Here is a 108,188-nt window from a genome sequence, read left to right as displayed (position 1 = left end):
TTTTTGTTGTTTAAAAAAATTATTGACTTTTTTATTGTTTGTATTTACATACAAATGTATGTACACATGCGTATCTTTTGTTTAAAATTTTTCAAAAGTCAATCAAAAAATAATTTATTTATTGTAGCTGATGGCTTGATTTCGATGAAAATGTCACAATGCCCGCAAAAGTCAGATACCTAATAGGCGGCATACACGGTGCTTCTGACTCGCGAGTCGGTTGTGGATGTGTTAGTAAAAATAAATATGTGTTAGTCCCACCGCCATGACTCTGGTATGACTCTGAATGACTCAACTGTGTGCAGTCGAAAGGCGAGTCAACACGTACACAATTGACTCGCGAGTTAGACGCACCGTCTATGTGGCCTATAACATGGTGACCAAAATCGTTGAGTGAAACTACCTTGTTTTTTGTATCATGCGCTGGTGGAGAATTTGTTTTCTAAATAAAGTTGAGGAGTAGTATAATCTAGACATCGTAGATTAGTCATCAGAGTTTCAGGAGTTTTGCGTGTTCGAATCTGCGGATGAGTTATAGACCCATCGCCGCAGTCCTGAAACAGCAGTTTTCTTTTCGAGAAGGAGCCTAGAAAAAATCCACTAGTCCTCACCGCAACTCCACCTTATGGAGGGACTTTACAACACATTCAGGATAAACATTATTGAAGGCTCCTCGATACCGTGGAAAGCTTCCAGTATTTATATGGTCTTACATGGCCAATCCTTTTTCAATCACGATTACATGGACTACGGTATCCAGAGATCGAAGAGAGATTGTCAATTTTTATATACCGCTGAATAATCATATTAAATGGAGTGAGACTTTTGGGGTCTGAGGCCTTTCGATCTCTCATGAGCGCCCCTGCCCCCTTTTGATAGAAACCACCCCTTGACTTTGTCTACTCGTGTGGAATGTGAGTTAGGTTTAGGCAGGCTGCAAAGATCTAAGCAAGCAGAAACAAGTATGCATTTAACTACTTGTAGTCGACCGGGAAATATTTCGTTAAGTCCCGCAGTATTGTTGGTTGGAATTACGTTTTAACCCGTTCCGCAATACCAGAACTTATGATGGGGCTAATGGTGTTGCCTAGCCTGGTGTTGTGACATAACCACAGAAAGCAGTGCAGCATGAATTGCTTATTAAAGCAGCAGGAAGACAATATGCCGAAAGGTCAATCACGCTTAAGTTATAACTTTTACAAAGTTCATAATATTGCAATAAACACCAACAACAATGATAAATTAGGCGTGATTAACTTGCAGAATAATCCGAAAGGTCAAACACCCACTCAGAATCATTTGGGAAATATTTGTATTCAAGCTTCTCGGTGACTAAGCAAAGCACTCACAACTTCTCGGTCAGCCAAAAGCTACTTATTGATCTCCACCCTCATTCCAAGCTACCTGCCGCCATTTAAAAACCACTGAGTCATTAAAAATGCCGCGATTTATGACTCAAAGTCAGCGGAAAATTTTTGCAATAGTGTAATTTGCATTGATTGCAAAAGTTAGAGAGCGGGAAGCGAAACGAAAATTGTGCAATAAATTGGTAATGGCGGCAGCAGCCGCAATGGGAATTGACTGCATAAAAATTTACAACTCAATTTCATTTGTTTCAATAGGAAAATTGCACTGTTTTTAAATTTGAGTTTTGCCTCTATTTGTATATGGAGTGCGGACTCGAAGTGCAGGCGGGAACTCAATACTGTTTCAGATCAGAGTACTACTAGAAGATATATTAGTAAATCTATCATCGGAATCAAGCGTACCTTTCCACGTTTCTGTTTTATTGTTTTACATATCGAACTCCATTAATCACCATAAGGAATTTCACAGCAAAATTTCCTCCTGGTCAAGTTTAAGACAAGCCTTCTTTGTAAAGAGTTTAATAAGCCAGATGTAGTTCAAAGCTCAGTGGAAAATATGTTATCTAGGTTAGATTAGATTCAGGTGAGTGCTGGTTAGCTTACCAGGACAGATAGGGCTGAGATCTGAAAAAACCCCTAATCCTTCTTGAACCAGTTTGTGGAGTCAGTGAATCTGGGCAGCTGCCGTATGCTCAACTTTGCCGTTGCGCAAAATCCTGTACCCAAAATTTTTTTTGTCTTCTATTTAGTGCAGAGATTCCCACGGCAACATCAAGGCAGCTTCTGCAGAGGTCGTTGTGCAACATTTCTTATCGCTCTCTTTGTTTCCCTAAGAGTATGTGACCGGTAAGTATTCCTATGGCTGACGATAGAAGCCCTGCGATTTTCTCATGTCCCTCTCTGCAAACATGAGTTTGGTGATATGTAGCTTGTGCGAGCTTCTTTTAGAAAAATTCCTAGTGCGGACGTATACTTTCTTGGAAGCTCGTCTTCTTTTTAGTTTTCTGGTATGTTACAATGTCCAGAGTACCCATATTAGACGCAAATCAGTTCGCTACCGTATCCGTCGAGACGGAATCAAGTTGCCTTGACTGTCGGAGTAGAAGTTAATTATATTTTCTGTAACAACTATACAACATAGACTATGAACATCTTCCTCTATAGTCGCTAATTCGGCTTGAAAAATACACAATGATCTGGGAGTTGGAAAACCAACAGCAGTACTAGTTGTTCAGTGTATACTTCTCCGTCTAGCATCTTATCAAGTTTGAATCCATCAGTGTAGAGCCGAATCGAAATTTTATGCCACGGGACTCCTTCTAGTCATGATTCTCTACTTTGTAATGATACCTTTTATTGAAGGTGAGTGGTGCTACACGGTACTCCTTTTTGTTCGATAAGTTTTGGTAATTAAGAATGTAGCATGACCACCTCTCTGTGTTTTCCAACTTTTTAGTTACCGTTTTCGTCACCGCATTTCATGCCCATTTATTCTATTGGTAAGACGTTGAGGATGGCAATCATGTCCTCTCTGGATATTGTCCGCACATTATACAGATTTTTCTCTACGCTTGGTCGCCCAACGTTAAGCCATAGATAAGTATAGGTCTGACTACTACAGTATATAGCCAGTGTACCAGGTTTTTAACGTTTTTCACCCATTTCAGCTTTTTATCGAGTATTATACCAAGATACCTTGCAGATTCGCAGCAGAAGTAATTCCTCAACGATTCGCTGTCTTGCCAGTTAATTGGCCATGCAGTTTCCAGTGATTTCGCCGTGACCTGGAATCCAAATAACGAAGAAATCCGATGCGGTCAATAAGGAAGTCAGACACTCTCTCAGCGTTCTCGAACGCACCCTGAAGGAGCCAATAGCTTATCAAAGCTGCTGGGTTGCCGAAATAAACATTCACTACTTTAAAAGGTATTACACCAGAGAGAAACTGACCCGAAGCCTTTTTTATTGCCGTCACCTCTGCTTGGAAGATACTACAGTGAAAAGGTAACCTAACTTTCAGGCTGATGGACAGTTTTTCGTAGGAGAAATCTTCACCTACCTTCCAATTCAGCTTCGGTCCAACTGTAAATAAGTTTACAGTACCACGAATCCAGATACTGCACCCCTCCCAGTTCTCTCTCGCTGGGATGTGGATGGGGGACGGTCCGAGTCGATAGGAACCCCAAGCCTTTTATAATACTGGAGTGTCCATAGCTTGGCGGCTTTTTGTACCCTTTCCAGCTGCTTCACAATGAAAGCCTTGTCCAGTGCGTTCCACCAGACGAGTACTCCATACAATAAAATTGGATTATTTATTAATTCATAAAGCCAGTGAGCTACCTTCGGCGGAAGACCCAAGCCCATACCAATGGCCCCTCTTCAACAATACAAGGCTACCGTAGACTTCTTAACTCTTTTCTCTACGTTAGTCTTCCAGGAAAGCTTACTGTCAAGGATCAAGCCCAAGTACTTCGCCCCGTCAGAAATCCTCAGAGAAAGACCGCCCATTGAGAGAAGACGGCAATTCGGTAAAAAGAGTAACCTCCGTTTTACTTGGGTTTATTCCCAGTCGCCAACTAAAAGCCCAGTTCCCAACGAAGTTAAGGCAACCCTGCATAAGTTCAAACAGTGTTTCCGGAAACTTTCCTTTTGTTATCAAGGTCTAGGCCTTAAGAAACTAGAAAGAGATAATGACTCAAAGAAAGCGATCCTCGGTCGGGCCTTCCGAAACCTTCATTTCGTGGCACGTAGCCTATAAGGGAATCCTTCCTGGATCCGAATTGTATGGAAAGTGAGCATCGAAGAGACTCTTTGCTGCTCATCGCCCAGTTATAGCTCTCGTATCCCAGGGCAGCGGAATTCTCAGAGAGAACTCGCCTAAATCACAAACACTTCTGACTGTCCTCCACGCTTTCACAGAAGAGTCTTCACGAAGTTTCGCTTCGTTTTCCTAATCTCGGACAGAACTCAGTCTTAGGCTGATTTACTTCTCCTGGCCTTGTTTAATAGGCCTCTGCTCAAGACCCTAAGGTAGAAAAGCTCCTCCGATCACCAAAGCGGTTTGCTTTTTCCTCAGGGACAAGAAATTTAAATTTTTTGGAAGTGGTGAACATACCAATTAATTCGTCCATTCAACTTTCTATCAAGATCCTCTCGCGGATAAACCGGGAAGAATGGTGGTTCTCCTCAGACTCCTGTAAAGATATTGCTTGGGACTTGCTTCATTCCAAAGTTAATTGAATTCTCGACCTCATGTTATCTAAGAGAAATAATTTACAAGGTTTGAAGGGTCTATTGGTGCCCTCACCTTTATTTGGATCGCAATGCTTTTTGAAATCCTTTTACTTTGGATTCAGAAACTAAACTTACTGCCGTTCGGTGGCGGCGTAACACTGTAAGCCCTCCACTTGTGTAACAACCTATAGGCGCCCACCACAAATTGGAGGAAAAGCTCATCCAGGCACTCAGCAAAAACCCTTGTTTTCCATGCTTTTTTGTCGCAAATTACAGAGCAAAAAACTGCTTCCAGGCCGGCAGCCATTTTTATCCCTGCAAAGCAGGAATCAAATCTATTGATGAGCTTATTTTAAACAATATTACCAACGTTTCAATTTGATTGCAGTAATCTTTAAGAGACTCCTTACTACAGAGCATAGAGTGGGACTAACCCCATCATCCAAAGCTTGCAACTTAATGCCCTCTAAGGTATTTTACATATACATATGTATATGTATGTACTAAAGATCTTAAGCCCATGTACTATAACTTGTTTACATACATCTGTCATCAAATCCCTTTTGTATTTTAGATAATCGCGTAAATTGAAAATTGGATATAGAATGAATTATAAACTGGATATAGGCGAAAAGAAAGAAAAAATAATAAAAAACTGACATCTGTACAATAATTTGCAAAGCTCTTTAGCTGCAAAATGGAAAAAGGTAGGCGCCAAATGAAAAAAAACAATAATTTCCGTGATTATTCCTTCAGTGGAAGTGAAGGCGAAGACAACTTAGATGGATAAATCTCGATACAGGTAACTGTCCTAAGTAGATTTGCTGCGCGTGAGCCACAAAATTGACGCAACAAATTGACAAAAGTCCCGAACCAACGGAATCTAATTCGATGATTTAAAATGCGAAGCACATCGGCAGCAATAACTCGCTGAAAACCGGCTGCGTGCAGTAAGCGTACTGATTAGGTAGGGAGCAAAGGACACCTTGGCAGCGCGTGCAAAACGAGTGTGTATGTGCTACCTGAATCAGCTTATAAACTCAACAAGGGACGAAGCCAGCAAAAACAGCCAAATGCCGCGGCCCCGCTCTGAGGCGGTGGAATAGGGCAAACAAAATGCGCAAAAAGGCAGACGTAAAATGAAAAGTTTGGTAAATCGGAAGTAAAAAAAGAAGAACGAAAAAAGGTAACGGTATTTGTTTACATACATATGTATATATCTCGGCATTTCACCTACTCACCTTCATCTTCGCCCATTTCACCCAATTCGCCCATATCGTTGAACTCGACTATTTCCGCCTTATCGCATTGCTGTTGCTGCTGCTGCTTCTTCACAGTTGCTAACGCTTTCTCGAGTATACCACCGTCACCCTCATCTCTCGAGGAGCGCTTGTTAGCATCACCGTTACTTATAATTGAATTTGATTTCGAGTGATTTGTGGGATTGCTTGACGTCGCCGTAGCCGCAGACGCAGCCGAGGCAGCCGAAACTGCGGATGAGGCTGAGACGGCAGATACGCCAGAAGCTGCGGATGCTGTCAATCTAGTTTGTGTGTTATCGCCACCACTAACACCACCACCTCCACGCCCACCACTGCCACTGCCACTGCCGGCCTTTTGCTGCTCCAACAAATTGCCATTCTGCTCGCTGCCAGCATTTACGGCAACATCACCATTGGTGGTTGCGGTGTTGACGACGAGCTCACCCTCGCCACCGTTAGCGTCGCCAGCGTGGCCATCTTTTGTCTTCAGCTCCTGACTGGTATTGCAGCCCATTTTCGTGTGCCTTTAGGGATTTCTTTTAATGTTGCCTTTCTATTGTTGTTGTTTTTGTTGGATGCTGTTGGAAAGTTATGGCTGTGGTCGTTGGTATAAATGCGTTGCTGCCTGTAGCTGTATTTGTGCCCAGTTCTGGTTGTTGCTATCGTTTATGTTGTTGTAGTTTTCGTAGCTGCTTTTTGTTTTGCTGCGCTGCGCTGCGGTAATAACTGCGGTTTTTGTTGGCTGCACTGCGAATATGTGATTTTAATTTTGAACTTCCACTACCACAATTTTAATATTTTTGAATACAAAAAACTTTTTGGTGTTTTATTTCTAGCGCGAACTTTATTAATTTAGATGATTGAGGTGGGTGTATGTTTTAGTAAACTTTTTCTTTTTTAATTTTTTCTGTTTCCTGAAATACTATATCCTGCCGTTTAAAGTTATTTGTGAACTAAGTTTTAAATCTGAAAATTTTTGAGTTATTTTAGAAATTTGCATTTGTTCTTTATTTCATTTAAAAATGCGTAGTCAGAAGTCTGAAGAAATTTTATTCATGAATACGTATGTTTTCTCGTTTGGACTCGAAATCTGGTACACTGGCACCAAAATATAATTGTAAATGATTCATTTGCTTCAATCGATCTTCGCCGTGGGTTTCTTATGTTACTCGAAATGGGGTTAAAACTTCTAGCTGAGATCTCTAAAGTATCCTGTTATGATGACTTTTTTACCTAACCTAAGTGTCCCCCAGTTCCTACCCAAGCTCAACTAATTTTTGTTGTATTGTCGGCATAGTACGATTCCCTGCTGATTCAGCGCCGGCTCTGTCAGCCTTCAGAACCTTTACTGCGATATGGAAGTTAACCTTATTTTATGTACTTCCCTCTCCCATTGTTAAGTCTTGGATCGGAAGCATATTTCTTGTTAATAAAGTCAAAGCAGCTAAGCTCGTTTTTTAAATCGTTATGAAATTAAACTTGTTGTTATTCTAACAGCAAAAAAAAATCCTCAAACAGTTTTGGGAAATGTTGCTAAGTGACAGCCCTTGACCATATATACATCTGGGTCGTTTCGGTCACTTAGACCCTGCTGAATGTATGAAATTCTAATAAATCCCTGTGGTGAAACCCTGAATAACGGCAGCAGCGGCTTTGTAAATTTATAGCTTCGGGAAAGAAGTGATATCTAACCAATAATTCTACCCCAATCTCCAATAACATCTTTATTATCCTATTGGCGAAATCGACGTGGAGATATGTCTCCCTCCGCCTCACTTTTTACTTCGGGAAAATCTACATAGTCAGGTCTAAGAGTAAGCAGACACTGCATCTAATCTTAAATGACGTTTTAGTCAAATCGCGGTTTTGAACTCCATTATGGTGACTTTTAAGACTTTGTGCCGAAGATTTTTTCTAGACGTGATCAAACTCTATTAATAATTCGAGTCAAATCATCAACTTATCTCATGGAAAAATTTTGACAATCTGATGATCTGATGATGATCTCGGCAGAGCGTGAATCTTTCGCAGATCTCAATTGATAAAAGTAACGTGTAGGTTCTGCAAATATGAACAATGGCCTCAGCCTTACTAACTTAATCAAATCGTCAATGTCTCAATAATTCAGTCACGCCTTTGGCTCTGGTTCTTTTGGAAAAGTCATTGTGAGGAACACCAAAATATTTCTGTATGTCTCTTGATAGCGCTGTAATTTAATAACAGGCCTCAAGCAGTAAATAAATAATGTGAATTTTCTTTCTAACAGACATCAAGTTGTCTCCAACTTCCACTCGGTTCTTTCATTGATATTTCCCTTGTAATAAGCTTACAGGTATCGATAGGTACTCCTAATCCCAGTTCGAATCACCTCGAATGTTACTATGCCTGGTACATCCTTTTGCCACAGGATAGTACGCCACCATTACCTTTGTTAAAGAGATTCTATAATGTTGAATTCCCTGAGGTTGAATATTGGTTTCATACCAGCACTGAGCCCGGACTCACACATTGTCGAATATTCGCTGATGGCTCCAAAACTGACTCTGGGTCACGATCTGGTATCTTTATCGAAGTTAAAGGATAAGCCCCACTTTTATCTTGAGGCCTATGCTTCGGTTTCCTAGCTGAGGTATTTCAATTGCAACAAGCCTCAGAATCCCAACTGAATCTATCCGAAATTAAGACTTTTGAGTTATCGATTACAGAGAAACAAGCTTTAAATACCACAAATTAACATACTACTTATATCGTACACCTTACAAAAGTGACAAAAACATATGTCTAACTAAGGTATTAAATTCACTCCTACATAATTCCTCAAACTCAAAATGGTTGTCGACCATGGCAGTTTCCATTTTGATACGTGGTTAGTCTCACAGTCTGTGGACATTTATAGAACTGCCACTAGATTTTCTATTGTATTAGGTACAGGCCACTCTTGTGTCGATTTGCAGATATTTCAGCGGCCATCGGGCACTTTTCAATACTGTGAACAACTTTTAAATTTTTGGCAACAAAACACAACGAAATTACTGTGAGTTTTACGAGAGTAACGAAATCATCGAAGAGCTATCGTGAGAAGAACCCTCAACACTCTTCTTATGTCCAAAATAGTTTAATGATCTCAATTGGTATTTTATTTGTATTTATATGTAGAGATACTCAACCCCCAGTATGTATATGTTTTAGAAATGCTGTAGATTAATGCTTATGCATCGGATTTCTATGAACTTTGTATTTTCCTTCTCAAATTCGTCAATACAAATGAGGTGGTCTCTCTCTCTGTTAGAATAAGCAATATGAGTACATATTTCCACTGTTTCTCTAACATATGGACAGACATATTACTTTCTATACAATTAAAAAAAAATTTTTTATTTTCTATTTATTTATTTTTTGTTTGTTTCTCATTTTATTTTAATTTATATTTTTTAAGTTTTTTGTATTCATAAATTTTATTTTATTTTGTTTTAATTTGTTACTTTTTCATTTTATAAAGTTTAATTTTTTTCATTCTGGTTTTTAAATCTATTGGTTCTTATTTCATTCATATCACTCTTTTCACTTTATTTTCGTACTCTTTTCATTTTATTTTAAATTACCATAATTTTTTGTTTTTTTTTTAATTTTTTTCATAATTTTTTAGTCCATGCTAAGTTTTTAATTAAGGTTTATTTCTTATTAATGTATTTCACTTAATTCCATTATTTAATTTTGTGTTTTGTTTTATTTTTGTTATTTTATTTTATTCTATTTTTTTAACTTTATCTAATTAATTAATTTTTTATTTAATTTTATTTAGTTTTACTTCATTTCAGTTCTATAACAATTGTATGTACGTAATACATTTTTTGCGTTATTGTTTTTAATGTATGTTACTTTTTTAATCTTATTTCAATTAAATTTAATATAATTTTTAAATTTTTTGTTTAAAGTTTATTTATTTTCATTTAATTTGTATTTTTACACATTTTCCGATATTTTGTTTTGTTGTCTCGTCTTATTTTAAATTATTAACATAAATGATTTCATTTTATTTTACTTTTATATTTTTCAAATTTTTTTAATTCATGTTAAACTTTTACTTTTGTTTTATTTTCTATTAATTTTTTTCAGTATTAATTTTCTGTTGTATGCTATTTTTATTATATTTTTAATTAATTTTAATTTAATTGTATGTAATTTATTTTATTTCATTTTAGTTTTGCAACATCTTTAAAAATTAAAAAAAAATTTTGTTTTAGTTAGTTGTTTAGTCCATTATTTTAATTTTTTTTTTAATTTTTTTATTTATTTACTTCTTTTAATAATATTGTTTAATTCGTTTAAGTCTTTCAGCTTGTTTTAGTTTACTCTATTTTAGTTTATTCCTATTTATTTTAATATTTTGTTATTTTATTGTATTTCATTTTTTCCAATTAATTTTATTTTATGCTGTTATTTTTTTCTCCTAATTTTATAGTAACACAAGTTTTGCATGAGTATCTACATATGAGTAGTCCACTTGCAAACAGCGTTAATAGAACGCCATAAATTTGAAAAAACCACTACGACAACAAGTACCATTTAAATTGAATCTTTTTGATTATTACCTGAAAATTTGGATAAATAAGAGCTTTATAAAATTGTAACAAAACATAACATGACATAAGATAATATTAACAGTCTATACGACTTAAAGCAGTTTTCTAAGTTTATCAGAAGATGTATACTTTTGAAAGATTATAAATAAGTATGATAGCGACTTTTGGAAGAAGAGTTAATATTTGATGCTATTTTTTTCAAAATGTAAAAAGATTTTGCACTGTGTTGTTAGTGGACATGCAACTACTTTAAATACTGGTACGTAATCCACCAAAAACTAAAAATCGAAAAAATTTTACATAGCGCACTTTGCAAGTAAGACTACTCATATGTATTCTATTGTTTTCGTTTGCTCAACTATGTACATTTAAACTACTAACAGCACCCAACACCATTTTTTTACAATATATTACGACTTTTTTCGCCAAAGTTTTCGGCTTAACGACTTTGTTTACTTTCGCTTAAATACCCCGCGCAACTGTTTCACTGTAATTTATGGTTTATTTTGATTGCGAAAGTGTAACAGCTAACTGGGAATGTAGTCGTATGCAAATTTTTGCATTAAAGCACCAAGGCAACCTGTGTGCTAGATTTTTTGTTTAATCAATTTTGCAATCCACGTGCAACACCGGGGACAGGAACAGGAATTGCAACAGGGCAGTGCAATTTTATTTATTTTATATCTAAATTTTCCATGTTCATTTTCATAGATGAAAAAAGCTTTTGCACACCTTTTAAGCACAATTTAAAATGACTTCTGAAATCACCTCAGCTGCCGCACAACCGTTAATTTGCGTGAAACCGTTTTGTTGCAATTCAACTTTTACGTTTAAATTTTCGAATTTCGAAAACTCACACGCAACTTTCACAAAATACGCCTACAAAGTGACCAACGGCAAAAACACCACAGCAAAAATATATTTTCCGTTCGCCGGAACAACCGTGTCTAACTACGTCTGCTCAGCGCACGCACCGCTAGGAAAATAAACGCAGTGACTAGCCAACGAGACAACGCAGTACCAAACATATGTAGGTTCATACATATGTACATATGTATGTACATATGTATGTACATATGTATGTATCTATCAATCTGTGAATGCAGGGACGAACAAAGCGTACGGGTGAGCGAACCTTTTTTTATCGACGCAACCTCCAGTCCCGTAGGACAAGAGATGAAAGTTTGCACACACACATCTGCACGCACATATATAAGTATATTTTGGGTTAAGTACATGCATATGTTTGTATGTAAGTATGTACGCTTGTTCGAAGGACAAAGTGACTGAGAACACAGAGAGAGTGCGAAACGTAAAAAAGCACAGTCGTAAAAGTTTCTCCCAAGTAAACAAACCAACCAACCCTACAAAACATAAATGTATAAAAACATATATGTACCGTTAACGCTATTCGTGAGAGCAGATAAGCGAAATTTCTCTCGTACCAAGTCGCCTTGGCACGAACTAAATCTGACTCATCATGCATTCCGGTACAAAGTAAGCATAACGAAGCACCGGCCATTGAGTAAAGGACTTTCAAACCAGCTGAGTGTAACGGCATATACGACCGCATCAACAAAAGCGAACACACATACTCTCTCATACATAAGTACGTTTGCCCAGCTAAGCGAATTTTTCAAAATATAACTATTAAAGCCGACAAGTGCTACTACATGTAGCGCATACAAAATCTTTACGCCTTGGGCTCACCAGCATTTTGGCTGGCACCTTGCTTCTTTCTCCCTCTGCCAAATGTATGAGCGACAGCGCGAGTTGATGCTTTTATTTTTGTTGCTAAAAAGAAATCGAATAAAAACGTGTATGATGCTGTGTATGGAGAATGTGTTTGAGCATTTTATGCCCAGCGCATTGGGGAAATGCTCTTAGAAGGTAAAGATTGTTTACAGCCCTTCCGCTGAAGAGCGTGTATTACCTTAAGCATCGGTTACTTTTCCTTTTAATAGTACAATTGTTTTAGTTCGATTAATACCAGGACCGGCTTGGCCGAATGGCTTCAGTTGTATGTTACCACTTGATGGGTTCAAGGTTCGTGGGAGAGCCCACGCAACATCCAAATGATGTACAAAATTTTTCGAATGCCAGAAAAGCGAGTTACATCTCCTTCCAGATGTAACAACTTCCTAGTTGGCGGCATCTAGGAGCCTAAACTACATTCTAGGTGGAGCGTCCAAAGCCCGAATTAGTTCAACATATTCCAAAAAAAACCGTCTACGTGGCTCTGTTGGCTTCATTGCCTTCATTCTTCAAAACTCCGTGCGATATTAGCTGATTACTTCCCCTCTTGATGATACCTCCAACTCGTTCATCGAATACTAAAGCCTAGCAATCAAGTCTAGGGCTAGTGAACTCGATATTATCAACGTGTACATTCAGCTTGCCGTACCCTCTTCCCCACGAGGAGGATGAGAGTGACTGCCACAGCTTGCCAGATATCACCGTAGCTAGCAGAGATCTAATAATTGGCATTGGCGGGCAACCAATTCTCGCTTCAGATCTACCAATATAATATGTATATAGTACGTCAACATCAGCCAAGTTTATGACTTCATTATAATCAAAAACCGTACGTTTCTAAACGCACTGATACGAAGATCACGAAACGCAAATTTTAACTTCGCTCCATGCTCCTGGCTGAAGAGATAGGACTCGAGGATTTTCATAATCAACCCCGGTAGATTAATCCTATAGTTCCCCGAGTTGGGGATCTCCATAAGGAAATTTAAGCTATAATCAATAACACATAAGCAGACAAAGCACTATGAGCAACGTCAAACATGCCATATTCAGAAGAACCAGGACTATAGACCATCTAATCCGACACTGACTCACTCCGGTACTGACTCACTGACCAGACTTGTAAATATTGGACTATTATCTCATCAATACTTCGAACTAAATATCTTAAAAAAACTATGTCTCCTATATTCTGTGTCATATCAAAATATATTCGGCGTATTTCCTACTACTTACTAATCAATTACCGGTATAAGATGTAGATAAATCGTGCTTCAACTATGGTTCGTTAACTGGCTGAACCCCAATTTCAACTGTAAGGGTTAAAAGAATGTGTATAGAAATTTCCATATTCGTACTTGCGGAGCATTGTGAGTGTCTTTTTTGAGTGAGTACCAGGAGGAGCGAGTACCACTCAACCGATTTTCCTTACAATGATAAAGTAGAGAATAATCTAAACATTAACCCCCCTGAACCACTATGTATACCAAATTAAATGGAGAAAGTTCCAGACTTGGATCTCTGTTATATTTGGGAGACTTATGAAGACAAGTGACCCTAGGTGTTTGAGACATAGAAGGTGGCCAACTGAGAGGGACCTCGAGTCAGTTCATTCGTCAACGTTGTCGTTTGGCTCAGCTAAGGTGAGGCACAGGAAGTGCGCAACTTCTACAGGATCTGTGGTTCCACATCCAAAGCGAAGTTGGGCCATTGTTGTGCGGGTCTCCCGATGCAGCCAAAGTTCTGTCCGGTCCACGTCGGACGGTTGTGTTCCCATTCACATATCGATAGTCTATGTAACATGAGACCAACTCTCTGTGAATGCCGTTTAAGATCTGTCGGTTGTTTTATGGACCTCTTGACATCGCCCGTCAGTTCGTAAAGATGCCTTCTGACGTGCCTTGGCGATGGCTCTTCTGCAAGCAGTTGCCTGTTCGGGTTTCCGCGTCTGTGGCGCCGTACTACACCTGCTTTCAGAGCATTGTATGGGCCTCCTATTGCAGGTGATGTTGAGGCGACATCAGAAGGCATCCGTTCGTGGACCGGAGCGCCGTGTTCTGGCAAGCCTGTAACCTGGTCCACTGCGTCCTGCTAGTCCCCAGCGACCAGAAAGGCGCTGCATTATTTATAACCGGCCTGCCAATTGCCTTGTATTTATGTTGCAATCACTGTTTCTTTGTTTTTGCCCCAGGTGCTGCCGGCCAGCGACTTAAGGACCTCGTTGCGGCTCTGTACTCCGTTGGCAATAGCAGTTGTATGCGCCGAGAAGGAGAGTAGACTATCGAAGGTAACTCCGAGGGTTTTAGGGTTATTCACCATCGGAATTGGTTCGCCATCGTCGTGAATACCCAGTTGAAGTCGGACCTCTTTTGTCCAGAAGCGAGAAAGCTCAGAATGGAAACCGTTTACTTTCGAGCACAAGTCATCAATTCGATTACCAGATGCCACTATCAAGCAGTCGTCAGCATAAGAAAGAATAGAGGCTCCCTGTGGTGGTTGAGGTAGCTTTGATATGTAGTAATTAAACAGCAGCGGGGAAAGGACACCCCCCCTGTTTAATTTTTCTCGAAAGTTGACCACTCAGATAATTCGATAATTCAACATCAAACGTTGACCTCGTTGGTATTCGCCATCGGTGAAGTATCGGTGCAATAGCACAGATTTAATGTTGGATACGTAAGTACTCTTACTGCCGATCTGTTGGTTTTGAGATCATATTACATAATTTTTGATATATCATGTGTATCGACTATGATTTCTCAATTTTTCAATGTTTCTGCTATAATCGCTACACAACGGTTGTATAAAGTTGTCTGCTTCGTTTATTGGCATGTCAGAGCCATCTCATTAACTGCTTGGTTTTCTTCAATATTTCTAAGACCTCGACTTACATTTTCTCTATTATTTTCATGTGGTTTACTTTGTCCAGTGTCTGTTCCACGAGACTAAGGACGCGCACATGGATCCCACAATCTGACCTGATATACGGCGAGAGCCCCCATTATTTTCTAGAAAGCCTATTACAAGTAAAGTAAGGTACTATGTAGAGCCTTCTCTTCACTCCATATTCCTTTTCCTCTGGAGAGGTTAACTCCAAAAACGTTCTGGTTGGCTGACTAAAGGATGTGGTTTAGGTCGCCTTCCACTAGCTTACTTATCTATGGTAGAACTTTGCTTGAATACTTATGGTACCTATATTTACCTGTCAGGTATGAGGTATGGTAATTTAGATTCCAGGATATTTAGAAGAAAGTAGAAAATTATACAATATACTTAAACTACTTACTGCCACAAACCACAATACGCGCCTATAGTATGAAGAAATCTTGGGATACATCTAGTGGAATCTTTGCAACACCCCTGGAATGAGGTATTATCTACGGCCTCTTATTGTGTATACTTATTATTATTATTGTGTATGACCGAAAGATATACGTAATTGTTTAGCGGAGGCAATATTACGTGAAACTTCTTTTCTTAGCATACCTTTTCATCTGTGCATTGGGTAATTGACCATAACAAAGAAAGTAAAATATCAATAATTACATACATACATGCATATGTACGTATATATGTGCATATGTGACAAAAAAAGGACTTCGAAATTGAAAATTGCTGAGAATGGCAAAGAAAACAGGACCAAAACATAGCAATTGCCAAAAATAAATAAGTATGAGTGGCAAAGAATTAAGGAAAAAAATAAAATATAAGTAAAAAAGCCAAATAGCAGGGATTGCAAAAGACGAAAAGTCTGCTGTGTGAATTAAGGAGCGGAATCTAGCAAACTGTCTGCAAATACTCGCGCCTGACTGACTGGAAGTGGAGTACACAAACTAGTGACTGGTGACTGCATGACTTGCGGGCTGGATAGCAAGATGATTGGCGGCCAAACAGAAATTACGGCGTATAGTAGATAGCGCAGAGTTCCAGGCAGATGATAGCAACGCTAGAGGGGGAAGACGAAGGAATTTATTTAATTTAAGGTTGGAATTTGATGATTACAAATTTTCTATATCCATAGGCTTTCTTACAAAGTTTAATTTTTGTTTCAAAGCAGATATGCTTGAAAGAAACTTATGTCTGCGATAATAGTACGCATTCTTACGAATCATACAGGACGCAATTTTCCAGGCAGTAGATTTGTGTAAATCCGTCCAACATCTTTCTAGGGAGTGAAACATATTCCTGCTTAAGTCTAAGCAGGAAAATTTTATTAGCTCAGCCCGCAGTTTCTTAGTCCAATCGTACGTTGTCAATGAAAGTCATTGGGTATAAGTAGCTTTGGCTATCAAGTCTGGGCACCTTTGAAAAGTATGTTCTTCTTCGCATCTGCAGCTGTCACAGTATTCCGGCGCGTTCAATCCTGATCTGAAAGTGTGTACGCCGATCTCAGACAGTTTCTTGTAAGAATACGTTTTAATCCTAAAAGCGCATACGTATGTTTGGCCGTCAGAGAGCCACGTAAGCTTAGCGTTTTCACAGAAGGGGAGGTTTTCATCGTGCTCGTTTGCCGCTTGTATGGTGCTTTTCCTAATGTGTAGTTCATGGGTGGCGATTGGTTTACCTACCATGTCCTTTCCCGGAAGAAAAGGGGCAGTCGTACCATTTCTGGCCAATTCGTCAGTTTTGCAGTTACGCTCAATATTTCGGCATCCAGGCTCCCATTTGAGCTGTATTCTATATGTAATGCTGGGCAATTCCATCCACGCTTGAGCCTAGAACTTTCAGGGCTGCTTAGCTCTCAGAGAAGATAAAGACCTGTGTTTTCTCTTTGGGTCTTTTCACTAGGTGCCGTATGGCCTTCTGGATAGGCAGCACGACAGTATTTTATTCAATACAGTAGTCACGAAGCGGAAAAGATGTTTCTATTTCCAACTTTGCGAAGAAGACTCCTCCTCCGAACTTTCCGTCGAGTTTTGAGCCATCAGCCTACATGCTTATAGCGTTGCGTATGTGGTATGGTCCTATGCTCCAGGCCTTTCGAGTCTGTATGCTAATTTTACACTGTTTCGTGAAGGTATCTGATGATCGACTGGCGTGCTTTGTTGAATTCGACCAAAATCGCTTAGGCGGTTACAGCGATATTACCAAGTATCTGGCGTGCTTCGTTGCGACTTCAAAGTATTTTTGTGTTGTTACTACCTCTAGGTTAAGCTAAGTTGAAGCGTTCACCTAGAAGTAAAATCAATTGAATAGGTTGCAAATGCCTGCTTCACTTAGGTCGGCCAGATAGACAAAGGGGTGGTGAAGCAATGAGCGCCTTCTAGCCTATGAAAGGGCAGGGCACAGGTACTGTTCCACACTCTCGATTTTGTCCACTTTGCGATAACTAGCATGCCTTCCCATTAATCAGTGGCCCGTTCTAACCGATTGAGTGCGTCGGATCTTTTCTTATCGAGGCTGAGCCAGATTTCCACACGTGGGTTCATCCAACCATCTTTTATTTGCCTTCTCGACGAAGTCTTGTGGGTAGATAGCGGTATGACCGCCGCATGAGAAGAGTCGACCTCAGACAGGGTGGTTCCGTTCCTCGCAAGCTCGTCTGCTGCACGATTACCTGGAATGTCTCTGTGGCCTGGCACCCACACAATATGGATAGTAGACTTTGAAGCTAATTCGTTAACGACTTTTCTACAATCTATCGCAGTGCTTGATGAGGTCTCATGGAAATCTAGTAACTTGATAGCTACTTGGTTGTCGGAGTATATAGCTAGTGAAGGCAGGTTAAGAAACACCATAGTACATCCAAAGCTCTTATAGCTCTATTCAATAAAAATAAAATATATTTAAAAAGCTTTATAAAGTGAGATTTTCATACAAATTTTGGATATTTAATTTTATATGAATTTCGGCGCTAGTTAAAATTGTTTCAAGCAGTTTAGAAAGTAAACAAAATATCTACTTTCACCTAGAAATTATATTTATAGTCTTAAAACTCAAGCCTACATATTGCGCACTTTCTTCAAAGGTGTATTACTTAATTCAAAATGGTTTGTCATTTGAAAAAATATGCCTACTTTATACCCTGTAAATATTCGGAGAATATTTAAGGTCAGAAAATTCTCAGATTTCTGAGTTGTAGCCCTCATTATGAGATCACAAAAGTGCCAGGAATAGTAGACGGTTTTCTGAGTATTAAAAATAAATATACTCTATAATTCCGATTATTAATAAGCTTTCACTTCTACGTGAACTTTGCTACTTTTGTTCAACTCAGAATTTATGACACCAAAAGTGTCCGAAATGAGTTTGTATGATTGACTGGTATCCGAATCATATTTATGAGGAAAAAATGCTCATTTAAGACTCGTAAATTTTGAGCGCTCAGGCATTTGTTTAAAGTGTAAATACTTTCAAAGCAATAGTAGCTTAAATTTTTGGATGCAGTGGCAGGAGGTAACAACACAAAATTACGTTAAAAGCGCTACGAAGCACGCCGGATATTCGTTAGTACCAGTGCCTTTCAGTTTAAGTTTCGTTTCAACTCAAACCTTTCTATTTATACATACATATGTACATTCGTATGTAGCTATCGTATTCCTTAATATTCCTAAATATTCTTCTCTACAATCGTGACTTCTTATAGACTGTAACTTCGCTGTGACATAATTTCGTTTTATGCGGAGTACACTTACCTCTTCAAAGACCACCAATGGCCACCTGCACATACATAACTAATTTACGACTTAATCAGGGTTATAAAATTTTAGTTTGTCATACGTTACGTGCGGTATTAACATAAACTCACTTGTATATGCATACGTATGTGCATTAGACCGTTCCTTATTTCAACTTTTTTTTTTATATACAGTTTGCCGGCCAAAAAAGATATCTTTTGAATATAATAACTCTAAGAAGTTGCGTGTTCCATTTGAAAATGAAGAAAGCCATATGCATTCAGGGAAAAATTGTTTAACAAAATAGTTGAAAATCGTGAATTTTATAGCCACTTGCTATGTAATATAGCTCATAGAGTCTGAATATGAGGGCAAAAATAAAAAACGTAGAATAGATTTTAAGAATTTGCGAAACTATCGTTTTTTCTCAAATTGACAAAACAGCATTTTCAATTTTTTTCATAAATATTCGGTTCTGATTATCACACCGCAAAAAGCTCTCCTTCAGATTAAGGGTCTTCGAAATCCCTATGAACTTTATATACAATGTCTTACAATCAAATTATCTCAGTTTAAGAGTTATCTGCAAACTTATGGGTGAAATCGGACACAATTTTAAGTCGCATCGATATTCTTCTGTAGCAAATCGATTTTAAAATAGAAAAATTATAGCAAATTTAGTAAGTGATACTGGCAACAAGCAACGTATCGCTACTGTACAGTACATTTGATCGCAAAATCAATTAAAATATAATTTCCATTGGCGTGATAATGGACATGGCAATTATAAAAATAGCTGACAAATGTTTTCTTTTACTAAGCAATAGTTTGTAATATTTTGCAACAATTGTTACGAATTATCATGCCTTGGCTGGCAATAAAGTTGATAAATTGAGATAGCAAAATAACATTTGATACTTAAATAAAGTTGGAAGTTTCCGCGGGATAAATTTATACTTGTAAATATTTTCCACCCAAATAAAACCTATTTTACTAAAGTTACATAAAACTTTAAGCTTTTTTCATGGTTGGCGTTTTTGTCCTTTTTCTAACCTCTCATATGAGAGAAATTCTCAGAATTTTTAATTATTTGTAAATTACTGTATAACTATTTTAATAGATAAATATTAAGCTAATTTTACGACGGGTTTTGTTTGACTATTTTTAGTGTATCTGACAAACAAGAAGAAGACAAATTTTGTGGGATACCATTTCACAAATGTGGGAAGGAAGATTTGTACCCAGTAGCTACTCTAATTATTTTTCACTAAGCCAAATTCAGTAAATTCTGGCCAAATTTGATAAAAATGATAAAAATTTGCACCGCTTATTTTTAGACCAAAAGACATCTTTTTCCGCCCGGTAAAACAATTTTTTTTTTAACGAACGGTCTAATGTACATACATATAAATACATACACATACCTATGTAACTTTGCTACTTTAGCGAACATTTGTGTGCGAGCAGCTCGTAACGTTTCGACAAGTAATTTTCCCTCGATTTCTATTTCCGTTAACGTTTATTATACAGGCAATGAGTAAGTATTTTGAGCTCACATTTGTGTGTATGTATATGCTCTTGTATGTTTTTATGTGCGTATGTGCAACAAAGCGAGGAGCACCTGCTATCTGAATCGGTTACTTGAAATCAACATGTGATTCCAGTCAATTACATTGCATGAATGCCAGCCTGTAGGTGCTACCCAAACTGCGAATGCCGAGCTCACATCCATTTATTTATACATATGTATGTAGTATATTCACACCTATGAAAATATTTCTATATACACTTGTGCCCTAATGTGGCGCTCTAAGGAAAACGTAGGTAAGGCAAACATGAAAATACTATCAAATACAATTACGCGTAGAATACATCTTATAAATAATAAATTATCAACACGCATACGACATGGTGTACTCTCGGCTAACACATACGCTTCTAAGTTGAATAGCTTATGAATGAGTTGTTGGCAGTCTCTGTCAACCAATAGTATGCACAAAGCACTTTGAATTCGATGAGTACATACTAAGTAGAAACGCACCCTTATGGAAAATTGTGGTATAGCCGAAAATAATCGAAAGCTAGCCTTGCCTATTGACGCACCTTTGTTGGAAATTGTGAAAAACGCGTATACACAAACACACTAACACTCACACACACAAATACATATGTGTGTATGTGCAAATATTTATGACAGTGTGCTGGCCATTTAGGAAAGTTTCCTTGGGCCACTCCCAGCTCATTCTTCGTACTCAATCATCGTTTCTTCGTCTTTATTGCTACCATTTATCTGCTATTTCTCCCTACCTGTCGACATGTAAAGGTGAAGAAGACCTTAACGTGCCAAAATCTAATAAAGTCAAATTTCTTCTACGAGCGAGTAAGCAAAACCCAACTTCGCAAAGGTCAGCGAAATGGCAAAAACTATTAAAGAAAAGGGGGAAAAGGGCGCTAATGAATCTAACGTTTAGCCAATGCGTCCACTCTAAACCATTAGCAATTCACATTCGCACACACAGTGGCACACACATACGCACGCACTTGCCTTCAGAGAAATGATGAACGCATTCGAAGCGCACCACATGCAACAATTTTAACACTTACGACCACCCTTAAGCGCCACGCAAGCATACAGACTTCCAGCACACCACAAAACATGGGCTTATTAGTTGCTTGTGGCACGGCGCCTTAAAGTGGCTAACAGTGAAATGCATATCGACTGTTGAAAAAAAAATGTCATCGACTGAAGGAAAACTGCGCTCAAGCACTATTCGCTGACACGTTTTTCCTTTTCAGCCATTTTTTTTTTTCTTTTCTTCCTCTGACCTTTGCTTTGACTACTTCGTCTAACTCTCACTAGCCACACAAAAGCAATGCGGTCATAAATTGCTGTTTCCGGAGTGCGCTTTTTTCCGCAAAATATAGTAGTTGAAGTCATTAAAGCAAAGCACCCACAGTGTGAAAAGTGTGCTTGAAATGGAAATTTTCAGGAAAAGTTTTTTATTGGGTTAATTTAATTTTTGGGTTGAGCTGTAGTTAAGTTTGAAAAGGGTGAATGAGCAGACTGAGGCGCGTTGATTGAAGTTTAATTTAACTTTGTCAGCTGCGAATCAAAATTGATGACATATTTTCAGGATGGATTTAAATAAATCTATAATTTTATATTGCTGCTCGAGAAAGCTGTCGGAGTATTTTTGTTTAAATTCTAGGTCCCTTTTAAAGCGTAGCGGACGTTTTTTCAAGTCAATTTAAAATTTTGTCTGCCTTTATGTGTTTGAAGGGAAGATATATTTTAAAAGCTACTAATTCTACGTTCGAATTGACGAGGGCTTCTAATAGCCCTTCGCAACTTTAGCCCATCGAGGATATTTTTGGTCGTACAGTTCTAAAAATGTTGGCTCCACAATGAAACCTACTCTAACAGATTAAGGCTTATCAACTTGGCTGCTGCCCGAAACATGGTAGTCTGTAGCACCAAATTTTGGCATAAAAAAAGCCAACGGGGTACGTAGTTGTCACCGGATCGAAAAATGAAACCCCAAATCGACCATTCGGGGATCAACGAAAGGGTCGTTTTCAATGTGTGATCACTATTTTGTTTGAGATAAGATGCGCACACATCTAGGTGTAGCAAGCAACGTGGTCGCAATGCTCAACGAAAGCTCGAAGTTGAAAAGTTACAAACGTAGCTGAATGTCCGCTCGCACTCCGGCTCTCAGAGAAAATAATTCAATACAATGGCATCTGTGAGCAATATAATTCCATTTCTTGTTTTATGCGTACTGCAACTAAGGAAGTAATGGAGTTGCAGCGAGACCACAGAAACAATCAGCACGAAAGGACTATAGCCCGTCTCAAAGAAGAATGACGCTGCCACACAGCGATGGGGCGAAACGAAAGCTTACCGAGAGGGTTATCGAGAGTTGAAAAGGGAAGGGAGACGTACCATAAATGCGAAGATCTTGAGAAGCTGGCCGATAGGAACGATGACCAAAATAGTTAGAAAAGCTTCGGCGAAATACGAAAGATTTTATGGTATATGCTAAAAAGCAGGAATTGCGAAAGTTGTGAAGTTGTTTTGAGAAAGCCATCTATAAAGCAAAGGTCTTTTGTATCTCCAAAAATTGCCTCTAATCCATTATGCACAATATATCCTCGATTTCCCTAATGAATCCTACAAGGGCCCTGCAAGTCGAGTTCCTCATTACTAAAGACCATCGAAGCTTAGAAACAAATCAATCTTTGTCTAGCCAAGGCTGGACACTCACAAAAATGTGTTTGGTAATTTTTGTCACCCTGAAGACAGAGGCGGCTTTCTGACTACCCTATAATACCTATTCGGTGCATATGAAATCGTAGTTGGTTGCGACCCGTTAGGTACCCGGAAGTAGTCTGATGTCATTTGTTGAACTATATCCGATCTATTAAAAGCGCAGCCAAAGAGCTTGGCCTGTCTATGCCCTCCATAGTTCAGTGTGTAATTATGGTTCTTTAAAAGGGCCACCTAAAACTACAGAATGGTTCCGGTCGTTGCCCTCAATCCCGCAGTGGCCCGGTACTCAGCAAATAGTTACTACATATTTTCCTACCAGAGTCTTCTGGCTATCTGAACTAATTAAAAAAGTTAACCAGAAAAGCGCCCATCTAACCCTTATTAGGGTTTAAATTGGTGCAGGTATTAACAGCTAAAACTTCAGCCTGAGACACCGTGAACTATCTGCCCATGGGAACGGATAATTTGGTTCCGGGTCCATAGACACCTGAACCGGCTCTGTCATCCATCCTCGAACCGCACTTGTACCAATGTACATATGAAATCAAGGCTAGGAAGGCGTTTTTTCAATCGTCGCGATCTGAAATTTTTACTTGGAACTTTTTGCCAAAGCAGATCTGTTTAGTTATGGAGTCAAAAGCTCCGCAAATTCCGCAATGAAATCTTGTTTTTTTTATGCAAAACTGAAGATAGTGCACTATCTAAGGTAAACGTGCCACCATTTTCGACCAAAAAACGTTTGTGTCGAAAAATGTAACCACTCGTGAAATTTGCTCATATATGGGCGGTGATATTGCAAAACGATCTATGTCAATTTTTACATTTTTATTCCGGTGCAGGTAACAGACCATATAATTTCCAAGGATACTCATTAACGTAGACCGGTTTGCAGTTTGTATTTTAAAAACATACGAGTACAAAGTTGATATCAAACGGGATATATTTTTGATTTCGTTTGCTTAACGCAAGAAAGCACGTTTTTTCGATCGTTGATCTAGAGACAACCGCGTAGCTCGATGGATGTAAAGACAAGTCGATCGACCTCGGTCCGTTAGCGGACGTTTTGTAGTGGAGGCCCAATTTTCCGACGGTGGGACTAAAGATTTCTTCCTTGCCCACTCTGGCATTGAAATCACCAAGCACGCTTTTGATATCGAGACAGGGGCATCGCTCCTAAGTGCGCTCATAGAATAAATACATTTTTCGCCGTTTCGTCCTTCTGTCACTTTAACGCGGATTGTAGCGCGAAACTCATTCACCGGGGTCAACGATATTTTTAACTACACATCAGACACCAGATTTCCGCTCCTTTACCTCACAGCTGTAGTATAGATCGCAAGGCCGAAAACATTCCTTTCCGCCTTTCCTAGTCCAGCAGATTTCTTGCATAGCGGTGATGTCAACCCTAGTCCTCCCGAGGACGTCAACCAATCTGTTAGAGGCACCTTACCAATTAAGAGTCCGAACATTCCAGATGCATGCCCTCAAATCGTATCAGTCCTCATCAGAAGAAAGGGGTCGCAATCGAAGCAAGTTTACTATACACAACGCGAATTAGCCAGTTTTATTACAAATATTATAATTTTCCACTCCCAAATGAACACCTCGATGTCAATATCAAATCCTAGCATTACCTTTCGATAGGGCAAAGCTTCTTCGCATCAATAAACCATTAAAATTTACATTCAAATGCACAAAACTATTTTTGCAAATTTTTATGTGACAGCTTTGCATTCAACACAAAATGCGTTAAAACGCTTAGAGCATTTCTTGCATTTTAATTTGGCATGTACAGAAATTGTTGTGGGTATACTAGTATAACAACAACAGCATCAGCAACTGAAATAACGAAAACAGTAACAGAAACAACTAAAATTTCAATTTAATTGTAAACCAATGCAGCAAAGTGGGCGGTTAGTTGTGGTGATGACAACGCGCCCGGTCTGAGGCAATCGCAATTATCAGACATCCAGACTGTCTCTGTATGGATTGCAGTCAACGATGGAAAAATCATCCAAAAAATAAAAAATAAATAAAAAAATTGAATTGCATCGTTTTGCAAACTAACATTTTTTGCAGACCTCTTTTGCTCGTTAAGCGCGCCTTTAATGTCTGCCTCGAAAAACCCACCCACCCGCTCTAATGTGTAGCCTGGCCGTCTGCACATCTATTTGCGTATTTGTATATTCGTCCGAGCTTCTCTCAGATGTCTGCGCAGTTGTCTAACCAGCCAGTCATTCGAAAACTGTTCAGCTGTCTGCCGCTGGCACGTTTACGTAGTTATGCGCACAGCTGTATATATACATACATACATATATCCATATAAACATACATCAACACCCACCGCAAGGTATGTACAAGTATTTGTGCATTAGACCGTAGCACCTTACAAGCAAACCAAAAAATGTTGGCCGTACACCCCCACCGTACGCCGCCCATATTCGGCAATATTTTTTTTTAATAGTTTTACTGCAATAACACTGTGAGACAAATGGTAGGGATCAGTGATCGGGAAGGGTTCAAACTACCGGGGAAAGTTATATCGGTAAAAAAGAAGTTATACGTGTCCCGGCGTTTCGCTAGGTCACGTCTAGGAATCAAGATATATATATATAACTATCATATAGGGGAAATTGTCACCTTTGGTGGTCTTTTTTTGACATAACTCGAGAACCACTAGTCCGATTTTGCTCAAACAAATTTAAAAAAATTAAAAATTACAATTCCTTTAATCTGTTCACATAACGTTTTTCTATATAATTTCCCCTATATGATAGTTATATATATCTCTCGATTCCTAGACGTGACCCAGCGAAAGGCCGGGACACGTATAACTTGTTTTTGACCGATATAACATTTCCCGTTGGTTTCATCCCATCCCGATTTTGACTGTCGCATAGTGTAATCAAACTACTTCTTTGGCAAAACTTAAATGATTTCTGGTGAGCTTTAGTTTACTAACATTAGGGTGGTACGTTAGGATGGCAGGAACTGAGATCTGCTAAATAAGTACTAGAAAGGGGTACTCGAGGTCAATTTACTTTGGAATAGAAGACATTTTCTCCTCGATACAAAAACACTGATATGTCATTCTATGAGATCCGGCAGTGAATTTTTTCATTTACAAATTACTTCGTTTATTTATTTATTTGGTAAATCTAGAAATACGTGCTTTCTTACAGCCAGCTCGAAAACGCCCTATCTCAAAACGGTTTTCAAAAACGCCCTATTTGATAATTTTATTGAAAAACACAATATCTCAGAATTTGGTTGAAGAACGCCCTATTTCAGAACTCGGTACAAAAACATGCCATCTCAATTGAAAATGCTGAGGTAGGCAGCACATTCAAAAGATTTATGAAAATTGGATATGGAAAAGCTGGATAGTTTTTGAAAATATCTGATGAAAAACCATCAACATTTTCCATCGAAGAGCTTTTTATATGCATAATTCCATTCAAAACATCATCAATGGTTAATGACAAGGGTCCAAAAATTAAACGGAGAGTTGGCTTTCCATGTATCATTTCTAATTGAATCCGAGACCGGATCAAAATTATAACTAAATACCGGAGATATATAATGTAAAAATGTAAAAAGGCGACCACTACGTTTGTCCAACAAAAAATTCTAAAAATGTCTTTCAATAATAATTTAGAGTCAGGGCTGTACCGCGGACTTTTTTTCCGGTACGGTCTAATGTACAGATATACATACATATATATACTTGCATGGATGCGGGTATATACATACATATGTAAAGGTAAATGTTTAGCATACTCTGGCGTTGGTAAGGTTACATGGAAGCCATGCACCAGACATTGCCACAGACAACGCAGCCATGTACCGCATTCCGCATTTTCGTCCATCTGCCCATTTGTCCTGCAACCTGTTTCTGTGAATATTTTTGGTGTCGGTACGTTTGTCTGCTCGTCTGTCGCGAATTCGTGCATTTACCCAGCTAACACAGTTATAAACGTTTGAGAAATATTTAATTCTCAATGTGATATCAAATGTTTTTCTCAAATGATTCTCAAGTTGAATTTTTGATTTAAGTGCGCATTTTTATATCGTTTGATACTTGGCATGTTTCTTCAAATCAATATCAAATGAATTTCAAATGTAAAATGTAAACCTCATTTTACATTTGAAATTCATTTGATATTGATTTGAAGAAACATGCCAAGTATCAAACGATATCAAAATGCGCACTTAAATCAAAAATTGTAAGTATAAAATTAAATTAAATTGAAAAAAAAAACAATGAATAGAAAACAACATTCAAAGAGAAATCCCACAAATAGTGGATTTAATGTTTGCGCGGATTGAAGAATTTATTAGAAATTACTTTATCTTAATTGTTTCTTTTGTTATGTGTGCCCATAGTGAAGAAAAAATAAATATGAAATATACATTACCTATGATAAATTTTATTTCCACATTTGAAGTTCAATAGATAAATAACCTTTGAAATGGATTTGAGAGTTAACCATATTGTGAAAGCTGTAATTTTCAAATCAATATCAAATAATTTTCACACGTTTGACATTTGAGAAAGGGCTTTGTTTTCAAATCATTCTCAAATGTATAACAAACCTAATTGTTTGCGGGATATTTTCGCAAGTTTGTTTTTGTGTGCCTACATATGAAAGCGGAAAACCTAAATGTCTGCTTCCTAGTGTAAACATATTTATATAAGTATGTATGTATGTATGTATGAACATATTTTACCCTCACTGCACTTACAATCTTGTGGGAAATTCTCATTTGCATGAATTTAACAATACATAGCATACATTTGGGCGCACGAACTTGCAAGCGGCGAGCAACAATTGCATGCTCAGCCACGTTCGTGCAATCAAAATAGTGGAAGGTAGTGAATTTAAAGCAAACATTTAAATGTACGAGCGCTTCCAAACAGATTGGTAAATACTTAGAAATACATACATACATATTTACCGCATAAGTTCTTCGAAAGTTTATTAACTCAAAATTTGCCAATTTAAAGCAAACATTAAAAACGACTTCCGCACTCATATTGCTTCTTTAGAGAAGCAATATTTTACTATGGTTTCTTGCGAAAAATTACAAAAAAAATAATACTGCTCCCGCTTTTGCTGGAAAGTATATATGAAATCAGTGAAATTTCAGCGCATAAGTAATATCAAAAACCATGAATTTCGACATAACGTACTTTTGCAGAGGGTGTGCAATTATTTCGTTGTATTGGATATGTATGTTTGCGCATTTAATGCCATCGTTTGCTTTTCGCTTGTCATATTTGTTATAAATGTAATGACTTTTTCCATTAGTCCACCTACTTCCGCAAAGTATTTTCCCTGTAATTTTGGGGTGTCAATTTAAAGTAGATATTGCATTTCAGGAATTGTCGTTGTTATCTGAGACTTCTGATAAATTGCAATTACTAATACTACAGTACGCTGAGAGAGCAAGTATTTTTAGAACACGTGTAAATACGAAAACATACAAACATACATAAGTACACCCAGGCTGCCATTTCCAGTTACTTTTACAGTATTATTTAGCAATATATTTGTAAACTTTGCGATTTACGAATTTAGGTGAAAATTAAGAAGAATTTTGACGAAATGAGAATGAGAGCACACCTCATACATTTCCTACTAGGGATATTAGTTTTTCGGCCTTTTCCGATCCCGGGATTTTCGGTATGTCATTATCGCATTCATTCTTCTTCTTCTTCTATATTGTTACCTTAAAATAAATAATAAATAAATGGGTTTTAAACGTACTTTGTTATTTAAAGTGGCGTTGTCATTTTTTCTCTCTGGCGTCAGGATTTATTTTAAAAAACTTTGTAATTTCAAAGATATGGTTAATTCTAAAAATTATTTTAAAAATGCAATGCAATGTAGAATAAAAATATGGGTACCAAATGCAACAGGAAATTAATTTAGAATTAAAAAAATGTAATTTTTTGGATTCACAAGGACGAATAGGTAATTTTTTAAGCTGGTAAAGTTAGAAAGACGAAATTCGGGGATGTTATCGAGTTTGTATAAGACCTTAAGTTAAAATTTTTTCAAAAACAAATATTGCGAAATTTCAAGGAATTACTGACATCAGAGTAAAAAACGCCATTTTACTATATTTGAAAAATTCGCTATCGCACGGCGTTATACGTACAATGAGCTAGATATTTATAAAAAATATTAATTATGAAATATGGCCAAGAAAAGGAGTTTCCATTATTGCCATTAGCGCAAATTACGAATCCCGGGATTATTTGCCAAGAATGCCGGGAGTCTCCTGAAGATAAAAAGAGTTTTCCGATCAATCATGTTGATTTTCAAAAATTCTATCCCGTTATTTTCGAGATACACATTTGTGGTCATAAGTGGGCAGCGCCACGCCCATTATCCAAAAATTTATAATATTCTAATTTTCTATTTTTTTGTTATTTTATGGCCTTATAACAATTATATTCAACAATTTTTATTGAGCTTGAGAATTCACAAGGCGATCTTAGCACAGTGCATAGGCAACTGGCTGAGTCAGTGGAATCGTCGGTTCGAATCGTACTGAAAGAAGTCTGATGTGGAAATGTGGGGATTTCCGAAATAGCTATCACTTCTACCATTTTTTCAAATTATTGTTGCTTTTCCACAATAAGTTTTTCATTAAAAACGGCCTCAAGCTCAATAAAAATTGTTGAATATAATTCTAATTTTCTGCTAAGTAGTTATTGCAATTATCGATCTTAAGTGAGTTAGCTCCAGTAGTTACTGATTTATCGCAGTTTTCGTGTTGCTGTTAATTACTTTCGTTATTCACAATTTTCTAACACTTCGCTACATCAGCGCAAGCAAAATTCCGTTAAACAGAAAATTCGATACTCAACGAAAATTTCGACACACTTGCATAGCTCATAATACGAATTTCACTTTCGATCTTCGATTTTCGATAGCCAGCGAGGATCGAAAATCGAATGCAACTCATAATAAGGGCCTATAACTTACAAGTTCGGCGCAGTTCGGATATGAAAAAGCATACAGCGTAAAACCTCATAGAATATAAAATAACATATGTCATGCAAATTTTTTGGCTTTTCTTCACAAAAAATATACGCCAACTAGTCTTTTTAGGGACAGTTCGGCCATTTTGGTATAAAAAAGGTCCTATTAACCTATATATATAAATTTTTTTTAAATCGCCAGGAAATTTCCTGCAAAATTGCGCAATATATGTCATAAAAATTTTTTGGTTTTTCTCCGGACTCATTAGGGATAGTTCGGAACTAGTCCCTTTTGAAACTAGTTGCGACCATATTGAAGCTTATGTTATTCTTTAAAACCATGCCGAATTTCAAGTTGATATCTCTAAAACTTTGGCTGAAATTGAATTTTGACGTCCTAGATTGGCAAAATCTCACACAGTGTGTGTGAATTTCATGATCCGTACGATAATTTAATGATTTTATCAGTTTCACATATATACAGTTCATATTTATTTAAGATTATCAAGTATCTGGCGTGCTTCACTGCACCTTAAAAATTTATAAAAAAAAATACAAGAGCTTTATAAAGTGAGGTTTTTAAACAAATATTCGATATAAGAAACATACTTTATTTTTTATGAATAAGGGTGTTGGTAGCAAAGCTGGGCTCTTTATGAGTACGATTACATTTTTTCGTGCAACCTTGCGTTGAGTTGAACGCAAATGTTGAACAATGTTGAAATGTTGAACAATGCAAACACTACTTTACACCTTAACCTCATCTTAGTTTTAGGGTGACCACACTGCTTAAAATCATGTCATGTCAAACACCTTCCTCTTAATACCGATTGTTAAGGTAAAGATGTGACAACCTTGTTCAAAAGGATATATACGGATGAATGTTTTTTCAGACACATTTTGCTAGTCACCTATATTTTATGTTTTACTTAACTTGCATACATATTAAACTAATGTTATTATTCTGGATATATGGCAACCTTTTGCATGTGTATGTTTGGATTAAAGTTATTGTCAAAAGCCTTTTCTTAAGCAAATTTTTATTTAACCAAATTACATAATTTACAAAACCATCTCAGTTTGGTTTATAGATGGGTGGCAAGGCTACTTAAAACCATGTTAGCACTAAAGTTTATTCAAACAGCACCTATTTGATGCTCACACTGTTTCGCGTAAATTTTTAATGGATGTTTTGTAACGTTGTAGAAAGGTGGCAGCCCCGTACCAATTTTTTTTAAAGCTCTATAAAAGTTTTTCCGTTTAATGTAGAAGTTTAAATATACCGTTTGACCTTTTCATAGTTTTAAATTTACAGTTAGCTGCCAAAGATATTTAATATTTTTTATTTTGCCAGATGCCTTTTATAGAAAATGCCAAGTAAATTTAAGAAAAAATGTGGGCTAATCCATTAAGCCAATTGTGCCTGATGTGGTTACGAACGAAATTCTTCTTATTATACGCCTAAGCGATTTCAGCCGAATTCAACTAGTGAAGCCAAGGTCTTTCCTCCGCAGATTTAGGTCAATTGAATTTTTGACCAAAAAGTGGCAACTGTAGCCCACTGTAAAAAAGAAAATAAAAGAGCCAAATTATTTAAGGGCTTGACTACCACGTAATCATAATATAGTTGGGGGATAGTTTGGCTGAGGCCTTAAACAAAAACTCTAACATTGTTCCAGTGCACTGTATAAGAACTTCCAATTGACTATTCGGTAGACACATATGTATGTATGTAGTATGTGCTTTAGGGTGCCTCGCAAAAAATATTTCAGTTTTTCCTCCGGAATTATGAAATATATTATATGTATTTCAAGAATCCCTCCAAAAATCTTGGGAATATACCTCTCTTTTATGATCAGATGTGACTTTTTTTGTAATCTTTTTATACCCGAGCGCACTTATGCACGATAACTCGAGCAAAAATTGAGATATCTTAACGAAATTTGGTATGTAGGTTTCCATTTATCCAAGGTAGGTTGGAGTTGAAAATGAGCAAAATCGGACTGTAACCACGCCCACTTCCCATATAACGGTAATTTTCAGAAATACGAAAACTGCGATATTTTAATAACTACTGAAGATTATTAACTCAAAATTGATATTTCCAATAAATTTTAGACGAAAAATAAGAATATTAAAAATGTTTGGAAAATGGGCGTAGCCACGCCCACTTATGGTTACGTATGTATATCTTGGTAACCGCTGCATCAATTTCTTCCAAACTTAGCAGAGTTGTTGGCCTTGGTACACCATATCAAATGGCAGAATATTTTTAAAATCGGGCAATAACCACGCCCACATCCCATATGACGGTAATTAAGAGAAATACAAAATCTTCGATAAATCAGTAAATATTAAAGCTAATTTATTCAAAATTGATGCTTGCAACAACTTTTTACCAAGAAATACGTTTATGATAAAATATTGGAAAATGGACGTGGCACCGCCCACTTATTATCACATATATGTATCTCGGTAACCGTTCTACCAATTTGTACTAAACTCGGTATGGTTATTGTGCTTGCCACATAAAAGCAAAACGTTGAAATTTATTGAAATCGGAAATGCTTTAAACTTTTATATTTCGAAATTTGTGGACGCTAATTTACTCAAAATTGATACACCCCGGCTTACCCTGTATCGGTAGCTTTCGGAAAGGTGAAAAACATATATTTAACACTTGCGCCAGGTATCTAATGTTCGGCTCATCCCGAACTTAGACTTTCTTACTTGTTAAATACTAATTTTATTTACAAAAAACTCGATCAGTACCATTTTTTCTTTGGTATGGAGAGTGATACACCCTAATGTATGCATGTATTTATGGAAGTTATGTGTTTATTCATAGCAAATGTGTATGTACGTACAAACACACATATGCATACCTTGAATTAAATGCAATTAACTGAACTACCTTTAGTTAGTTTAAGAACAACGCACTCGTGGCAGCACCCGTTATTTGAAAGCATATACACAACTATTTCATTCCGAGCAATTTAGATGTAACAGATGCACTAGTTTTTCCTACGCAAATAAAAAAGTTGCACAAATCTAGTATATGTATGTATGTGTTTATAATTGTAAGTATGTATGTATCTGATTTATATTATTATTATTGTTACTAGATGTCAATAACGTATTCAAATTAGAGTTAGTTATACCGTTCCATAATTTTTTCACAGATGTTTATGTTTGTAATTGTATTTATATTTTATTTATAATCAATAATCTGTTTCTTTGTATGTATGTATGTACAAATACATTTGTATTTTGTTGACAACAATTGTTGTCTAGATTTTTTGCCATGTGAACTTTAACAATATTAATAACAATTAATTTTCTTAATTACACTTCTTACCATATTAGTGTGTATGTATGTTTGTTAGCTTAACATGCTGACATGACATGATGTCACAACGCCACAACAACACACATACTGAGTGTCGAATTCTCAACTGATTGTTAGTTCAATGCCCTCGTTTCGTACGTACATACGCTTATGTTTGTATGTCCACATATAGTGAGTGTCATTAAAACTCGTTCAATGCATTTGACATCGCGAGAGAATTACAACTGGATTATGAGACGTATGGTCTGGACGGTCCGGACGGTGAGCAAATTCATAGTTTTATGCCGAACAGCTTACCAGCCAACTGTCAACTTGTATCGCTACAACCTTAGAAACAGCAAGCAAAAAAAAAGACATATGTATGTACATAGATAATATCTATGATGAATATGAAATCACTGATATGTGAAGATCCCAGAACTCTGGCGGAGTCATCAGGATCGCACGAAATTCTCTATGTTCTCCAAAATTTCAATTCCTCTCCTTATGGTCATCTTTTTATAGAATGGAAAGTGCGTTACCTTGCCAGCTTCATACGGGTACATCTTCTTCTTTTTGATAGGCGCTATAACCGCCAAGCGATTCTGGTCGAGTCCAATAAAGCAAGCCAGTCGTTTCCCTTCTGTACCAACTGACACCAATTGGAAATGCCAAGTGAAGCTAAGTCCTTCTCCACCTGGTCTTTCCATCGCAAAGGAGGCCATCCTCTTCATCTGCTACCAGCTAGCTAGGGCCTGCAAGCATACCTGCATGCTGCCTCCCTTGTCCAAGTAAGCAGCTATATTACAACCGGCATTATATAATTTCGTACCTCATAATCGGTATTATGAAAACGTATTTTTTGGCGTTGGTTGATTTTTCTGACAGAGTGAGAAAATGATTTTTATTGGAGCGATTTTCCGCCATCTCATGGAGAATTTATTTATTAGTGTAACTTTTCGTTAGCCATTGTAGTACACTAATATTTGAGGAAATTACTCCACGGTTGAGATCCCGTTAATATCGACGTTCAACATCGACGATTTTTCAGAGCCGAGACGTTATTCATATTTAAAAAGTATGGGTTATTATGAATCAGGAGCCTAGGTGGAAGGTTCTGTGACCTTTTGTTTCCTTACTAGAGCTTCTAAAATATTGCAAAAAACGGTATTTTAGAGGCGATTAATGGAAAGTTGGCTAGCCCCCAACTTCATTGGAAGTGATTAATTGAAAGACCGTTCACACCATGCGATTGTTGCTTTCAACTAAAAGTTGCCTGTAAAATCGCCTCATGTGAACACCGTATTACTTTCAACAAATTTATTTCTGTTGATTTTTTCACTTGAATACGATTTTGGCCTGCACTTCACAGATGCTTTAAGAAAAAAAAAACTTATTTTCGTCTAACTGAATTCGAACCCGGACCCTCCTGTAAGCTAACAAATACATATGCAGTAGCAAGCAACTCTGCTCACTCAGCTACAGCCACGACATGTTAGTGTGTCTTTAAATGTTCACTTTGAATCAAGATCAAAAGTTTGTTTAAGGAATACTTTTTCTGTTGAAAAATGTCTAATTGCTAACATGGAAATACCAAAAATGACACTGTTTGAAAAAATCATATACTTTTTTCTTAGTGTGGTACGTATATTTCAGTCAACAAAATAACCCTAGAAATTGACGAACTTAATTGGGTTTCTCTATGGCGACCATTAATATAAATACGTACACTTTGTTATTCAAATTACAGTTTATATTTAGTTTACCTAAATCAATCATTTATAATTTGTCTTATATTAATATTGCTAGCACAATAAAATCTCTGTTTTTCTTACAGTGATCATTTTCTTCTTCTTGTCTTCTCCTCCTATATTTACTCGTGCTGTGGGTTTAAGTAATGCGCCAATATGTAGTATTGAACAATAAATAGTACATACTGAAAATATAAATATTTATAGTTTTAAATTATAAATAGTTTAGACTTTAGATTTAATTAAGCAATAAATAGATTAGGCCAAACGTTACTTCAACCCTCAAGATATTTTTCAGGCGACAAAAGTTACACCAGTGGCGTAGCCAGGATTTCGGGAAGGTGGGTATGATGAACAATTTTCAACGATATTATTTAAATTTGAGACCCGCAAGAGCTAGAGATAACGCCTGTGTGTACGCTTTCATATATGGGCTGTTTTTATTTATTTGAAGGTTAAATTAGTGGTCACATACCATAACGCCATAGCCATAACTATTGCCATAACCGTAACCACATTAAATAAATATCATCGATTATAGGTATCATAACCATAAACAGCTGATTTTTCGTAGTCAACAAACCCGGTTTTGCCAGACGCGGTAAATGTGTAATATCGTACTAACTTGTATTTTCTTAATAATATAAATTTCTTTTGCATTAATTATGAAATTTTGTTAAAAAATGTTATTTTATGAAAAATTACGAAATTTTGCTAAAAAAATTTATTTAATGAAAAAATACGAAATTTTATTCGTCTTTAGTATTTTTGAATTCAAAATATAATAAAGCATATAAATTATTGTACATCAAATGAAAGATAAATGAATTGTCTTTATTTTGAGTTCATTAGTTTTTTAATCGGTTATGTAGTTCATAAGATATTAATATTTAATATTTAAAATTTTAATTTGACCTTATATGTCTTCTTTATATTTTTGTGCCAAATAATAAAATAATTTTGGTGCAGTTGGAATCAGCATGAGAAGTTCTATCGCGACACATTTTGGGTTTTTGCATAGCTAAATGCTTCATATGCTACACTTATGCCAAACCGTTGGCTGTGAACAATATTTTTTTTAACGTCTGGCAACACGTTCTTACTCGCATTTTAGATATCAGCTGATTATGGTTATAGCGGAAAACAAAAAAATCAATTGGTCTCTATGGTTATCGGTCTGGATATGGCGTTATGGTGTGGCACCAGTGATCGGACTTCTACCACATTTAAGCATCTACCACACAAGGTCTGAAATCTACCACATATTCGGGTTTTCCAGTAGTTTTATTTTTGCTCGACATAATTTTCTTAATTTTAAGAGCAAAAATTGTCCAACACTAAACACTAACAACAGGCAGAATGGGAGGATAAAATAAACCGTAAAATAGTAAATTTTCTCAATATTCAATTTTTCGACAGGAAACGTGGTTTTATTATGTTAAATTGCATAATAAATGATTTATAAAAAAGAATTAATAACGAAAATGTTACAAAACAGGCGATTTTTGTGAAAGTATTAGAAAATTTCAGTGCATCTAAAGTTTCTAAAGCGTTGTTGACTTTTACTTGAGAATTGTCAAAATCGACAAATCCCAAATAGCGGTTTCTGGAACGTGCCACATTTGTTCGCTACATCGTGATGTGATAAAAAGAAAAGCTGGCAGCACTCCGCAAGGTTGCAGAAATCTTTCAAAATATGTTCGAAAAATATCTTGATATGGAAGGAACTGCTTTACACTGTCAAGGAAAAAAATTGCCAAAGCTCAATGCAATTTTTAGCAACTTCAATCTTGCACTTTATTGTACTAAAATTAATTTTTTTTAAATTCTAATTAAAATGTTTGAAATTTAGATGAAACCTTACAGAATTTTTCTATTTTTTGTACAAAACTTTATCCAAAACCTGAGATCTTCCACATTTTTTTGAAATCTACCACATTTTATTTTCAGACTCTACCACACACATTTTTTTTCAAGTCCGATCACTGTGTGGCACTACTAATCGAATACAGTGTTATATTTCTGCGATTTGTCAGTTATACTCGCGATAGTTTATAAGTGTCTAAAGAAATTTTACAAGGCAATTTCGACTAATTTTACGACGGTAAGAGCTACATTCGGCAATACAAAAAAATTTTAAATATTTTTACTCAAGGCATATTAAACAGGTGCATTAAAGCGAAAACAAGATTTACGTGTATTTTGTTGTTGATTCTGCTCTCCAAAGTGTCAAAAAAGTATTCTGTGTTTTTTAATCATAGTATGTCATGTGAAATAAAAAATAAAAAATTCAATTACAATATATAAACATTTTTTCCACTTTCTTTTTCCGTCCAGGAGCATCAATCCATCCTATGCAATGCGAACGCTCCACAAAAATGATTTTCAATCGCTTCGTTTTATGAAAAAAAACTTTCACATAAAAATTTATTTTGGCAATTTAGAATAATAACAAATATTTGACACCTTAGGAACCAAATAATTTAAATCAAATCAGCTGGTCTAATGATACTACCCGTTCAATATTAATTACTAATTATTATTTATAATTCGTGGAGAGCTTTAGTTAACTTTAATTCACTGGTTGTTCGTTCGGGTGATAAGAACTGAGATCTTATGAGAACTGAGAACTTTGGAATGAAAAAGTTGTATCCTCGAGACAAAAAACATCGATTTATAATATTTTAAGTTCCGAATGCAGCTACCGAAATTATGATGAAAAAGTTATTTACCTTGCAAAGTACTTTTGACTCGGGTATCTACAGCGAACTTTTTTTCTGGTAGTGTCTAATGTACATACATATCGACGGCTGCCGTCTTCCTTTTTGAAATTAGCTTTAATTAATACGACGCTTCACGTCCCCAATACCACAAGTGGTATTGCAATAAAGCCATAGGAAATAACGCCATATAGTTTTATTTCACTTCACATAGAGATGGCCTTATTTCCATGGGGAAAGTGAAATAAGCGGTTTAATTAGGAGAGAAAGTTCCAGACTACAATTGAAGAAAATATATAGCGTAAGGGCGTGAGACCCTGCCGTTTAACCTTATACAGAGTGGTCCAAAATGACCGAAAGCGCTGGAGTTTACAGTCAAGAATTGAAAATTAGACAGCCATTTAAAATGCCTAATCACTGCAGCATTTTTTCCGCCCATTTCCTTTTTGTATCGATTTTTTTGGTTCCCATTTCCTTTTTATATCGATTTGAAGTTGTGAATTTAAGGTTCAAAAATAAACAAGTACAATGTTTTTTTTGTTTGGTTTCGCTCACAAATTTCATACCTACATTCATATATGTACACTATTTAATATTAATATATGTACATATATTAAAGTATTGCAAAATTCAACATTTTCTGTAAAAATCTAATTTTCTAAAATTTCATGCATTGCTATGTCATGTCAAACAAAACAAGGTGTTATGCCATGTCATTCAATCTCAAACATACTGTTTTAGCAAACGTCTACAACTGGCAAAATTTTTGTTTTCTGCTTTCCACTCTCAGAAATACAAAGGCTGTACTTAAAAATTGCATACATATACACTTATGTAGGTGTAAATATTCTCTCATTTTTTGGTGATTTTTCCATTGCTCGAAAAATTATATTCGCAGAATTACGCATAAAGCGGCGGAAAATTGTAAGATTAAGAAGTTCAAAAATTACATATCCTCACCCAAGGGTGAAAAGGTGGCAACTCCATTTTTTTGAATTTATTCAAGAGAGACGAAAAATCGATGAAGTTTCGTTTTACCTGCCATTCTGCAGCAAAAACTAAATTTTGAAAAAAAATGGACTTGGCACCTTTTCACCTTTAGGCAGCGATATGTATATTTGCAAATCGTTCGAAAAGAACACATTCGCAAATTACATAAAATACTTAATAAAATGCGTGTAAGGACCTGACGAACCGGTACTCCTAAGAATTTACATATCCAAGTCATTTTGTGATAAAAAAAAAAAAATTAAAAAAAAAATGCTAAATACCTCCACTGGGAAAATCGATAACACTTGAGGAATTGATTATAACTTGCCCCAATGAGTTCACAGCCAAACACAGTTAAATTGCTTAGCCGATATCGCTCCGATCTATTGTTTCTTTAGAAACTCACTGTTCCATGAGAGAGGGGATGGGTAAATGATGTGAAATTTTGGATTTACGACTTTTCCTTTAACCACTCTAAGCTAAGCTAAGTTTTTTCTATCAACTATTACCATGACATTTTCCACCTAACTCCGTATAGTCGAAAAACCGTGTGGCATAATTCGTGCCCAGACTTAAAAGTATTAATATAAAAAAGCAACGAGTTTACCAAATAACCTAAAGCGATTTCCTACTCCAATTCTGATGCTTAATACTCGTTCATACATACGTAGTATGTGTATAGTTACTTCCCAATGGGAAATAGGTAAGCACCTTACGAGGTAATCCATGTTTTATTTCAGCTATAAGTACCAAAATTGTCATCATGACCACTAACACCTCCGATGATACCTTACGTTGTAAGTAGCAAAATAACGTACCGTCGACGTTATTTTCGAGCGCCGAACTACTCCGCGCGACTACTCTGCTTTCTATGTACCTTATTTGGTAAAGCGGCTAAGAGGTATGTCTAATACCAAATATACATACATTCTAAATTCCTACTTACCTCCTTTAAGGAATGTAGCTTCGGCTGGGAAGTGTTAAGGGCCGCCGGGTGAAGTGTAAATTGCTAGTAAGGCATTATTACGCGCAACTATTTCCTAAGGGGTTATATGTAAAGTTTATTTTCTTTACGTATAAATGTAGCTATTGAGTAATTTTCACTGAAAGCAAAATTATTTAAAGTACTATATTCATTATTAACTACTACAATAATTATTTCGCAAGGTTGATTGCTTGCAACAAATGCTAAAATTTTAATTTCACAAAATGTATTTGTATACAACGTAATGTCAACAATACATTCTTGTATATGTATATGTACACAAGGGTGGCCCCTGGTTATATGGAGAAAACTAAAAGTGTTAAGATTCTCGGTCTCACCCCCTAGAAATGTGTGCATAGCCTAAATACTAAAGTATGCAAAGTTTTAGATCAATAAAAAAAATTTAGAGGTGGCTCAAAGCGCTCAAAGTAATGTATTTTATATGGGGGAAAAACTAGTTTTCGCAGAAATGGTATAGAATCCTTGAATATCAATATTTTTCAAACGGAAAACTCAGTTTCTTTTATTACCCATTTGGTTATTTAAAATTTGTTTAATATTAACGATTTTTTATGGGTTCCCCCATTGTATTTTTTCGGGTTTTGGGGGACCCATAGGAAATAGTTAATATTAATAAATTATTAAATAAACGATTGACGGTTTTTCCTAAAAGTCTCCTTAAGAGAAAGAGAGTTTGTCGATTGAAAAACATAGGAAACTTTGAGCGCTTAGAGTCACATCAAAATATTTTTTTTATTTACATAAAACCTTGCATAGTTTCGTCCTTAGGCTGTTCACATATTTCTAGGGGGTGAGACCGAAAACCTGAGCTCTTTTCGAAATAAGGGCCACCCTAACGTACACATGCATGCATTTATACATAGTAAGTCTCACTTCATTTACGGCGTTATTTATTTTTTGTTGAGCCCACAATGTACACTTTTTCCACCTTAATATTTCATTGACAATTCATGGCGTGCAAACTCCGTTTTTATTGAATAATGAATTTAAATAATATAACAGCAATTGCATTGGTGCTAAAATTTTTACTAGTAGCGCAGAAATCGTGTGAAGTGGTTGAATATTTATTTAAGGCTCCGAGAAAAAGAAGCCAAATAAAAAAAAAATGTCACAAATTTTACGAAATATTTTTCATGAATACGGTAAAATTGGAACCAGCAAGCGTTTAAATTGAATCCAAAAACTGACAGCTTCTTTCTCTTTACTCTGCAGATCCTATAGCCTCGCAATTGCCCTTTTTGGGTTCACCAGTGCCCATCCTCACACTTACACTATGCTACCTCGCCTTTGTGCTGATTATCGGTCCTGTGTTTATGCGAAATCGGAAACCGTTTAATATAAAATCTGTGATATTAGTCTACAATTTCCTGCAAGTAATAGTCAACTGCTGGTTAAGTTACGTGGTGAGTTTAGTAACTAGTACTTAGTAACTATTTTGGGAAGTAGATACATAGGTATGTACATAGTAATATGTATTTCAAATAATTTTTTTCCCACCCGCCTAGTTTGTAGCCACATTTTACACACATCGCGCTGAAGTGCCCGACTTCGGTTGCCTCACGAAATTTCAACACTCACCCAAGCTGGAAAAACTCAACGTATATGGCGTCTACGCATTCTACATGCTGAAGGTGATCGATTACATCGAAACGGTTTTCTTTGTGCTGCGCAAGAGCTTTAAGCAGGTCTCGTTTCTGCACGTCTATCACCACATAATGATGAGCCTGTTTTTGTATTATCTGGGTACTTACTATGGCAGCGCCGGTCAATACGCCAGCGTCGTCGCCTTAAACTGCGCGGTGCATGCTTTCATGTACACCTATTACTTTGTGTCAGCTCTTCAGCCAAATATGAAGCTGGGACTGTGGTGGAAGAAATACATTACGATATTGCAATTGTCGCACTTCGTATTAGTGCTATTCCATCATTCCTATCCGCTGCTCTTCCGGCCGAAGTGTGACTTCCCCAAGGGTCTGCTGTGGTTTGCTGTGTGTCAAGCGTTGATAATGCTCTGGCTCTTTGGCAATTTCTATCGGCGAACATATATGCGAGTTGGTCAAACTGGAGGAGTGGTGAAAAATGGTGGAAAAAGTGTTAAGAATAATTAAGTACCTAATTGTTGACATAATTTTCATTAATAAACGAGATAATAACTTAAAGGGCATACTAAAAACTGCAAAAATTTCCTTGCGTATAACGCGCACTGGCATGTGAACACCTTGAGAAAAATTCAAGAAAATCCGTGTATTTAGTTGTAACCGTGCGAAATCAAAACGCGCATTAAACAGGGTCATAGTAATATATATCGCTACCTAAAGAAAAGGTGTCAAGTATTTTTTATTTTCACAAAATTTAAAGCAAAATCGAAAGGGAAAAATTGAACGAAAGTTGCCCATGCAAGTAATAAATAAGAGTGTTAGTGAATAAGTGTGAGTGTATTGAAAATTGAAAGGGGAAAATTGAATGTGTAACGTCCCGGTTAGGTGTACTGCCTGCTTACTCCCTTAGCTACAACAGCGCATATTAAACAAGATAGTAGCTGTTGCCCTCTTTATGACCGACTAAAATGTCAATGTGCGGCCGCTGTAGTGTAGTGGTTAGCAGTGTGCGCTTCCACTCCGCAGGTCCTGGATTCAAGCCCTGGGCAAAAACATTACACAAAAAATATAGGGAAAAGGTTTTTTTCTTAACAGCGGTCGCCCCTCGGCAAGTAATGGCTTCCCATGCAAATACAATCGCCGTTCGGAGTCGGCGTACAGCTGTAGGTCTCTTTGTGCGATAACATCAAGGCGCGCGCCACAAATCGGAGGAGAAACTCGGTCAAACACTAACATATGTGTAAGCGTCGATCTATTATTATTATTATGAGAAAACTGATTAATTTACATATTTGTGTATGTATGATACTGCAAAACGTTCTATGTCACTTATTACCTCTGGTGTTTAATTGATCTTTCATCTGTATCTGAACGCTCATCTTCATCAGCCAAAAGTAGACAGTTTTGTCTTTCGTTTGTTAGGGTGTAACGATTTGCAAATGCATTCCGGTGCAAGTAAGAGACCATATAAGTGTCAAGGGTACTAATAGACATAGGCCGTTTTTCAGTATCACCGACGATATATATCGAAATCAAAATTTGTTCTTCAATTTTTTGCTTTCCGAATATAAATATCAAATCAAATAAATAGCAGTTTTCCTTAGTTTAGTTAACAAGATTAGCCTGCATTGTGGTAACTACATAGTATGTATGTATATATATGTATATATACATATTTATGTATGTACATACGTACAATACTACATATAGCATAATGTGAAGGAATGATATAATAGTACTATTATCTGCAACCTCCAGGTTACTAGACCATCTAATATTTCCTGATCATATGTACTCTCCCTTTGAGATCATATTATCACTCTACAATACCGTAGAAAATATTTGGGCAATTCACAAGGTGTTGTGAAGTTATATTTTCCTAACAAAAGTTGTGTTAAAACACGACGGTTGTGAACACCTGTTACGATTATTTATTATATCTCAGCACTTAACCTCACATAACACCGAATAAACGTAGGTTGCAGAGTTATATCGTCATGTGTTATTTTTCTTCACAAAACAATAACAACATTTTTAGAACTGTCATGAAATATCATGACTTCACGACAAACACGACAAATACGACACCTTGTGAATTGCCCAATTGATATTAGGTCCATTCCTTATATTTTCTGACTAAAATCTGAAAAGTGGCAAAATGCGCTCACTAAAAGAGAATAACTGGAAAAAGTAAAGTAACGCAAAAAAAAACAAATTTTTAGTCCAAAGAATGGCAACAAAAAAACTAACGTCAAATAAGAATAGAAATGTATGCACGAAACACATTCACACAAACAAAAGCGCAATAAACACTTACTATATCATAAATTTTTTGCCTCATTCCAGTTTCCATTCGGTTTTTTTAGTTTTTAGATTTTTCTCACTTTTCGTGTATTCTTTAATTTCCGTTAATTTAAATTCAGTTGAGTTTGACACTTTTCAAGATTTTGCCAGCAAAAGTTCTTCTGACTACTACTGACTATTTCTGGCAGATAAGGAACGCAACTATTATTACTCGTTCAGGTTCTGTGGAAATTATATACAGGCATGATTGTGTACATATATATGTATGTACCTCCAAACCGCAAACCCATTATGCAAACTGACAAATAAACATTAACTTAGTTTTTCTATGATACCAATACATGCTGTGGATATAAACATACGAGTTAAACTAATACAAATATATGGAACAGAAAAAGTTGTTAAATTAATTTTACCCCAAAGGATAAATTTAAGGTTCAGCAAGGGATGCAATGCAATATATACAGATATGGTGAAACAAACTCAAACATATACAATTTACATACAAATCAAAAATCTAAATACATGGACATACATATGTATGTGTGTGCATACAAATATCTGCTTAAGTATTTACTAAAGCACTCAATTTAGTGAGAATTGTTAAATGTTTGTTCGCAACCTTTGAAAACGCTTACAATAATAAGCACAAACTTGCGTACATACATATATATACATACATATATGTACGTAAATACTATATCCATATTCATCTACATATATATATGTACTTGGATATGTACTTTCATATGTATATACATATAAGCAAATCTTCTCACGCGAACGATGTTGAGTGGATAAGTGGATATAAGAGAAATACTCATACGCCACCGACATCCGACACAAGAACATCATCAACTTTAATGAAGGTAATAGTCATTGTATTAAAGTCGATGGCCGATGGACCAAACAACACTGCATACTGATACGAAACACTCATGAATTTCCACACTCATATACAAAAGATGCACACATTTCAGTTATAAAGGGTGATTTATATGCAGGTAAAGTTCAAATAAAAAAGAGGGACTACGACTAAATTAAATTAAATTAATTTAAATTAAGCTTAAGAATAAAAGAGAATGAGGTGGGAGAAAATAAAATATAATAAAATAAAACAAAGAAAATTAAGAAAATTATAGATGAACTAAAAGCTGAAGCGGCTATTTATTTAAGCAAGCTTTGATTAGAACCAAATATGTTTTTGGATCACCCTGTTTATGCATGTTCATTGGTATATAATGAAAGTATCTTATTGTGGACTCCCAAACATCCTCAAATGCCGATATATGTGGGTATTGTAATTCCCTAAAATTAGGCACAAGAAAACAGATGTAAAACTAAGATGGTAGCTTCTTAACCGACTTCACAAAAAGAAGACGTTTATCAATTCGTCGGAATATATATTTTTTCATGTACATATGTTACCGCATAACTTTGGACCACGTTAACCGATTTCTATAATTGTGTTTTTTTTTTTAAGGAAAGGTGTTACCTCACAGGTTGGATCATGAATTATATGAGAATTGAAGTCGGTTTTTTCGCTTAAAAATTACTTGTTTACACCCACCTGTTCTGATGTATACAAGAACATAAATATGAAAGCCTAACTATGTATAAACAATCGAAGCGACCGACTCCTCATAGAATTATCCCTAAATTCATGGATGATTATTACTATACCCAACACTAATATTTTATTGAGTTTCCGGTCGCATTGCAGAATTCTTTTGTTTTTGCTTAGTGTAGTGTACATGTATACATTTCTATATATATATTTCCAGTGGACAAAATAAAGACCACTTTTAAATAAACCAATTTCAGGCGTGGCTTTTTCAGTAAGACTTCGTTTTGGGAGGGTTTTTTACAGACGCAGTGGCACCGCGCTATCCCCAAGTGGCTTTCTGAAATCAGGTTAACCTCATTGTGAAAAGTATTTCTTCTTCTTTGGAGCAAAAGTCAAAGAATGATTCTCTCGCATGCCTAGTCATAAAACGATAAGAGTACCAAGTACAGAATATCGATACTTTTTGTGAGTTCTGCGTAGCATCGAGCTATCGATACTTTTTAACAAGTGATGAGTACGTATCGCAAACTAAAAGATATCGACGCGCTAAAACCTTCTTTAAGTAAAAAACAATTTTCTTTAATTACATAAAAAATTTCGTTCTTTCAATTACATTGAAAAGTGCTTAAAAATTACATTGTGGCGAACGTTCAAAAATTATCTCGGATATTGAATATGAATGTCGTGTAAATGAACATAACACTTATTTACATTAATACTCTCATAACTAAACAAAAAACAAAAAAAAAACGACAAAAATGCCTGTTAAGTTTTGAATTTAGTACATATGTATACTCACTCATGATTAAAATATAGGAAGGTAGAACCCATGATAAAAACATAACAAGGTAGAACCGTTCTCTCAATTTGTCGGCCATGATTTTTGTTTGAAGTTTGCCAGCATTTTAAAATCATATAAAATTGAAAATAAAAAATTGAAATTGTTCGAAATTGTTGTTGCTTCCCCGCAAACATATTCTGAGCGTTCAGAATATATGAGTCCGAAAGGTGTCCTAGGTAGGTAAGAAATATGAGTTTCAAAAACAAAAATTTTTTTACTCTTATATGAATCTTTTAGGATTCATATATGAGCCAAGTTATGAGCCAGCACCTTGTGCCAATATAAAAACAATAAAGATTTGAAATTTATATCTAAACTTGTTTATACAGAAATTGAAAATAATTAGAAAACAAAAAATGAACAAAATTTAGCTTCAGCTGCTGCTATTGAATGCATGTTGGAATGTGTATATGCATGTAAGTATGTATGTATGTTATTTGCAAGGACTTTTTGCGGAATGCCTTTGCAAATATAGTGAGTTGAATAAGACTCAAAGAGCAACCTAAAATAAGAGTCCGAATGTAGCAATTTATGAGGCCGATAAGGGTCTCAAAAAGAGTCATATATGAGGCCAAAACTTGTTTAAAAGAGTCCAAAATGAGCCGTATATGAGGCCAATAAGAGTCCAATATGACTCATATTGCCGCTCATTTGATGTATGAATTTAAGCTCATATAAGTCGACATTCGTAGGAAGGGAAACACACTCATATCGGACTCTTAAATGAGCTCATTATGAGCGTAATAGCTCCGAAATAGGACTCCTTAAAGACTCATTTATGACTCCAAATGTTTGCTGGGTTGAGATTGAAAATGAAAATGTGTGTGTGAGTTTGTGAGTAAATTTAAAAATTAAATTGTTTGGAAACGTCAAGAATTTTAAAAGTGACTCTCAGCGGTTCTACCTTACCATGGTGGAATAATACAAGGTGTTGGATATTGACAGCGTTCTCGCTCTAATCCGCCATCTTGGCTCCCTTAGCTATATCAGTGTTTCCCTCTTGAAAAAACTATATTTTATCGCCTTTAAAAAAGTACTAAACTACCTCATTCCCTATTCCAAAACCGATTTGCAGTCACTGAACAATTCTTTGACATTTACTCTATTCTTATCGTTGGCAACTGAAAATTAAATTAGAAATTTCAACATTAATTCGGCAAAAAAACATCGGTTTAGAGTTCTCCCCAAGGATTTGTAGTTATTTTGGTCGGTGCTTCCTTCCGCTGCAATTCCGTCTGTGGTTCACTGCCACTGGCCTTGCTTTTTCAACGATATAACTGTTTTCTTGGTAAGTTTAGATGGAAGATTTAAACAAGAACTACGTATTTAACTATGTACTATTCCCCAGTGATTTTTGCTGCTGCAATCCCGTCTGTGGTTCACTGCCTCTGGCCCTGCTTTTCCAACGATATAACTGTTTTTTTGGTAACTTCTACCGCTAAGACTTTGTTGCTTTTTCCCTTTTCCCTAAAAACATAATAGTGCTACAAAGCTCAATAACAATATGGAAACAAATGTTAATAAGCCACAATAATATTGACAATAAATAAGATTTCACTACGATTGAATTTTCTATTAGTAACAGGGTAGTTATAGTGAATGTTTTATTCGATAACTAAAACTATATTTGATGTTTGTAGCGATAAAAATATGCCTAAATCAGCCAAATACCCTATGTGGGTCGGCTGAATCAGTAAAACGTGACAGTAGTTGACTTTTGAGGTTAATATATCGGTCTTGAGTTGGTAAGGTTTTTAAAAAATCCGCAGCTTCCTTTAAAGCATCGCTGCTAATTGCTGAGAAAACCAGATTGTATTTACCGACATAAGATGTGGTCTTGTACGACTGAAAGGTGGCCTCAATTTGTAGAAACCATTTGTCTGTCATCTCAGTTCAGAACGGTCGCAGCTTGCATTGCGATGCAAGCTCCACATCTTTAGTTGGCATTTTGTTCGATGAAATATTCTCCCCATCCGTCGATTCGCCCTTTTGTCGATTCCGTCATGTTGTAACGACTCGGGGTCACCACTAATTTTTTGGTTTTGGAAGTTTGACTATAATTATAGGACATTGTGTTTAATAAACTAAATTACCATTTATTGCATAAGTACTACGTTATATATACTACTTTCGCGAATTTAGCTTATCATAATATACCGTTTGTAACTATTTATATGCAAAATTTTATATGAAAAATAGTACCAAATTTCGTACTACTTCGCAAAGTGGGCTTTTTTTCTTCCCGTTTCTCTCGTGCTTCCATATTACAACCTTTTGTAAGGGAGCTGTCGACATGAGCTGTCACTACGTACAACACCTTGTATAATTCCACCATGTACCTTACTATATTTTTATCATGGTAGAACCGCTGAGAGACACTTTTAGAATTTTTGACATTTTCAAGCATTTTAAAATTTACTCACAAGCTCATACAAAAAATCGCATTTCCAATCTCAAACAACAAAAATTTTGAACAATTTCATTTTGAGTTTTATATGATTTTAAAATGCTGGCAAACTTCAAAAAAATCATGGCCGACGAATTGAGGGCACGGTTCTACCTTACTATGTCTTATCATGTATTCATTTAGGAAAAATTAATTCATATTTTGTTCTGGTAAGGTACTGTTAATCGGTACAGCTGTGAAATTTTTACACAACATAGAAGAAGGGGTAGCGGTCATTTCGAGCTTTGGCTCTGTTAAAAATTCTTAAATAATTTGAAATCGAATCTCTTGCCTCACCTTCGATAATGCATATGGTAAGAAGGTGGAATTTGGCTCGATACCTTCCTCGTTCTCCAGCATAACGGAACCTTCTTTATCGAATGTATTCCACCATCGTCGTAAGTTCGAAATCTAGTCCATTACAATTACAACAACATCTTTTTGACAGCCAGGCGGCCATTAAATCAATGAACGCGGCAATGCTGGAAGATGGAAGGTTGCGCTTCTAAACGATATTAGCGCCGTATTCAAGGTCAGCCTCTTATGGGTCCCGGGATATAGAGATATAGAAGGAAATTGCAGGGATCAGGAAAGGCACCATACATAAATGTGATACCCATGGCAACCTGCATATAAGAACTTGGCTAGAGGAGGGCACTTGCAGAACAACCAGGTTACAATGGCCACAAATAGATTAGAAAATAACGAGTAAGTTGCGATAGTCACGGCTTGTGTAACCGGTCATTGGCTATATGGCAGACCAGGAATATTCTACCACGAATATCGCAGAAGTTGCAGAGATGAGGAAGAGGAGGAACCCGTAGAGCACTCATTCTGCAGTTGCCCAGCTTTGGCCAAGAGCACTTCATTAGATCTCTTATGAAATTATCAAGCGTAGAAATAAAGCCATTCCTACACTTTATAAGAGCTTCAAAATGGTTCTATGAAGGGTAGTCACTGAGATTTCCGTGTTTTGCAGTGGTACCACAATGCGAGTCGGTTATTTGCACCGACTGCCACACCAATCTTACATAACCTAAACTATTAGTTAGCGCACATTTTTCCTTTCTATTGAAGCTGAATTAAAAAATCGAGCACCGAATCATCGCCTTAAAGAACAAAGTAAAGGCTCCCAGAAAGCTTTTTTGTTCGTCGACTAGGTTAGGCCAAAAATGCATAATAAAAATTAATTTGTACTCGAGAGGTAACTAAACTGGCAAAAGTTTAAGAAATTATAAAAGTGGTAGAAGAAAATAGCTTCATATGTGTACGTAAAAGTACATATATATATTCGTATACACATATTTATGCATAAATGCGTAACCATACTTATATAGAGTCAACGGCTGTAAAGTTAAGAATTCAATTGAAAGTCAATCGAGAACAACAACATTAAACTTATAAAACTAATAAATAGTTATAGCCCAAAAAAATCGCACAAAATATATGAACAACGCAATAGAGTCTAGATACCCCAATATTTACTTTAGTAATAGCAATTTTGGAAAAATATGTATACATACATACACACATAAATTTTACGGCCTAGTGCAAATAAAACATTAATGCGACTAAGAAAATACCGGAAGTCGATAGAAAGCCAAACAAAGAAAGCACACATACTCGTACCAGTTGAGTAGTGAATAAAAAAGAACAACTACATACATAACTTAACTTTTGCCTCTGAAAAAGGAGATGTGCTCTGCTGCGGAAGAAGGCAAACGCTGCCGAAAGATGTGCCCTCCCCCGCACTAAACAGTAATATGACGCCATGACGCTTATCACAGCCCAACGCCAAAGTGAGTGAGCAATTTTCTCTCGAGCCCCAATCTACGCCGGCAAAACGGAAGAATAGTAACGCTCCGTTATGGGCAGATGCTTCTATTCAGAGTTGTAAATAATAAATAATAAAAAAAATGTTAAAAGGCGGATAGTCGGCATGTCTGGAGCGCAGCTCTTATCGATTTCCAAACAAACTATGGATGATTGAATAAATACATAAATTTGGGGAAAGCTGGTAATGTGACTAGTCAATTGGACATTGAAGATATCCATTACGCTGCCGAAATACTCTTCCTTTAGATGTTTCGTTGTACAAACGTATTTAAAAGCATAAGTATATATTTCATTTTTAAAGCGATTAGTTGAGTCTATTTAACCCTAGAATAATAACCTTACACATTTACATTTCTACTGTAGCTGCTGCTACAACAAGCGGCCACAAGTTTCAAGTAAACTAAGCTTGCTTTGTTTTGCTCTCGTATAGCGTTTTTGCATACCATGAGAGTAAATATTACTCATGATTATTATGTATAGCAGGGTTTGATCGTTTTTCCTTTCGTCCAGCATTCTAAACTCTCCGCACTCGAATATTTCGGCCCTTTCTTTTTATTACGGCCAATACGTCTCGCTGCTCTCTTTTACAATCCCACAAAGCTCTTGTTGCGCCTGAAAGCAGCGAGGACCTGTATGTGGCAAACTTTTTCTCTGCAGCGGCATGACATTCCTTGTCGTACTAGTTCTTCTACGTCGGCGGCACGTAATAAGCGGAATAATATGGCTCTACTACTCCTATACAGGGTATCCTAGACCACTCGTAGTATTCCGGTTTTGGCCGTAAGTGGGTTAAACTGACCGGAAGTTCATTTTTTAAATTACACATGTATCTTTCCACTACAGATTCGGATTCTCTGCACCAAAATATAAACCTCGTCGTGAACTTTTGTTGGAAAATGTTGAAAAAGGCATTTCTGAGAAAAAAGATTCAAACAAAAACTGCGTATCCGAATCTGTAGTGAAAACCTATATAATTTAAAAAATATACTTCGGGCCAGTTTAACCCACTTCCAGTCCGAACCGGAAAAAGTTCCAAACAAAAGGTATGTATTTTTATGCGCAGGATCCGAATCTGTGCTAAAAATATGTAATCGCATTTTCAAAAAATGGACTTCCGGTCAGTATAACCCATTTCCGGTCGAAACCGGAAGTCTGTAATACGACCAAAAGATAGAGCGTGCTCAAGTTGGTAATTCATATATTTTCGTTTTACAATAAAAATATTTTCATTCATTTAAGAAGTCCTAGACGAGTTAAAGTTCGAAGGTCATTTAGAGGTTGAAAAAGGCACTTCGGAGAAAAAAGTTTCAAACAAAATTTACGTATTTGTATCCTTATAATCCGAATCTGTACAAAAACTATGCATATCATATATGCGTATGATTAGTAGTAAATTTTATTCCTCGAATCATTTTGTACTCTGCAGACTCATGAATATATATTTATGCTAGAATTTGATGTAAATTATTTACCATTATGGTGTATGATTTGAGCCAATTATGGGTACGTATTTTCCACGAAGTTTTTTTACGGAGTTTATTTTATGTTCTAGAAACAAGAAAACTTGTATACCACTGGCATAATATAAATACCGAAAATCAGTAAAAAAAATTTACTGTAGGTGTAAATAAAACACGAAAAAGCGGTATAACCTTTACACTGAATTGAAATAAACTGTTCAAAAACTGCGCTTAGAAATGGCATATTTTTTATATTGAAAATGTATATCACGCCGATGTAAAAAAATACACAAAATATGTTGGTGCATTTTTGACTTTTGTGCTACTTGAGAATGCATATACAGTGACTCAAACAAGTAATTTTTTTTTAATATTTGCAATGTTTTTCAAATTAAATTTTGTTTGTTCTTTTATTATAAAAATATTGTCCAAACTTTAACCAAAGCCATATAAATTAAAGTTTCACACTTTATACCAAATTTAGGAAAACTCAACATATTTTCAGCTTTATAATCTGAGTTTTTAGAAAATTCCTGGATATGCAGTTTTGTAGCCCATATAATTTTTATTAGAGGAAGTGCCAGTTTAAAACGGCTAAAAAATCCTGTTGATATTAGAGATTTTTTTTTTCTTCAACAATTTTTATTGAGCTCGAGGCCGTTTTTTAATGAAAACTTATTGTGGAAAAGCAAGAATAATTTGAAAAAATGGTAGAAGTGATAGCTATTTCGGAAATCATCAAATTTCCTCATCGGACTTCTTTCAGTAAGATTCGAATTATTGTTGCTTTTCCACAATAAGATTTCATTAAAAAATGGCCTCGAGCTCAATAAAAATTGTTGAATATAATTGTGATAAGGCCATAAAATTACAAAAACAAATTTTTTTTTCGTAACTGCTTTTGCGGTTTTTTATATAACAAGTGCAATTTACAAAAACTGGCATTGTTTTTTATTAATTTTTTTGTGAACGAATTTTATTTCATAAGAAATTCATGCTTACATGGAAAAAACTGCAAAAATCCGTCCGCAAAAAAATATTAAAAATCAACACGATTTTGCAGCCGCATAAAACTTGCACTTCATGAGAATAAAATTGCATGGGCTATAAAACTGCATACCCAGGAATGTTGAAAGGAAGCATATTAAAAAGCTCGAAAATTTGTTGAATTTTCCTAAATTTGGTATAAAGTTTGAAACTATGATTTATGTGGTTGTGGTTAGAGCTTGGACAATGTTTTTATAGAAAAATAACAAAAAAATTTTACTTGAACACTTGTGTGATCCACTGTATATTAATGCACGTCTACGTATTTATTTAGGCTTTGGTGTAAATTTATATGCACCACGAAAAAAACAACTTTATTTTTGATTCCCACGTTACAAGCGCTTAAAACATATCAAATGTAATAAGAATTCGAAAAATATATGTACCTCTGACTAACATTAGTTTACATACATAAATAATTAATTTTGTTCCCTGTATGTACATATGTATGTACGTAAATACATATCGTTGCCTAAAGGTGGGTAGGTGCCAAGTCCATTTTTCCCCAATTTTTCAGAGGGCAGATTCTGTAACCAATTAGCGACAAATTTCGGGTCGGTATCGGTTTTGTTGACGTATGATAAGAATATTTGTACAGAATCTCTTGTTTCAGAATCTCCCCCCAGGAGAGACGAAAAATAGATGTAGTTTCGCATTACCTGTCATTCTGCATCTATAACAAAATATTGAAAAAAAAGTGTACTTGGCACCTGGTTAGGTAGCGATATCCCTGCAAGGAAAGCTGAAAACTAGAATTCAACCAGTTTGCGTTTCAGCCCAACTAGTTTACGTTCTCTCTGTTAGCGACTGGTATTTTTCCTACGAGATGTCAATTTTCTGGCTAGGCATCAGCATCTACCAGTAAAAAACTAGTAGCTTCATAACAGTTGATGGGATAGTCGGCCAATTCGACCCCCGTGAAAAGCATAAGTATGACTCTTTGCTCGCGGCGCGACAACAGTAGCAATGGCCGACAGAGCAAAGCACTCGCGTGGTATGCCTGAGCTGCCAGGTTCAAGTCCTGGCGCAGGGAAATTCTTTTTATTTTATTTTTGTTTCTTTTAACTTATTTTTTTATGAATTTCTTTATTTAGGATTTTTATTGTAATTTTTTAACTTAATAAAAAATATTTTTTTTAACATCTTTTTTTTATCGTCAAGCATTTCTTCCCATATGTATGTTTCTTCAGCAATGCAATTAGATTTTCAAATTTTTTATTTATATTTAAATTGAAATAATTATTTTTACTTACATTAATTTAACTTTAAAAATCTTAACCACCTCCAAACGGCCTCGAACCTGCGATCTCAGGACCAGAATCACTAGTCTTCACGTGACGTCACAGCCGACATTTATAAGAAAACAGAGGTTAAAAGCTGCACTCATCGAGGAGGTAAATACCCGGTGGGCTATGGAAACTACCTGTCATACTACCAGGCAAATTTGGCCAAAGATTGATGTAAGACGATCCATAGCTCTCATTCGGCTGGTCGGCTCCTCTCTTAGATTTGTAGTCGGGGTAATCACCGTACACTGCCTGATGGACACATACAGAAAGAGGTTAGGATACCCCACCAACGATTTTTTGTCGCAGTTGCAGAGACGAGGAAGAGGTGGAGAGCATCGAACGTTATCTCTGCCATTGTCCCGCCTGGCCAATACGCGCAACCAATTCTTCAACAAGTACTTTCTAGATTGTTTAGCTGACTTGAACTCGGCGGACGTCCTCGACTTTTTGTGCTAAGGGAGGGATAGAAACATATGGCTTTGGAGAGTGGCACCACAATGGGCTTTTCAAGCCTACGTGTGATCTGAGCTCTGCGCGGGGCAGCCACTCTTATATAACCTAACCTATGGGCACGCCAGAATATATATAGAAAGGAAAGGAGCTTCCGGCCCGAACCGAACAGTGCACACCGATGCTGGGTCCAAGTGCATTTTTCAGCACACGCACCTCATTAAGGTACGACTGGACGGGATAGAGTATTTGTAACCATAATGAACTTGTTCACGGATGGATCGAAGTTGGATGAAATGGTAGGTGGAGATGTCTTGTATGAAGAACCCTTTATAAACCTCAAGTTTAGGATGCTTACAAATATAAAACCTCTAAAACAGGCTATCATATAATTTGAGACGTCTAGAGTTTGAGGAGGGCAGAAACAACTCGTAACGATTCGATGAACAATCAATGGAAAGAGCAGATACTTGAAATTGGGATATACACCCAGGAACTAACTAGCTGAAAATGATAGAGGGTTGCTTTTGTTTCGGCCCGCTATTGTACAAACTCCCTCAACTCTCTGCGAAGAAAGGACGCAAATATGAATCGGAAGAAGATCTGGTACGATGGCAATCATCCTGCCCAATCAAGCCTCCGTTACACCATGCAATCGGATCCGTGGGCAGGGACATATCGATGGGTTTAAATATTAGATCTGTATATTAGGAGTAAGAGCTGTTTTGCTACTGCGCTAGTGTAGTTTTTGCTTAATTTGCACCGATTTTTTCACAAAAAACTGTGGCAAATGCCGCTGCAGTTCTGCCCTGCAATGTTCTACACGTTTAGAGCACTCATCGAACACAACTACAGCCTAAAGAGTCTCATACTTCTACCTCTGCAATTTTACAAATATTTTATATGCGGTTTTGCACGATCAACAACATTTTATAACAGGAAGTAGCCATTGAAATTTGAGTTTTAGACGTTACTTTCGTTACGTTTTATGAACGAATTCTCTTTGTCACCCTGTCCCATTTGCGTACTTGCGTCAAATTGTACACCTACAACGTTGTTAAACTTCAATCAGAAATTGGACGGACGTGGAAAAATATATTTCACCTGTGTAAAATATAAAAACAAATGCCAATTGTGGATAGGTAACTCGTTATTCCATACTGAAGTTAATTTGCATAACTTCATACCATTCTGAATACGGAGAATTAGCATTTGCGATAAGAAAAAACTAAAGCATAGAGTGAAGTACTTGAATGGGAGCAGTTTTGATAACAGCCAAGGAATTCAGTGTACATAAGCAACAAATACCTATACGAAAGTAATAACTGGGAGTTACATTAACTGCGTAACATTCACTTGCCTCGCTTTGTTGATATAATGAATATCGGATGGTGTAATTGATTTGCCAAGCAGTTTTCATACAGTTAAAGAAAGGTATAGTACGGCAGTGAAAGGCAGTGTTTAAAAATGTTTGCTTCGTTGAAAAACAAAATAAAAGAAGAAACTGGTTCAGATGTGGCTACCGCAGCAACGAGTACGCGGCACACAAACCATAACAACAATCGAATACGAAGTCGTTTCTCCTCGACATTGAGTGTTAATTCCACTAATGAGGACGCCGGAGGAGGTGGCAGCGCAGATTCACAGGGTTATGTGGTAAGTTGAAATATGAGCAATAAAAGCAAATAAATATAATGAAATACTTTTTACTTATGCAGTCAGAGCAATTCTCCACATTGCGCAGTCAATGCAATGAACTGACCACCAAAGTGACTGAACTAAATTCTCGGCTGCAATTGCTTCAAGAAGAAAAGACACGCATCGAAAAGACCAATGAAATTCTCTTGGAAACAGTCAAAGTTGCCCAAACGCAAAAGGACATCTACTGTGAGGAACAGGAGAAGATACAAAATCTACAACAAGGCGAAATAGAAAAATTAAAAAATTTATTATCATTCCGCGAGCAAGAAGCTGTTGATCGACTTTCAGCTATGCGACAAAATCAGCAACAAATTGAAAATCTAACCAGTGAACTTGAACGACTGAAGCAATATGAGCCGATGGTAGAGGATTTACAGGTGAATATATGCATACCTGTATTGTTGATAGCCAAAGTGTTAGTTTTTCTTTAATATGTGTTTATTTAAATAGGCGTGTATGTATACGCTAAACTTTTAACCGATATTTATATTTATTTGCATTATTTTTTTTTTTTTTTATTGAACTTGCTTTATGTACATTGGGTTGGCAGTAAGCAAGTCCACTCCTCACCACAAAATTTGGTTTGACTTACTTGTACTTATTTTTTTCCGGTATATGCATACATATATACATATATGTGCACTGTTTAAAAAAGTGCCTCTGAAAGTTCTTCGTAGTTTTAGTTTGTTAAAACGAAGTTTGCTTTCCATTTCTATTGTGTTGCCAAATAAATGGTTGTAAAATTTTGTTCATACATACATATGTATATTGAAACGAGGCTGACTCATGCTGGTAAGTATATTTCGTACATACGTTTGTACATGTACTGAAGTATGTAGTAGGTGTGTGCCTATGGAATATGTAACCGTATTTAGCATATCTACCCGAGTTACCCGCTGTAATTCAAATAATGTTTTTCTATTCCTTCCAGGATGAACTGGAACGTCTGCGTCATTCGTCACAGCTGGGAAAAAATAATTTGACAACTACACTTGCTGCTGTCGAGGAGGAAAATCGTCATTTAAAAATGCGTTTACAAATAATGGAACAAGCGCGTTTAGATGCTATAAATACATTTAGCGCAGATGAGAAAATGCAAGCGCTCGTGCAAGAACGCAAAATGCTCGAACAGCATCTGGAAGAAGCCCATCTTCAGCTGTCCGATATAAAGAGTACATGGAGCGGTCAGAACTTATCATTGGAAACGCAAGTAAGCCGCTTGTCCAAGCAAGTTGCGGAAGAAACGACTGAAAAACGAAAAGCATTGAAGGCACGTGATGATTTAAATGAAAAAGTGAAGCAATTAGAATTTGAAATGATGAAACTTAGGGAAGACATGAAGCAGCGTGATGATAAAGTACGTATAATAAAATCATATATGTTAAGAATAGTAATAGCTCTAGCAGTTTAGAAGATTTCTCATTAAGTTCTTGAGAGATGCGGGTGGAGTTAAAGCACTTTTCTTTTGTAAAGCTGGGTATCCCATTAAAAAAAAGCAACGAAAATATGTGTTTGCCTTGTGTTGAATTCGTAAAAACGCTAAAAATTATCAATCTTTACTTAAAATAATAAATAAATAAATAAATATATGTATATATATATATTTTTTTTTTCAGATAAAACTGCTTGAAGAAGAGATCGATGAATTGAATTCGGCCTTAAAGGAATGCCGCGAGGAGAATGAACAGCAAATTATCTACGAACGGAATAAGGCTGTGAGTATATCTGCTGATTTAGGTGAATTGCATTGGGATAATATGTAACTAACCTAAACCCAAGAAGATATAATAATAACTAAACACACCCATGCGTATGTAAATGAAATGCTTTAGCTAACCCTATCACCAACTTATTTAAAACTGCAGCCACCGACACATAAATAGTATTAAATACACCAATTAACGCTCACAGCTCGTGTTTGCTTTGTTAAGTTTATTTATATGTACGTTAGTTGATGCAACCTTTGTTGATTTATATTTTGTTAAAAAAAAATCTTGTATTATTTAATGTTCTGAATAAAAGCCGTTTTCATTTAAAGGAAGAGTTTTGATTTTAAAAAAATATCATTTATTTACCAATTAAGTTTTATGTCTGTCGTTATTCTACTTTGGAATTTTGTTTTAACGATTTCAAGTTTGATATTTGTTGAAATTTGCCATCTTTCTCAACCTCAAGGAGACACTAGAAAATGAAACTAAGGAACTAAAGTTACGCATCAGTACCGCAGATGAACGCTTCAGCGAGTATGCCACCAATGCGGAACATGTTGCACAGTCGTTACGCCAGCAAAACGCGCAGCTACAAGAACAGCTGAACGAAGCTTTAAATCTGCTGGAAACGGAAAAGGAAGAAAAGCTAACAGCACTGTTGCGAAATGCAGAGATATCACAAAGTGAGGAGATCCTTCGCAAAGAATTGCGCATCGAACGAGATGAGGCTAATGATTTAAATGAAAAGAACGAACAGTTGACAAGCGAAATGCAAGCCAAAACGCAAGAGATCAAGCAATGTAAAATCGAGATGGAGGATTTAAAGACTGTGATGTATAAGAATAGTGAGAAGCTAAAGGAGATCGATGAAATGCAACGGGAAATAAGCGAGAAAAATAAGGTATAATTTATTGTTAACTTCTTTTTATGTGAAGAAAAATCTAATTTCATCAAGAATACTCGTATCCATAGACAATAAAAATTCTGAATCAACGTTTGGCGGATTTGAAGAAAACTCTGCAGAAGGAATTTCACAACGCTAAATCAATCGAAGTGGAAAAAGAGCGTAACGGTAACTGCATTGCGGCCAAACTGCCAAGTACGGCAGATGTACTTGCATCCAACACTCCATTTTTGAGTGAGCCGCTGTCATGCGAACACTGCGGCATGAGCGTAAACACCACCAGCAATATCACAACCACTGGTACCAATAGCATAGTTATGGATGAAGTCAATTTTAAATATTTAAAACACGTAATTGTGAAATTTCTTACTAGTCGAGAGGTGAGTCCGTTATATAAATTTAGAATTTGTGTATCTCTAAATTCTTTGCTTTGTTTTCTGTTCACAGGTAGAAGCACGTCACTTAATACGCGCTGTTTCGACACTGTTAAGACTCACCAAAGATGAAGAGAAATTACTGCAAGATACGCTAAATTGGAAAATGAGTTGGTTTGGCTCGAAGCCGAATCATGGTAGGGGCCAACATTCGTTCTCTATACCGCCGAGTTAATACTAAAACTGCATTTATAAATATTAAAGTGCATAATAACAAACATTTAAACAACATGTCACATGTTGCTAGTTGGACTCACCCAGCCGATCGATTAATAGACTTTTAAAACTAAACCAGCTACGTTAGCAACGTTTTACGTACGCAGCATTTATTATAAGAATTATTGACTAATTACACGGTGCTACAAAAAAAAGTCATGAAATATACCCGAAACAAAACCTAGTGTAGCTTGTAGCTATGGTAGAGTGCAACGTAAAAATAGGTTCCGTGTAGTTCGTGAACCCTCCATTTTTATTTTATATAAAAACAACCGTTATGATCGTACTTTATGCACTTATCTAAGTATTAAGAGATTAACTAATTGTCATCCGATTTTAAAAACCAAACATAGTTAGGAAAGAGGATTTATAGACCTTACGATCAAGTAGTTTTTGAGATATGCATATATGATATATGTTCAGGAACTATTCGGAACGGTTTTGTTTCGGGTGTATTTTATGACTTATTTTGTAGCACGGTGTTTTTTATGCATATTCCACATATTGGAATATGATCAACACTACTAGCACCGTACTCCTTTCCTTGAATGATAATAGAAAGAGCGATATCACTGAGTTTAGATTGTTAAGGCTATTGAAATTCGCCAAATGTTTTTGTTGAAAGTTTTAGTTAATAAGCATTCTTTTCATTGACGTAATGTAAAAAAATAATAATTTTTGATCACAAACTTTCCAAACGATTTAAGTACGAGTCCTGTAGTGTTATCTTCGTTCATATTGTTTCGAGCTTATCATTCCATTATGTAGATATGAACATGTATGTAATTTTTGATATGTATTTATTTTCTATTTGTATATATTTCCTGAAATTTGTTAATTAAATTGACTTAATTTATTTTGTTGTAAAATTTTGTATACTGCATGAAATTAAGCATTAAAAACAAAAAATAGTTGATACACCGAATGTTTTTTAATTAAAGAACGCAAAACATTTTCTTTGAATTTTGTTATAATCAAACCGGATAACAGTAATGACTTGGTCAGGTACTAACCTGGACCCGTGTCATCGCATCCGATATCGCATTAAACTCGGTTCAAAATTTCGTTTTCAGTTTGCGCACCATAATAGCGATTCCGCTTCAATATAAATTGGATTGGAAACAGCTATCATTTTATTTCATTCGACCACGGATTCCGTAATTAGGGACCGGGGCCTCACAAGTTACTTAGACCCGACTATAGTGAGATCGCGACCGTAAGTATGATTTTTAGTTTATAAAACCTTACACCCAAATTCGTGAAAAATAAAGATGGCTTTAAGTGCTTTATAAAACAAACATTTTTATGAAAATGTCACTTTCAAAACCAACTTTATTTTGTAAAAATAAGGCAATAAAAGAAATGGGGTATATGTTCTTATTCAATCATCTGGCCACCCAAAATTTTCAATCTCAAACAAATAAGTGTGGCAACTGTCTTGTGGTTTCACAGCTGTCACTTGATTGTAGTTTTTGAGGTTATGTCAAAACCAGCTGAGATTACATCGTTGCTCCATTGAAATTTCGTGAGGGACATGTCTTTGGGTTCATTTGGAAAGATTGTAATTTGTTGGTAAACGTACTACTTTTAGTAAAACCGAAACTATATATAAAATTACTTTTATTTCACAAAAATTACAGGGGAGTGATTACATTTGCGGGAGTGTATGGATTTATTTTGTCGAAAAACTCTGTAGATAAACGACGTTACCAGGACATGCAAATCCGTGAACGCATGCGAAAGTCAAATATTGGTGAATACGAACCTATTGGTGATAGGCGCTTCAGTGGTTAAATACTTAAGAAAGCAAATAGGACTCGTTTTGGAGCAAATATTTATAAAAAAAAAAATACGAACATTTGGGCGAACTATCACATAAAGCGTGAACCCTATAACTCGACATTTTATTCAAGCAACTAATAAACTAACACCAAGAGTACACAATGGCCATGCCACAAATAAGTCAAGCCGACCAGGCTAAATTGCAGCTGATGCAGGATATGGAAATTGAAATGATGTCGGACTTATATAACCGCATGACAAATGCCTGCCATAAAAAATGCATACCACCGCGCTACGGAGAAGCGGAATTGGGTAAGCAAATGAAAGATAAATTGCTTTCTATTTCTTTTTGTACACAAACATTAAGCTGATAGTTAAGTTTAAACTCCATACCACAATTTTCCATTCTTAGAGTACGTTAACTATTAAGAGCATTTTTTTTTTGTCATCCTCCACTGCTGTGCTTAGTTGGCTTTTAATACAGCGGACATTGCCCTCTGCTTAAAAAATGTATGATATTAGATATGTTTTATTTTTCATATACCCACTGAAATAAACTAAACCGAACACAAGCTCTCTATATCCAGGGCACTCCGTTCCCATGACAGTCGGGGTGGTCTACGGAACTGAAAGACCCTGATCTATATTAGGCCGAGGACTGACGCATCAACATATTCCCATAAAGCTCTTGGTAGAATATTTATGCTATCAGAAGCGTTCAGTAATATAACTTCCCTAATGGCGTTTTCGTTTCTACAAAAAATGTTGCTTCTTTATTGCCCTTTTTTTAGTGTTTGTGCGTAGAGGGCAAAGAGAAGATTGCATTTTTCGGTAGAAACGAAATCGGCATAAGTAACTGGAACGACCCAGATTCAGAGTTGGGCATTATTCGAATAAATTGTTATTTAGATAATTATAAAATTTTATCCGTAATATATTAATTCGTAAATAATTCATTCATGAATAGATTATTAGTGATTTTATTCGTTATTTAAAATAATTTTTAAAAATTGATTTATAACACACTGAGCAACGTTTTACTTATATTTCTATTGTCAAGGATTGTGAGTTAGTTAAATTCTGTTTTCGATTTTATCAAGAATACTAGCCCATTCCCGCTTGACTGGCGGCCCTGATAAGATCTTTTGCTTTGTCCAATGCAAGAATAGGTTTGAAAAGCAAATATGGATAAAGTAAGAATTCTTAATTTAGGTTGAAACAACTATGAGCAGAACCCTTTTCACACATATTTCTGCCAAAAATAGTAGCACTCTGATGTTATAGCGAAAAAATCCCTTTCGATGTCGTAAGCTTTACCGATGGTCTTATTTCCACCTGTGAGATCTTTTCTAAGCATGCCTAATCTTCTATGATCTTGCAACTACAACATTGGTCCGAGACGTCAACCACTAGTCTAATTGCATGTAAGCCAACAAAAGTCCTTATAAGGAAGCTGAAGAGCACAGATGTGCGTTTTCTATTATAGTAGAGCCAAAATCCTCGGTGTTTCACAGGACGAAAAGTTTTCCCGCACGTTCAAATCTGGCCATTGATATACCGACCGTGGTCTTTCTTGGACGAGTGGGTAGGTTGGCTGTCACTAAACTACCCAACCCAACTGCAAAAGTAATGTTAAAAAGCCACCCGATCGCACCTCGTTAGGAGACGTCTAAGCATAATGAAAGTAAACACCGTACAGCGAAAGAGCATACCCGCTAAGATACGATTGGCTGCCTGATAAGTCTTAAACAACTTGCAGCGCGAAACTACTTGCAGCCGGAAAAAGATGCTAAGAAACTTTCCCTAATTAGGCTAGTGCAACAGATTAACCTCCTAAAGAACAATATTAAACCTGGAATTCCCCAATATTTGCACAGCAGTCAGAAATTTGATTTATGCTTACAATATGTACAACAATATAACTCGGACTTTTAAAATATGAATTCATGTAGGATTCATTATAAATATGTACTATTTTTAAAGCATTACATTTACATTTTCAATGAACTGGTTGTAAGATCCACCGAAAAAGTTCAATGTAGAGCTATGTTCGTTAACTAATACTAATTCAGATCACCACCTTCTACACGATAGATTGTTAATTTTGTTTGGTCATAAATCCGTGCTCATCGCTGCTTCCATTTAATTTAAAAACCTGGACAAGTATTTACAGAACTTATGCTGAGTAGACTACGCAGGTTGTATTCAGAAATGAATCAAGCCAAAGCATCAGTATCTTTTATTTCTAAGCTAGAATTGATGGATATGTCAATATGCGCAACTACGGTTAAGTGCCCTATTGGAACTTAATTGCATACAAAAGGCATTTCCATCAATTATGGTTTAGAAGTAAAAGAGACTGATTGTTGTTGTTGTTGTAGCAACATACAAGCTCCCCAAAGAGTTTTGGGGAGTGTTGCTGGAGTGACAGTCCTTGGCCAAATATAAATCTGGGTCGTTCCGGTTACGTAGACCCGACTGTCGTGGGAACGAAAAGAGACTGATGCTTTGGCTTGATGTATTTCTGTGCACACCCGCACCCATCTGGAAGTAGAGCGAATTAAAAATGTTGTCTTCGAAGAGAATATTTTGTTAAGATACCCCAAAACCCCTTTTGCTAGTAAATTGCTCCCCTAAGTAAGTAAATAATAGAAAAGTTTAAACTTGAGTATTTTTGAGAAATTTTATAGATTTTTGTAAAATTTCGTCATGCAAATTTTACGTAAATCTGTTTCGCATTTTTCTTTGCAGGTAAAGGCGAAATGGTCTGCATTGATCGATGTGTGGCCAAATACCTGGATATTCATGAAAAAATTGGCAAAAAGCTAACCGCCATGTCCATACAAGATGAGGAGCTAATGAAAAAGATGTCTGGTTAATCAACAAAAAATCCTCTTCAACTCAGGCTATATACCAATTGAAAACACAAATAAATCAATATTTTTAATTGAGCTAGTTTTAAGTTTGCTTACCTCACACACCAACTATATACCATTACCGCTTACCACTTGTTAGCGTTTTCGTTAGAATAGTTGTTGCTGGTGCTAGTTTTCTCGGAAAGTTTTGCAAAGTTTTGCTGTGCAAAGATAAAATATGTGAATGTAAATGCATTTAATGTGAGTACTAACCATGCTCCTTTAAATAGTTCAATAAAAGCTGTTCTTTTTTTTTAATAAAATATCGCTTTTTTGTATAATTTTTAAAATTTGGAAGTTATCACATAATTTCAATACCAACAATTAGTTTAATTAAATATGTTTATGCAAGTATAGATAGATATTCAAAAATACATATAAGCATAAAGCAAGACGAAATTTGAGCTCAAGTCCGAATTGGGAGTATTCAAGTAAAGTTGGTTATGTATCGCGAAAGCTCTGGTATTAGCATGGAAATATCCTGCAAGGAGTAAGAAAAAGTTTATAAACCTCTTCATTGGTTCTCTTTTTTTTCCAAATTTACCCACCTCTAAGTCATTTTCTGGTCCACTCTCATCTGTTGTGTCTAAATCACTAGTCTCTATACTATTCTCCCAATCAGAGTTTGCATCACCCTCTTCGTCATCATCGTCCTCACTCAGCTCGCTGGCACGCATTGCTAAGCGTTGCTGCTCTGCAGCGTCCAGTCGCTCTTCACACTGTACATGCAAATGCTCCTGCAAATAAATGGTAAAAGAAAAACACATTTTAATTACAATTCCATTACTCTTTGCCATTCTAAAGCTCACCCTCAGTTGTCGTCGTGCTTCTTCCTCATCGCAAATTGGATTTTCGCTGAGGTTGAGCACGCGCACAAATCGTGTATTGAAGAGATCTTCCGTAGCCGGCATTGTTTCTATGCGATTGTTATTCAGAAAAACATATTGCAGCTTACGCATGTGTCGCAGGCAAGCCGGTACGCTGGTGAGGTAATTATTCTTGAAATTCAAATGCACCAACTTCACGAACCCATCCATTGTGGCGGGAACCTCAGTCAGTTCATTCGATTCAAATGTCAGCCAACGCAGATTCGTCAGCCGACCTATACTGTTTGGTAGTTGTTTCAGTTTATTGCCACGTGCGCCCATTGTCTCGAGTCGAGTACAATTGCCGATCTCGTCTGGAATTTCTAGTAGGCCCGTATTATTGCACCAAAATGTTTCGAGTTGTGTAAGATGACCGATTTCCGGTGGCAGTTTGTCTATTTCATTACAACTAAGATTAAGTACGCGCAGGTTTGTCAGCTGGCAAATAACCATGGGGAAAGCATCAAGACGATTGTAGTCCAATGTTAGCACCTGCAGGCGTGACAAATTGGCAACAATGGATGGCAACTGAAAGGAGAGAGAAAGAATAGGATAATTAAATGAGACTAAGCAAATGCTTTTCATTACATTTTCAGACCTCTTACTCGATTTCTTCAAGTAAATTTAAAAAAAAAGGTCTGAGATTTTAAGAAATAGCAATTGCTAACTTTTTATTCATAAGGCACATTCGAAAGCCATTCAGAAGGAATTGCACACAAAATTCCATACAAAAAATTTTCAATTTTCGATTTTTCCAATTTTCAAATTTTCCGACTTTCCCGGAGGGATTTCCCAAAATTTTCTTTCGTAAAAACCTTATCCTGACAATTACGAACAACTAAGAGAAAATGTTTGCCAAATCCGCCCAACCGTTCTCAATTTATGAATTACTATACATTTTTCACACCATTTTTATATATGGCTCATTCCACGGTGACGGGTGTGACATTTCAACTCACATTTTAAGGGTTAATTCTTAAACTGTAATACGAAATTCTTTAAAACGAGTATTTTGTAATAGGGTTCCGAGATATACACAATGCCTGGAATAAAAATTCCAAAAAACAATTTAATCCGAACGAGTTATCTGAATTTTAGTCACTGTGACGGGTGTGACGAGTACGCAAACCAAATTACCTACTCCTTACTTGCATCAGAGTTTTTCTGCTAATTATGTCTTCTGCTTATGGTTTTAAATAGTTCGTTGTATAGTTAAATAAACATTCTCAACATTTACGCCAAAGTTGCTTGCCGCTATTGGAAATTATATGTTCCAAATTCAACTGTGACGGGTGTGACAAGTTGAGCATGAATACATAAATACACATTATTAGACAACTAAGCTAAATTTATTTCTCAAAAAATCGGATTTTACGAACACATACAAGATTCTGCCACCTAAAGACGGGATAATCCTTGATCGTACTCTTCTTCTCCATTGTATGTCTTAGTAATTGTAAAGTACCTTATTTTTAAATAGTATGAGGCTATTGACCTGTCAAACCGAGGCCGTTACCTGAAAAAACCGTTTCAGATACTTTTTTGCCCTGACAAGCGAAGTAATGATATCTTTTTATCCGTGACAGCATAGCTTAAGTCTTCCCATCGCTCGAGCAACATATCTTTATGATTAGCTTTATCATCGCTGATCACAAACAGATATATGACACATTTCAGATTAGCTGATAAGTAACGGTAGCAGTCCCTGGCCGAATTTATTGAAGTTTGTCAAACTTTAAATTGTGACGGGTGTGACATGTGACGGGCGTGACCAACATAATCGGTTCTTTTTTCGAAAATAAAAGCATAAAAATACTTAAAAGCAATTCGCACATATTTCCCTGTGTCACAGCGTTACTTTCGTCAGCTTTTTTACACTGTCCAAGATGTGTTTTCCTTCAAAAAAATAAAATATTTAGTACTTGCCCGAAAAATTTGAAAATTACGCCGTTACAATGCTAACGAATTTGTCTCTCCACTGACGGTTTAAACAATGCAAAAAAGGTAATAGACTACGAAAATCAGTCTTGTAAATTTTGAAAAAAATTAACTCTCATATGGGTTTGTAAATGGTACAACCTTAAGTAAAAAAATATCGGATTTTGAGATAAATTTCAGAATTTTGGCTTTCAGTCTTGAAAGTTAGACTTATTTACTCTTACTTACTAGAAAAAATACAGTCATATTCTTTAGTTTATTTTCGTTTCATTCGGTATCGATTACCGTGGAATGAGCCATATATAGATAGATAAACACAAAATTAAAAATATGTACATATGTATACATACAATAAAAGTTGGCTCTTTATTTCCGGGCTGGGACGTGTCCCGTCGTGCCGGGCCGGGTCGGGCCGGGCCCCACAAAAATTCTTAACGTGCGGGCTCGTGCGTGTTTTTGAAAATTGATTTTGCACTCGTGCCGGGCCGGCCTGAAAATTTAGGCCCGTGCCCATCTCTACTGTAAAGTCATTTTAGAGGTCGTGTGTGTCGTTTTTATTGCCCAAGGTCTTTTCCAGGAGTCAACGCGCACTAGAATTCCAACATACAGTCGCTAGTCTTTTCTAAAACCATAATGGTAAGATCTAACAGGGTGGTTGGTTATCGACTTATGTCCTTCTCACAGCACTGCAAACAAGGCTTTGTATGCGATATAGCGTTGCCACTCAATTGAATCATCCGATGTGTCCGATTAAGAATGTCACTCTCAATATAAAAAATTTGTGTTTGGGCAGTTAGCTTATGACGAAGTAATCAATTTGATTTTTCGCTCCTTAAACAGGGTGCAGTAAAGGATCATGTGCTTGGGTGTTACACATGTAGTTTATTGTTCGATTTCTAGTGCCTTGTCAGACGTATTGCAAGGCAGGTTCAATTTTCCGGCTGTACGAAATATATCTTCTTTACCTACATGCATATGCTTACGTTTCGCATCTATTAGACTTGTACTCAGACATTTTTAGAAAAGATCGAAAATTTATTTAAAAAAATGTGGCTTTGCAAAAGAAAAAATCGCAGAAATTGTTGGAGCATAAACTTTGTTTCCAAAATATACAAGTACATTATAGTTCAAGCCTTTTAGGTCTAAATCCAGAGCATCAAAAGAAACTGTGTAGCGAAAACACGAATAACAGAGGACCACAAACCCATCTAACCCTGAAACACCAGGTGTCCGTTTGACCCCATCTGGTCAGCATTAAGGGCAATTCTAAAAACTTCATCGCTAAAAAACTAAGTCAGGGTTCCTATAGGTTTCAGTGATCGCTGAATCCAAATCTGGTGTCCTTGAATTGTCCTCGGTCCTGATCTGAATAGATTAAACGGACTCAGAATTCAAATTCAGCGATTGCAAAAACCTATATGTATCTGTTATAGTCCGTTTACATGGATTCTATAGGTTTAACCTTGAATTGACCTTGATCCTGACCTGAGCAGTAAGGTCAGCGCATCAACAGAAACTGTGTAGCGAAAACATGGATAACAGATAACCACAAACGCCTCTAACCCTGGTACTTTCCAAAATAAGTTTTCGATATTTTCCGAAAATGTCTGAGGATAAGGCTCGCTCGGCCGTCCTCAGCTCTAAGCATTTGCAATTGGCTGTCTACCTTGCTCAAGTAGACTATATCACTTTTAAACCATTGGGATACCTCGAAAGATCCCATTTAACAATATTAAATCTCTTCCATAATGATCTGTAGTATTCTTTCTTGTTTAGTGAGGAACTTATTAATCACGGCACGAAACTCAATCGCCTCCTTAACTGATGTTTTCTTTTGGACTCATGTGTTGTCTATGCCGCAAAGCTCAAAGTTTAATGATCTTATGACAGAAATATAATATTTTTAAAGATATAATATTATTACTTAAAGATACTACAATTACTGTAGAGGGGCGTTAGTTGAATGGGATTTTGGGGCCGTGCGAATAGGTGTTGTCAGTCATGAGGTGACTGTCCGCATGCCGGGCACTCATTGAGCGGCGCTGTATTTATCCTGCTCAAGTAGACGTTTAGCCTGCTGCAATATGCAGAGTGAAGTTGGGCTATGGTGGTGCGAGTCTCCTGAGCCAAACGAAGTTCTGTCTCGGCCACATCAGGTGACTGTGTTCTCAAAACGGCATTCACAGGTCGGGAGTCGGTGTAGGCCGAGAGCAACTCCCTGTGATTCCGTTTATGGTCTGTCGGTACGATGTCGAGTCCAGAGGTTGTTTTATGAACCTGTGGACTTCGTGTCGTTAGTTCGTATAAGTAGGTGCCTTCTGACGTGCCTAGACGAGGGCTCTGCAGGTGTCTTTTCGGATTCCCACGTCTGTGGCCTACTAGGAATTGCTTACAAAGCATTGTTTCGTGCTCCTTGGCAGGGAGTATTTGACCGTCGTCATGTAGGTGGTGATGTGGCGACATCAAAAGGTATCCAGTAGCTGTCCGGAGTGCCGTGTTTTGGCAGATCTGCAGCTTCGTCCACTGCGTGCTGCTTGTCCCCGGTTACCACATGGGCGATGCACATTTGTATACCGGCCGGAGAACAGATTATCGAAGGTAACTCCGAGTATTTTTAGCGTTACTCACCGTCAAAATTGGTTCGCCATCGACGTGAATTCCCAGCTGTAGTACGCACAAATCTCATTATCGTTATCAATATAAAATATGTATGTATGGGAGTGAAACTAATTAATTTGATTGTTCAGTTGTGTTTGTTTCTAATTTTAGATTTTATTAGAATTTCAGTTATCTCTGGTCGAAGATTAAAAAATTAATTAAAATGCACTTCATCAAATAGCGTAAAACGTCATCGGAAGATTTTACTGGAATACGAGCTTATTTAATTGAACAATGTTCATAAGGATAGTCTTAGCCTGTAGGGGACGCTACGGAATAATAGGACCTAAAGAACTGGGCAAATATTATGCCAATGAGTTGTCTATCGCTAGGCACAGCGTTGTGATAATTCATGGCGGATGGAAAATTATGTACCTTACCCTCTGAATTTACGAAACCATATAATGATATAAGCATGTTAATCGCATAAAAATACAACGATTGCGCTGGCTTGGCCATGTTGTACGCATGGATAATGACTTTCTAGACAAAAGATCCTTCAACTTGGCACCTAGCGATGGAAAATGAAAGTAAGGGGCCCGCTAACATAGTGGAAGGACCAGGTACACAGACGCTGTGGCAGTACCTGTCTGCACTCGGGATAAACAACTGAGTGAGAAGAAGTACATACGTACACACATGCACACATATTTATTTACAAAACCATCAAGAATTTCGCAAAAAAAAAATTTACCCACCGAAAAAAATTAACATGACTCGGGTTGAGGCTCTTGGAATGTATACTTGTGTACAGCTTTATTACAATACATACATATATCATCACAATCATACTAGAAGCATAGACAACAGAAGTTGTGCAATCCTATTTTCGGACATCCGTTCTATTGTTGTACGTTCCAATTCCAGTCCATTACACTGAGCTTGTGGCCATGACCTTCTCAACAAAATAGTAGCCAAATGCAGTCGATATTTGCGTACTCGTGCCAGTGTTGCCAAACATGCGCTTTTACTACCAAAACTGGTAGGCTTTTTCCATTTGGTAGGTTGGTAGGCTAGATTGGATTTTGGTAGGTTCCGCGACAATGAGTAATAGTTATTTGCGAAAAATATAAAATTTAACATACTATGTATCTCCTAACATTTTAGCAACCTTGTTTACACGAATATTTCACCGATGGAGTCCACCTGACAGAGACTTCATGGTAGTAAGACCCGTTCTCACATATGCGGCACTGGCATGGTGACCAAAAGCTACCCAAGTAAAGGCGGGGTCCACCTTTAGCAAGCTGCACCGACTTGGAAGCTCACATTAACGTAACGCTGTGGTGGGTTCCGGGACATTAAGGGTTTGAAGGCAAGCAAAGCTGACTGTCTCGCAAAGCGTGGAGTCCAAATTTTGTTTTGTTTTTATTGTACTAGCTGTGTTTTAGTTTTTCTAAATGTTATGGTATCTACATTTTTAATAAACTTGACATTAAAAATATTGGCGCATATTCATAGTCATATTTAGTTCACAACTAAGTCGAAACTATCCTAAGTTACAACTAAAGCTATTCATAGTCGCCGTAGTTTCGAATTTTCTGGCTAAGTACCAACTTAAAATTTAGTTTCGGCCGCAGCTGCAATTAAGTCGTAACTAGGAAGAAGTATTTTATTAAATTAAAGAAAAAATACGAAATATGTAAAAATTAAGTTGGAAGAGCGTGATTTTGATAATATTGAATGATCTCCAATTGAAATTTACAAAGGGCGATCCATTTGAATCGGAAGATGAAATTAAATGCGTATTACAATTCGAATAAGGATACATCACAATTTTATAATTGGAATGATTTACATATATAAATGCTAAAATAATAAGTAAATTTCAAGCGTAAACATAAACATGCAATGAAAGTAAAAATTACATAAACGGATGATCAAACTTGACATTATTTAATAAAAATGTAATTTTTCCAAAATATCGTAAAGAAAAATCGATGCATTTTCACACTCGCTTTGCAATATCGTAAAACTAAGTTAAAACTACTTAGTAGACGTCTGAAATGCGACTATGAATAGAAGTGAACTTTAAGTTGGTACTTAAATTTAAGTTGCAACTTTATTAGTTTCGACTTAGTGGCTGGACTATGAATACGCGCCATTGAAAACTTAAATAAAATTTTGGTAGGTTTTGGTTGATTTTGGTAAGAAAAAATGTGACCGTGGCCACACTGACTCGTGCACACATTTATACTTATGTATATGTATGAATTTATTTGCACCATTGATTCCCAAAGTGGTCCAGGTAGACCCCCAGGGGTCCACGGAAGACAGGTGTCTACGTCGGCGTGCAAAAAATATGGGGGTCCACGAGTTGTAAGTGGCGGTCCACGAAAATTTATCTGGTTTCGATAGTAAAGAACCAAAATGGTTGCTTGATAGCCTATTTATTTAGCTTTATTTTTGTTTAGTGGTGTATAGTACTCTTGACGCACTTGCGAACTTACCGTCACTTGTGCCGCCTACAGACTAAAAAGAAACAGATGTTGCTATAACATTGAGTGAGGCGATGCGGAAATTTGAGCACATGTGTCTTTTCAATGATACAGGATTTACGCCACCATTACCTTTATTGCAGAGACTCTAGAGAGAGAGTTCCCCGAAGGGCAATGCTGGTTTAATTTCAGCACTGAGCACGCACTCGTACATTGTCGAATCTTCACTGATAGCTCCAAAACTGACTCAGGGTCAGGATCTGGAGTATTTTTCGAAGTTAATGGGGATAAGCTTCACTTTTTCTTTTGAGGAATATGCTTTGGTCTTCCAGACTGTGGCATTTGCAATCCCCAAAGCCATAGACTACGTGGTGGAAAATAGGTGTAGGGGAAGGAGCTTACGTGTCTACAGGTACAGCCAAGCTGCACTTAAGGCATTGGCCAGCCCTCTAAGTACCTCCAAACTAGTTCGGCAATGCAAGTCTCGACTAAATTGTGTTGGTAAACCAGATTGCTTTATAACGAGGTTGGTTTACTCTGCGTGCCGGGCAACTCGGGAGTACCCATCAGAAACTGGGTGGCTACTTCGCTCAGAAATGACTGGGAGCCATCGAGTGGATGCAGGTGGGCAAAACTCATGTTGCCTTCAATCTCTGAAGATCTATCTAGTTTTTTCCTCTCACTGAGAAGACGGGACTGCTAACTGGTTATTTCACGTGACACAAACATCCGACTGTGATAGGCGGAAATAACAACTCCATTTGCCCACCCTGCTTTAAAGAGGAAGAGACGGTGGAAAACTTTTTGAGCTTCTTGCTTGCTTGTTTGTTTATCATCGATTTATCTAGATTCGGTATTTTCTTTTTTGTCAGTTTCTGAATTTGAAGTTCGGCGTAGAAAGCTTTGCAGTTTTGTTGTTTCAAGCATGATACAATAATTTTAAGAAGGTAGTTTCACTTCTTCTTCTTATCCGCCATGTTAGCTATCTGACAGAAAACGTGTTTCGTATTTTTTTTTATGCCAACTTAAAAAAAAATATCCAACTTTCGACGTTGGAAAAATAAAACAAAGGAAAGCCAAACATATGTATATGTAAGTATAGAAATATTCTAATATTTTTTAATAATTTTCTTCATAAAAAATTATAAAAAGATTAATTGCTGCTTCCGTGGATATTGGAACACACGGAATAGATGTAAGGATACGGCTATAAGACCCATAGTAGGGCTGGCTTGTGGTGCAATGGAAAGACTAACGAGCCCAACTAAATCGGCGGCCGATAAAGTCCGTGGTGTGCGATGGATCTAAAACATTTTAAACAAGAAATATTGCCATCACATTTTCGTTTTTATGATTTTTATTCATGTGATTAGCGGGTGGCAAGAATGTACATATGTATTAAATACGTATATGCATATTAAAAATGAAGTGAGCAGTTACGAAATACATATATAAATCTTTACATGTTCTGTTAAAAAATATTTGAAATAACAAGCGAAGATCCCCAAGTTCTATATCGTAGAAGTGGCCACATTGCGCGTTTGTCACAGACGCGGTTTATGTCAAAAATTTTGAAGTGAAACTACCTTCCAATGCATGTCAAACAGGTAGTAGCATTAGAGCAAAAACCACGATTGAGAGAATACAAAGGTTGCGCCGATCTCGGACCGCTATTCCTCTCTTAACGAATTTGACAGAATCGTTGTTTGCATGACGTCACACTTGTGCAACTTGTTTACGTTTTCCTTGAAACATTTTTTCTTCTTCCATTCTTGCTCACGTTTTGGCATTTCTCTCTCGCAATTGCACCAGTGTGACGTCACACAAAAGTTATTCTCAAAAATCCTCTCTGATCGGCGCAATCTTGTATTCTATCATTCTTGAGCAAAAACCACATTTGCGTGTATTTCGTTTTTGCTTCTGGTATCGAAAGTGTCAAAAACTGTTCTAGTTTTTTTCTTCTAAATCAAATAGTGCCATGTGAAATACAAAAATAAAAAATAAAAAATTACATTGGAAAAAAAATTCAAATTGTAGCAACTTTCTTTCTTAGTAAATTTGTTTGCTTCTCGAAACATTAGGGGTATTCTCCAAATCATTGCACGTAGCACGGATTGCATGGATTGCATAACTTGCAAACACGCAACAACAAAATACATGGGAAGCAACATTTCCTATCGCTGCAAAATATGCAACGTCGAAACCCATGTATATATTTTGCGAAATAGCATAGCAAGATAAATGCGACCCTATGCTAGTTGTTATGTTGTTGGAATTGCTACAGATTTCTCTCATTCCTCTCATCTCGCTCACTTAATTTTTTTTTTTTTTGTTGTCTCTTGTTATTGTATTTGATACATAATTTCGCTGCCTGCTACCCTTTGTTACACTTTGCAATGGGGTGCTCTCGTACTCTTCGAAATTTGGAATAGTATTTTTGCATTTCGTGCAATCCGTGCATCGTGCAAGACTTCGAGAATACCCCTATTGATCCATCCTTTGCAAGGCCCAGTAATCAGCGGTTGAGCTGCTGAGTTAGCCGAACATTCCAAAAGCTGCTATTCAATCGTTTGTTTTGTATGGAAAAAGGTTTCACGTGCAAATAGATTTTAACAATTTAAAATTTTTATGAGAATAAATTCAAAATATTTGACATTTTCGATACCAAATAATTTGAAAAAAAAAAATCAAATCAGTTGCCCTAATGATACTACCTGTTCAATGTGCCTTGCTACTTTCTAAAAATTATTAGGGGTATTCTCGAATTTCGAAGAGTACGAGAGCACCCCATTGCAAAGTGATAGCATGCATGAGTAGCAAGCAGCGAAATTATGTATCAAATATAATAACAAGAGACAGCAAAAAAAATGAAGTGAGCGAGATGAGAGCAATGAGAGAAATATGTAGCTTTTCCAACAACAAAACAACTAGCCCATGGGCGCATTTATCTTGCTATGCTATTTTGCAAAATATATAACTTATTAAATCCGATTTTTTTTACGTTGGGCGCCACTTATTAAATCCGAATTTTTTAAATTAAAATTGAAGTTTTCCGTTCGGTTACAAATTTTATTCTCAATCGATCTCAAGGCACATAAATACAGGTAGAAACCAAAATGACATTGCTCTCATGAGAACCAAACCTTTAAACTTCAACTTGGTTTTCTTTTATTTCCTATATTTCGTTACGCTTTAAATGTCATGTCGTTTGATTTTTGTTTTTTTTTTTTGAATATTCGTTAAAAATAAATTTTAATTAACATTTGAATTTTTGTAGTGTTGTGCGGCTTATACTTAGTGTATGTGTTAAAAATGCAGCACCTGAAGCCTTGTTTTTATGTGGTGTTAAATATAAATCAGAGGCCACTAATTTTTTAACGTGCCTCAATGTCCTTAGCGTAAGAAGCGTTGGGAAAGCAGCTGTGGGGTAGAGCTGCAGCGAAATACCTTGCTGTGCGTTAAACATTTTAAAGCAGCAGATTTCATAAATGCACCGGGAGGTACAGGAAAGGCACGTTTGATGCCAAGTGCTGTTCCTATGACCCTTATGGCGGAAAGTCCCTCCAACAACACTGCAACTCATAAATCAAAGACAGAAAACAACAAACAAATTAACAAATTTTAACTAAAGAAAATAAATAAATAAAATTAAACTTCAAATTTACTTAAAAACGTCAACCAGTCAAATGGAATTTTTTATTTTTCCTTACACACGCTCATTTTTATTTTTACTCTCCCGAAAACTTTGACTTTTGTAGGTTTGATGTCAATTTGGCTTCTACCTGTTTTTATTGTACCATGAATCGATCTACAAAATTTTCCATTATTTATAGCACAAAATTTTCAATACAAATTTCTAAGGTTGTTTATTTTCTATCCAAAACAGTGATCGTATAGAAACAGTAGTTTTCCTAACAAGTGAAATCACTGCCAAGTGAATTCATTGATGTACCTTAACTTATACATGGGCTTCGACGTTGCATATTTTGTTGTTTCCCATGCATTTTGTTGTTATGTATTTGCAAATTATGCAATCCGTGCTACGTGCAATGGCTTTGCAAGATTTGGAGAATGCCCCTATTGTATCATGGTATTTGAGCTGGCAATCATTGCACAGTCAAAGTCGCGAAACACATGTTTTTTTATTGTCCTAAAATACTTCAAAAAAGTACATATGTATATGTATCAGTTAAAGCTGCATCGAAATATAATTGTAAAAACTTTTCCTTTTCTTTAACGCGCGGCATTTTTTTTATAATTTAACATTTGCAATGCGGAGTTGTGATAGGTCGTTCATACCACTTTGTTCGCAACATTGCCATTTCGCCAAAAATGCCACTTTGCAACGCTTTATGCAAGGCGTATTTAACAAGGTGGTGTTGGCCGTATATAAGTAAAAAATTACACTAACAAATTATACGCTCATGTCCATACTGTCATTGGTATGAGTTACAACAAACACATCATTTTGACGTAATGGCCTCCACGGCGAAAAACTCAGCTGTCGCCCCAACACCACCTTGTTTAATACACCTTGGCTTTATGAATCCCACTAATATTTTACCATGTGCACATACATAGGTATCTATTGTTTACAAACAGACAAGCGTTGCCTAATTGGCAGCTACTTATTCACATTTTCCAATTGGAATATTACGCATACGCACCTTTGTCAAGTGATTGTGGTTGAGGAAGAGCTTCAGCAATATGGGGCACTTTTCCACCAAATCAGGAACTTCAGGCATCTCGAAACGTGATAAATTTAACGTAAACGATTTGTTGTCAATGGCATCCTCGCATATGGCCAAGACGTGATTGTGACGAAAGAACTGATATATCATATTCATGATGATTGTTGAATAAGAATAATTAATAGACGCGATATGCGAAAAATAACACTACAAAATTTATTTATTTTCCATACAGATTTCGATTATGTAAATAATAGGTTGCTATTTCTATTAGCGTTTGTTGGCTTTCAAACAAATTTGTTGTTTTTTCACCTTTTCATTTTTCACAACTCAATTGGAAGCGCTTGATATATTTTTTTAAGTATTTTTGCTTGCGATTTGCTGTCGAACGAATATTATTGCAATCGCACACGTCAGCATTTTTATGATTTTTTATAAATTTTTGTAAAATTGTCGCACGATATTCACAAGTGCACGCTTGTGTAAAAAATGTGTAAATGAAAGTCGTGTGCTAAGTTGGTGGATACATATGTATGTATGTATATAAAAATGTATGTTTGTATGCATTTATGTATGTATGTATGTATGTAGGCGCTCGTATTTTTAGCCAACGACGAACTTTGCTTCACCCGGTGAAAGCTGCAGAGAATAACACAGAGCAATGTAACGACGAAGCTAACTGGTCGATGAAGCACCACTGATTGTGCGGGCATAGCACTAACAAGTAACCGACCGACCGAATGCGTATATAAACCTACGTGCAAAATAATAGCAAAAAAAAATATTAAAAATCAACGCGAATTCCTATGCACTTTATTATTTAGTATAAAACTGTATATCTATAAATTCTTTTTAAAGAGTGTGAAATTTTGGTCAAAAATTTGTTAAAATTAAAAAAAAAAATCCTGGCTCCGTTTTAGTTCTAAGAGCTCAGATGTGCATTTTTGTCGTAATAGGGCTACGTAAGCGTAACGGTTTAACAGAAGGGGAAAGGTTCCGTTCCTAGCATATATGTAGTTTAAAAGTGGACATTGTCCTTCCCCAGAAGGATGGGGCCAGTCGTATCATTTCTTCGTGAGTTTTGTAGTTGTCCTCAATATCTCGGTGTCTAGAACCAATAGGAGTTGTATTCTCAATACTTATAATGATGGGACACACCTCGTTTAGAGATCTACAACATTCAAGGCCGCTCCACATTGAACTTTCGCGTTGGCTTTGGCGTTGGCGTTGGTTTGACAGAACGCACGTTAAAAGTATGCTTGCTACAATGAACGCTTGGCAGTGAATGCTTGGGCCACTAAATTAACATACTAACGACAGATAAATTAATATTTCATATCAATAATTGCATTAAAAACGGTATTTCTTGCCCCCTTTTGATTAAAAAGGAAAAATATTTCACATAATTTTATTTATTTGCAACAGCTGACGAGCGACGCACGCGAAAAGATGCGAGTTGGCCATCTTTTTGCTTTGTGTTGGCGTGAGCGTTGCCGAATATTGGCTATGTGGACGGCTGCATTTAAATTCATGTATTCATAGTCAGCTGTTGAAGCGACGCCAACGCCAACGGAACGTCAAAGTTCTATGTGGACGGGCATTAAGTGAGAGAACTTGTGTTGTCTACGCATATGAGTCTAGAGCTTTCAGAGAAGCCTAAAAGCGACGTAAAAACAGAGAACGTGTCAGCTGACATAATCTATCTTATGAGTTCTGCGTGTTAACAAAGACTTACCACCGCATGACCGTGACGTAGATGTTGCTTCCCTCTATTTCTATCAACAGCAAACTTTCTACGTACTTCTACGGTAACGGCTCTAACTGTCAGCGAAGATAAAAACCTGTATTTGCTTATTAAGTGCCGAGTGGTCCCCTGGATATACAGCACCTCTACCTTTATACCCTATATATGTATATAATGAGCTATATTTTTATAAAAGTAATTTTTAAGCAAAAAACACAACCAACTTCAATGCTCATATAAAAATTTAGGAGTACTATTATTTTATTCATGATCCATTGATTGGAACTTAACCAAGTTCATATTGGGCTACCCTTGAGGTACTAATATAAGAATAATAGATTGGCGCTTAAATAATAGGGGTATTCTCGTAGCAACTTTTTTAAGTTTTATTTTTTGATGTTGCTCGGAAACTGGGCTCGAACCCAAACCTTTCGGAATGGTAGTGCGGCTACTAATCAATACACCACAGCCGTCGCCTTATCTACATATGTATGTACATAAAAAATATTCCGACGAATAAATAATCTCCTCCTTTTTTTGAAGTCGGTTAAACAAATAATGAACATTAAAAAACCAAAAGCAAAGTAGTCAACACTAGTCAAAATGTCGCACTGCTATTATTTTGCACTTAGTTGTATGCAAGTACATACATACATACATACATTTGTACTTATGGACTTTAATATTTAGCTACATGTGTCTCTCTTGAGTTTGTCATTTTACTTTTATTGCTCCTCTACATTTTTGCTAATCGAAAAAAACTTGTAGGGTGCCTATAATTATTTCCGGACACTTTATTTTTAATTAACAATCACTTAAATTTAATATTTGTATTTTATTTTAGCGATTAGCACACGCGCCGACTTCAACTGCTCGCACAGGTGTGTTAGCGAATGTGAAAATTGCTTTACTCAAAGACCCGTATCACTCAGGTTGGCAGTAGAGCACAACTCGGCTACGTATTGGGGTCAGTGTTGCCGCGCCGTCTCAAGAAAATGTATATGTATAGATTTTTATTTTCCATAAAATCAAACATTTATAATTTCAGTTTGTTGTCTAAATTTTTGGTGCATAAGTATTTTGCAAAGTATAATAAATAGTAATTAATATGTTACATTTGTACCTGTACACTCTAAAAAGTGCAACTTTGGAAACTTGCACACATTAAAAGAGGAAACTGGTTACCTCTCTAAGAGAGGCTCTCTTAATATACGCAAATTTGAACAACAAATTTTTAGAGTGTATTTAAAGTCTTTTCAGTAAAATTCATACAAATTTCCTTGAATAAATCAAATTTAGTTTTCTAAACAGTGTATTTTAAACGACACTGAGATTTTTTTTTTCTTTTTAACCGACTCCACAAAAAGAAGGTTATCAATTCGTCGGAATTTTTTTTTATGTATTTTACCGCATATCTTTGGACCACGTTAACCGATATGAATAATTCTTTTTTTTTTTAAGAGAAGATGTTACCAATCATTGTATCATGAAGAAACTAACGATAATCATAAATTTTTATATAAGAATTGCATTCGGTTTTTTTGCTTAAAAATTACTTGTTAAATTAAGAAATTAAAATTTGTGATATGAAAGAGATCACTACATTTTTACTTTATATATATATTAAGATCTTGCTTAAAGCACCATTTTTAGCTAATTAAAACAATTGCGCTTATACCTATTTTGGTGACCTCTCTTCATATGTTCATTACTTCGTTCATAAAATATAAAATGCTTTAATTTCACGCTTAGGTAGTGATTTTTAATACATTTAGAAAACCTAATGTTTTCTACCATCTTTAATGGAAATCGATTTTTGAACGAAAAAAACGTTATGGAAAATATAAAATTTTCGCCTATTTAAAAAAGTATCCATATTTATACTTATTGGAAAAAATAAGCATCTCGCAAAAATCCGTCTAAAAATTTATTCAATTGGATCTATTTAGAAACGGAATCCCTGGTTGGGGTTTGCCGCGGCGCCAAACTACGAAAGACGCATCGTGTAGTCCCATAGCTGCGACCAGTGTGGCCACTGCCTTAGCCTTTAAAGTATTCATAAAAAATTTAAAACTGTATCCACCGAAAAGGGCGGACATTTTTACACAGTACATCTATGGAAGAGAGACTCGGGCCCCTTAACAAACTTATTAACATGTAGTCAGTATTTTCCCATCCTTAGACACGGATTTGGGAAACAAAGCAGTTAATTGCAGCTTTTTGACATAAAAGCTGGAACTAACTTTAGTGTCGACTTAATTTTGACTATAACTACGGCCCTTTGTTTCCCAGATCTGACCGAAGAGAAGCCGCACAACGGCCCTCCTAGACGTGGTAGAAAGCATTCGGTCGCAAATTGATGAAAACAATGTTGCCTTTTTAACTCTCCTTGACCATACCAAGGCTTTTGATTCAGTTGACCACTGCATTGATGAGATCTTATCTTGGCGACCGAACTCAGGCAGTTAGTATCGGCGACAGAAAGTCTGATTTTCTTCCCGTAGTCAGAGGAGTCCCACAAGGCTCTATTATTGGTCCCTTGTTATTTGTTTTGTATGTACATGACTTACCTAATGTTCTAAAATATTGTAATGTTCACGTTTATGCTGATGATGTCCAATTATATGCTTTTTGTCCGGCCAATCGTACTGATATTTGTATTAAAAACTTGAATTCTAAATTGGCTCGAGTAAGTGAGTGGGCTTCTAAAAACGGTCTGTGCCTGAACCCGGCCAAATCCAATTGCGTCGTAATACATAGAAAGTCCTTAAAAACGAGTGAGCTAGATGAAATCAAATTGGACAATTCGGTCATAAAATATGTCAGCGCGGCCAAAAATCTTGGCATGCTCTTCAACAATAAGCTGACATGGTATGATCATATCTTTAGCACAGTAGGTGAAGTGTATGGAATGCTCCGTACACTCTGGTTGTCGCAGTACTTCACTCCCTTAAATATAAGACTCAGTGGCGGATTTATCGTACAGGCAACATAGGCTGAAGCCTAGGGCGGCAGAATTAAGGGGCGGCAAAATTTAAGACAGCTAAATTAAAAGAAAAAAATTTATTTGGATTCAGCTGCACTTGAAATTGTGTTTGTGTCTGTAAAATATTATTAATGATTCATCTCATTCAATACAATTCAAAATTAGAATTACGCTGCGAATTTTTCCTTAGTATAGCAGTCGTTGAAATTTCCATTTAACTTTCATTCACGCGGCTTAGAAACCTGACGGCGCGCCTGCGCGTGACGCAAAGAAACAGCCGACACGCTGCCCCGGGAACTAGAATCATCTAAAAGGTTACCACACTTGACAACACTGCCGAAAAACGAGCGTGCATTTTCGAGAAAATTCTTGATTCCAAGCCCACCAGTTTTTCATAAGTGTATCATAACGTGAATAATCTGAAGGTCAGCTTCCGTCGTATGTCAAATTAGGCTGTGTATCTGTGTATGGTCTTCTGTTTGTCTTGCGCGAGGTCAAAAAATCTTCCGGATGAGCGATTTTATTTTGTATACTCGCATAGCGCTACTTCAATGTCCTGATAATTGGATTCTACTTGTCCAAACCTCTAAAGCATTTCAGTGCAGAATACATCGTGTTTTACTATATTGTAATAAAGCACTGACAATAACAATCATATTTGATATATATATATATTTTTTTTTTTTCGTGAAAAAAGGGCGGCAAGTTATGAATTGCCTAGGGGCGGCAAATATTTAAATCCGCCACTGATAAGACTACTCTTAGCCAAAGCGTACTTAATACCCACGCTCCTATACGGATGTGAGATTTATGCTAATTGTGACGCTGCTTGTAAGCAAAAGTTAAATGTTGTCTATAACAACATTGCAAGATACGTGTTTGGGTTGAAAAGGCTTGACCACGTAGCATCATATGCTGAAAAGTTGCTTAGTTATCTCCTACGAAAACCTGTTAAAAGTTAGAACACTACTGACCTTGCATAAAATTATATACACAAAGGAGCCTCAGTATCTATATCGAAGACTTCAATTTCTTCATTCTTCGAGGTCAGTACTTCTGGTACATACTAAATATCGTTTTCTTATATCTGAACGCCAATTCTTCATAAATTCGATTCGTCCTTGGAACTCACTCCCCATTCGACTTAGGCTATTAAATAACGCACTGCACTCCAAAAACGAATTAACCAGTTTTTATAATAACGTATAAACATAAATTAATGTACTTTAAACTGAACAAATACTTAATTCAAATAATATATGTATATATATATATATTATTATTTTTTTATTGTATTGTCTACAACCTGTCTACTACAAATCAATTCCATCTATACATTAACTACAATTTAAAACTAATTTTGTTTTTAGATTTAGTTATTTATGTATGGTGACTAACACTATAAAATAATTTGTTTAATTGTTGTGCTAGGATTAAAATCAAAATAAATACAACTACAAATACAAATACAAATACAAATTAAAAAATTACTCAAAAACTTGTATTTGTCTATAAATTACGCCTTCAAGAAAAATTTATTTTCCGCCTTGTTTGAATTCTCTCTTAACGACATAAAACTAAAAATTTAGAATTTATAAGTTATTTTTAGTACAGTGAAGTTATTGTTGAAAATTCTGCATGGTTGTCAACTTCCTTTGAATGCTAAGAGAAGGGTTGCTCGGGATGTAAAAGTTGATTTTTTCGTATTTTAAAATTTGCAAACTACTTTGTGTTATTAACTGCACGTTTATGTAGCTAAAAAATTAATTTTTCAAAGTGACAAGAATAAAGGAAAATTTCTTGCTTGGAGGATGAGCAGCCAACTGTTAAATATGTTATAATAGCTCGTACATAAATAAAAAAAAAAATTCCTTATGGGAAAAGGTATCCAAATTTACACTGAGGAAAAAAACGAAGTATCCCTCAAAATTTAAGGCGAAATGTATCCAATTGGATAATATGTATCAAGACGGCAACACTGGCTGCGACAGCGATAGTACCTAGAGCCTGCTAGACTCATGCTATAGCTTTTAAGTACATATGTACTACATACATACAAATGTATGTACATATGTATATGGAGCTTACGAACACTAGTTATTGTTGTGTTACGTCCACCAAACAATTTGTTGCAATTTTTTACCGATATCGTTACATCGCGTCTAAAGAGTTTTCCCAAACCGGAACCGATTTCTTTCCAAAATTGTCTAAAATTTCGTATAAGAGGGTTGAGACGACTTCAAAAAGAAATACCTTAACGATTCCGTAAGGTATGGTCTTAACTAAATCGAACCGAATTTGTCGGTACGAAATCTTTTTGCGAAATTGTTTAGAAATTTTCCAAGCGAAATCTGTATACATACATATGTACATTAGACTGCATCACCAAAAAAGTTGCGGTTTTCCGACGGGATTACAAAATTTATTATATTTTAAGACGTCCATCAAAAAATGGAGTTTTTTATGAATAAAAATAGTTCATTAAAGAACTTTTTGAAAAAAGTTCCCTCAGATGACAAAAGAGATTAGGCTTAAAAAATCTGCATAAAAATATTTTATAGTTCCAATGGAAAAACAGTACCGATTTTTTTTGGGGAGTGATGCTGTCTAATGTACATATATTGCAGCGTAAAATTTAATCTTTTTTATTAGTTCATACAAATAAATTTGTATTTATTATCAAATGCATTTACATATGTATAATTAAACCAAGTATATAAAAAATAATTCACTTTATGTGTTCGCTCTTTTTGATTGTTTAGTTTTTCTCTCCTTGGCGCCACTAAACAATTTTTTTATTGCTTCATCAATTTTAGAATAGTGCTTTTGTTGTATATTCTCCATGAATGAATCCTCATGTAGTATAAAGAAAATAATTAGATATTTGAGAGTTCTGTAGACTTTAAGTTGCCAAAAATAAAAATTCGATAAAATATAAAAAATTTTTTTCCCCAACTTTAACTATCTCTGGTGAAAAAAAAATGTACTGAGCTATAACTTTACATTACATAAAAAAAATTGTTCATTTAATAAAGATTTCAGAAAGGTACCACTCTTACTGTTTAGAATAGAAAAAAAGTTATAGCCGCTTTTATGGGCAAAGGACCGAGACACGCTAGAATGTATTTAATAGATTTAAATTTAAGTTGCTCTTGTTACCGACCGATGACATACTAAATAGTACAAAGGTACATTATTACCTGCTCCTGACATTATTTTACGTTACTTACCGGAATTCGGACTAGAGTCTATAACAAGGGCCATATCTATCAATATTTTTTGTGAAGGATGGGTTCACGTGAAATAAAATATACATGAGTTGTTTGAATAAAAATGTATTCATTTATTGATAAAATATGCTCAAATTGGCGACCTTCTACTCTAAAACAAGCTCGGCACCTTTTAAGAAAATACGCTTTTAGAGATCTTAAACTCAATTGGGCTATCTCAGCAGCAGCTCCATTTATTTGTTCCCGCAAATGCTCTTCGTGTTGAATTGTTTTTGAATAAATTTTGGCCTTAAGACAGCCACTGTAGAAAAAATCGAATGGATTCAGGTCTGGCGATCGAGCAGGCCACGTGATTGGCGCGTATCGTCCAATCCATCGGCGAGGCCTTTACGCGTTGGCGACGGCGAGTACCGCAGACGATGGAACGATGAGCTGTATGAGCTTTACAACGATATGGACATAGTGCAGCGAATTAAAATACAGCGGCTCCGCTGGCTTGGTCATGTCGTTCGAATGGACACCGACGCTTGAGCTCTGAAAGTATTCAACTCGGAACCCGCTGGTGGTGGGAGAGGAAGAGGGAGGCCCTCAGTGCGATGGAAAGATCAGGTGGAGAAGGACATGACTTCACTTGGCGTTTCCGATTGGCGTCAATTGGCATAGAGGAGAAACTACTGGCGTGCTTTGCTGAACTCCGCCAAAATCGCTTAGGCGGTTACAGCGCCAAAAAAGAAGAAGAAGATTAGTAGGGCTCGGAATCTCATGCAAATGCATGTTTCTATTGGGCCTGTTGAAACGGAAATGGTTAATTATTTTTACGAATCATAAAATTTCCTTTACAATGGCATTGAATTGTTAGTGCATATTTTTGCATATTATGCAGTAAATGCTTGATTTTGCATATTTTGCAAAAAAAAGTGTTTATTGCGCATATATATATGTATACTTATATAATACGCGAAAGCATAAAAGATCTGCACCGTTCACCGTAGCGATTTGGGTAGGTATCAGGTACTAACATTACTTTTTTATTTTTCTGGCGTTAACTTCCAATTTCCAAGTCATAGGGTTCGCTGGTTTGGTATAAATCTGTAGAGATGAACTACATACGAAGAACGTTAGGCAGGGTACAAGCCTGCATTGCGATTACTAAGGCGATCAGATCATGTCCAACGGAAGCATTGCATGTCACCTGCCATCTGCCATCGAATGACCTCTTTATCAAGGAAAGTGCTTTATAGAGTGCCCTGAGGTTGAGGGAACTTAGATTGTGGAAAGAACGTACGTACCGGTCTTTGCCATAAATGAGGTATGCAAAATAATTTTAGCCTCGAAGCTAGCGAGAACCAGCATATCTATTTTCTCAGATAGTCAGGCAGCGATCAAGGCACTTGGCTCTGTAAGCATTACCTCCGAAATAATAAAACAGTGCAGGGAGAACGTTATGGCTTTAACTGACAGGCAAGTCGTTGCACTGATTTGGGTGCCGGGGCATAGCAGAATTCATGGCAACGAGATGGCTGACGTATTCATTTTCTTTTGCATGCTAATAACTGGCGAATTTACGAAACTTCGACAACTACAATAGCCCAACTTCGCTCTGGCTATTGCAGCAGGATAAACTCTTACCTGAGCAGAATCAATGCGGATGTGCCCAACCAATGCGCGGCATGTGGAGAGTCGCCACATGACTCCCGGCACCTCTTCACATGCCCTGAGAACCCCACTCAGCTGACGCCCCTGTTCCTATGGACAGACCCTGTGGAAGTCGCACACTTCCCCCTAGCTGAAATAGACGACCACGTTGACGGATAAACCGACCCGAGCGGAGCTTAGTAGCCGCTACAACAACGACAACAAGAACGAAAGTTCGATAGCTCCCGCTTCATCCCTTTTTCGATAGTTCTAAACCACTTCTAAAATCGAAAGCGATATAAGTAATTTTTAAGTAAAAAAAAAAACACAACCGACTTTAATTTAGGATTATCGTTATTTCTTATGATCCAATGATCGGATCTAAACCAAGTTAGTATGGGACCAGCCCTAAGATACCACCTTTGCGATAAAAAAGAATTCGGTTAACGTGGTCCAAAGTTATGCGGTAACATATGTATGTACATAAAAAAAAAATATTCCGAAGAATTGATAACCTTCTCCTTTTTTGAAGTCGGTTAAAAAATTAATTATTTTTTTTTGGTTTTCCCATGACAGCGATTAAAAAAAATTATCAAAGAAATGTAATTAGAACTGGGTATTTGAAGACACGTGTACGTACCTTGGCTGTAGCTGAGTGTGCAGATGTGCTTGCTGTTATTGGTTAGATTCCAGAAGGTCGCAGGTTCGAATATCATCAGTTAAAATTTTAATATATGTACATTATTGCTTTGTGTTTCCAAACTATGAAAAAGCATCCGTGAAGTGCACAACGTAAGTATATTCGAACGAAAAAACCGCCAAATAAATATCTAGTTTAAGTTTACCTTCGTAGCGTATTTAGTGAGAACGCTTTCGTAGATTTGACGAAACTCGAACCTACGATGGATTCAGTGTAACTAAAGCGCCGAGGAACAATTCTCTCCAAATGTATTACACTCTCACGAAAATTGTTCAAATTTTTGGTTGGACAATTTTTTCGACGACATGGACAATAGATCGGGCGGACTCCATATGAAAGAAAAGTGTCAAGGACGAAAATTTTTATCACCCTGAGTCCTTTCTAAGAAAACCTGTAATTTTTTGTGACCCAGTCTACTTGATTGTTTTAATTATGTTTAGGTCTGCGAAACTCTTCTGTGCACCACCATGAGCCTGTGTTGTCACCCAGTCCAACCTATCCTAACCTAAAATACCGTTACCCCAGTATCAACTAATGTCTGGCGCCTTGAATTAACTAAATAATAAATAGGTAAACGTAAACAACTCGTTATCAATGCATTTAGCTGATACACGTTGTTTCTGTTTTCAAGTCATTGTTCGAAAACAGGTTGTGAGCGCTAACAATTTATCAAATGAATATTTATACACAACGTAAAAGCTAATTTTGTAATAGCTGTGTAAATTATACTTATACGTGCATACTTGCATATAGAAATAATGTTTAAAAATTAATGACTTTGCTGATACAATTATAATAAATTATCATAATATTTTCCACATAAGCTTCAGCTTACAACTAGGCCAGATTTACTAGTACTCAGCATGTTAATTTAGATTAACGTACTTAGCTGTGCAACATACTTGTATTAGAGTAGATGTTTCCAAACCTTTTTTCTCGTAGACCCCTTTCAAAAGTTAATTGGTTTCGGTGGACCCCCTGCTGCTACATTTCTAACATATTAACAAAGCTCGTCAAAAAATGTGAAGATTAGATCTTCAGAAACTAACAATAGAGAAAATACCGAATCTAGAAAAATTGATGACAAACAACCAAGCAAGCAAAAAGCCCAAAAAGCGTTCCACTGTCTCGCCCTCTTTAAGGCATGATAGGCAAATGGAGTTGTCATTCACGTTTTTGTTGTTTGTGTTGTTGGTGTTTGTGCCACCTGAAGTGACCAGTCAGCAGTTCTAGAAGTTGTCTGCAGTCCCATCTGCTCAATGAGACCAAAAAACTATATAGAACTTCTGAGATTGAAGGCAACATGCCCACCCGCATCCCCTCAATGTCCCCAGTGATGGCCGAAGTGGGGAGTGCTATAACTGGTTGCATATAGAGGAATGCCTGGTCGAAGCCGACTGTGGCCAAATGGTCAGATGTCTCATTACCAGGTACTCCCGGGTAACCTGGCACCCAGAGTAAAGCAAGCTCGTTATGTTTACGAGCATAATTAATTCGAGAGAAAAGTGAAATTTATCCCCACTAACTTTGAAGAAGAGCCCAGTTCCTGACCCACAGTCAGTTTTGGAGCCATCAGTAAAGACTCGAAAATGTGTGAGGCCTGGGTCAGTGCTGGAATTAAAACGGCATTTAGCCTCAGGGAACTCAACGTTATAGAATCTGCTCAACAAAGGTATCCTGTAGCATTGAAAAGACACAAGCGCTCAAATCTCTGTCGCCAGAAATTTCCGCCTTGCCCCACTCAGTGTTATAGCAACATCCGTTTATTTTTAGTCTGCAGGTGGTCTTTAAGGATTCCCTAAGCATGAAGACACAAAGTTATGGTAAGTGCAGCAGTGCGTCAAGAGCACTAAACACCACCCAAAAAAAAAATATTGTTAAATAATGAGGTTATCAGCAACCATTTTGGTTCTTTACTATCGAAACCAAATAACTTTTCGTATTTTTTTTTATTTGTTTCACGCCAACGTAGACCCCCCGCCGAGTCTCCCATGGGCCCCTGGGGGTCTACCTGGACCACTTTGGGAATCACTGTATTAGAGGAACAAAAAAGCGGCGGCGGCATTAAGCAGCGTTCGAATTAATGCGCCAGCTATTGATCAGCGACCGAATAGTTTGCATGTGATAAGCTTTTGGTATGCACACGGGCCTCAATATGGAGCTAGCAAATAATCGCTGTTCTATTAGCATTGAGGATTGAACAAAAAAAAAATGGTGAACTACATATGTATATACGACTTGCATTCACGTTAAAGCTTTTATTTTATTCTATTATTTTTTATAAATACTTTAATTAGTATTAACGATTATTACAAGAGACTTGAAGTTTTATTTTATTACAAAAATATTTTACATACATATATGCAAATAAGTAAGTATTATTTTTATATTTGGTTTTAATATTTTTATATTTGTATTTGCATGCGATTAGAATAGCTTTTTGAAGTTCACCTTAAATGATGTAAAGCTATAGTGTTCAATCAACCGCATTAATAGATAATTGTTGATTAAGAAGAATAAAACACCTTGTGCGCCGATCCAGTAGAATGTGTTCCACGTCTTGAATTCAAAAAGATATGCAGGCAAGAGCCATAGTCCCTGCGCCAACAACCACATACTAAAGTAGCTAATCGCACGCATCACTGAAATCGATTGTAAATTGTTGAGGCAAAGCGGCAACAGCGCCAGATACCAGACAAAATACTGCGAAGTCACCACCGAGTTAAAGGTGACCATAACAAACGCCAGCGCAAATACACAGAAGGTTAAGGTTTGTCGAAATTGGCCAAAGCTGAAGGTCAAATAGAGTAGCAAAAATAATTGTGGAGCCAAAATTAACAACTTCTCAACGAGTGACATTTCCGTCCCATTTCCGCTCAGATATTGCACCAGAAAGTACAACGAAAAGTTATGTCGCACATCCCGTCGCACAAAATGATACAAATACGCTTCATATATGTACTGCCAACCGTAGAGGAAGTAGAAGAAACCGGTAACAGCAAAGAGGGCAACACATGTGCCCACAACTAGCAACACCTGTTTGTATGAGGGAAATATTAGTTGCCGTAGAAGATCGCGTGCACTGCGTGTTAGACTCCTTGACAAGCAGAGATAGTAGGCGAGGCTAAAGAGCAGCGGATATAGGCGCAGATGTATGGCAAAGCCATGCACCAAGCCCGCAGCGAAGATCAACCAATTGGCACCACGTTCCGTATCCTCCGACTTGACTAGTAGATACACAGCGAGTATGACAAAAAAGCTTGAGAAGCTATCACCGTTACCTCTAGTCGATATAATAGCTGTTAGCGGGTTGTAGAGCCAAAAGCAAGCGGATGCGCGTGCAATATTCTCCGGACGATTGCGCGCATCTGTTTCGCTGTAGTGCTGTGCCGACCTTATTTTACCAAATTTACTCAGCAAAGCGTGCACGGCTTTGCGACATTGCACTTGCAGTTGAAGGCGCACAAGCATATAGATGAGTATCGCTACAAATATATCAAATGCAGCGTAGATGACTTTGCCGATGACTGGATGCAACAGCACATTTGGTATTTGCATGTATGCCAAAATGGGACTATAACGGTAGGTGTGCCGGTTAAAAGGCGTCTCACCTTTCAGCACATGACGTGCGCCATCTGTAACCACTTTATAGTCTATATCTGTATAAGGCACCTCGGAGTGCGCGTCATGCCAGTGGCCATAGGTGATAAGCAGCAGGCGCAGTGCAATGGAAATAAGCAGGTGTGTACGAAAGCTCAGTTCTAGTAATAGTGTTAAGCAGCGGCGCAAAAATGGCTGCGATGGTTGGACTATGTTTTTGGATGCCGTGTTAGTCAAGGACATCTTAAAGCGGGTTCGGTAAGTACAATTATAGTTAAGTTTTATACCAATTAGGGTTTACTGGCTAATTTAAATATGGTATATGTATGCAAGTAGTTGAGTTGTATGTTTACTTCTGCCAAATGATTTTTGGACTTTGATTTTTTTCGATTTGATTTGAAAGTTTTCTGTGGAAGTTAGTATTAATTTTAATGTGTTTTTACTCTTCAACTAACCTACTGAGTTCCAATAGATTATCCATATCAGTTTTATATGCATTCGTTACGAAAATTTTCCATTTGTGTATCTAAATCAATAAATCAGTTTACAATTTCGTTTTCATTTCCTTTGCTGCTTTCTGTAAGCATTCACTGAACTGTTGGAATTCCTTATCGCAAATATGATGCTGCACATTTAAATCTCGTGTCACACATGCCGCATAGACTGCTGCTTTATCAGCGCATTTACCCAGCAGCACGGGGTAGTTGCGTAGCCTCTGTTTGGCTTTACGCACTGATTCCATTCTCTAATGATAACGCACTACCGACTTTGTTTTCTCGCTGATTACTTTCGATTTGACTGAGTGACTTTATTACTTAACGCTTTATTCTTAACGCTTGTGGGGTGGCGGTGCTCCGCCGCGCGGTAGTGGGATGGGATCCGCAATGAAGGCGTCGTACAAAGGTTTTGAAAATAGCACCAGCAATGAAGTCGTGATAAAAGTAATCTGAAATAGTCGTGGATTACGTTGAATCCAACTGCGTTTTGGCAGCACAGCTGTACGGCGCCGTTGCCCACTCTCCTGTTGTGCTTGTTGTTGGAGCTTTTGAAGTTTTTCTTGTATTTCAGGTGACGGTTTGTAGGGTGGAATAGAAGGCTTTTGCATTATTCACTGGAATATGGAAATTTAGAGTTTTAGTTATATACGTATATGTAAACCAGCATATTTGTGGATTATCTATCAGTTATGGCGTCTTCTTTTCCTCAAAAAATTTGCCTTTTCATGGGAGAAGGTAACATTTTTCGATAGAAATGAAAGCATCATAAGCTAAAAAATATATACATATGTATGTAAATGTATCTACATAAAAGCTAAAGAAAGACCGAACAATAACAAAGACTGAACTACCGCTTTGACAACAAAAATTCGATTTGGCCGAATTTTCGTCCGAATTTTTTTTTTTTTTATAGAAGGGAGTATCAAAATCTTTATTTAAATACGTAAATATAAAATCAGGTATCTCGATGAAACAAAAAATCAATAGGACATTCGAACTGCGCTCTTTAATGAACTTTCACGAAAGTTCTTTTAACAAAAACAAAATGGATCCTTTTCCAAATTTCAGTACCTATGTATGTATATACTTCTGAACTCTTGCCAACAATGCTAATTTGGACTGAATAGGCAATTGAGAAGTAAGTCCCGATCGTCGTACAGAAATCTCACTCATGCCTAAGCTGGATTATGGCACAGAAGCATTGACAATGAAAGTATATAACGCGGATCACGATTCTGGTAGCAGAAAAATAAGGCTTCGGAATTTGCATTTTGATTAGTTTCGAGACATGTACAGGTGCCTCCAGAAAAACTTCCCCGAATCACATTTAGCCTTCATGTATCGAAGTGGGATACCTTGACTTCTCCAAAACTAATAATCGTAGGGTGCATACATTACGGTGCCCATCGAAAATATTGTTTTTTGGAAATTTCAAGACCCAACCCCCTAATTTTATTCGTTTTTATGAGAAATATTATTGTCTATTTTTATAGATTTTTTAAAGATCATTTAGATATTCCACCAAGCCAAGTCCGACAATAGATTATTATGTACCATTTTAAAGGCATATACATATATCATTTTCTCAGATCATATTCGATCTTTGAAATCGAACCAAAAATAGTCATTCAAAAACTCATAAATCTACAAAATCGTATTTTCTGACCGAAATCGACAGGTCGCCACCTCTAAATGACCTTTAAAAAATCTATAAAAATGGGCAATAATACTTTTCATAAAAACGAGTAAAATTAGGGGGTAGGGTCTTGAAATTAAAAAAAAAAGAAAACATTTTCGATGGGCGCCCTAATATATATATGTACATATATTTGTATGTATGAACATATCATGTTTGTATGTACATAGATATCGCTCATATACTAAAAGGCTGTCTAACTAAAATAACTAAAGGCGATATTCATCTCTTTTTTTGCATTTTGAAAAATACCGTTTTTTGGAGTTAGGACAGCATACAAATTCCCCAAAAGTTTTTGGGAAATGTCGATGGAGCGACAGTACTTGGCCGGATATACATATATAAATCTGAGTCGTTCCGGTTTCGTAGACCCGACTGTCGTCGGAGCGATGAGCGCTATGTACTTTTAGCACTTGATATATTCTAATTCAGCACCCATTGTTCAGGTCCTATCAGTTAAGTAGCGTAAAACTAAATAAAAATTCACATATTCCTCGAACTTGAGTCTCTTCACATAACCATAGAGCAGGTAGCCAAAAGAACTCAGCTTAGCTTTGGTAGAGAGGGATCTCGAAAAGCTAAGGTGATATTCTCTAAGAATATGGTTAGGCTAGGGTCATCGCTCCCGCTAGCTCTGTTCCATAAGGATGACATAGGCAAAACCATACTGTTTGAGAAGAGATTTAAAATAGAGCTATGCAGCAAAGCAACTGGAGCGTTCCCGCCTCCGAGCGATTACTTCAGAGTTGCACACTATACTGGTACACAGATGGCTCGAAGACCCCAGAAGGAGTAGGGGCTGGAGTCCTCGGGCCCAGAACCAGAATCTCTGTTCCTACGGGGAAATGGTCGAGACCTTCCAAGCAGAAGTCTATGCCATCTATCTATGTGCGCAGACAATCATGAATAGAGAGAACCGAAATGAGAGAGTCTTAATGCTGAGCCACAGTCAAGGGGCACTAAGGCTATTCTATCCTATGAAGGCAAATCTTCGTTAGTCCTTGATTGCATTGAGAAGCTAAGCTCCCTTTGGCAGACACAATAACATCAAATTAGCGTGGGTAGTCGGCCATAGAGGCATAGACGGTAATGAGGCGGCTGACAGTCTCGCGGCAGTCAGGACTTTAGTCGGCGCAGAGCCTCTCCTGGGAGTAAGTCTATAAAGGGGCAGCTTAGGAGAGAGAAGAACACACTACGGGATATAAACTGGCACACTTCAGGAAGAATGCGCCAGGCAAGAATTTACTGGGAGGGGTTGACAGAAGAGCTTCCAAAGCTTAATTAACCTCCCAAAAAAAAAGCTTAGAATTCTAACAGGTAGGTATGCTTACAGGACACTGCAGACTAAGGGATCACTTGCAAAAGCTGAGAACATGGTATAATGGCAACTGCACCAACGAGACTCCGCTTCACATTCTCACCGAGTGAGATGCAGTCAGCAGAAGACGTCAGAGGAGTCTATGCTCGATGTGGCCTAAGCTTAACCACATCCACTTTAACGCCAGGTCGCAGGGCACACCTCATTTTAATACCTAAACATCTATCTACTCACGTTTTTTTACAGAAAAGTTGGCTGGTTACTTGCCGGTGTCAATTCCTCTTCCTTGTTCCTCTTTGTCAACAAGATAACTTTTATCCAAATAGATCCCCGAACAACAAGTTGATTCTTTATGCCACTTCAAGCAACAGATACGCATTTGTTCCAGGACTTCCAAGCATTTACTTTCTTGATAATTATTTTCTATTAAAGCATTTCGGAATTATATAATTTAATGGTGCTCTTAAAAGGGATTTTCAACCATCCTTTACTATTTACATACCGCTTAGACAGGCTTGTATTTTACATGCATTTGCTTTACACGGATCTTTACGCCTGCTGGACATCAATGAAGTAATTTATTTCCTTTTTTAAGTGCATTTATAATTTATATTTACAAATTTTTACTCCGCCGTCGGCTTTTTATGGTCAGTGTTGTAGAATGTAAAAAAATATTGCTGTGTTTATTGGGATTTGAGGGGTAATCATTTTTAGTCGTGTTTCATTTTCACTTCCGGGCACTGAATATTGTTATGTGTTATTTTGTTATTTTCGGTTATACAAAGTTGAATAGTTACGTTAGTATAGTTACTTATAATTGGGAAATAATGCAATATACTATCGCAAAGAAGTTTTTTGCTTTGTTGAGTTAAAATAAATTTGATTACGTTGCCGTTTCAGGAGCGTAGTATTACATTTACATTGAGCCCAAATGCGGCATTTCGTCGAGTAATCTGAAATGCGAGGCCAAATAACGCACACAAAAGCTATTGGTTGTCTTTGACTTTTGGAATTTATCAAAATCAAGACAAACACAACCAAATGAATAAATCCTTGAAATTTATGTATAAAAATTGTTAATTTATACATAATGTTTACACTTTTTTAGATTAATCAAGGAATAATTGCCTGTTGTGTCCGAAATATGTAAAAAATATAATAAATGTAGTGTTTTTTCAAATTCATTTTGTTTTTGTCTTCCCTTTTCAATTGATGAGAAGTCAAAACCAAATGTGGATCAAGCAGTGTAAACACCATCAAATTACTGATTTCAAAGCACACATTTGGGGCCAATGTAAATGTAATACACGTCTTTACGTTCAAAATTGCATTAATTTTAGTACTAGCAGTGTAGCCACTTTACCCCAATTGTGGTAGGTCTACAACATTTTGGATCATTTTCCCCTTCTACCTCCTTTTTTTGGAAGTCGGTTAAAAATAACAGTTGTTTTGCTTTCGATAATTTTTGATACTTTTTCTGCTTGGCAACTGATACTTTTTTTGCAAGCTCGCGGCAACGCTGGATACAACTCTGTTATTGACAGCTGCGCTCGTCATATCAAATAGAAGAAAATTCTAAGCCGTGTCAATTTTTCTTGCCTATAGAATTTTTAGCTTCTGAGTAAAACAATAGTTCATATTATTATTTTTCGTAGAAAGTGCACCGTGAAATGTAAATTGTGTAAAAAGATATGCATGTTTTCTGTTGCCAGCAAAACTCGTGCTAATTTTGCAATAAGTTCACTGCAAACAGTAACCCCTCCAATTAGAATTAGAACAACAAAACCAAAAAAAACAAGCGCTTCAGTCCGGACGTTCTGTCGTCGCTAGCGCAACGTTTTCATCGGCAACGTCTGCATCGAGGAAGTAGTTAACGAAAAAATAGTGATATTGACGAAACCAGTGACGCAGCTGCGGCGAGGGCATTGAAGACAAATCGAAGAAAAATACCAAGCCAAACCTTTATTATATCGTTTGGGAAATTGCATAAATATTTGAAATCTTCTCATATAGACTGATAAAGGCATCAAGCGCATTAAAAAAGCATGCCTTCAAAAAAGAAGAAATACAATGCGCGTTTCCCGGCGGTGAGTGTCAAATGTTGGAAAAAGTGAATGGGAGTGTGTAAGAGCGAAGAAAACATTAAAAATTGGGTAGCAACTTCAGAAGATAAAAACAATAAAAGCTTTTGTAACTACTGATACGTTCGCTGTTGGCATTTTCATTCAGCCGATAGTTGGGCGCACAAAGTTTATTCACACAAGCATGCACACACACTCATTCCCTTTCATTTCCTGTGGCAGAAGAATCTGATAAGATTTTTATATTTTTACAGGGTCGCATCAAGAAAATAATGCAGAGTGACGAGGAAATAGGAAAGGTCGCACAAGCTGTTCCTGTCATAATTTATATCCTTTTCAAAATAAAAAGCGAAACATTTTTCTTTTCTAACTATGACGCTTTGAGTATGCCGAGAAGATGCAAAAACTTGGGTGAATTCCATAACGTCAATATACAAAGCATCAGTGTCTTTCATTTCTTTAGCTTGTAACGCCATATATGCGCATGGTTACATGCTAGTTTTCAACTAGGTTGCGCAAGTTAGACTTTTTCTTCTAGTGCGGTTTTGAAATAAAAGAGTCTAATGCTTAGAATTTTGACGTTTTGGAATGCACCTGTTCTTAAATTTTTTACTGGCTAATCAATTACTCAAACTTAATTCGCTTAAGTATATTTGTTTCTCATTTCAAATATGACTTAGTCAAATCCGGAGCCAAATTGGGAAAAAATACTGTTATCAATATTCATTAGGACTACATATATACTTATTTTATCCCGTCTAAAATTCGCTTATTCTTACCCTTATAGTTCTTGAGATTTGTGAAATTTAAATATTGGAAGTTCCCGCTCTGGTCATTTCTTGCTTTTCTGGGGAGTATACCTACACAGGATATTATATCCGCCTTCGGGCTGTATATAATATACGTACATATGTATGTAGTTCAATGTTAACCATCAGGTTTTTCGTTAATTTTTTTATTATCTATTAAAAACAACAATAACAACGGTTTTCATTAACGGATGTCTTTAACTTGTATTCCTATGAATATCTTTTGTTTCTTTATGTGTTATCTTATATACCAAGGACATTAGAACTCTTTGTGGAATCGCTTTTAACAAAGACACTGAGGATTACTAATTCGCGGAATGCAAAAACTTTATCTACATCCCACATGAAGCAGTGTATTATGTCTGAGCAGCGCTTTGATTTCTTACGTGAACTTGTGAAAAATGTACCCGACATAAGTGTGGCAGAAGAAGCTGCCAACTATAATGAAGAGGATGGCCAGAGTTCTCCCGAAGATGTTTATCCCGATTCGGATACTCCATATGATCTTAGCATGCCATCTACATCAGGCGGCCGCAACAATAATCGTGGAGTTGCCGCAACAAAGGCCAACGGTGGTCAAACAAATTACCAGTACAAACAACAATACCAACAACCGCCACAAAACGGTAGTGGCAATGATTCTGGTATGACTGAAACAGATTTAAGACAACGTATGCGTCAACGTATTAGTGGAACACAAAGTGTCATTATGCATACTGCATCTGTGGTACAATCACAATCAGCAGCGGCGACACCACTACCTGCTACAGCGAGCCACACAACTTTGCCGTCCGCGCAACGTGGCGTTCACGGAAATTATGTTCAACCACTAAAATTAATGCGTTCCGAATCATCGCCTGCTAATGCAGCCCAGCACATGTGGCATATAGCACCAAATGCTGCAACCCCACAGCAACAGGGGCAAGGGCAACAGAAACGGCTTCGGCATCAGGCGCAGTCAGTAGCGTGCAGCAACAATAATGACAACTGCTTCGACTCATCGCCGCCAAAGCGTCAAAAGTGTGAGCCAACAACACAACAAACACATTCACAAACTGCCATACCCGCGCCTGTTTTCAGCTACGATCTTTGCAATAAGCCCATTGTAAAGATAGACTACAGCAATCTGCCGCTAACACCTGCCATTAGGGGCACCAGTGAACAGCTCAACACAACCGCAGCCATAGGCAACTTATCGTTGAGCGCACCTGTGAGGAATGCGAGCTTCAATTTTAGTGTTGACGCACCCATCATCAATATCGATTTGTCAAACATTGTAACGACCTGCGTTGAGAGCAAAAAAACAAAAGGTAATAATGTGCCCGCCCCAGCTGTTGCAACAATAAGCATTGGTGCCTTGCCGGTTGAATTGGCAAATGCTGGTGCAACGCAACCTACAAGCACGGGCAACATTTATGGCAAAATTGGAGCTGATAAAGCATCATCTACGTCCACTACTCCGCCCTCAATTCAAAGTACTGATTCAAAAACGGACTCTAATACCACAACCGTCGATAGTACGTCATCGTCAGCTTCGTCATCCAGCTGCTCACCATCATCATCGTTTGCGTCGACTTCAGCCAATAGTCAACAGGGTGGAAATAAAGCCATGCTAAAAGCATCAACTGATATAATGGCAAAAATGACTGCGCCAAGAAAAAATGCACTCTCGGCAACGTGTAAAAATTCAAACTCGTGTTTCGAGTTAGACGAAGACTATGACAATATTTGAATATAATGTTTTTAGTTTTTAAAACTTAACTATTGTGTTAAGGATTTTTCCTTTTTTTTAATAAATTCAGACTACCAAAAAAAAAAGTTGAAGATCTCTTGCATTCCCATGACAAGTCCCTAACCCAGACAGCCCAATATACTACTATCAGCTTCACTAATAAATGCCAACACCAGGAAGCAGTACGAGACTCGTTACTTTAGAGAAAATCAGCCTCATTGCGTAAGTCGTAAATTAGGCTAACAACAGTAGCATTGTCTATTGTCGTACTGAAATAAGTAAACGACCAAAATCGTCGAAAACTATACAGTGCTGCCAAGTTTTTCCGTTTTAATACACTAGTCGAGTGGAAATTTTAGGCAATGACGTGACATTTTCGATACGATTCGACTCTCGAAAAACGACTTGCATTCGACACGACTCTCGCAATGAGGGTGATAGTTTGATTTTATTACGTTAGAAGTCAGGTTAAAGAGCTGTGCTTATCGCCGGCTTTATCGCTTTAGCAATTTTATAGTGGTTTTACGTTCTTTGGCAAATTACGCTCTGTTAGCCATAAATCTTACTATTTTTTTACCGCCTTTGAATCAAGACCCTTGGACCATATGGGGAATTCATTTATATATTAAATTGCCTTATCATCGTGTTTGGAACTTTGCTGAAAATTTCAAGTGTTTAACTTGTCGGGAAGTTAGTTTAAAATCGATTGGAAATTTCCGCGACTTCCGCGGATGACCAAGTTAAATAAAAGCTTGTTTTTAAAAAAATATTTTTTTACATTATTTTTTGGTTATTTTACTTAATAACCGTCGTGAGATAAGTGTATGAAATAACTTTAACAAATATACTTTATACATATGTATATACAAAATAACACGAGCTGATAAAATAGTATATACTGCCCGACACAATATTGATGAGTTTTGACTATTTATATTTTATTATTTAATTTTTACCCCGACTTCAAAAAAAGGAGGAGATTATCGATTCGTTGGAACATTTTTTATATATGGTGCCGAATAACTTTGGATCACGTAAACCGAGTTCTATAAGTCTGAGGTGGTACATCAGAGGTGGTCCCATACTAATTTTGTTTACATCCGATCATTGGATCATGAAGAAATTAACGGTACTCCTAATTTGTATATGAGAATTGAACTCTGTTTTGTTTTTTGTTTCAAAATTTTTGTTAAAAAAAAATATAGTTATATAACAAAAATCATGTAAATCAAAGTTTAAAACTTTTTATCAAGGCGAATTTATATAAGGTGGTGTTGTTTCATCAGCTGTGAGTAGCGTTTGATTGTCAAAATTTTGTATGTCGCTAGTGAGTGAGTGAAAACGTGAGAGTGTTTGTATTTTCTGTCGCCCTTTTTCCTTCGGAGAAGAATAGCTGAAATTTGACAATGGCCCGCTAAAAGCAAAAACAAAATACAAGTAATTGTTATATTTGTTGAATCGATACCACCTTATATATATTCGCCTTGCTTTTTATAAAAATTGAAAAAGTCAAATATTCATCAAAATTATACACTATTCAGAATTTTTAGAAAAGTTTTAGGTATGCTGTTTTATAATCCATTCAATAAATAAATGCAAGTTTGAAGTGGTTACCGTTGGTTTTTTGGTAATTTTTTTATGTTGTCGGGGTAACCCATTTACTTCGATACGATTATGTTCGGTTTCTTATTGTTATGTATTGAGGAAAATGCACAACACCGTCATCAAAAAATTTGCTAAAATCAAAGGTATTTTGTAGCTATTTAGCATAAATTCAAGCTACAGTTTTTGTAGAAAGTTTGTTACGTGGACATCTGAGTTTTGTTACAGAATGGATTTGGTTTTTATGACAAAATATTTATAATTAATTTGAAAATAAAATGTTAAAACTTATCCAAAATAGTGTGACGTCGGGCACTAAAATAGCTGCTTTTTTTTAACGAGCGACAAAAGAACCTCTAGACGGGTCAACTTATTGACAGGCCCTGAGCGACATTCACAGGGAGTCAGTCTCGAGTTATGTAGACTCCTGACCTGTGAATGCCGTTCTAGGCACACAACAACCAGATATCGACGAGACGGAGTTTCATCTGCCTCGGTTGACAAGAACCACAATAGCTCAACTTCGCTCTGGCTACTGCAGCTGGTTAAACTCATACCTGAGCAGATTAAACGCAGATGTGCCAAATGAGTGTCCGGCATGCGGAAAGACACGTCATGACTGGGAACATCTCATCGTATACTTGACGACTACGACTGAGATATCAACCGATCGCCACAACAACAACAACAACAAAGAAACACGTGATTAGTTGGACGGGATTTAGACACAATTCACAATAGAGCAGTTTATTCACTTACCAACGCTACCCTTCCAGTCGCGTATTTTTTAACCAACCTTGCTGAACTCGGATAAATAGCCGAGTTTGTGTTGTTGCTTCGCATTTCGTGATTTAAGAGTTTTCTTTTGAACCTCGGTTGCAAAACAGCATACATCGTAAGAGGAGTTACATACATATATAAAAAATCGTATCTAAACAATCAGAGGTATGGAAGATATACTTTATATAGCACCGGTAACACAATTTAATGGGTTTAGCTTCCTACATAAAGAAGATATATCGAAAAAACTGGTATCTGAACAATCAGTGGTATAGGAGATAAAGCTTATACAGCATAGATTTCGACGATTTTCTCAGTAGACTTTGTATTATTATTTATAAATAGCTTACCAAATTTACGTTTTTAGCTGTTCAAATAAAGGAATATTACAGTAAAACCCCATATCTGAACAATCAGTTGTATGAAGGCAATAAATAGGTTACGGATTATTTCTAAGATTGACGGCGCCGCCGCCGCAATATCTATCGGCGTAAACCTCTATATCGATCCACCCGACCGTAGATAGATCTATATTTCTATGGACCATGGCCTCAAGATAGGTTAATAGGCAGTATTATTAAAAGCACCTCGATGTCTAACAGTTTCTCGAAAGCATCCAAAACCTGCTCATCTATGTTCGACATCATCCACGTTTCTGCGCCATATAGAAGAACGGGCATGATGAGAGACTTGTAGCGCGTGATTTTTGTTCGTCGAGAGAAGGCTCTGCTTTTTAATTCCCTACCGAGCCCAATAATAATAATAATCCCAAGGGTTTTACCCTCCTTTCTCGCCCATCCGCACGAGAGGCGCAGTCCGCAATACGTACGGAACCATTATTTCAATTTTTGCGCCGAGTCACGAAAGGCAGCACTGTGTAAGTGTCGATATCTAAAACTGTTCAGCTATAGAACTAACTTCATTTAATAGTACATTTATTGAGAGAGCACAGCATCGCCTTCTTAATGCTGAAAAGCGGATCTGATATATCAAACGTGCCTGGAGTGAGAGTTAAAATCCTTGCATAAGCAACGGAGTGGCTCGTGTAATTCGAAATTAGTTTTACAAGTTTTCAAAAATAGGGGGCAAAAAAGTGTCTTGATACATGGGAGGGAGCTTTGAGGCTAACTTCACCCAGAAGAAGCGGACTTGAAATTGAGCCTGCCAGTAATTTAACCATAAAAATTGTACCAAGCATTTCCCTGCGACTGACAAGTGTAGGAAGATTAATAAGTTTTAATCGGCTCGTATAAGGCGGAGGGTTATATTGAGAATCCCAACGGAAATTGCTTAAAGCAAAAAGTACACTGAGGGAAAAAAATTTTAGAATTAAAAAAAACGTGCTAAATTTAAAAAATTAAAAAATAGCGCGCGATTTGTTCATTATGTCATACCATGTATGTGTGTATGTGTTGTCACCGCTGTGCATGCTTTGTATACACATACTTTCTTAATTACATATGAAAAAAGCATCCGAGACGTACAAAACGCCATCGGTGTAGTGAAAAATGCTTCATTTTAATACGGGCGTATTTGAATTGAATATTTCCATTATACATACGTAGTGTATTATACATACGTAGTGTATGTATAATGGAAACATCCATTTTTTAAGACTTTTCACTTGATTTAACGGTAATCAAATAAAAAATTTTATTCTTACAACGTGTTTTTTGAAGTGAAACTTCTTTAGTGGCGGTTGGTTGGTTGGGAGTAAATTGGCAAATTCAACGGAAATTGCACACGGAAATGGTGCAACGGGAATGATGCAACGGAAATGGTGCAATGGAAATGGTGCAACGGAAATGGTGCCACGGAAATGGTTGGGGCTGAAACAAGAGCTTCTTGTGTGTATGCATATGTTATACAACTAATAAAAGGTTAAAGAATAACACACACATACATAGATAAATAAAAGGATAAAGACGCGTAAAGATAAAGGCAAAAATTAAGACCAAGGTAAATTTAAACACTTTACTTATATATATAACGGAAAATGTGAAGGGGAAGAAAATGATAAACATAAAAGTGAAGACAAATAGGAGGATGAGGATACCGATAAAATTAAAGATGAAGATAGAGGAAGAAAGATTAAAATAAAGGTAATTAAAGAGGAAAGGATAAAGAGAGAGAGACACAGTGACTCAATCTGGGAACTATTTTGGAAATTTAGGGATTTTCGGGAGACTTATCGATGAAATAATCGACATTTTTATCGCTTTTGTTATCGATTTTGTTATTGATATTTACAGATTTTGTTATTGATTTTGTAATCGATATTTATCGATTTTGCTATTGGTATTAATCGATTTTGTTATGGATATTTATCGACCTTTTTATCGATTTTACTATCGATTTTGTTATCGATATTTATCGATTTTGTTACCGATATTTATCGATTTTGTTATCAATATTTACCGAAATTTATAGACTTCGTTATCGATTTTTTATAGATTTTGTTATCAATATTTTTATTTTATTTATTTATTTATTAGAAATATAATTATGAATAATTATATTACATTTTTATCGATTTTCTAATCAATTTTGCTACCAATATTATAACCGATTTTGCTATATTTTTGTTGGAGTTACTATCGATAGAGTGTAAAGATAAAAATGAAGATAAAGGAAAACAGAATAAGATAAATGTAATTAGAACGAACTGTAGTAGAGGTAGGGATCTATGTAGAAAAAAGACAAAAATATAACCTTAAGCAAAAGCAGATGAATGTATGTGTCATATATGTAATACTCCTATATTGGCAGTAAGAGCGAGTACCTTCCGAAAACACTACAGTACAGTTATATCAATAAACACGTACGAAAGAAAAGGAACACATACGTTTATAAATAAACATGTACACAATACATATACAAAAACGGCACTCAAGTACACAATACATTGACAAAAACGGTACTAGACTGTCTCGCTTTGATTTCGGAATGCTTACACATTGAGAAGTTAGCTTACTGCCAATATTGAAGTATTACATATATGGGCTGCATTTCTTTATTCATTCTGAATGTTTGGAATAAACTTTTTTGTTTATTTATTCTTTAGAACGTTCCTGATGATATGTTGACGTATATTTCAAACGCATTCTGTTTATTCCGGCTGTGAAATGGGATTATCCGGAATGTATAAAGAAACGCAGCCATGATGTATGTACATATTTATGTATATTGGTTATGAGAAAAAAGAGATTCGTATCGTAAGTTTCACTTCTCCAGTGTGGCCCAGGCGCACTTACTTTTTTCTCAGTGTAGGAATGGGTTTCGAATTGAGTCTGAGTAAATTTGATACCTTGGATTCCAAACCACCGAACCGTATTCCGGAATCGGTCTAACTAATGTTGTATACAGGGTTTTAGTGATATAAGGGTCACTAAATTCTTTTGACCATTGTTTCACAAATGCAAGTGCACCTTTAGCCTTGTTGACTGGCACATTAATGTGAAGATTAGAATTAAGTTTAGGATCCATTGTGATACCAAGGTCCACAAAATTGTATACCCGCTCCAAGTTATGGTTATCTATTGTATTGGCTGAACAGCTTACTTACTGACTTCACTTTACATTTTCCGAGATTTAGAAGCATACGATTAACATGGCACCAGTTAGCCATGCTGTTTAAGTCTGCTTGTAGCAAAGCCTTTTCTTTAATTGAATCATGCGATTTATAAAGTTTCATATCATCTGCGCACATTAAAATTTTTGAAAATTTTATATCTGCCGAAATATTGTTTATAAAAAGCAAGAACAGAATCGGGCCTAGGAGGCTACCCTGCGGGACTCCTGCAGTAACACCAATGGTGTCAGTAATAGTATTTTTAAACATTTCGCTTTGTGATCTATCATAGAGGTATGAAGAGATCCAACGTAGAAAATTAGGTTGAAGACCAAGAAGATCAATGTAGCTTCTGTTGGCAAGAGTTATTTCGCTTGATCTCCACGCTGACGTTGTTGTTGGTGTGTATGCTGGATCCTAGGTAGACAAAGTCCTTCACTACTTCAATGTTATAGCCGCCAATAGTGACGTGTGCCAGGAGGTACTTTGTCTTGTCCTCGTTCACGGCTAGACCAACCTCTTTAGCTTCTTTTCCTAAACTTGAAATGCTGCGGTCACGCGCCTTTGTTTCAGACCGACGATATCGATATCATCTGCATACGCGAGCTACATCATTCTTTTGGTATATATGGTGCATAGCAGCCGCTCCACTCATATTAACCATTTGCTGTGCTTGGAGGTCCAAATAAAAACAATAATAAAATAAAACAGCTATATGTACATACCTACAACCATTTGTTTGCTCTGACCCCTCGGCAATCTTGAACTTATTATATTGTTTTGCAGCCTCTGAAATCGAAACCGAAGTAAGTTTCACCACTTCAGCTCAGACTTTTGGCATAACCTCACCATCCACCTCAATCATAACCGCACAAAAATATGAAATAATTCTTCACAACAGCCTTCTGAAGCTTCAAAGCTGCTATTGATACTGCATGTACATATGTACATATTTGTTTCGAGTCGTTTTGCAGATGGAGTTAGGGGTAGCCTCCCTACTTAGACTAATTGGTAGGTAATCAACTTTGAGTTAATCCGATCTCGAGTTCAAATGGTTTTGGTCGATTGTATCGGCAATTTCGAATCTACATCATCTAAGGTTAGACTGGGTTATCTGCAAATATATGTAAACTTATGTTGTATGTGCGACACGCCCTACCCGATTCCAATCGGGACCAAAATTTATATGTGATATCTTCGACTATGGTAGTATCGATTTTGAGTATTAGATGAAAAACAAATTAATTTAAGTTTTTTGTGTCTCTATAGAGGAATCGGTACTTTGCCCCCTGTGCGACACGCCTTGACCATGTCCAATGGGGACCAAAATTTATATGTGAGATCTGTGACTGAAGAAATCGCTCATTTGATTTTCTAAGGACCACCCTAATTTACATACTTTAGGCAATTGACTTTAAACTTTTTTTTGGAAAGGTTAAATCCCCATGGTATCACACAGTGAGTTTTTAAATATAAACAGTTTACGCCTACTTATAATTATTTTTTATATAGCAAAACTCTAAGAAATATCGTAAATAGCTCCGAAGTCGACCGTTTAAATGAAAAGCGTTGTATACAACTTGAGTAGGAAAGAAAATTGGCTTTGTTTTAAAGAAAAGAGAACTGAAATTCGCTAACCACGTCTGAAGATAATGGCAACGTCGAATTTATAGCTACTGGGGAAAACGAACTCGGCCGTTTTTATTGTTTAAGAATTATTACGCTTTTTAGACCGCTGGGGTGTTACATACCCTTACCTCGTGCACGGAAGGTTACGGCGGTTGAGGATGTATTTATACCTATAAAACACCGCCTACTTTGAATTTAAAATTAATATCTTTAGGATTTATATTTTATAGTATTAGCCTTTATTAATGTGTATTAAAAATTTATTAAAATTAATTAAAAAAACTGAAATGGACAGTTTTTTTTTGACAAGTTGAAATGAAAACATTATTTTTGTTGTTTTTTCACGTTTCCTAATCATCGAGTAATACAACTCATATGATCGATGAAGTCGAATTCCAAGAATAACGATTATTTTTGATCCTTCTGTTTTTGTCCAAAATACCAATATATCGAGGCAAAAAATGCTCAAGCACTTGATTACCGAAAAATTTTACATCCTAGAATGACGGTTATTTTTTTATTGAAAACAATAAATAAACTATAGATTGACCATAAAACCTATAAATATATATCGATAAAATACTGGAAAATAATTATATCTGCTCAAGCCAGGACGATAAAATTAAAATTTATGAACGATAATTTTTTATCGAAAATAATGAAAAGTATTAATCATGTAGCTGATTGCAAAAAAAATGGTTTTCGACCAGAAAATTTAAAAATATCAATATAGTCTTAAAATTATGAAAATGATAATCCTGGTTTCGATTCAATAGCTCTAAAATTTAATATTTTTTACCGAATCTCTAAGATCTGTGTTTCAAAAATTAAGTTTTGGACCATTTCACTTGTTAAATTTTCGTGTTAAAAATGTGTCATTCATTTATTTGAAAAAAAGTTGTAATATTTTGCCAAATTTTTGTAGAAAAGCAGTATCTGAGATGCACAGTGATTTTAAAAACGAGTTTTTGTCCCCTAAGCGTAATTTAAAACACATCTATTGTAATATATGTATGTATATAAAAGATTTTATTTAACTTTTCAAAAATATAATTTTTTTTTACTCTTGATACTTCGCATTTTCTCTTTTTATAATAAAAATAAATATTGATGAATATTAAAAAAAAGTTTTGTCTGTTTCTGTAGTCGTCGATGTCATAATAATGAGATTGTTTCGGGTGTACAATTAGTTTACTGAAGACATTTGAGTTCGAAAATGGACCAAGGTATGATTGTTATGTTGCTAGTGGTTTACTGTAACTTTAGGACTGTACAATAAGGTTTTAGAGTAGAGAAAACAAATGGTTTTAAAATGTTTTCCATTTGGATTTTTCAGTGTATAAATGTTGTTTTGTTTAAAAGCAAATATGTGTTTATGTATGAAAAAATAGTGTTTCTCATTATTTAAAATCCTTTTTCCCCGGTACTTGTTTGCATTATTTTTAAGGTCGTTTTTTTAATTTAAAAAATGGAATAACAAAGTAGTGTTCTTTTTTTAATTTTTTGTGTTTTTTTTGCATTTGTTGTTTCTCTCGGTTCGGTGTCATTTTTGTACTTTTTTCCGCTATATTCGTGTGTAGTTTACATACTTTTCTGTATGCTTGTGTG

At 36.4% G+C, this 108,188-nt stretch overlaps 11 protein-coding genes and 1 long non-coding RNA gene across 20 annotated transcripts in view; 6 read left to right on the top strand and 6 right to left on the bottom strand.

Annotated features, from left to right (window-relative positions):
• The window catches only part of LOC118744472 (cilia- and flagella-associated protein 91), a gene marked incomplete at its 3' end in the record, with an annotated part of 285,289 nt that extends 273,878 nt beyond the window's left edge, over nt 1-11,411 (bottom strand). Inside the window, 2 exon segments of one of the 5 annotated variants that reach the window (XM_036477504.1) lie at nt 5,843-6,829; nt 10,813-11,411. In XM_036477504.1, the coding sequence (XP_036333397.1) occupies nt 5,843-6,377 (535 nt within the window). In that variant the 5' untranslated portion in view covers nt 6,378-6,829; nt 10,813-11,411. 5 annotated transcript variants of the gene reach the window in all.
• Nucleotides 11,412-40,902: 29,491 nt separating this feature from the next.
• LOC118745149 (elongation of very long chain fatty acids protein-like) lies at nt 40,903-42,037 on the top strand. Its single transcript, XM_036478674.1, has 3 exons — nt 40,903-41,022; nt 41,093-41,283; nt 41,386-42,037. The coding sequence occupies exons 1-3, from the start codon at nt 40,986-40,988 to the stop codon at nt 41,986-41,988; spliced, it is 831 nt and encodes a 276-aa protein (XP_036334567.1). The 5' UTR covers nt 40,903-40,985; the 3' UTR covers nt 41,989-42,037.
• Nucleotides 42,038-47,266: 5,229 nt separating this feature from the next.
• LOC118745148 lies at nt 47,267-47,753 on the top strand. Its single transcript, XR_004993623.1, has 2 exons — nt 47,267-47,478; nt 47,539-47,753. It is a non-coding gene; the product is annotated as an uncharacterized LOC118745148 (long non-coding RNA).
• Nucleotides 47,754-55,776: 8,023 nt separating this feature from the next.
• Nucleotides 55,777-60,505, top strand: LOC118744471 (golgin subfamily A member 1). Its single transcript, XM_036477503.1, has 7 exons — nt 55,777-56,374; nt 56,437-56,796; nt 57,351-57,776; nt 58,036-58,134; nt 58,595-59,029; nt 59,101-59,412; nt 59,480-60,505. The coding sequence occupies exons 1-7, from the start codon at nt 56,186-56,188 to the stop codon at nt 59,639-59,641; spliced, it is 1,983 nt and encodes a 660-aa protein (XP_036333396.1). The 5' UTR covers nt 55,777-56,185; the 3' UTR covers nt 59,642-60,505.
• A 639-nt stretch (nt 60,506-61,144) lies between these two features.
• LOC118744470 lies at nt 61,145-64,637 on the top strand. The gene is made up of 3 exons (XM_036477502.1): nt 61,145-61,254; nt 61,323-61,776; nt 64,216-64,637. The coding sequence occupies exons 1-2, from the start codon at nt 61,217-61,219 to the stop codon at nt 61,474-61,476; spliced, it is 192 nt and encodes a 63-aa protein (XP_036333395.1). The 5' UTR covers nt 61,145-61,216; the 3' UTR covers nt 61,477-61,776; nt 64,216-64,637.
• On the top strand, nt 61,162-64,640 carry LOC118744465 (mitochondrial import inner membrane translocase subunit Tim10). The gene is made up of 3 exons (XM_036477498.1): nt 61,162-61,243; nt 61,323-61,776; nt 64,216-64,640. Exons 2-3 carry the CDS (start codon nt 61,626-61,628, stop codon nt 64,341-64,343), a joined length of 279 nt encoding a protein of 92 aa, XP_036333391.1. The 5' UTR covers nt 61,162-61,243; nt 61,323-61,625; the 3' UTR covers nt 64,344-64,640.
• A 2-nt stretch (nt 64,641-64,642) lies between these two features.
• LOC118744464 (leucine-rich repeat-containing protein 10) lies at nt 64,643-79,648 on the bottom strand. 5 transcript variants are annotated; one of them, XM_036477493.1, is made up of 5 exons: nt 79,377-79,648; nt 76,947-77,481; nt 65,189-65,773; nt 64,928-65,116; nt 64,643-64,860 (listed from the first exon to the last, which is right to left on the bottom strand). In XM_036477493.1, exons 2-5 carry the CDS (start codon nt 77,124-77,126, stop codon nt 64,807-64,809), a joined length of 1,008 nt encoding a protein of 335 aa, XP_036333386.1. In that variant the 5' UTR covers nt 77,127-77,481; nt 79,377-79,648; the 3' UTR covers nt 64,643-64,806. The 5 variants fall into 5 exon arrangements, with proteins under 5 accessions (XP_036333386.1, XP_036333387.1, XP_036333388.1 ...); XM_036477494.1 differs by having other exon boundaries at nt 79,409-79,648; XM_036477495.1 differs by having other exon boundaries at nt 79,438-79,648.
• A 9,979-nt stretch (nt 79,649-89,627) lies between these two features.
• On the bottom strand, nt 89,628-91,303 carry LOC118744463 (GPI mannosyltransferase 1). Its single transcript, XM_036477491.1, has one exon. It carries the CDS (start codon nt 91,106-91,108, stop codon nt 89,693-89,695), a length of 1,416 nt encoding a protein of 471 aa, XP_036333384.1. The 5' UTR covers nt 91,109-91,303; the 3' UTR covers nt 89,628-89,692.
• Nucleotide 91,304: 1 nt separating this feature from the next.
• On the bottom strand, nt 91,305-91,666 carry LOC118744469. Its single transcript, XM_036477501.1, has one exon. The coding sequence runs from the start codon at nt 91,605-91,607 to the stop codon at nt 91,410-91,412; it is 198 nt and encodes a 65-aa protein (XP_036333394.1). The 5' UTR covers nt 91,608-91,666; the 3' UTR covers nt 91,305-91,409.
• Nucleotides 91,667-91,673: 7 nt separating this feature from the next.
• Nucleotides 91,674-95,029, bottom strand: LOC118744466. The gene is made up of 3 exons (XM_036477499.1): nt 94,879-95,029; nt 94,611-94,799; nt 91,674-91,976 (listed from the first exon to the last, which is right to left on the bottom strand). The coding sequence occupies exon 3, from the start codon at nt 91,968-91,970 to the stop codon at nt 91,695-91,697; it is 276 nt and encodes a 91-aa protein (XP_036333392.1). The 5' UTR covers nt 91,971-91,976; nt 94,611-94,799; nt 94,879-95,029; the 3' UTR covers nt 91,674-91,694.
• Nucleotides 94,617-94,969, bottom strand: LOC118744467 (cx9C motif-containing protein 4). Its single transcript, XM_036477500.1, has 2 exons — nt 94,879-94,969; nt 94,617-94,799 (listed from the first exon to the last, which is right to left on the bottom strand). Exons 1-2 carry the CDS (start codon nt 94,940-94,942, stop codon nt 94,636-94,638), a joined length of 228 nt encoding a protein of 75 aa, XP_036333393.1. The 5' UTR covers nt 94,943-94,969; the 3' UTR covers nt 94,617-94,635.
• Nucleotides 95,030-95,916: 887 nt separating the features above from the next.
• On the top strand, nt 95,917-99,103 carry LOC118744462 (probable serine/threonine-protein kinase nek3). The gene is made up of 3 exons (XM_036477490.1): nt 95,917-96,463; nt 96,712-96,784; nt 97,518-99,103. Exons 1-3 carry the CDS (start codon nt 96,422-96,424, stop codon nt 98,996-98,998), a joined length of 1,596 nt encoding a protein of 531 aa, XP_036333383.1. The 5' UTR covers nt 95,917-96,421; the 3' UTR covers nt 98,999-99,103.
• The last annotated feature ends 9,085 nt before the right edge of the window (nt 99,104-108,188 follow it).

The sequence above is a fragment of the Rhagoletis pomonella genome, unplaced genomic scaffold, assembly GCF_013731165.1.
Source record: "Rhagoletis pomonella isolate Grant_MI unplaced genomic scaffold, Rhpom_1.0 Rhpom_scaffold_00008, whole genome shotgun sequence".
In the NCBI taxonomy this organism is placed as follows: domain Eukaryota; kingdom Metazoa; phylum Arthropoda; class Insecta; order Diptera; family Tephritidae; genus Rhagoletis; species Rhagoletis pomonella.
This window is presented reverse-complemented; position numbering and strand designations above follow the sequence as displayed.

Excerpts from the sequence above, each read along its gene's own strand:
- LOC118745149 (XM_036478674.1), top strand. The coding sequence starts at position 40,986 with ATGTCACAAATTTTACGAAATATTTTTCATGAATACG. Across the intron at positions 41,023-41,092 it reads AAATATTTTTCATGAATACG|ATCCTATAGCCTCGCAATTG; the intron begins GTAAAATTGGAA and ends TTTACTCTGCAG. Across the intron at positions 41,284-41,385 it reads ACTGCTGGTTAAGTTACGTG|TTTGTAGCCACATTTTACAC; the intron begins GTGAGTTTAGTA and ends CCACCCGCCTAG.
- LOC118744471 (XM_036477503.1), top strand. The coding sequence starts at position 56,186 with ATGTTTGCTTCGTTGAAAAACAAAATAAAAGAAGAAACTGGTTCAGAT. Across the intron at positions 56,375-56,436 it reads CAGATTCACAGGGTTATGTG|TCAGAGCAATTCTCCACATT; the intron begins GTAAGTTGAAAT and ends TTACTTATGCAG. Across the intron at positions 56,797-57,350 it reads CGATGGTAGAGGATTTACAG|GATGAACTGGAACGTCTGCG; the intron begins GTGAATATATGC and ends TATTCCTTCCAG.
- LOC118744470 (XM_036477502.1), top strand. The coding sequence starts at position 61,217 with ATGTCTTTGGGTTCATTTGGAAAGATTGTAATTTGTTG. Across the intron at positions 61,255-61,322 it reads GGAAAGATTGTAATTTGTTG|GGGAGTGATTACATTTGCGG; the intron begins GTAAACGTACTA and ends CAAAAATTACAG.
- LOC118744465 (XM_036477498.1), top strand. The coding sequence starts at position 61,626 with ATGGCCATGCCACAAATAAGTCAAGCCGACCAGGCTAAATTGCAGCTG. Across the intron at positions 61,777-64,215 it reads CTACGGAGAAGCGGAATTGG|GTAAAGGCGAAATGGTCTGC; the intron begins GTAAGCAAATGA and ends TTTTCTTTGCAG.
- LOC118744464 (XM_036477493.1), bottom strand. The coding sequence starts at position 77,126 with ATGAATATGATATATCAGTTCTTTCGTCACAATCACGTCTTGGCCATA. Across the intron at positions 65,774-76,946 it reads ACCACAATCACTTGACAAAG|TTGCCATCCATTGTTGCCAA; the intron begins GTGCGTATGCGT and ends CTCTCCTTTCAG. Across the intron at positions 64,861-64,927 it reads GACCAGAAAATGACTTAGAG|GATATTTCCATGCTAATACC; the intron begins GTGGGTAAATTT and ends TACTCCTTGCAG.
- LOC118744463 (XM_036477491.1), bottom strand. The coding sequence starts at position 91,108 with ATGTCCTTGACTAACACGGCATCCAAAAACATAGTCCAACCATCGCAG.
- LOC118744469 (XM_036477501.1), bottom strand. The coding sequence starts at position 91,607 with ATGGAATCAGTGCGTAAAGCCAAACAGAGGCTACGCAACTACCCCGTG.
- LOC118744466 (XM_036477499.1), bottom strand. The coding sequence starts at position 91,970 with ATGCAAAAGCCTTCTATTCCACCCTACAAACCGTCACCTGAAATACAA.
- LOC118744467 (XM_036477500.1), bottom strand. The coding sequence starts at position 94,942 with ATGTCCAGCAGGCGTAAAGATCCGTGTAAAGCAAATGCATGTAAAATA. Across the intron at positions 94,800-94,878 it reads AATACAAGCCTGTCTAAGCG|AAAATAATTATCAAGAAAGT; the intron begins GTATGTAAATAG and ends ATGCTTTAATAG.
- LOC118744462 (XM_036477490.1), top strand. The coding sequence starts at position 96,422 with ATGCCTTCAAAAAAGAAGAAATACAATGCGCGTTTCCCGGCG. Across the intron at positions 96,464-96,711 it reads ACAATGCGCGTTTCCCGGCG|GGTCGCATCAAGAAAATAAT; the intron begins GTGAGTGTCAAA and ends ATATTTTTACAG. Across the intron at positions 96,785-97,517 it reads AGCTGTTCCTGTCATAATTT|CAAGGACATTAGAACTCTTT; the intron begins ATATCCTTTTCA and ends TATCTTATATAC.